General features: G+C 46.6%; 2 protein-coding genes across 5 annotated transcripts; one reads left to right on the forward strand and one right to left on the reverse strand.

Annotated features, from left to right (window-relative positions):
- The first annotated feature begins 31453 nt into the window (after positions 1 to 31453).
- Positions 31454 to 36184, forward strand: NXPH3 (neurexophilin 3). Of its 2 annotated transcripts, XM_004764789.3 has the most exons (3): positions 31455 to 32008; positions 33925 to 34018; positions 34382 to 36184. In XM_004764789.3, exon 3 carries the CDS (start codon positions 34463 to 34465, stop codon positions 35084 to 35086), a length of 624 nt encoding a protein of 207 aa, XP_004764846.1. In that variant the 5' UTR covers positions 31455 to 32008; positions 33925 to 34018; positions 34382 to 34462; the 3' UTR covers positions 35087 to 36184. The 2 variants fall into 2 exon arrangements, with proteins under 2 accessions (XP_004764845.1, XP_004764846.1); XM_004764788.3 differs by lacking the exon at positions 33925 to 34018 and having other exon boundaries at positions 31454 to 32008.
- A 15644-nt stretch (positions 36185 to 51828) lies between these two features.
- On the reverse strand, positions 51829 to 117253 carry LOC101681201 (speckle type BTB/POZ protein). 3 transcript variants are annotated; one of them, XM_004764791.3, is made up of 11 exons: positions 117074 to 117253; positions 83920 to 83970; positions 72261 to 72404; positions 71482 to 71603; positions 68893 to 69044; positions 68608 to 68735; positions 61922 to 62099; positions 59085 to 59140; positions 58484 to 58606; positions 54596 to 54738; positions 51829 to 53100 (listed from the first exon to the last, which is right to left on the reverse strand). In XM_004764791.3, exons 3-11 carry the CDS (start codon positions 72336 to 72338, stop codon positions 52956 to 52958), a joined length of 1125 nt encoding a protein of 374 aa, XP_004764848.1. In that variant the 5' UTR covers positions 72339 to 72404; positions 83920 to 83970; positions 117074 to 117253; the 3' UTR covers positions 51829 to 52955. The 3 variants fall into 3 exon arrangements, with proteins under 3 accessions (XP_004764848.1, XP_004764847.1, XP_012918033.1); XM_004764790.3 differs by lacking the exon at positions 83920 to 83970; XM_013062579.2 differs by lacking the exons at positions 71482 to 71603; positions 83920 to 83970; positions 117074 to 117253.
- Between the last annotated feature and the right edge of the window lie 11540 nt (positions 117254 to 128793).

Below are 128793 nucleotides of genomic sequence, written 5' to 3' on the forward strand. Positions count from 1 at the left end.
GGGCAGGAGTGAGAAAGCCGACAGCATTCACACTGGATTCATGCAGAAGCCACCTGGCCAGCTCTGGGCACCAAGGCCTGCCTCTTCCTGGGGTCACACATGGGCTGGGCACGTGCCCAGAGAGTGCCACATGCCTGTCAGGCTGAGGCCTGCCTCGTGCCTCTCCAGGGAAGCTGCCAGAAGCCCCGGAGCAAATGACTCAGGCGAGGGGCGGGCCAGATCGGGCACCCTGCCCTCCCCACCCCCCGAGTACCCCCAGCACCAGGTGCAGGCTAGTCAAGGGACAGGAGAGCGAGCATGGGTGCCAGGGATGGGGGCTTGGCCTCCCAATCTGGGAGCATACTACCCTTAATAAGAAAGAAGTGGGCTTGTTGGAGTGGCCTAGAGTCTGTCTCGACCTGACCCACACTCAGAGCTGGTGTCTTCGATGCCAGGCAGCCCTCTGTCAACAGAGTCTCCATCGTGGAAGGGCTGGCACAAAGGACAGGTCTGGGGAGACAGGGAGCCTGGAGGGGGACTGAAACTCAGTCAGAAGGATGGAGGGTGAAAATAAGCTGACCCCATTTCGAATATTTCCAAAGGCTTGTTCCCCCTCCAGGATCCCCTGCCCCCTCCCACAGAGTGGCAGGGACAGCTGGAACCCACCAGGGGAAGAAGAAAGGGGATCCCAGTTCAGAGCCTGATGTCTTAACCCTGATGTCGCCACCAAAACCCCCTCTCCTCCGTGCCCAGCCCCCCACCCAGGCTGCAGGAGGCCGGCGCCACTGGGAGCCTGGCTGGGAGCCACATAGGCCAGCCCTGGTGGAGGGGCGGACCGACACGGCCACCCTCCAACCTTGTGCCTGCACCCCTGTGCGTGTCTCCACCTGCGTGCTACTCTGCCAGTCACTCTGCCCGTCACTCTGCTGGTCCACGGAGACTCATCGGGGTTAGAGACCTTAATTTGGGATTAATTAATTAACTAATTAATTTCGGATAAGTCTGCCCTTTCGAGACACCCCACCCCTCCCAACACTGGGCTCTGCTGGATCTCGCTGGGCAGCCCTACACGAACTGTCCCTGAGTCCCTAAAATGAAGGCTCCAGGGCCCTGCCAGAACCCTCCTCCCACCCTTGCCGCAGCTCATTTTGGCTCTGTCACCCAAGGGACACGAGTGGAAAGAGTGTGGGTTTTAGAGTCCCATAGTCCTGGGTTCAAACCCCAGCCTCGCCACTTCCTAGCTTGGGGCTCTTGGGCCCAGTGGTTCGCATCCTGGCAGAGCCTTTGTTTCTCAGCTGTAAAATGGGAATAGATGGTACCCACGTGGGAGATTTTCTGTGAAACTTAAAGTTAATATATGGGGGGCTAGAGCTCGCACAGCCCTGGAGCCCATCTGAGCCATCACCAGCCCGACTCTGCCCTTCCAGGCCGTTTCCCACCCTGCAGCCAGCCTTGCGTTCCCTGAGGACAGGCTGGACTCCCCTCTTGAGGCCTTTATTGCTGTGCCTGCTGCCTGTGGGGGCCCTCTCCCCAGCCCTTTCCTACTCTTCCAGGAAGCCCTCCCGACCTCTCTCTCCTCAGCGCTTTGCATACAAAGGACCTTACTCCAAGTGGGCTCCTTGCTTCCTAACTTTTATTAGATTTATATCTTCATAGCTTTACAAAATCTTTTATTAAATTTGAAGCTGATTCCTCTTGGCAACCCTTCCCATCCTCACTGTGAGCCCCTCCCCCTAGCACGTGGGGGGCCATGAGGTGCCCCCAAACCCACAGAGTCTGATTGCCTTCCTCTTCCCTGGAGAGAGCCCAGCCCACCTCCCTTCAACCTGCCTGGACCCACTTCCACACGGAGACCTCACACCAGGGCCCTGCCACTCAAGGGGAAGCTGAATGGTACTTGGCTGGAGAGAGAACTAGCGAGCAAAGAGAGAAGCACATTAACTCGGGCGGCCCTGTGATTTAATCCAGCTTGACACGGTTTGGCAAAAGCCATTCATGGTTGTCCCTCTGGCTCCAGCCAGGCCGGCAGCTCTCGCCTTCCCCCATTCTTGGCTGACAATGTGGAGAAGGAGAAGCCAGCCACAGACACCCCTTTGCAAGACAGACGTAGCCTGCGCCTCCGGGCTGGAGCTGGAGGAGGGCCCTGGGTGGGGGCGGGGAGTAAAGCGGGGGACAGTTTGGAGTTTGGCTGCATTGACAGGGCAGTGGAGACTAATGCATCAGACACCTGTCTGCTTTCCGGACTGCTCTCCCCCACCAGACCCCCGACACAACCCCTTTTAGAATTTTACTAAGGTCCCTTCATTTCACCTGAACTGTAAACTCTTCAGGATCAAGGGACTGGCTCTTCCTGATCAATCCCTCACACCTCCCGCTGGGCAGGACAAAGGGCTATTTGCACAACCACCCCACTAAACAGATAAGCAAACTGAGGCTCAAAGAGTATAGTGACTCTCCCAAGGTCATGCCATGGATGTATAGCAGAGAAGGGAACCCATCTGAGAGGTTGGCCTTGAAATACCCTCTGGGCCCTTGTCACCGTCCCCTGGGGGAAGGGGTCTGGAAGGCAAGGTATCTCTGCAAACGAACTCCCAAAGGTCAACAAGTTCTGGAGGATTCCAGGGCAGAAAGCAGGCTCCTTTGGCCTGCCCCCAACCTCAGCAGCATGCACCCTGGTTCTCCCAAACTGACCTCCAGCTTAGAAGGCCCTGAGCAAGGTCACTCGCCCCTGACCAGAGGAGCTTCTGTCTGGTTTTGTAGCAAACCCCCACTGCTCCCCCTTCCCATGTTGCCCTGGTTCTATGGGGAGGACCCAGGACCCCTGTGGCCAGCGAGGCCCAGCCCGTGGAAGGCTATGCAGGGCTCTGGTCCCCAGGTGCCAATCAGTCTCACACTCTGAGCCATCCCTGTGTAAACAACAAAGCTCTGATCTCTCGCTTCTGCCTTAGATCTAACCTCAGTGCCTTCTCTTTAGAGCAGATTTTAAAAACTGCTAAGTAGCCCCCAGACTGATGGGAAAGGCATGATTCTTGTCCGTGATCAACTCCCAGTCTGATGGCAGAAACAGGTCCCCCACGGAGGACCGCACAGACTGGTGGGCATCCATGCGGGGGATGGGGGAGGCAGAAGGAAGGCCACACGACAACGGACTGGTCAGCAGCAAAGAAGGAGAGTTGGGTTTGGGGGAGTGTTTTTGGCTGGAGGAAAGGCCTGAGGGAGAAGGGGAGGCTTGCGTGGGTGGGGGCAAAGGCCGCCTGCCAGGACCAGCAGAGGGAGCCCAGGTTGGGGGTGGGTGGGCAGGCCCCGGGCCCTGGGGGCCCCAGATCCTGGACTGAGCTCCCGCTGAGAAACCTAAGCCTGGGGGCCCTCCCCCTTCCCAAGGCTCCGGTGCTAAAAAGCCCACGACATTTACGACTTCAGGAGGGTAAAGAGCCTGAGAAACGAATCGCAGACCATATGGATTTGTTTCCTGGGTTTTAAAAAAATCCCTCTAATTAGGCCGGGAAAAGCCATTGGCCTCTGTCTTGAGGCCCCTGGATTCAATTACCGCCCAGCTTCCCCAACTGGTGCGGGAACCCTCCCCACCTCCTCCACGCGCAGGGTCAGGGCTGGGTGCACTGAGCAGGGTGGCTGGAGGGAAATGGGGGGACACAAGGTTTACATTCATTTCTGATGATTCCATATTATATCTCAACCTAGCACCCCCTCAGTCTCCTCACCCCTCCCAACCCCCTAGTCTCCCCCAGCCCCTTTGTCTTCCCACCAGTCCCCTGCTCTCCCCACCCTAGCCCCCTAATCCCCTCCAGCCCCCACCTCCCCACCCCCATCTGCTAGGCTCTGGGAGGACCAAGGTCTTGGGACAGGACCTCCTTGGATTCTCTATCTTTCTGCCAGGAAAAGCTTCTTGAATCAGAAGAAGGAATCTTTGAGCAAGTTGAGGGCTGTAATTATGGGTGCTTTTTAAAAAAAAAAAATGTTTTAAGAGTTGGTGTAATACCTTTTCCATAATAAATTTAAATAAGCCATGAAAAAGTCCCTTACTCCTCCACCTGTACTCTGGATTCTCTCACAGTCTGCCCCTGTAGTCTATAAACACTCTCCAACTTCCCTCATCCTATAAACACCTTCTCTGAGCCTCACCACCCTCAGGCCTCTGTCCTCTCACCTTCCCCGTCAAACTCCAGATTTTTGGAGAAAGACATTCCCTCTGTCCTCCCTCTTACTCTCAACCAATAGCACCATGCTCCTCTCCCACCCCAGCTGGCTGTGGGGCCTCTGGAGACCCACCCTCCCAGCATCTGAGGAAGGGCCTCACCTTCCCTGGGCTGTTGTCCTTCCCCGACACAGTTACCAGTCCTCAAGATCAGAGCTTCGGGGTCCCCTTCTGGGCCTTCCCCTCTCTCGAGACCATGCTCTCTTGTAGCTCATAGAATCTACTGCCAGGGTGACCCCCATGTCTATTACCCCAGCCCCCCCACTAAGCCTGGTTTTCTGGTTACTTACAGATGCCAACATCTCAAACTCTGCACGCTCAAAATGCAACAAGGACTCCTTCTTTATCTGCACTGCTCCTCGAAAACCAAACCAAGAGTAACACAAGTTCCACCCTCAGGTGCGCTGTTCATTTTTGTGTAATTAATAGACCTTTTTTCTTTTTAGAGCAGTTTTAGGTTCACAGCAACATTGAGTGGAAATACCAAGAGCTCCCACCTGCTCTCTGTCCTCGCAACACATGTCCGTTCCCATGATCTGCACCCCACGCTACACGTGCGTTAGACTGGGTAAACCTACACAGACCCACCAAGTCACTGAAAGTCCATGTCTACACTAGAGTTCACTCTCCGTGTTGTACAGTCTACGGGTTTGGACAAACATATCATGACATGGATCCCCCACTGTAAGTATGGAGAAACTGCCTAATCATCTTCCAAAGAGGATGAGCCATTTTTGCCTTCCCGCCAGCAATGAATGAGAGTCCCTGTTGCTCGGCGTCCTCCCCAGCATTTGATGTATCTGGGTTTTGGATTTGGGCCGCTCTATTAGACGTGGAGGGGTGTCTCATTATTGTTTTGATTTGCACTTTCCTCGTGACCCATGATGTGGAATATCTTTTCACGTGCTTGTTTGCCATCTGTATTGCTTTTCTGGTGAGGTGTCTATTCAGGTCTTTTGCCCATTTTGAATCAGGTTGTTCATTTTCTTACTGTGAGTTCTTAAGCGTTCTTGTATATTTGGCATAATGGTTTACTGGATGTGTTTTTTGCAAGTATTTTCCCCTAGTCTGTGGCTCATCTTCAGCTCATCTTCTTGTTCTCTTGACATTGCCTTTCACATAGCAGAAGTTTTAAATATTTTTTTAAAAGAGTTTATTTATTTGACAGAAAGAGACAGCGAGAGAGGGAATGCAAGCAGGGGGAGTGGGAGAGGGAGAAGCAGGCTTCCCACTGAGCAGGGAGCCTGAGGCGGGAGTTGATCTGATGACCCCACAATCATGACCTGAGTTGAAGGCAGATGCTTAATGACTGAGCCACCCAGGGACCCCCAGAAATTTTAAATTTTAATCAAATCAAGCTCATCAGTAATTTCTTTCTTTGGTTGTGCTTTTAGTGTTGTATCTAAAAAGTCATCAGTGGCACCTGGTTGGCTCAGTCAGTGGAACATGTGACTTGATCTCAGGGTTGTAGGTTTGAACACCACATTTGGCATAGAGATTACCTAAAAAGAAAATCTTTTAAAAAATTTGTTTAAATAAAAAGTCATCACTATACTCAAGGTCAACTAAGTTTTCTCCTGTGTTATATTCTAGGAGTTTTACAGCTTCACATTTAACATATAATCTTACCACCCATTTTGACTTAACTTTTGTGAATAATGTAAAGTCTGTCTAGATTCATGTTTTGCAAATGGTTGCCTCTGTCATTCCAGCATTATTTGTTGAAAAAACACCATTATATTGCCTTTGTGCCTTTGTCAAAGATCAGTTAACTGTTTTTATTTGGCTCTGTTTCTGGGCTCTCTATTCTTTTCCTTGATTTATTTCTCTATTCCTTTGCCAATACCACGCTGCTTTGCTTACCATAGCTTTATAATTAAGTCTTTATGTCAAGTATTATTAGTCTTCTTACTTTGTTTTTCTCTTAATATTGAGTTGGCTATTCTAGGTCTTTTGCTTTCCACATTAAATTTCAGAATCTTGTTGTTGATATCCAAAAAATAACTTGCTTATGTTTTGATTAGGATTATGTTGAATCTGTAGATCAAGTTGGGAAGAACTGAGATCTTGACAAAACTGAGATTTTAGTCCATGAACATGGAATGTCTCTCCATTTATTTAATTCTTCTTTGATATCTTTCGTCAGAGTTTTGTAGCTTTCCTCAAATAGATCTTATACATATGTTGTTAGATTTATATCTAAGTATTTCCTTTTGGGGAATGCTAATGTAAATGGTGATATGTTTTTAATTTCATCCATTGCTGACGTATAAGAAAGTGATTGCCTCTTGTATATTTTTTTAAAAGATTTATTTTAAAGATTTTATTTGTTTATTTGATAGAGAGACAGAGATCACAAGCAGGCAGAGAGGCAGGTAGAGAGAAAGGGGGGAAGCAGGCTCCCTGGCGAGCAGAGAGCCCGATGTGGGGCTCGATCCCAGGACACTGAGATCATGACCTGAGCCGAAGGCAGAAGCTTAACCCACTAAGCCACCCAGGCACCCTTTTTAAAAGATTTTATTTATTTATTTGACAGACAGAGATCACAAGTAGGCAGAGAGGCAGGCAGAGAGGGAGGGGGGAAGCAGGCTCCCTGCTGAGCAGAGAGCCCAATGCTGGGCCCCATCCCAGGACCCTGGGATCATGACCTGAGCCGAAGGCAGAGGTTTAACTCACTGAGCCACCCAGGCACCCTGCCTCTTTTATACTAACCTGTGTTCTAAAATTACTTATTGGTTTCAGGAGTTTTATTGTCAGTTCTTTCAGATTTTCATATAGATGATCATGGCATCTATGAACAAAGACAGTTTGATTTCTTCCTTCTCAATACCTTTTATTTCCTTCTCGTCTTGCAGTAGCTAGGACTTCTGGGACCATGTTGAAGCACGATGATGAGAGAAGCATCCTTGCCTTGTTTCTGATCTCAGTGGGAAAGCTTCCAGTTTCTCAATGTTAAGTATGATGTTAGCTATAGGTTTTTGCAGATGTCTTTCTCTAGTGGAGGAAGTGACCCTCTATTCCTAATTTACTGAGAGGTTTGCTTTTTTTAAATCATGAATGGGTGTTGAATTTTGTCAAATGCTTTTTCTGTAACTATTGATACAATCATGTAACTTTTCTTGAGCCATTTGCTATTATAGATTACATTAATTGATTTTCAAGTACTAAAGCAGCCTTGCATATCTCAGATAAATCCTACTTGGTCATGGTGTATAATTCTCTTTACACATTGCTAGATTTGATTTGCTAATATTTTCTGAGGATTCTCACATCTGTGTTCACAAGAGATATTGGTCCATATTTTCTTTTCTTGTGATGTCTTTGTCTGGCTTACATATTTGGGTAAATCTGGTCTCATGGAGTTAGTTACTAAGTATTCCTTCATCTTCTGTCTTCAGGAAGAGATTGTAGAGAAATGGTAAAACTTCCTTAAAGGTTAACGTTCACCAGTGTGGCCCATCTGGCCCGAGTGGTTTCTGTTTTGAAAGGTTGTTGTTGACTCAATCTCTTTAATAGAGATGGGCCCATTCAAATTGTCTATTAGTTCTCTGCTCTTAATTAATGACTCTTCTATCCACACGGGCTTAGGGTCTTGGTTATCATTGACTCCAACCTCATCCCTATTTCTAACTGCAAACTAAGTAGCAACTACCTTGGTTCAGGTCTTCCTTCCATGCTCCAGAATAACCAAGAGTTTGGAAGCCAGGTTCTAGGAGACTAGAAGGAGACAATGTTCTGACACTACTACTTACAAGCTGTGTGACCTTCAACAAGACACTGAACCTCTCTGATCTCAGTTTCTTCAGCAACCGACTCTTGGTTTCAGCTCAGGTCATGATCTCATGGGTTGTGGGATGAAACCCTACATTGGGCTTTGTGCTCAGCAGGGAGTCTGCTTGAAGATTCTCTCCCTCTTCCCCTTGCCCCACTCACACTCAAGCACTCTCTCTCTCTAAAACAAATATATCTTTAAAAAAAAAAAGATTTTACTTATTTATTTGTCAGAGAGAGAGAGAGCACAAGCAAGGGGAGCAGTAGGCAGAGGGAGAAGCAGGTGTTCCCCCGAGCAAGAAGTCTGACACGGAACTCGATTCCAGGACCCTGGGATTATGACCTGAGCCGAAGGCAGACACTTAACAGACTGAGCCACCCAGGCACCCCTGAATAAATAAATCTAAAAAAAGAAAGAAAGAAAAAGAAAAGAAATGGTCAAACTGCTTTCCAAAGTAGTGGTACCATTTTGCATTCCCACTAACCGTGTATGAGTCCATTTCCTCTTTGTCCATGTTGATACTTAGTATGATCAGTTTCATTTTTTTAAAAAAATTTTAGCTGTTAATAGGTGTGTAGCGGTATTTCACTGTAGTTGTAATTTGTATTTCCCTAATGACTAATAGTGTTGAACACTTTTCATGTACTTATTTGCTATCCATATATCTTCCATATCAAAATGTAATAGATGTTTTTGCCACATTCTGCATTCTTTCTTGAGATCTCTCAGCCTCCTAAATGATTTTTAGAATTCGCCTATGTGGCTCTTCACTCTTTATAAAGCTCTGTGGGTTTGATGAAGGCACAGTGGCACATCTGCCATGACTGTTGTTATAGTTTCTTCTCTCTAAAACAAAACTCTCTGTGCTTCCACCATTCAAGCCTTCCTTTTGTCCCCCACAAACTCCCTACAAACATTGGTCTTTTCACCATCACCATAATCTTGCCTTTTCCAGAATCATATAATTAGAATCATATGTAGCCTTTTTAGACTTGTCTCTTCAACTTAGAAATATACATTTGAAATTCATCCATATCTTTTCTTTTTTCAGTGAATAATATTCCTCTGGAGATATATATATATAGATAGATAGATAGATAGATATCTATCTCCAGTTTGTTTATCCATTTACCCTTTGAAAACATCTTGATCATTTTCAGTTTTGGGCAATTATAAGGCTGCTAAAACATGTGTGTGGACATAAAGTTTTCAAGTCAGTTGGGTAAATGCTTCCGAGTGTGATTGCTGGATCCGATCTTCAGCTGTGTAGGAAACTGCCAAACTGTCTTCCAAAGTGGCTGTACCACTTTGCATTCCCACCAGCAGTGAGTGAGACTTCCTCTTGCTCCCCATCCTTACCAGCAACTGATGTTGTCTGTTTTTAAAATTGGAGCCATTCTAATAGGTGTCTTGTTTTTGTTTTAATTTGCAATTCCCTAATGACATACGATGTTGAGTATCTTCTCCTATGTTTATTTGCCATCTGTGTATTTTCTTTGGGGGAGGAGTCTGTCCAGATTTTCTGCCCACTTTTTAATTGGTTTGTTTGTTTTCTTGTTGAATTTTAAGGCTTCTTTGTATATTTTGGATACAAGTCACTTTTCAGAAATATGTTGTGCAAATATTTTTTTCCCAGTCTGTGGCCTGTCTTTTCATTCTCCTAGTAGTGTCTTCAAAAAGAAGATTTTTATTATGATGAAGTTCAAGTTAACAAGTTGCTTTTTCATGGCTCCTGGTTTTGGGGTCACAGCTAAGAAATCTTTGTCTAACCCCTGGTTATAAAATAAACAATATTTTATTAATATTGATCACTAATATTTTATTTAAAAAATTAAAAATACATTCTCTTGTGTTTTCTCCTGGAAGTATTTTGTTTTCGTATATGATGTGATATGTGGGTAAGTTTTTTTTTTTTTTTTGCTTTTTGGTTTTTTGCACTTAAGAGATATCTACTTGTTCTAGCACCATTTGTTGGAAAGACTGTCCTTTCTCCACTGAATTGCGTTGGTTCCTTTGTCAAGAATCTGTAGCCCATACACATATGGGTTATTTCTGATCTCCATTCTGTTCCACTGGTCTATTTGTCTATCGCCACACCAATATAAACACCAATGATTATTATAGCTCTATAATAAGACTGGAAATCAGCTAGTGTTAGCTCTCCAACTTTGTTCTTCTTTGTTCTTTTTTTAAAGTTTTCATTTATTTGTTTAAGTAGTCGCTATACCCAACATGGGACTCGAACTCACGGCCCTAAGATCCCAAGTCACATGCTCCACTGACTGAGTCAGCCGGTGTCTCTGTTCTTGTTTAACAGAAGCAGGTCCAGAGCTGAGCACTTGGTCCAGGGCTACTTATGCCCCGTTCCAGAGTGTCTCCGCAACGCTGCACGGGTTGTGAGCTTTTCCAGTCCAGCTGGTGGGAACAGACACTATTGCCAAACAGGCACTGTTGTCTCCTCCTTTCAGAGGAGAGATCATCTTTCTCAGCCTTGGGTCATTTCCTCACCCATGTGCACTGACAGATACTCAGCCGAATGCTCAAGGGGTCCCCTCTGCAGATCCCTTCTGTTCAGACCTCTCCTCTGGGGTACTCTTTCCTGCCAACTCTAGACACCGAGTGCCTTGCTCCCCCCCACCCCGCCCAGACTCTCACTTCTACCCCTCCTCTCTGGGAGTCCCCCCCCGCCTGGATCCTACTTTGGTCTCCCCTCTGGGCCACAGCCTGGAAACCCTCTCCAGGCAGGAAGCTGGGGGATCAGAGGGCCCAGCTTGTTGTTTCCTTGTTTCCTCTCCCTCCGGGATTACTGTCCTTCATTGCCTGACCTTGTTTCACACATTCTGTCGGCCTGGTTGTTTTGGTTGTTTTGGTTGTATCGGGAGGGCAAACACAGTCGCTGTTACTCCGCCCTGGGCAGAAGCTAAGGGATCTTAAGGTCTCTTCCAGCTTGAAAGCTTGCAGTTAATTAAGACTCCTGGCTGATCTCCCTGTGCCACAGAGGTCTCTTTGCTAAGTCTAAGGAGACCCTGCCAGGGCGCAGGAGTGGGGATGGACTGGGCAGGGCGAACTTGGTGCAGGGCATGGAGGCGGGGGTTGGGGGGGCGCGCTACAGGCAGGGCGTCTGGGGAGACAGGCAAGTAGGAAGCAGGAGAGCAGCCCCTTGGAGGAGCAGAAAGGGAGGGCAGAACCAGGCTTTCCTGGGCCCAGAGGTGCTGCTTCCCTCCAGGAGGCTGAGGGGAGCCCCAGATGTGTGAGAGGCTTGGGCCTGGAGATCTCACAGGAGTCGAGCTCTCACTGAGCCCCGTGTGGTATGGAGGACTGGGGGGCAGGGGGACAGCTCATGGTAAATAATTTATTGTGCCCCTGAAGTTCTGAGGTGGGGGATGGTGTGGCCCTATCATGTCAGCCTGGCAACTTGCTGAAGTGCCCCCCGCCCCCCAAAGATTCGGGTTCAGTGGGGGCTGGGCCTCGGAGCCCCAGGTGAATCTGCTGTAACAGGGGGTCTGGGACTCTGGCTTGAGAAGCACTGTTCCAAGCAATGGGCCTCTGTCCCCCCACAAGTTGCTGGGAACCTAGCAGGCCGGCTAGTCTCCATGCTCTGGGAATCTCCCAGTCAGGAGCCCAGTGGGAAATCAAGGTCTGGGGTGAGCTCTGGCTGATGGGGAGGGAAGGAGCCCAGGCAGGCAGAGGTTAGCCTGCAGGGGAGGCTGTCGGCACCCTTTCAAGTCCCTGGTGTCCTGGGCTCCCTCCCATCCCAGATCTTATCTCTGGGTGCCTGTCCCTGGACAGAGAAAGTTCCGGGGCACCTCTGGATCCCTGGGGCAGGAAAAGGGGCAGATCAAAGGGCAGACGCCCTAACAAGGGAATCTGAGATGCCTTCTTTGTCTGCATCCTGGAGAGGCCCTGCCTGAGACAGGATGGATGGGAGCCCTGGGCCACGGGCTGGGGAGGAGGGTGTGAGCGGAGAAACTCAATCCTGGGGTATTCACTGTGGACAAAAGGAAGCTTTTGAAGAGGGGGTCAGGCTCCTCTCACCAGCTGCTCTGGCTGGAGGCTTCTGGCAGGGTCTTAGGACATCTGGGTCAGGTTCTCTTCAGGGGCAGAGAAGACCCAAAGGGGGTGATGTTTGCACCCCTATTGGTTGGGGACCCAGGTCCCTCACCCCCCAGGAGGAAGCCTAGCAGCAGAGCCAGGAAAGGGGTGATGCAGCAGGAAATAGACCCCTCCCAGATTCTCCAATCTCAGACACCCCTGACATCCTTGTCCTTCCTGGGAGACCAGACCAGCCACTTGGGTGAAGCACTATCCCTAGGCTCTGGGCTCCCCCACATCTGGAGCCCCAGCTGCCGACCCACCATGGAGGCTGTGAACTCTTCCCCCGAAGCCTGCCTGGTCCCAACAACAGGAGAAGAGCCGAGGGGAGCAGCAGCTGTCTGAGCAGGGCTGTCTGGGCCACAGGCGGGCGCCGGGGCTCTTGGGAGTCGGGAGGCCAGAAGAGGGGAGGAGCCGTGTTTCACCTGCCGCTGTGGTAATTTGGGGGCTTACAGTTGGTGTTAGGGTTGGAGGTGGGTTTGGGATACAATTAGCCTTATCCCAGCTTTTCGTGTGAATTCAAGGAAACCCAGAGATGAGGACCCCCAAACCATGTACCCCACAAGTCCCCCACTGAGACCTATTGGACTCCACAGAGGCTCACTAGACCAACACCCCGGTACTGCCAGGCCGGGTCTGGAGGTGGAGATAGGTGGGGTCTGGGGCAGGGCACGGGGTTCCCTCATCCCTCTGGCATTGCTCCCTGAGGTCACTTATTCTCAAGGCCCCCAGATTAGTTGCCGAGTAACGAAGTGCCACGAATTTAGCAGCTTACAAAACAACGCGCATTTGTTATATCATGGTTTCCGTGAGTCATAGTCTGGGTCCAGCTTCACGTCAGGGTCTCACAAGGCTGTGGTCAGGTGCTGGCCGGGCTTCACTCCTTCCTGAGTTCAAGTTCTCTTCTGAGCCCCCTCTTTTCTTGCAAGAATTCGGTCCTTAGGCTATAGGATCAGCTGCCTCCTGAAGGCTGCCCTCAGCTCCTTGCCATGGGGTCCTCTCCCTACAAGGCAGGTTACTTCCTCAAGGCCAAGAAGAGGCTCTCTCTAAACCCCCTCTTAAGAGCTTTCACCTGATTAAGCCAGACCCACCCAGAACCAGCTCCCTTTTGATAACTTGAAATCAACTGATTTAGAACCTTAATTGCATCTGCGAAAACTCCTCACCTGTGCCCTACTTTATTGGCCAGAAGCAAGTCTCAGGTCTGTCCATGCTCAGGGAGAAGGGATTATGTGAAGGTGTGATTCACCGGGCATCCCCCTAACCTTGCCTCTGCCACACCACCGCTGAGGGTCTCCTTCCACAGACCTCTGCCATCTCTGGGCTGTGTGACAGTGAGCGTACCCCAAGCCCAGGGAAGGGGGCCAGGTATGAACCCTTTCTTTTTTCGATGTCTACTCAACAAAGGGCAGTTGAATGTGCACAAGGCATGCAGATAGGTGAGGCCGCATGATGCAGCCTGGCCGCTAGGACCCTCATCCTCAAGGGCGAGGCCAATGCCAAGTACAGAAGTCATTTTATACCTTTAGGTACGTCTGGGAAGGCTTCTGAAAGGAGGGATACTCTGAGCTGCTTCCGGTAGGATTTTGAAGGTGGCCAAGGTTGGGAGTGGGCAGGGCAAGGACTATTCTGGCAAAGGGACAGCTTGATAGCAGTGAATTTGGGGAACAACATGGCTGCTGAGCACAGGGCTTCAGATGAAAAGATCAGAACGGAAAGCTGAGATGGAGGGCTGAGAAGATACCAGCTGGGGAGGCAGCAGGGAGCCTCGAATGTGAACTTCAATGAAGAGGGACACTTCCTGAGAGTCCCACCTCCCTCTCTGTGTTGGGCCCCCACTACGAAACAGACACTGGGTGCGACACTGTGAGCCCAATGCTGACTCAGCAGAGAGGGGACCTCAGGGATCTCAGACGAGTCAGGGACACGGACATTAACCAAATCATCAGTTACACCTGGAATATGCGCTAGGAGGTGTGGACTGGCTATCGTAAGAGCAAGGACCTGGACCCTGACCTAGACTGCTGAGTCCACTGAGGCTGGGAGTGGGTGAGGGTAGCCTGTGTGTCATACCCCAGCAGCGCCAAGATCACGGGAGAGCGCCTAGCCTGCTCTCCCACATGCCTCTTCAGTCTGAAAGCAGACTGTCCCTAATGCTCATCGTCTCCAAGCAAAAGCCACCAACACCGCTGTGTGCCCAGCTCTGGGCCAGCACGCTCGCTCCCTTTGCCTTGACACACAGCGCTGTGTCCTCAGGCCTGGGGAGCCCCGCTGTGCCACCGTGACAGCCCCCGGGGGGTGTGCTCCACTGCCTCGTAGCTCTGCACACCCAGACCCAGATGTTCTCATGCCTCGTCCTCCCAGACACAGCCCCAGACGCTGCACAGCTGGCCAGCTGGCCTGTGGGACAGAGGGCCTACCAATAGTCCTGGGAAGAAGGGAAAAGAGGGGACACCTCAGGCAAACAGAGCCAACTCTCTGAGCCAAAGCACACACCGGTCAGAAGCCTGAGCAAGCAGGCTTTGTCTGTTTGTGTGTGTTGGGGATGGGAGGAGATGTTTAACCCCTTCTGTCCCAGCACGGCTCCAAGGAGTCCCCCACAAATTCATCTCTGCCATTCTCCTGCCTCCGGCTGGATGTCCCTACTCCTTAACTGGGAGTTAAGTCCTGGCAGACTCTTGGGGCTGGACAAGGAGAGTCTTTCCTTGCTCTCCAGCAAGCAAGCTCGCTCATTCACTCCTGTTTACAAAAACAAAGCACAGTTCTGGTCCCCCAAGGAGCCAGGGTCTGGAAGTTCTTTCTGTTGTCTGACCTTGCTCCCACTCCACTGGGGTCACAGCTGTCCATCCGCTATGGCAGCTGCTGGCCGCCCCCCTCTCATCTCTAATTCCCCTCAGCCTCCAACCGGAGAGCTAGGAGATGGGTCCAGGGACAGGAAGACCAGAATCAGTGGGGGCCGGATCTGGAGGAGGCCCCAGGGGCAGCACACCCCAAGGGCGCTGCCTTGATCTGGGGTCAGCACAGCACGGTGGGGGAAACCTGGGCTCCCACTGCAGCCCCCCAGACCGCTGGCGGGGGAAACCTGGGCTCCCACTGCAGCCCCCCAGACCGCTGGCGGCGTGTCCCTGGACAGGCAGCCGAGGTCTCAGCTACCATGTCACCGTAAGTGCTCCATCAGCCTCCTCCGCCATCCTTCCCACAACAGCAGTGCCCGGCTTTTCCAGGCAGAAAGATAGCCCGAACCATCGCGAATTCATACTTGTGGGGCCGAGATGGACCCTGATCGTGTGAGCAACCAGCAAACCAGATCATCCCAGACCGTGACAGGTGATAGGAAGGAACTCAGAAGGTGGCGAGCAGAGCTCTGGGTGGATTGGTGAGAGGCAGCGTGGGGTGGGCTGGGTGTTTAGAGGGAAGCTGTTGGCCCCTCTCTCCAAGTCTGTGTCCTTGTGTGTGGACAGAGATTTGCAGGCGAGCAGACCCCAGGCCCTGTGTCCGAGACTTTCAGGTCCTAAGGGATACCCAGAGAGACACAGGTTACGGGAGCCCAGGGCAGGTAGGGGGACGAGTGGGGCTTGGGAACCACTGTGGAGAACGTGGGGGTTGGGATGATAGAGGTCCTGTGAGGTTGGGTGTGAAAGGCTCTGAGTGCCAGGCAAGGAGTTGGGATGCTCCTGGGGTCAGTGGGGAGCCATGGAAGGTTTGAGGTCCAGAAGGGACTATTCCAGGTGCAGGTTTTGGAAGGACCACTCTGGCTTCAGTGAGAAGAAAATGGAAGGGCTGCTCTCCCCCACCCCAGGGGGTAGGGGGAACCAGGGAGCCCAGGCAGGGGCCACGTCTGTGTGTTTAGGAGGAATCAGTAGCTCCTGGAGACTTCCTGGACCGGCAAGGGGAGCCATGGGTTCCCTCCAGAAGCCAGACTGGGACTCCACTCGCACTGTTCCCTTCATCACCTCTCAGTGAGAGTTTGCGGGGTGGGGGGCGGGGGCTGGTGCAGACACAGCTTGAACAAGTCGGGGATGAGGATCCTGCAGAGATCCCAGCCAGTGTGGGAGACACACATCACACAAACCACACAGGGAAGGATGACTTAATGCATTATTTTTTTTTTAAGATTTTATTTATTTATTTGACAGAGAGAGATCACAAGTAGGCAGAGAGGAGGGGGGGGATGCAGGCTCCCTGCTGAGCAGAGAGCCCGATATGGGGCTCGATCCTAGGGTCCTGAGATCATGACCTGAGCTAAAGGCAGAGGCTTAACCCACTGAGCCACCCAGGTGCCCCGACTTAACACATTATTAAAGGAAAGTGGTAGGACTGTCTGCTCTAGACCGAGGCTTCTTGAGGGCAGGGGCTGTGTCTCCCCTTCACCCTAGAGATCTCTGAGGTCAGGGCAGTGAGCCTGGAGGCTCCCTACAAGGGGGTGTGCCTCCTGCCAGGGCTGGGGTTGGTCCAGCCACTGGGCACCCACCCGCTCCCCACTCCTCCCAAGAAGCCAAGGGACCGAAAAGAGGGGAGTGGGTTGTGTCCTGCCATTTCCTGGACGGAGTTTGCAGCTGGCTGGGGTGGCAGGGCCCAAACCCCCACCTACCTCGGCACACTTCTGGGGTGTGACCAGGCCTGGGGACAGTCAGCTGCCCCCAGAGTCTCCCCCAGGATTCAGCCCTACTGCCCCCCTGCCCTCCCCGCTGCTATAAGCTGACCCAGTTGCTGATTTCAGGCGCGGAGCACTCCATGGGGCACCAGGCTGAGACCACAGGTCCACAGTCACTGCCGGAGCGGCCTGAGGCCAAGAGCAGGGTTGGAAGGAGACGGAGGAGAGGTTGCTAGAACAAGGAGGGTCTAGGAACAAGTTCTGGGAGACACGGCCTCTAGCCTCTCCCCTCAATTCCTATGGGCCCCCGGAAGGCCCTTTCTGTCCTATTGGCCTGCTTTCCCAGGCCTCGATGGGCTTAGGAGGGTCGCTACAGTCCCTTCTGGCCCTGTCCACCCCCCCCCTTTTTTAAAGTGACAATACATCTTGGAGAACTGCAAGGTCAGGAAACCTCATGTGAGAGCCCCATGACGCGAAAGAGAGGAAGGGCTCTGGCATAAGAGATCTGAGGCTGATACTATAAAGGACTTCTGGGAAGGAAGGGGTAGTACAGGTCCTCAGACAGGCCCTGTGTCACTGCTTCCTAGGGTCCCACCTGGCTGAATAGCAGGAGGGACCTGTGGCCAAGGCAACATCGGGGGAGGGGAGGATGTCTCCAGGCAGGACTGGGTTCTGGTCAGCCTGGATTCCCTTCCTGGCACTCTGATGTTTGTCCTTCGACCTTTGGCTTAATCATGCCCCTCCCCCACTGCAAGAGTTAGGATTGGGGGGGCCCTCCCACTCTCATCCAGTGGACCATACAAGGCTTCCATCTTCAGGGCCCCCAGTGGAAGGGAAGAGAACTGCCCCGGGGAGATAGGATCCAGGAGTCAGACAACCACAAACCCCAGACTCTGGAGACAGCTGGACCCCCCAACTGTGTGTGAACCTGAAACTGGATCTGGGAGGCCGAGATGGCAGCGGGCCCAGCAGTGAGTGCAGTACAGGGGCCAGGACCCCCTGCCCCTCGCTGCTGCCCACCCCACTTGTCTCTAGGCATGTACAGGGTGTAAGGGAAGGGGGATGGGTGAAGGCCTGCTGCAGGCTGTGCACACCTGTGGGCCGATGTCCGGGTACCCGTGCTCAGGCCTGGGGGACGGGGGTGCCCCGGTGAATTGTTCTAGGTGCTGGAGCAGGCTCCCCATGGAGACTGCTGGGCGTGGGCATCTGGGTGCAGGTGTGTGCACTGTGCATTTTAGGATGTGGGCCCCAGTGAGGTGGGGAACCTGGGCGCACTGAACCCCCATGAGGTTGGGCTGACTGTTCTGCATGCCCTCCCCGGGCCTGGGGTCCCCTGCACAGAAGGGGGGTATCAGAGGGCTGTGTGATGCTTCTTCACTCCATCTCTCTGTGCTCTAAGCTTCAGAGAAGGCCCCGGGGCCCTGGTCGCCCACCTCTACGCCTTCTGTCTGCCCTTGATCCCCATCCTGGCGCCCAACAACTGTGTCTGACCATCAGATCCCGTCTGGGCCAGCTGTCACTGTGACATCCATTCTCCTCGGAGGGCTGGGAGCGCCCACCCAGCTCCCAAGCCCCCTCCCTCCCACCTTTCCCCCTTCCCCCTTCCCACAGCACTCCCACAGCTGGGCATCAGGCTGGGGGCACCTGGGAGCCTCCCGTGGCCGTGGAGTCTCTGGGGTTCTGAGCCTTAATCCCTGAGCTGGAAGAGACCAAGTGACAAAGAGCTCTGCTCCCAGCACCCCCAGAGCCCCACTTCCCACTGCCTCTGCCCTGGGGGCCTCAGCACTGACAGGAAACACATCTGATCATTTGCATATCACTTACATCTGATTTACATGTGCCTCCTGGTTAGTCATTTCTAAGCAACCCGGGCTTCTGATCTCTAAGGAGGTAGAGCCTTCTCTAGAGGTTTCCTTCTCTCCACCCTCTCCCCCCATGCAGAAGCGGCTTAAGGGAGAGTCACACACACACACCCATAGCCCCAGTACACCTGGCACACGTGAATAAGTGCACGACATACACAACTGAGCTTCAACGAGGGACTGGGGCCTGCACTGTGGGCTGGCCACGAGACCCCCAAATGGGCAAGACTGCCAGGGGTCCTCACGGGAGGCAGCACTCATCAAGCAGCTATTTTTAGGGGCGCCTGGGTGGCTCAGTGGGCTAAGCCTCTGCCTTGGCTCAGTTCATGCATCCGGGCTCTCTGCTCAGCAGGGAGTCTGCTTCTTCTCCCTCTCTCTCTCCCTCTCTGACTACTTGTGATCTCTCTCTCTCTGTCAAATAAATAAGTAAAATCTTAAAAAAAAAAAAAAAAGAGGCTATCTTTAGTCACTTTCCCACCCGTGGGTCCCCAGGCCATTGCCGTCAGGGCCCCAGCCCTGCAGCTGGAACCTTGTCCCCCCCTGAGCTATAGCTCTGCCCCCACTTTCTGGCTTAACGGGGGCCGCCCCTCCCACCCTGCCCAGACTTTTGTCCTAGCAACCCTCACCGCGGCCTCCTTGGGTGGTTCTGCCTTGGGACCGGAGTCACCCTGCTCCCCACCAAGAACACCTTCCTGCCCTCCTCCACCATAAATATGCCTCTGTGCCTCTGCTCCTGCTGCTCCTTCTCCCCAGATGCGTTCCCCCCCACCCCCACAGCACACACCCATGCATCTTTTAAGTCCTCCCTCAAATGTCACCTCCTGGGTGAATCAGGCAGAAGTCACCAAACCTCACCCCACAGCTCCAGAGGCCTAGCAGAGAGGGCTGGAAAGACAGGGCTGGCCTGGGCTTATCCGTATGGGGGCGGTAGAGGGCTTCGGGGCCTGCAATCTTCCGTTTGTAAGAAGGGGGCTTGCAGACTGCATGCAGAGCACTTGGGTCTGATTTAAATTTTGCTTATTTTAGGGGGAAGAGCGTGTGCACCCAGTGTCAGACAATGCTGCTTCCACCCCCTCTGCTGTGAGCCTTGGGCGAGTGTCCCGACTCCGGCCTTGGTTTGCTAATCTGTAACATGGGCTCACCGCGGGGGGTTTTGAAGATCAAACAAGAGCTTGAACATTTAGGGTCTGAATTCTCATTTCATCAAATAGTATCAACTAATTTAGCTCCAAAGATTTTTGTTTTAAAGATTTTATTTATTTATTTGAGGGAGAGAGAGAAAGAGAGAGAGCCAGAGAGCGAGCATGAGCGTGGGGAGGGGTGGATGGAGAAGGACAAATGGACTTTCTGCTGACAGCCGGGCTCGATCCCAGGACCCCCGAGATCATGACGGGAGCCAAGGTCAGACACTTAACTGACTGAGTCACCTGGGTGCCCCTGGCTCTAAGGATCTCTGCTTACTTCTCTGTCTCCCCACTGGACTGGAAGTTCCTTCCGAGCAAAGGCTCTTTCTCTGTCTTCAGAAATGAAGATAATACCAGGACCAGCTTCGTTCCCTTACAGTGAGGGTCCGGTGAGTTTACCTGGGTACTACTCACTCTCTGCTCTGATGGTTATCACTTCATACTCTACCCTGTGTGACTGAAGATACTGTTACCCCTACTTTACAGGTGGCGAAAGTGAGGCCAAGTGCGTAAGGCTGTCCTTGCCCAGATTTGAGGCTGAATCATCGGACAGAGTCTTCACCACGGTTCCCTCCTGCAGCTCCATCGCCGAGACAGTTCCGCCCAGGACTTGCCGATCCAGCTTCTCTACTCACGCCACATCCTTCACTGTGTCTCTAGGCCACACGGGCAGGAGGAGCTTCATCTGGACTCAGGGACCAAGGACAGTGTAGGACGGAAGCTGCCCCTTGGTCTGATTCCCAGAGCCAGCTGAGGTTCAGCCGCATCCTGAGAACTCCACGTGGAGAGGGGGACACAGGAGAGGGCCTTGGGGTGTGGGGTCTTTGTCCACACTGGCCCAAGGTGCTGATGGGTCAGCTCCTCCCCACACATTCATTTGGCCTCCCAGTCCTGAGCGCCTGGCGAGAGAGACACTCTCCACTCCACGTGTCATATGGCTGGGGTTCCTCCCGGGAAGTTTGCCCTGGAATGTGTTTTCCTGAAGCCCCACCAGCCAGGCATCATTCACACCACCGGACCACGAGAGACCCTGGACCCATAGCTTAATGGGGGCCCCTGTCCTGCTGGGGAGTGATCCTGGGGACCACAGAGGGCCAGGGAGGCAGGGTCATGTGGGTTTCCCTTTTGGCAGCTGGGCAACGGCCAAGCCAGAGTGATTTCTCTACATCACACATCAAGTCTGGGCCTGCTCAGCCCCTGGAATCAGTGGGAACCCCCTTTCCTTAGCTCACAGGCAGCGGGAGTCCCCCAAGTTCTTCTGGGCACCTGGTCTACCTATGTGCCAGCTCGGCTCCAGGGAGAGTAGCAAGATGGCCAGAATCCCAGGAGGGACAAATGAGGCATCTGAGAGGCCACACCACTTGCTCTGATCCTGGGACAACGCATGTCCAAGAAGCCCGCTGGGTCTGGGTCGGCAGAGCCAATGAGGCATTAAATAGGGAAGGAGGAACTTTCCTGGGACGAGATGAAGCGAGACACGGCAGTGAGAGGCTTGCAGCTCAGGGCTGATCCTGCCCACAGATGTCGGAGCTGGGGCCCAGCCAGCTCTGGATTGGAGGGTGTGTGTGGTGGGGAGACCTCCAGGAAGGGAGAGGAGACCAGAGATTATTAGATGCAAGGGGCATGGAAGGAATGACTTCCTCAGCCCTTCAGCCTCCAGATCCAGCCTGCCCTCTGCGGCCCAGGCCCAGAAAATCGGAAACCGAGTCCTGTGGACACTGGCGTGATCAGGGGAGCAGAGACAAGGACCCATGGACGGGGAGGCTGTAGATGCCAGAGCACACCCAGGGCCTCCGCCCGTAGGGAGCGGCTCTGGGTCGCGCGGAGCCCGCTAGGTGCGGCGGCGCCGCAGCGCCCTCTGTTGGCCGGAGGCGGAAGCTGCCCGTTCTGAGCTCTGTCTTGGGTCGGGGGATCAAAGCTGCTGCGGGCTGGGCCCAATGACGCCAGTTCTCTGAGTCCCAGGAGTCAGCGCCATCGATGAGGCCATCCAAGCTGGGAGAACCCTGGTGACTTCTGTGTCAATCCCTATGTTATTGTTGAAAAAACTGAAGCCAGGAGAGGGGAGATGACTAGCCCTCACAGGGGCTTGGGCCAGGGACTGGACTCTGGGACCAACCTTGTCCCAGGGCGTAGTGCTGAGGGATGGTCCCAGATTCCCAAGTCACCCCCACCAGCCATGCTCCCCACCAACCATCCCAAATCAACTCACCTCCAGCTGACTCTAGTCACGCCTCCCAGTTCTTCCTCTGCCTCCCACCCCTTCCACCCAGACCCTCCCTATAACAGTTCTAGAAATTAACATGTCCCCAGACCCTCTTCTGCCACTGTACCCTTCATCCTCTTCAGCTGACCCCAATCCCCAGCCTCAGGAGACTCCCTGTGCCTCCACCTCCGACACACCAAACAATTTCCCACGTGAAGCCTTCAACTTTTTTCTTGTGTTTCTCCAGGAAATGAAAGCTTTAATTTATTTCCTTTCTTTTTTTCTATTAACTTTATTGGATTTTCTTTTTAATTAGAAGCCACAGTACGACATGTTCTTTGTAACAGCTTAAATAAACCAGAGGGATCTAGAGAAAACTTTGATAATCTCCTCTCTCCCTTTCCAGCCCCACACCTCTGAGGTCACCAACATGGTTGAAAGAGTGTTGTCTTTGTTTCTCTAAGGCCATTTGCTCAACAAGTAGGAAGCAGTGAGACCCACCACAGTCCACTGCCTGCCCTGTGAGAAACCTGGCCTCCTAGGGCAAATCAGAGAGTGATCAGGATGTCCACTGCCCTCTCGGGGCTTTACATTCCAGAGGGGGAGGGGAGGCAATAGAGAGGGAGTGAGAATCTTCCAAATGGTGATGAACTTTCTGGGGGCAATAGTGGCGTGATGTCTGGAGGTGATGGCTTCTGGGACAGGCACCAAGCTGCTGCTGGAGGTGGGCTCTGTGGGAAGAAGGGCTCCCTGAGGAGTACATTACCAGTGGATCCCCACTTGAGGGCGCTGGAGGCCACTGTGAGGGGTGTGAATGTTATTCTAAGGTCACCAGAAAGCCAAGGTCAGCAGGACTGGGTTGCGGGTTGTGAAGGGATTAGAGAAAGCTGTCCCTGTCTTCTGGGGAGGCAAGGGGAAATAGCAAAGTGCAACAGCGCGGTGCGGGGCGGGGGACAGGTGTCTTGTGGAGGAACAGTGGTGGGAGACATGGCAGCTCCATTTCAGGAAAGCTTCAAGAAGGAAATGCTGCCTGAGCTGGGGAAGCCGCCACAGGGAGCAGGTGTTTGCCGAGCATCCGAGAACCGGAGGTCAGGCAGAGCGAGCGGTGTGCATAAAGGCACCAGGCCAGACAAAGCCTAGCGTGTCTGGGGAGCTGCAGGTGGCTCCAAGGCCCCAGCAAGAGGGTGAGGTAGGGAAGGAAAGGGAGAGAGGAGCTGGCCGGGTAAGCGTACTGAATAGACCGCCCTTCTCTGCGCAGTGCGTGGGATTACGCCCGACACCTTTTCCATGGCCACGTTCCACCTGTGCTAGCACATACTTCATGTTTGTCTTTAAGTTAGCTACTTCTTTTCCCTAAAATTAAATACATGTTCTAGGGGCATTTTGTATGACTCCCATAAATGGGAAAACAGTATCCCTTGCTATGGGTAAAGGAAAATAGAAGAAAAGCTGTAAAAAGAAACACTTCTGGGGCGCCTGGGTGGCTCAGTCATTAAGCGTCTGCCTTTGGCTTGGATCATGATCCCAGGGTCCTGGCATCGAGCCCCGTGTCAGGCTCCCTGCTCTGCGGGAAACCTGCTTCTCCCTCTCCCACTCCCCCTGCTTGTGTTCCCTCTCTCACTGTCTGTCCCTTTGTCAAACAAATAAAATCTTAAAAAAAGAAAAGAAAAGAAACACTTCTATCAAAATCAGAATTGTTCATCTGTGCTATTATAAAAAGGCATCTCCTAACCAACACAACAAACACCTCACTTCAGGACGCTCTGGAAGCCAGACCACCTGTGTTCAAATCCCAGCTCTCAAGAGTCTTTGCCTCTTTGGATCCTTGGGAAAGTCACTTCGCCTCTCGAAGCCTGTTTTCTCTTCTGCAAAATGTGGCAGTAAGAGAAACTACCTCTTTGGGCTGTGTGGTTCAATGCAAGAATTTGGATCATGTTTAGGGAGGGTTTTTGGTCTGGCTTGGCTAGTTTGGGGCTACAGCCAAACTTCCAAGGATTTGAAACAGGAGAGGCACACCAGCTCGTTAGCATCTGGGAAATCAGTCTCCCTCTGGGTAGGGATGGGTTGCTGGGGATAGACCATTCCAGGGCTGCCCTGGCCCTGGTGAGCCACAGGAGACCCATGAAATCTGCAGCGCAGTGGAGAAAATTCTATTGGATCCTGGGGAGAGAGGCTCAAGGTAAGGCTGGCACATCTGATGAGCTGGAGGCTGGGGCCCTTCGAGGAGTGGGGAACACTGGAGACCCCATGTCTGCGGGTCAGCACGTGGGGGTGTGGTTTTGCACTCCCTGAGTTGGCATAGTCTGTGAAATCCTGGAGGTGGCTAACTTCAGGCCTGGCATTCAAGACTGAGGAGGTTATTATGCCTTTGGGCTGAGGTCAGGCCCTCCTGGCCTGCAAGGGCCAAGAGCAGTCTGGTGCTGAGTTGACAGGAAGTGGGTGTGGGCAGCTACACTCCCCTGGTTGTCCAGGACAGAACAGGAGTCAGAAAAATATCTCCAGGGACATCCTTCCTGCTGCTTCTCCAAGTATGCTGCTGGTCCTTAGGCCTCCAAGGCTGCAGACCGAGGCCCCTTTCAGGTTGTGGCCGTTCCTAGGCTCTGTCCCCACCTCAGCCCCATGCACTGTCCCCACACCACTCCCACTGAAATCTGGGGGCACCAGAGGGGAACCTTGATTACCCCAAATGATGTGGAGGGAGAAAACTAGGGAAGCCTTCCTCTGAACTCTCTAGTGTCAGGTCGGGCTCTTACCCCAATCCCCTGCCCCATCTCTGATTTAGTTTACATGGAAGACCCCAGATTCCATCTCTATAACAGAAACCCAGGCCTATGCTGCCCCCAGGAAGCTCTTCTACATTCTGGATCCTCTGACAGTGCCTGCACCCCCAACCCCAGTCCACCAGCTTCCATCCAAGAGCTTCTGAGCCGGGACTCCTTGCAGGGCGGAGGTCGCGGTTGTCCCTCCCTCTGCCGCCAGGCGTCACCACAGGCCTGGAAATGGAAGGAGCAGCCCGGCGTGTCCGGACGCCCTGACAACAACTGGCCGGTGAGGGGCAGAAGAGTGGGGGGGGGGGGAGGCTCCCCGACTTCCGGAAGTGACTGCCACTTGGCGCTGTGGCCCCATTGTCTGTGGGGGTGTCCAGGGGGCGCGCACCCCTGTATTCCAGCCTGTGTGGCCGGGACTCAGGAGGCAAATCCCGTCTAGAGCTGCGGGAGAACGTGCGGGTCCTGGGGGGCCCTGCCTCTTCGCCCACCCCGCGCCTTTCCGTGAAAAGGAAGCGGGAACTTCTCACTGCAGGTGTTATATTGACCCGTGTCATAAATTCAAAACCCAAGGCACAATTCTGGGCACCAAGTCATACGAAGCCCCTCTCCCCCTGGCAGCTGAGGTGATCTCCCCCACGGAACTGCCCCCATCCCCCGCCCTGCACCCCAGCTCCCGGCGTTTGAAAATCCATGGTTGAACGAGTAACTGAGCGCGCAGGTACCAGCCAGCATTTATTGAGCACTTACTATGCGCCAGATGTTGTCCTCAACAACCTCTTACTGATAACAGTAAGAGGACATCAGTAACAACAACCTCTTACAGATACTGTTACTGTCCCCACGAGGCAACTGAAGCACAGACTGGTGAAGTCATTTGCCCAAGCCCAAGCGGTCCCAGGGCTGGGACCCCCGCCATCTGGCCGAAGACCGCGTTGTTTAACAACGCCTCTGAGTAGCACTCGCCATGGGTTGTTTTAAGGGGTCTTTAGCTGGGCCTCCGCGAGCTGCGAGCGGGGAGGTGTGTGCACCAGCAGGGGCTGGGTGGGAGGGGTCGGGCGGTGGGGCGCTGCGGGCGGAGGTCCTTGCCTTCCCCGGGAGCTCCAAGCGCCCACCAGGTGGCGCGCTGACCCCACGCGTCTCCGCCGCGCCACGCCACGCCCGCGCAATCTCTCCATCGCCCCCTGCGGGAGGTGGTGTTGACCACAGCGACCCGGGTCCGGCCGACAGGTGGCGGACAGGTGACCAGGTGCCAGGTGTCGGCTCCCTGCCAGGTGTCCTGCAGTTTAGCGGCCCAGCTCTGGCCTTGTTTTCTCCCCCTTGCTCCTCACCTTTGAAGATACTGAGATGTAACAGCAAGGAACATAGCCAGATGCCTGTGTGTGTGTGTGTGTGTGTGTGTGTGTGTGTGTGTGTGTGCTTCTCTGTTAACAAAGCCCTCTCCACTAGCTCAGTTCTGACTAAAGACCGGGGCGGGGGGGTGGTACTATGAGCCCAGCAGAGAGCCAGATGCTCTTACACTCAGCAGTCTCCACCATCTCTTGGGGTGGAGAAGCTGAGGCCCAAAGAAGTGGAGAGATTCACCCAAGATCACCCCAACAGCCAATCTCAGAGATGCGCCCTGATCCAGGCCTGCTGGATGCCATGTGTTCACCCTCACCCCTCTCGGAGAGCACATGTGGGAGCCTTGACAGCAAGAAGAAGGTCCCTCTTGGCTGGCGACATCCTGTGAGAGGCAGGGGCGTAGATGAAGTGACGGCTCAAAGCTTGAAGCGTGCAGGCTTGGGATATGAGTAGGCACCTCCCCTCAGAGCTCTCAGGCCAGGGTGTCTCCTACTTGCTTCTTTGGCTCCTTTGCCCCTCCCCTGTCCCCCTGCCCCCCACGTCCCGCCACTCTCTCCTCCGTGACCAGCCAGCCCCTGGAAGCCACATTTTGGACCCTTGCTGCGTTCTGTTCTGTGCAAGCTCCTCCCAGTCTCACCTCAGATGATGCTCTGGGTTCCCACACCTCCCAGTCTGGTCCCTCTAGGGGGTCCTGCCCTCTTCCCCCATCCAGTCCCTGCCCCTGAACATCCCATAGCACGGGATACTCCCCCTGTCGAGGATGGGATTGCCTCTCCTCCAGCAAATCTGATCTTAGTCCCGTCCTTCAGACCGGAAAGCCAGGGGTCATCTTTGCCTCCTCAACCCCATGTCCTGAAGTCAAACTCTTCTCCACCGCACCCCTTAAACATCATTTAAGGCCATCCCGTCCATCCCACACCCCTGCCCTAAATCAGCCCACCCTCACCTCCCAGCCTGCAGTTGACCTCCTCCCAAATCCACCCTCCACACTGCTGTCAGAGCGATCTTTCTAGTGACTGTTCTGAGTGCAGATCTGACCCCTGTTTAAAACTCGTTATCAACCCAAACCACCTGAATCACGGGATGAAACCCAAGACCTTTCTTTAACTGGACCCCTAAAGCCCTGGGCCATCCAGTCCCATCGGCACTGCTGGCTCTCTTCTTCCCTCTCCCCTCCTGGGCTATACTTTGAGGCGCTGGACTCTTCCTCCTCCCGGGGGTCCCAGCACACCCTGTTCCTTCTGCCTGGAAGCACCCTCTCCTGCTGTGTGGCAGCCCAGGCCTTCTGGCCGTTGGGTCCCAGCTACACCGGCAGCTCTCACAGCAACCCCCCCGCCACGCCCGCCCCGGGCCCTCTTGAGCTTCCCACTCGCTCAGAACCTGCTGTCCTGCCCTCACACCGCTTGCCACCGCTTAGAGCTCGTGCTTCTGTGTTCTCGGCTGGTTCGTCTCTGCCTCTGTCAGAGCCCCAATTCTGCGTGCCCATAAGGACCGCCAATCACAGCTGTACCCCCACACCCAGCCCAGGGCCCGACATAAAAGTCGAGGCCCAATGCCTATTTGTGGAACAAATCATCCTTTCATCTCGGCCTCTCCGAACCCCACTCCCATTGCTCTCATGTCTGGCCTTTGCAGTTGCTTCCTCTTCCGGAAAGGTTCCTTCCTTCCCCTCCCACATGGGCCGATCCTCATATCACAGGACCAATTTCTCGGCCAGGAGTCCCTGGCCCCCTCATTTGCATTAGGATTTCCCTCTGGGCTCCCTGAGTCCCCTGTACATAGCACCCATGACAACACCGTCACCTTGCAAATGGCCAGGTAAATATGAGCGATTGTTGCTGGTCACGATCTGTGGCTATCTCCCCAGCCTGCCCCCAGACCTCTTGGCTCCAGCTGGCTCAAGGGCATCCAATCTCTGCCTTTCAAAGCATCAGGAACCCCATTTCCCATCCATTCGATACGCACTGATCAGGGACAGCCTGTGCTGTTTGCTTTCCGACAGCAACGGGGGGTGGGCAGGAGGAGGAAAGGGAGGCAGACATGATCCTGCCCTGGGAGAGGCAGAAGCAGGTGCAAACAGAGGAGATAAGTCAATGCCAACGGCACCCGGTGTGCCCACGGAGGCACCAAGGAGGCTGGGGGCCAGGGGCGCGGGGCTTATGCACTGAGTTCTGCCCCTTCACTGAGCAGCTGCCCTCTGCCCCCCGGGCATGGTAGGGGAGGAGCCATGGGGACATGGAGAAGTTAGCCATGCTGGCCACCCTCCCCTGGGAGCAGCTAGAGGGACCAAGGTGGGGTACAGCTAGCTACAAGAGGGATCTCAGCCCAACCTGGCGGTTACTTTTCTGTCTCTCTGTGGCCGGGCTGCTCGTCCTCCCCTCTTTCCTGACACTCCCCCCACACCAGGGTTTATCAGAGTGACGTTCAGAGGCAACCTCCATTGATGTCACCTGGGATGGGTGGGGGCGGGGGTGCAGGGGCTTATGGTATTGGGCTCTGGTCTCCTGGAAAGCTCCCTGGGGTGGGGTCCTGGAATCTGCATGTGTTGTAAGCACCCCATTCTGCTTGGCACACTCAGTTGTGAGAGCCCCGCCGCAACCCTGGCTTCCAGGACCAGCCTGCCTGCCCTCCTTGACCCTGGCATCCAGTTCCTCGCTGGCGTCCTTTGGGGGCTGCTCTTCCTCTGCCCATCCCTTTAATGCCAGGGTGCCCAGGGCTCCCCCAGCCAAGCCCCTCGCTCCCTTTGTATATCCACCTCTCCTGCACCCCAGGCTAGACTTTATTCCGCCTTTGCATGGCCAGCAGTATCCAGATTTGACCTGACCAAAGCTGACCCCATCATCCTTTCCCCAGAACCCGCCTTCTTCCTCCCCAACCCCGCCTTTGGTGCTCACCTCAGCAAGCGTCCTGCCTTGTTGCCCACACCAGAAACTTGGGGATCATACTCAGCTCCTTTCCTCCCTTCCTCTCTCATCCCAGCAACAATCACCTCCTGATGATTTCACCTCCAAAAGATGTTCTTGGCATCCCCCCTCTTTCCCCAGACCCTTGCCTCCATCCGCTAACTGGTTCCTACCCCTTCCCTCCCTCTAGTCTCTCCTCTTTCCAGTGTGTTCCCCAGAGGCTTTCCAAAATGCAATCTGACTAAAATCACCAGCCCCCTGAAAACCCTTCAAAGGTCCCAGCCCATGACCCAGCACATGAGAGCCTCCCGGTCCGGCCTCTTCTCCCAACCTCACTCCCCTCGGTGCTCCAGGGAGAGCACATGGCTTCTGCTTCCAGCCTTCTACCTCTGACCAGTCAGTGGCCTCTGCCAGGAAGGGGCCTTGCTGGGCTGACTCTTCCTCACATCCTCGGCATCACCTCCTCCAGGAGGCCATCCTTGATTCTCCCGGACCTTGCCCGCACTGTACCTGGTGCATCCATAATGCCTGTTACAGGGATCCTGCTGTTCCACTCGCCACACTGAATTATAATCATTGATTTCCATGTCTCAGATGCACACCAGCCAGTGAGATCCTTGAGGGCAGGGAGGGTGGGTGTCCCATCTGCCTGTGTATCCCAGACCCTGGCCTCGAACCTCGCACTGAGGACAGGCTCAGCTAGTGCTCGAGACTTGAATGCAGAGGGGGGAACTCAAGGAAGTGAGAGCCGGAAACGGCCAAGAGGGCAGGGAGGGCAAGCCTGGCAGGAGGCACAGCCAGAGCAAATGTGTGGGAAGTAGAAAAGCGAGAACTTCCCTTTATTGCACTCCCACAACTGCCCGCCAGCCATTGTGCCTGAGCTTTGTTTGCACATTTTGTCTCTTTTAGTTCTTGCAACAACAGATCAGGAAACTGGCATCAGAGAACCAAAGCAACCTGCCCAAGGTCACACAGCCGAGCCTGGAGAGGAATCCAGGAATTGTCTGGCCTGAAAACCTGTGCTCGTTCCCCTGAGCCACACCGCTCTCCTGGGGCTAGGACCTTCTGGGAATGGACAGGGAGTGGGCCCCACTACGCCTCTGCCTGGCTGAACGCTGGAACCAGCTGCCCACGCTCAGGCCGACAGCTTCTCCCTCCCAGCCGGACCGGAGGCTCAGAGGCCAGACCAAGATTTATCTGCTCCTTCTTCCCCTGACTTTGGGGGTCGTTGATGGACATGCACACACACACAAACACACAAACTCCACCAGGGAAGGGCTGCTGCATCCTGGTACTTCCCAGAGTGCCTGGGGGAACGCAGGGGGCTCTGTGATGCTGTCTGGGTTCTGCAGAATCTGTCTCCCTCATCGCACTTGGCCCAGGCTGATATTAAGATTCATCTGCATTCCCCGCGCACCCGCCTGGCAGATGGTGGGGGAGGAGGCTGGGTGCATGCTGGGGGCTGCAGCCAGAGACCAAGCTGGGTCTGGAGGGCCACAGAGCACAGTACCCACCCGGCGTGCTCCCTGGGCCCCGGCCCAAGCAGGGGCCCACTCCAGCTGCTGGGGTACCTCCTCACCCTCCCAGACTCTAAGGGGTGCTAGGGCTTGACCTTTGCTTTTCCTAAGGACTTTAAAGGGGTTCTGGAATTCCAGCAAGGAAATAAGGGTTAGGAGTGGGATGATGGAGGATGATCGGACGCACCTTTGGGGATTTCGGATCAGGGTCCTACTCTTCCTCCTTGCCCTGGAGGTTGGCAGAGAGGTCAGAGAGGATGAAGGACCCCGTTGGGATAGGAGCACCATGTCCCAGCCCGGTCACTCCCTGAGTGACAGGGAGGGGAAGTAGAGAAGATTGCCGACACAGCTCCCAGGGAGACCTTGCCTGCCTGTCCTCAGCTTCTTGGGAGGCTTACCTCTAACCCCAGCCCCAGAATTCCGCCTGGCCCCTTTTCAGCCCAGGACTCTGGACAAAAGTTTCCTGTCACAATGACTGGACAGGGTGTGCGGGGGTGGGGGGTGGTTATCCGAGACCCTCTGAGTAAAGCAGCAGAAGAAAAAACTGACATTGTAACAAGGGAGTAGAAGCTAGACATCTAGAAGAACTTCCTCAGCACAGAAACAAGTCCTGCAGAAACAGTGACTTTCAGCTATGGGGATAGGCTCCTCGTTATTGACGTTCTTTATTGGCTGTAGCAATGGGTTTGGAAAAAATAACCTTTCCCAAGTCCAGGTCTCCTGGGGCTCGGGGAGAACAGCGGATTCCCACTGCCCGCTGCAGAGGAACGGGCGCCTTGCCAGAGGGATGGAAAGGGCAGGGTCCCCATCCCAGGGCCACCACCCTCTCCTCTCCTGGCCGAGAGTTCCTCCGCCCCCGCGTCCTGCCCCCTTCGTCCTAGGTCCCCGGGCTGCGGGCCGGCAGGGGAGGAGTTAACTCCGGAGGTACCGGTTGGGCTCACCGTACCTGCCGCTGCCACCGCCGCCGCCGCCGCCGCCGCCGCGGGTGGGAGGGACGAGGACGCGGGAGCCGCCTGGGCGCCAGGAGCGCTCCAGTCTGGCAGGGTGCTGCGCGGGGAGCGGGCGGCGGGGCTCCGCGCGGCTAGGGGCTTCCGCCAGGGGGCGCGCCGCGACGGGGCGGGAGGGGCCGTCTGGTCTGGGGAATTAGCGCCAGGGACGGGCGCGCGCGCGGGTCCCCAGCACATCTGGGCGAGAGCGGCGCCGCTGGACCGAGGGGGGCGCCTAGCGCAGATCTGGAGCGGCAGAGGCACCGCGCGACTGGGGCCCTTCGAGGCGTTCGGGGCGCACATCTGGGACCTCGAGAAGGGGCCGCGCCGCGCACAGCTGGGCCGGGGGAGGGGGGCGGCGGCCACACAGCTGGACCGGAGGGGGCGGGGTCGGTCCCGGGCGCCCGGCAGAGGGGAGGGCCGCGAGCCGCTGGGGACTGGAGCATGGGACGGCGCGCCTGAAGGAGCAGGGGCGAGGCAGGGGCCTGGGAGCCCGGCAGCAAAAGAGGAGAGCGAGGGGCCCGAGAGCAAAGGAGGAAAATGCAACTGACTCGCTGCTGCTTCGTGTTCCTAGTGCAGGGAAGCCTCTATCTGGTGAGTGGCCCGCGGGGAGCTGCGCGGAGGGGCGGGGGCCCGGAGGACGGGGGAGAGCCCGGAAACTTTCTCCCTTCCCCACGACATCCCCGGGATGGAGGGGGAAGCCCGGAGGCCGGGGGAGAGGGCGGGTCCGAGGACCGAGACTGGCCCGCAAGGGTTAATAGGGGCGGGGAGAGGGTGCGCGGCTGGCCCACCCACTCGGCCGCGGGCGGCGGGAGGTGCGACCAGCACGAGGGAAAAAGGCCAGCAGCTGGGCGCCAAGGTTTCCTCGACCCCGTCCCGGCGCCCCGGGACGCGCGGAAGGGGAATGGAGGTGGGCGGCGGAGCTGACCACCTGCCGGGTCTGGGGCCCTGGGCTCTTTTCTGACCTCGGGGACCCCGAGGGCCCGGAACCTGGGTGCCCCCGCGCGCAGAGCCTGTCCAGGCAGGGGGCGGCCCCCCGCTGCGCCCGCTCTAGCCTTCCCTCCCGCTCCCTCCCTCCCCGCCTGTTGTTTTCCTCTCCTTTCCCGGCTGCGCGCAGCCCGAGCCCCACAGGACCTGGGCAGGCGGCTCCCGCCCCGGGCGCCCGCGGCAGCTGAGCGGAGCGCCCCAGAGCCCGCTCCCCGAACGCTCGCTCGCCGAGTCCCTGCCGCCCGGGACGCCCGGGAGTCCCACCCCGGGCCCCCGCCCCCAGTCCTGCCGTAGGGAAGCCTCGGCCCCACATCGGACCTGCCCTTTCCTCAAAACAATAACAACCCCCCCCCCCCCGTGCCACCTCCCCTTTGCCACAGTGTGGAAGCACCCTTTCCTTCTATCCGCACCTGCGGCCCTTCTCCCCACCCTCCAGCCATTGAGCGGCGACCCCCGGGGGCCAAGTAACGGGGCTGCAGCCTGGGGCCCTCCTGACTGTCCCTCTGCCCTACCCCTGGGGCCTAGCGGGTAGGGTCATTTGGCACACCTCTGCGGGCAAAGCTGAGGCCAGAACGGTGGAGGGGAGGAGGGGGGGGGGAGCATGGAGACCCAGGGGTCCCTTTGGAGCCCTCCAGAGACCAGCCCTCCGGCCTCCCTCATCCTCACCCCAGGGGCCACCCGGAAACCCAAACACTGCCCAGCTGTGAGCTGGAGCCCCTAGCGCTGGAAAGACAGACACGCAGGGAGAGTACTCTAGAAGCTGAGTAAGCACACTCCCGCCGCTGCCCTTAGGAGACCTCATCTACTCCCTCATGCCCTCCTGAGCCACTGGGTGTCAGAGCTGGGTCACACTGTCCGGCTGGCCTGCCCTACAGCCCCTCCAGGAAGCCTTCCCAGGTGCTGCCTGTTGCCATAGCCGATCCGGCATTGGCTGGCCAAGGCTTAGCAGTTTGGCACAAGAGTCCCAGTGGGCTTGGGCTTGAGTAGAAACTCCATAAACGACCCTATCTGGTCCCTGAGGCCAGGAGGGAGCCGTGGAATGAAAGGGCTGACCCTGTGTGCTTCAGCCTTGTAGGGATGTCACCTTTGAATCCTGGTGTCCTCATCTGTAGAATGGGCACAGAACTCCTGCCTTGGAAAGCAATAGGGTCCCCGCACGTCCTCGTGGGTGATCCCCTGAGTTTTTGACCTTCCCTATCTTGGCCTTCCTGGTGGTGGAGTTCACTCTAGGGCTCCTCCTAGTCCTCCTGTCCAAACTTAAACTGCATTTGTACATGACCGGAAAAGTCACTGCTTTCTTATTCTGTTGTCTGTTGGGTCTCTTAGCCTCCGAGGACAAAATATCCTAGGGTGTAAGGGTGGTGATGTCTCATCCGACAGAAAAGGACATGCCAAAAAGCAGGGGCTGCACCTCTCCTGCCAACCCGGGGTCTCTCCCAGCGTAGGGGTGGAGCTTTCCTATTCAACTCAGGGCTCCTTCAGGGCAGTGGCTATGCCTTCCCATCACCTTGTGAATTTCTCAGAGGCAGGGAATTTCCTCTGTGAAATTGTGACCTTATAACCAACCTCTCCCGTAAGACCGGAGGCTCCGGCAGCACAAGGCTACGCCTCTGACAGGTGAGGACTCTCCCAGGATCAGGAGCTGGGCCTCCCCCATCACACTGGAAACTCCCTAGGGGCAGGGACTGTGTCCTCCTGTCGGCTGGAGGGAATTCTTGATCATCCTTCCAGACTTAGAGTAGTGGCCAAAGGCAGGATGGTGGGAGGGAAGGGTTGGGGGTGACCTGAATGTCAGCAGGGGATCTGGGGCCATGACACAAGGCAGAGTGTACACTCAACCCCTAGCGAAAGTGGGTGATGTGCAGAGGTCCCTCAAACTCAGGTCAGTGGAAGGGACAGGCTGTTGGTGGGGGACAGGGACCAGAACTCCTGGGTCCTCTGGGGATGGGGGTCTCACTCTCCTCCCAATTCCCTCCACAGGTCATCTGTGGCCTGGATGATGGCCCTCCTGGCTCAGAGGACCCTGAGCGCGATGACCATGAGAGCCAGCCCCGGCCTCGGATGCCTCGGAAGCGGGGCCACATCTCACCTAAGTCCCGTCCCCTGGCCAACTCCACTCTGCTAGGGCTGCTGGCTCCGCCTGGGGAGGCATGGGGCGTCCTTGGGCAGACCCCCAACCGCCCAAACCACAGCCCCCCACCTTCAGCCAAGGTGAAGAAAATCTTTGGCTGGGGTGACTTCTACTCCAACATCAAGACCGTGGCCCTGAACCTGCTCGTCACGGGGAAGATCGTGGACCATGGCAACGGGACCTTCAGCGTCCACTTCCGACACAATGCCACTGGCCAAGGCAACATCTCCATCAGCCTCGTACCCCCCAGTAAAGCTGTAGAATTTCACCAGGAGCAACAGATCTTCATCGAAGCCAAGGCCTCCAAAATCTTCAACTGCCGAATGGAGTGGGAGAAGGTGGAACGGGGCCGCCGGACCTCGCTCTGCACCCACGACCCGGCCAAGACCTGCTCCCGAGACCACGCTCAGAGCTCCGCCACCTGGAGCTGTTCCCAGCCCTTCAAAGTCGTCTGCGTCTACATCGCCTTCTACAGCACAGACTACAGGCTGGTCCAGAAGGTGTGCCCGGATTACAACTACCACAGCGATACTCCCTATTACCCCTCGGGGTGACCCTGGGCAGGCCGCAGAGGCCAGGCCAGGGCTGGAAGAACAGGCCTGCCCATGGAGGAGGCCATCTGGCTGGATACTGGGCAGGGAAGGGAAGGGATCTCAGGCAGGAGCGGGGGGGGGGGGTGGAGAGGAGGAGATACCGAGTGGGGCCAGGGCCAAGTCTCCAGTGGTGGCGGGGAAGGGGTCCCAAACACTGGCCCAGCTGTGGTTGTGGTTGTGGAGCGACTGGGACATGGGAGCGCTGGAGGAGGAGCGGGTTCTCTGGGCAGCCCCGTGGGGCTTCCCCACTGCACAGCAAGAAGATACTGGGTCCGGGAGGCTTCTGGGGAAAGCAGACCAGTGTGGCCCCAGTATAGGGCTGGAGAGGAGCCCAAAGCCTGATCTCCCTCCTCGCTGTCCTGAGGAAGAGCAGCAACAAGGAGGGGGCATTTCATCAGCGTGGACACAAGTAGGCCACAAAGGGTGGAAGAGATGGGGCAGCCTGCGAGCCAGCTCTGGGAGGGGAGAGGGGCGGATTGGGGGCAGGAGGAACTCTCGTGCTCCACGGAGGGGACCCCCCAACCCCCTAAACCCATGTCCTGGACTGTGGACTGAACTTAGCTTGAGGCTCAAGTGGTGACCCTTGAAGTCTTTTTGATGTCTTGACAAGTAGACCCTCTGATCCCAGCCAGGCCATCCCTTTCCGAAATTCCCTCTCCTGCCACGGCTGTGTCCTCCCTCACTCCCGCCCCGCCTTCTGCTGACGGGACACTCATCCTTAAGCTGAGACAGAGGATGATCGTGGTTCTCCCAACACCAAGACCACAGATGGAAGCCCGCCCTTGCGCTGTGTCCCTCTGCTACCCCACCCCCTGCCGGCTCCTCTGGGAGTGTCCTTGTCCAGCCCCCCCAGCCTGGGACTCCCCTGGATAGGGTCGGCACCTCCCCCTCTTGGCCTGTGGGGCTGGGGGGCGCCAGACTGTCAAGGGCGTGCTGGACCTGTTCCATGGTGTCTGTCTGTGGGTTGGGGAGGGGCGGGCGGGGTGTGGAATCACCTGATTGTCAATTTCTGTGTGCCGAGTCTTGTTCTGGAGCCGGGAATAAAGCTTTCCCAAGGCATTGGATTCTGAATTGTCCAGGGAGGCAAAGGGCGCCCAGAGTCCCACCAACCAGCCAGCCTCGCTCAGAGGGCGGCGGGATGAGTCCTGGAGACCAGAGCTGGGGGGGCTCTGCTGGAGCTGTCGCTCCCTGAGGGCTCAGAGCTTCCCTCTCCAGCCGCCTTTCTGGAGCTGTCAGGAAGGCTGGGCCAACACCTCCTGGTGCTCCTGGGGGGCGGGGGTGACAGCCGCAAAGCCACTTGTGGAAGAAAAGCTAGTAGGCCGCATGGCCCCTTGTGTTCCTTGTCGCCTCCCTAGGTGGCCATCTGGGTGGCTCGGGATGGGGGGCCCCTGCTCTCGCTCTGTCAGTATTTTGCACCGTGGCCTTGGATAACTCCATGCTCCTCTCCGGATCTCTTATTCCTTCTCTGTGAAATGAGATGCTTGCCCAATCCAGAGCTTCTCCCATGGGAGGGGGCATCCGGATCACTGAGAGTGGTGGGTAACACATGCGTTTCTGGGCTCTGGAGTTTCTAATCCACTAGGTCAGGGCTGGGGTGTAAGGATGTGCCTTTCTGATGACGACCCAGGGAGACACCGATGCTCCTGGCCCAGGGACCACACTCTGAGGACCACTCGTATGGCCTCTCCTGTCCTCTCTGGCTCTGGCTCCCTAACATGAACAGACCCCTCTGAGGCTCTCTCCCAACTGTGACTTCCAGCTCCTTCTCCTTGGAAAATCTCCTGGAAGGGCCCTTCTGGGGACTCGGGGTGTCAGGGGTTCAGTCTGATAACGTGCTGGTGCAGGAACAGGACGGGTTGGGGGAAAATGGGGACAGAAGGAGGCTTGAAAGCAGTCATTGCCCTGCCCCCGCCGAGAGGAGGGCCTCGGGATGGATGTCTGCCGGTGGCGTCTTGCCTGGGAGTCAGCTGGGCCCTTTGGGGCTCAGTGAGCAGAAGGCTGAGCCCCAAATACCAAGATCGCATTACCCCCTACGAGGCCATCCTAGGTCTGCTGGCTTGGGAGGGCAGCACTCAGGTCCCCTGGGTCCCTTCCAGCCAGGCAGCCAGAGCAAGGAACATCCTAGCATATGGGGGAGGTGGTCCCGCCACCCCCAGCCTGCCTCCCCTGCCCACCAGCGCTCAGCACGGCCTGGGGCTCCTCTCACTGCACAGCAGAGCTGGACGAGACCTTAGCAGCTATCTTGCTGTAAGAAGTGACCCAGAAAGGGCACATGACTCAAGCTCACACTCCAGTTCCAGCATTCCCCTCCACCATGACTCCTGGGGTCACCTCTCCAGAGTGGAGGTTTGAGATCCACCCCCCCCCCCCGGGCCATGGGGATAGGTGCTCAGAATTCACACAGGCCCAGGGGCTCATGCTCTGTCCTGGGGCTGGGGTGGGGGGTCTGCTGGGATCTGGTGGACTCTATCACCTGCGGATGCCCTCCAGACTCACCTCCTCCCACAGCCGTGTGGGCGCTGGAGGAAGAGAAGCAGGCCAGCGCGGTCCTGAGCCCTCCTCACCTGGTCTGGTGGAACTAGCAGCCGGAAGTGGGGGACCCTCTGCCCCACCCCCTCCGGCTCCTCTTTTGTGGAGAGCCAGATGCTGTGGACAGCTGGAGGGCTGGCCTGCCTGGCACGCGGTCTGCTTGGGCAGGGGCTGGGTTGATTTCAGTAACTTCATTTCAGCCCCGTGCACAGTCCACGGCCTCCTCCCTCCTTTTCCGCCTTCCCCGCTAACCCGGCTGCTCCTCTCTGCTAGGATCTTGCTAATAGGTTTTTCTCCTGAGCTGTAATTCTTTTGGAATAGACCTCTGGGCCCTGGTACTCTGGCCACCACCAGATACTTCCTATGCCCCCATGGTCCTCACGAAGGTAAGGGGTCTGTCTATCCAACTGTCTCTCATCATGAAGGCACAACCTCTGCTCCCCTTGGTGAGCGACGTCCATGACATCTTCCCAGGGAAGATGGACCCCCAGTCATGACCAGGCGCTCCCTGATCGTCTGATCTTGCCATTCAAACACAGGGGAGCAGACTCCTCTGGAATGAACCTGTCTCCTCTCACAGGAAGCAGCTCTCGGTCCTACTCCCACCACCACTGCCCTGCTGTGACAAGGCTTTGGGTCCCGCGGTCCAGCTCCCACATCGGCTCAACCCCGCTAGGGAGCCACCCCAGGGCAGAGTCCTCTTCTCCTTCATCCGAGGGGAGCAAGGGTCATGGCTCACCTCGCCCTAAGAGACTGAGGAACCAGGGTCTGTAACCCTGCGGGGCCAGTCTGTGCCTCCCCCGTCAGACTGACGTCTCCCGAGGCAAGAACTACAATAAGGGCACGGGTGGGAGAGCTTGCTTTCAGAACCCCTGGAGGCTGCCTCTGCCCTTTGGCCTTGGGCACAGGTACTGTCTAAGCCTCCGCGTCCCCACCTGAGACGGGGTGAATCTTCCCAGTGGCCTGCAAAGCTAACGAGGGAATCCGTGGCGGGTTAACAGGCGACAAAGCCGAGTCTTCCTCTGAATGAAGCTTGAGGCAAAAGCAAGAGGTGTCTAGGTCCCTCCTCTCTCCTCCTTCCCCCTCATTTTTCCTCCCTGGGATGAGCAAGCGGGAACTGAGTCACCCCCTTCGCCATCCTTGGCAGGGATGCCGGTGACCTTGCGTGTGGCAGTCTCCTGAGGCGAGGCCCGTTGCTCAGAGCTTGCACGAGGTGGTGGGTGGGAAGGGAAGTGGGGGGGGGGGGAGAAGGGGGAGTGCATGGAGGTGGAGGCAGCTGAAGGTCAGAGGGTGACCAGGGACCTGGGTTATCAAGTTGGGTAGGTTTGGAGGGGGGTGTGGGAGACACAGTGAAGCAGTCACTCTGGGCTGGGAAAGTGACTCAATACCATGGCTGGGAGTGGGAGAGAGAAGTGTTACTTCCGGAGACTCTGAGTCCCGTGGTGCCACAAGGAGAATCGGGGGCTGGGGTGACAGGCAAAGAGAGGCCCCAACAGCCCTACCAGGACGAGGCAAGCTTGAATGCAGGGGGCAACCTGCCAGTTACACTAAAGTCCCGGAGTGACAGCTGTCGCCATCCTGAAGGCACGAACACCGAAGGGGACCCTGCACTCAGGAGTCGGGGGCTGGGCTCTGGTTCCACGGGACTCCTCTTTGCCATCGGCCTGCCAAGCTCAAAAGCTGACCGGATAGCCCAAGAGACAGATGCCTGCTTCAAAGTTCTCGTTCTCCAGTCCGTCATCTCGGGCCCATCTCCCGAACCACGGAGGCTGCCCCCAAACGGACAACACGTGTGCTTGCAGGAATTGGTGTCCTTGTCCTGACTGGTTGTCCCGATTGGGCAAAGGACGTCATCTGCCGGACCTCCTCAGCTAGAAACATAGGGATCTACTTACATTGGAGCACTGCGGGGGAAATGAAACGACCTCCTCGAAAAATGTTACCTCTTCCTCGTCTGTTTTTGGATGTGGGTTATGTTCGCTTCAGCCTTGCTCCCGGTGTAGCTGGGGGAGGGAGGGAGGAAGACGGAGGAGACCCGGCTTCCCTGCCTGGTTCTGCCCTGTAACGCAGGAGGCAGGGGATTGTTCCCTGTTATCCATTTCCCTTTCTTCCGCAGGAATGGGATCCTCAGGATTAAGCCGGGCTTCTGGCTGCCTGAGATAGATACTACATCTCTCTGCCTCACTTGCGCCTAGATGTGGTCATGTGACTGAGATCTGGCCAGTGACACGTAAGCCAAAGGGCTATTTGGCAACTTCTAGAAAGACAGTTGGTAAGACAGTTTGAAAGACAGTTCTCGCTGCCATCTTAGACCAGGGGCACGAGAGTCACATCCTGGGAGTGGCAGAGCAACGAGCTGGGGGACGTCTTGGTTCCCGAACGCCTCGTGAAATAGAAAATGGTGTGGACAGAAACACCATGCCAGCCCTAACCTGCCTCCCCCCTCAGACTTTACTGTGAGAGAAAAATCAAACATCTGTCTTATGTAAGCCGCCGTGCTTTGGGTCTCCATTTCCTACAGTTACATCTATTGCCACCTGCCCCCTTCCCTACCCACCCACCACCTTGCCATCAAACCAGGGGATGGGTTTGAGCGCTGCCCTAACGCGGACATGTTTCCTCATCTGGAGAGATGAAAGAATGCTCCCGTATCTTGCCACACATCAGAGAGGTTTTCCTAGGCTGGTGGGCAAGAACGAACTTGGGAAAGCTCTGGTCCTCCCCCCCGGCTCCCTGGCACCGGGGCACGCAGCCTCCATTTTCGGAAGGGGAATGAGTTGCTGCAGCATGGCCCGGAGCCCCTGAGGGTTCCGAAGGATTCTCCACCCCGTCTGAAAGGCCTCCAATCCCCAATTCAACCCCCACACGTCTGAGTCCCCATCCACATTCTGATGTTGGTGACACGCAATCCTCGTTAAGGGCCTGGCTGATCCCAGCCAGATGGGATCCTAATTTAATTAAAACCCTTTAATTACCTGCAACAACACAGCTTTGGAAGTCCGGGGCAGGAGGGGCCTGGTGTTGGGACGGGAGAGGGCGGGGCAGAGGAATGCCTGCCCTTCCATCACTCCATAAACGCAGGCTTTCGGGATGGTTCTTCACCCGGTGGACACAAACTGCAGGGAACAGACGGTGCAGCCCCTGCCTCTGGCTTGGTCTGCAGCCAAGCCGGGGAGCCAGGCCAAGTAGGCCCCGGGGAGCAGAGTGGCAGGCTCTAGAAACCGATGCTGTCAGGGTTGGTTTGGGGCTGGCGCCAGGATGACCATAGGGTGCAGAAGTTCAGGTCTGAGCTGCCTAAGACCCTGGCCCTGCCCAGGGCACTCTGGGTAAGAGCAGGCATGCTTCTGATGCCTCCTGCACTGGCCTGGCTTCAGAAACAGGGGTACCTCCACATCCGCCAAAGGAACTTGGGCACCAATAAGGTCCTCCATGGTGCTGGGCCTCTGCTGGCTCCTCCCTAGGAAAGCAGAAGGAAGGGGCCCCGGCCAGAGCCCACCAAGCCTTGGCAGGGGCAGATGCTGAAACCCAGGCTCTGTGAGCCGGGCTAGTCTTAAGCCTTGTGGACATCATACACTAATACCCATCTGTTCTCTCCCTTAGTGCTCATTCATTCAACAAATACTGTTTAATAAAGCCTCTGAAAGTTCCAGCAGGTCTCCACAGTGCCAGGAGATCCAGAAGAGGTTTCCATCCACGCTTGAGCTACGGCCTTCAAGGAAACATTTTATCGAGGTCAGCATGATGTCAGTGGTTGGAATTGGAGCAAGAAACCCCAAGGTGAAGGAGAAATGCAAGGGGAAAGATTCGGAGTCACCAGGCCCTGCCACTCCACACCCCAAATGTTCTCCTTCCAAAGCCAAGCTGGAGACACTCTGTACTTTGCTCTGTTGGACACTCTCTCCAGGACCTAGGCCTTTCTGCTTCCACCTGTCCCATCCCTCTCCCCTCTTCTTGTGCTCAGCCTTGCCCCGTGCTCCATCCCGTGCCCTTTGCTGCCCCCTGACCCCCACAGCTCTCTCTGAAGATCCTGCTCCTATCTCTGACTCAGGCTGTGCCTACAGTGCTATGTCCCTGACAATTTGGGGACTGTAACCATAGGACATGTGGATTTCCCCTCTAGACTAATGAGAGACTGGGCACGGGAGCTGTTGCTCTCTTGGAATGGAGACTCTATGAGGGTGGGGGTTCTGTGCCACTGGCTCGCTGGCCTGGAGCTCCCCAGAGCCAGAGGCCCCTCCTCCGAGGCCCAGCTAATAATGAACTCCCTGCACCCCGATGTCCTGCATACCGAACCTTCCCCACCGTGGGATGACCACAGCTGGGGAGGGGAAGTGACGACAGGAGGGCAAGTCACTGTCCCCACCTGCCATGCCCGACTGCCTGGCTAGGAGAGAGCCCCACCCCTCCACCCACTTGTCCCCAGGATTGTATGTTGTCTTCTCTAGAAAGGTCTTCAGGGCCCCAGGTTAGCTCCGAGGGCACAGTGAGGGGCAGGGTCTCGACCTGAGTCACTGAGATTCATGGGAAAAGCCAGGGCCCTCTGTATCCTGACCCAGTACCCACTCTTTCCATTAAAACAGGCCTCCGCACCCCAGATCCCCTTCGTGGCTTAGGGTGGAGCCCAGAGAGCCAGGGCTCCCCTACCTTGAGGTCAAAGCAAGGCCACGCCCCAGCAATGGTGTGTTTGAAGAGAGGTGGGTTGACCTCTTAGTTGCACGTGATCATGACCCGGTCTCACCAGCCTTCTCTGGGCCACAGTTCTTTCCCCACGCGGTTACTATAAGGGATAAACTGACTGTGTGAACGGCGGCACCATATCGGGGGAGGCCCACGGGCATGTAGCACCACCTGGCCCTCTGCCCACCTGCCGGGGCCCGGGGGTTTCCCAGAGCCTCACAGGAAGGGGCAGAAAGCTGGTTTCTCTTTCTTTTTGAGGTAGGCTGTGTAGGGCAGTGGTTGCGAGCACAGATCCTGGAGCCAGGCTGCCACTTCCTAACTGTAGACCTTGCAAGTTACTGAACATCTTTGTGTCTCGATGTTCCCATCTGTAAAATGGGGATAATCTTTACCTGTCAGAGGGCCATTGTGAACTGAAACGTGTGTAGCCATTGGAACTGTGTTTGGTGCTGAACTCAGCTCACAGCAGCTCAGGTGAGTTGCTCTGAGGAGACCCACTCTACGGCCACCCGCCCCCCTTTTGGGCCAAGCCTGGGAGTGGGGGAGCGAGGGAGAACAGCCATGGACACATGCATCCTTCTCTGCTGGAAGAATGTGCAGGAGAAACCCCACAGGGGAGGTCAGAAGTCTGTCATGTCTACAAAAGAAGATGCAAACAAAGGAAGCTACTTTTGTTTTCCTCGATTCTGGCTAAGAAACGGGGCCCTTGGTGGCATTACTACTGTTCCTTGGGCCCAGAAGCCCGCGTCTTCGCTCCAGAAGCCTGGCGGAGCACTGAGGTTCCTCTGTGATCCCCCCAGCCCCCGCCTGGGACCTCTACTTATAAACGTAACAACAGGCTCAGAGAACGCAGGTGGCCACAGGGTCTTTATTTAGAAGCACAGAATCACAGAGCAGCTAGCCAAGCATACAGCCAAGTGTACCGAGGCAGCCTGCCCAGGGCCCCTCCTGCCTTACCTCGCCCTTCCCCCTACCTTGCCTGTCTTCATCACCTCCACCCGTCCCCTCCATCTGTCACCTCCACCCTACAGATCGGTTTTCTCATCAGCCTGGAGGGCCCGTGGTCCTCTCATCGGTACCCCTGAGAACTGGGCACAGGAAGCACGCCCATCTCGGACGCTACCCCTGAGGTTGAGTCCCCTGGAGGACTGGGCCTTGTGTGACCCATTTCTTCCACACTTTGAGAAGGGCCAAGGGCGTGGGCTACAGACACAACCTAGCCGGTGGATCTTGACTCACAGACGACCCCGGAACTTTACTGCTATTGTGGGAGTCTCTTATAGGGGTAGGGACGAGAAGAAGAGAGACGCGGGTCAATGGGCGGCATTTACACAAGACAAGAACTGGGCTGGTTAGGGAAACAGGGCCTGGGTGCGGGATCTAGGAGCAGGGAAGGGTATACAAATGCCCCATTTACCAGTCTTGGCAGCACCAGGCCTGGGCCAGGAGGGGCTGCTTACTCAGGCTCGGCCATCTGCCTCAGCTCAGCAGAGATCAGCACTGGAGGGCTCGGTGTAGGCAGGCTTTTTTATTTTTTTAATGCGGCAGGATCAGGCTCAAGATGTCACTCCAGTGAGCCGGACTGGAGACGGGGGAGAGAAATGTCTAGGAAAACAGGGGAGAAAGAAATGGAAGCTTCCATGCTCCAGGAAGAGGGAAGGACAGGGAGTAGAGAAGGAAGGTAAAAGGAAGAGAAGCCCAAGACGAAAAATGGTGTGGAGAAGATGGTGTTGACATTATGCCTCTTTCATCGGCAACTCAGAAGCCAGCAACAGCCAGAGACACGGGGCTCCTGGGTCCCAAAGTTACTGCCGCCCCCTCCCCAGTCTCCAGGCTCTCTTCTCACATCTGCAAGCCCAGGGGCTTCTGCCCCGCCTCCTACCTTTCTCTCTGGAATGCCTAATGTCAAGTGCTGCTCGCTCTCGGAGACTGTGACAGTGGTGACAGGGGTGATCCTACGCGCACTATCCCAGGTGACTGAAGGATCTGGCGCAGGCGGACTGCTTCCTGAGGCTTCTGTGGACTCCCCTCCTCCACACATGCCAGCCCCCTAAGAGCCCAGAGCTCACTCACAGGACACCAGGCTAGCCTCTCAACACAGGTCCTCTCCCACAGGTTAGTCTGCTCCAGAAGATTCCCCCATGCTCCCAAAGGTGCCCATTTCGGCATGTCATCGAAGATTTATATTCATTCCAAGAAATCCTAAAAGCAAACAGACTCCGAAGGCTATTATATAGCGTAGGCTAGAACCAATGTGAATTATGTGGTGATAACATTAGCAGTTTACCTTTCTTGTTCAATGGTAGTCACTGGATTAAGGACTTGACATGTGTTTTCTCATTAATTTCCCAAGAGAACTCTATGCAGGATGCCCATTTTACAGATGAGACAATTAAGGCCTACACAGGCAAGTACTTTGGCCGGAACCACAAGTGGTGGCAGGAGTGCAGAGCTCCCAGCAATTCTCAGCCATTAACCTTATTCCCTACTTAACACCGGAATACATCCAAGTCCCCAGGTGCAACCTTGCTCAACTTCCCATCCTCACACAAACGCGCCTGTGTCTGAAGGACTCTCCTCACACCCAGAGAGGGTGTCCCTCCTCCTCTTCCTCCTCAAGCTCCCCAGCCCCCTGCGGGCTCAGAACCTCAGGCCATGGACCACCTCCTCCCTACTGGAGCCTTCCCATCAGCTTTAACCAAATAGGTTTTGTCCTCTGGGAAAGCCCACCTCCCTCTCATTTCCCTCCTGCAGGCACTGCTCGAGTTGCTCCCCTTCACGGCCACACCTGAAGCCTGTGCCTATCTCTCACCTTCTCCCCACTCCTCACCTCCCCCCGCCCCCGGCCCTTCCCTGAATGATTTTGGCTAAGGTCACCAATGACTTCCATGTTGCTATCTCCAATGGGCATTTTAAATCCTTGCTCTTATTTGACGGCATTGGACACTTTTAACTCTTTCGTATTGGTCCTCTTGAATATGATTTTCCTCCTATCTCTGGCCACTTCTCCTTCATGACTTATCTTCCTCCACCAGCCTTCAGAGCTAAGACGCGGGCCCCCTTCTCTCCTCACTCTGTTGGATTCCTTGGATCCAACACACCCAGAGCTTCAGTTCCACCTATAGACCAGTATCTCCAGAACCTTCTCTCCAGTTCCCACCTCCCCTCTGAGTGCTAGGTTTATACATTCAAGAGTCCACGTGATGCCTCCCTTGGATTTCTCACGGCATCTCATGATCAGCAAGTCAGAAGAAATCAGTGATCGATTTTCCCTCCAGCCTGTTTATCTTCCCATCTGTCTCTTTTTGGGGGTCTCCTTCCTGGTGGCCTCTCTGTCCCTACTCCATCCAACCTATCACCAACTTCTGCCAAATCTTCCCCCTAAATCTCTCTCAAATGGATCTTCTTTTCAGCTCTGCTACAAGTTCTGAAGCAAGTTCTGTGATCTCTGGCCTTCCATCGTCCCCACTGCCAACATTAAGTTTTCTAAACTCTAGCCAGAGAGCTTATTAAAATGAAATCTTGTCACCCTCTTCTGCCTACATCTCTTCAATGATTTCCCACTGTTCTCAATTAAGTGCCTAAATCCTGCATGTGACCTAGGGAGGCGCTCCCAGCTCCGGCGTCTATGTCGCTGGTCTGCAGGCCAGCCTGCCAGCCTTCTGGGTTCCTTGAGCGCTCCGAGCTCGGGAATTCACGCCATTTCTTCTGGGCAGAACGTGCCTCCCCCACCTCTCCAGGCTCACAGCCCTTCACCCTTCAGCTCTCACCTCAAAAGCTGCTTTCTTAGGGAAGCCTTCCGGACCCCTCAGATTAATTCCCTACTCACAGGCCCTCGCAGCGCCCCATACATTTCTTCCAGAGCACTTAGCGTGGTCTGACATCCCGTATTTGTGAGATCATCAGGGACATTCTCTCATCATACTCGAAGCTCCATGGGGGCAGGGAGCAGTTAGCGGAACTCCGTGTTACTGCTAAAAGCTAGTGCAGTCCCTGGCACATCGTATATTGAATGTGTAAATGAATAATTAGCAGAGAAAAGCGAAGAGAATTCATTCTTGCAAGGCCACACCGAGGCCATTTTCTTAGACTTAGGTCAGAGTGGAAGGCCCTGGGGATAGCCCAGTGGTATGCAGACCAAACACTTGCGCTCCTTCGCTTTTCTCCAGATTCAGAGGTCGTGGGGGCAGGGAGGACCCTCGGTGATCACATCCCTGGAATGGCTGGAGATGCCACTGGATCCTGTGGTTAGGGGATATGCCTGTTTTTCCTTAGTGGTTCAATAAAATACTTGTAGCCCTGATAAGAGTTAGAGAGAAAATGTTTCTCTACTCTGAGAGATTAAAATGTGTAATAACACTATTGGCTCACGTATCAGTGTCAGTCTAACTATAGATTTCTTTTTTTTTTTTTTTAAAGATTTTATTTATTTATTTGACAGACAGAGATCACAAGTAGGCAGAGAGGCAGGCAGAGAGAGAGAGAGAGAGAGGGAAGCAGGCTCCCTGCGGAGCAGAGAGCCCGATGCGGGGCTCGATCCCAGGACCCTGAGATCATGACCCGAGCCGAAGGCAGCAGCCCAAACCACTGAGCCACCCAGGTGCCCCTAACTATAGATTTCTTAACGACACGGGTTTGAACTGCATGGGTTCACTCACGCATGCATCTTTTTTGATACGGTGCGGTACTATAAATGTATTTTCTCTTCCTTATGATTTTCCTAATCATAGTCTTTTCTCAAGCTTACCTTATTGTACGAATACAGCATGTAATACACACACCCAAGATGTCCATCATCTGCTTATGTTCTTGGTAAGGCTTTTTCTAGTCGACGGTAGGCTATTCATCATTAAGCTTTGGGCGAGTCAAAAGTTATATGCAAATTCTTGACTCCACAGTGGGGGTTGGGGGTACCCCTAACTTGTTGTTCAAGGGTCAGCTGTAACTTCCTTTCACCATTAAACTAAGGAGTTTAAGGCATTTGCAAGTGCCGTGGGATAACAGGAAATAAGGAGGTGCACAGATGTTGGGAGGACAGATTTGAAACCACACCAGTGGTTCACGCTGGCTCTCTAAAGTTGAACTCTTACATTTTTAGAAATTTTGAGAGCTGGTTGTTAAACAGCCAATTAAAAATTGAATTATATTAACGTACAATGAACAGCAAAGGTAATAAATGCTCCAAATTCATCTCTCCCAAATTCTTTCTCATTCTACCATTGCCTATGTCTGCCAGGTCAGCATTGCGGAAATACTAGGCAGCGGGGAGCTGCGTGCTTTCCGACTCTGTGCCCCTGTGACGTCACCTTTGAAGTCTGAACTGGGCCCGGTGGGAGTATTTACACCACGGAAACTGGCAAAGCTACCAATCACGGCGTACATTTTGGGGTACTGAATGTTATTTTTTGGTAGCTCAATGCTGAGCCAAACCACTGGCTCCTTAAAACATTTTAAAGGTCTCTAGTAAATGTGAGGCAAACTTTTACTTGGAAGATGGATAGGTTGAAGAAGTACAGAAACATATGTCTGTCTAAATTTAGGAAATCATTCTCAAAATTGTGTTAAGGGCTGAAGGTGATTGTTTTCTTCTTCAGCTTAAAGCTGTAATTATTCTACATCCATTTTAATACAAATATCAGTTACTAAAGTGTAATTTTATGGAACAACCTGTACACCATGACTGCTAGACAAAAATAAACGTGTTGACTAAATTGAGGCATAAGTCCTTAAGAGTGGGCGGGAGAGATTCCTTTTCTCTCTCCCTGCCAAACTTCTGGAAAGCGTAGCTTCTACTCATCCTCTATTTGCTTACCTTCTCATCAGTCTTGGCTTCGCCTCCACCATTTGACAGAAACTGCTCTCAGGTAACCACTGACCTCAGGTAACCACTGACCTCCTTACTGCAAAATTTCTGTTCTTCTCTTCTGTTCTCAATGTCATGACCTCTCTGCTTTGTTTCTGAGGGCCACGCCCCTGCCTCCTCCATTAGACTGAATTCGTAAGGCAGAAATCCCACCCTCTACCCCAACCCCACCCCCCCCCATGATGTTTTGGTACCTTCTGGATATTCTGCCATTGTTTGCTGAATCACCGGCCCAAGTTTAATCTGTGTGACCTTGAACATGTCCTCTCCCTCGGCTGGATATCTGTTTGCTCAGGTATCAAAAGAAGGTGAACTGTGTGGGGTGCCCTTCTTTCCCTTTGGCTTGTCAAGAGCTCATCTTAAAGGGTCTTGAGAAAGCTACAACTCTCCCCACTTCAGCGGAGCCTTATGAGCAGATGTGTGTCCACTCCACTGCCAGGCAAACTCTTGGATTTTCATTTTCTCTTTGGGCCTTGGGCCTAAGCCCCAAAGCTACTCCTTTGCCTTCTGTTGCTTCTGAGCTCAGAGCCAGGTTGAGTGACCTTGAGGAAGTTATGTTATCACCTTCCCAAGCTGTATGATTGGGATGAATGGGAACCGTGCAAGACAAGCTGGCAAGTGTTCAGAACTCCTGTGAGATCTGTAAACCGTGGGTCCTGATGCTACATTCCTTACTTGAGTTACGCGTATTTTATCTTCATAATATTTCCCCCCTGGAGTTGATCCCCTTCAACTCCTTAATCATTTCTGTTGCTTGTGCTGAATTCCCTCAAGTCTAAAATTCTTTTTTTTCCTAGAGCTGCAGGAATCAGAACCAAACAGTATTCCAGATGCCACTTTCCACTCCAGCATTACAGGATTTACAGAGTGGGGAAGCGATCATCTTGCTAATGGCTTAGCGGCGTAAAGATCCCATCAGTCAACAACATTCAAGTTTCTGCTCTCATCTGGAGGTCAAAGCTTCTGGTTCTCCCAGCTCATTATCCCAGATACTGATCGTCCTACATTTGCTTTCTTGCTCGCTGCCTCCGTGAGGCGTCCACCTATTGGGTCAAAGGCCCCAACGTGGTACGGTCACCTCCGAAATTAAAAGGGGGAAAACACAGCCACCCTGTGCATGCACGTACCTAAAGAGCAGCCCGACGCTCCTCACCTGAATGTTAGATTAGTCAGCAAGCCATTAGAAATGAATCTAAATGATGTAGGGCAGAGTTCAGTGAAAAGTCATGAGATAAAGGAAACACACGGGGCCCAGGCTGATTAAAAAGATAATTGGTTGTGGAAAATAAGGTTGGGCTCCAGCCAAGAGTTTGTCTTTGACGAAGATAAACGGAAGGATCCAATGCAGTCAGGTTGGGGGATTCAGCTGCTGTTCTTTTCTAGGAGTTGAGGAGCCAGAACAAAGCAACAGTCAGTTTCAAAGTGCAGCGCCACGCCCCCTCTGTTTGTTGTTCGGCTCATAAACATACAAGCTGTTTCCTTTCATCTACACAGGCTCACACAATACAGAGAACCCACAATAGGTTTAAACCAGATTTATAAATGGATGCGCAGAATGGGAAAGCCAGAGATCTTCTGGCCTAAGAAAGGATCTTGACGTTCCTGGCTAGAACTAAAAAAAAAAAAAAAAAAAAAAAAAGAAGAAGATTCTCTTCTAAAGATCCGCAATCCCAGCAGAGTAGCCAGTGAAAGGCCGCTCTTACCTGAACTGTTAAATCCCATAAAGGGGTAGAAGATGCCTAATGGCAACACAGAAAGGGCTCATCTCCACACGAGCAATGGGAAAATTTTCCCCGGATGACCAGATACGGGGGCCAACAACAGGGTGGGGGGTGCAGTAGGGACCAAAGCCAGATACTCTATTTGGACCTCAAACCGTTAACCCCAAAGGTTCCAACTACTCGCCTGAAATATTGTTTTGATAAATAAGCTATATCCTTGTGGAACTGAAATCTCCAACTGTTCCACTGGCGCGGACATCTCTGCAGACAGCACATGCCCCAGATTGTGGAGTTAACTTGAATTAAATTTCAGATGTGGGGGGAGCTGAGGGAGGGAGTGGTGGCAGTGGGAGGTTTATGAACAGTATGCTGGGGCTCGGATGTTGTCGTAACCAGATGGCTTCAACTGTATCCTTTAAACAAAAACAAACACGTCCAGAAATAATGTAATAATGACAGGAGAAGCATCGAGCAGTTTCACCTGTACCTGAAATCCTAACAGCTTTGTACCCACATTGGAGATTCCAAAAATATTGGAAAATCCCCAAAGAGACCTTCCTCCTGATGAAGCTTGGTACCAGGACTGCTCCCCTCCCGGGGGCATAGGCCCTGAAACCACCGCTTTCTATGAATCAGAGGAGGAAAGCAAACCTAAAGGCAGACTGATCCTCCTCGCCCGCTGGAAGAACAGGACAGCAGATGGATCTCTCTAGAGCTTTGCTCTTGGTTTCCTATGTTTCCCATAGGAAGGAAACTTCACCTCTGATTTTGGACCGAAACTTTTCAGAAATGGAACCTCCTCCCTCTACTTACGTAATCTTCTCAGGGTACTGTATATCAGGAGAACTGTCACTCGACAGTTGTGGGATCTGACGCACATCACTTGACTGCTCTGGGTTTCCACTTCTCTTCACTATAGAATGGGAAGGTGCTATCTGTCACTCAGTTGTTGAAATGAAATACTGTTTGTGAAGGTTTGGTGAAAACCGAGAAGAGCTGAACTAATGAGGCAATGCAGTGGCCCAGGAGGCCACATGGGCGGAGCAGACTGTGTGCATGCTGGAGCCCTGGACCAGTGTGCTGACCTGGAGAGCCAGGATGAGGTGGCACAGGACGGCAGCCATGATGTGGAACACTGGACACTTCCTCCTGGACGTGAGCCGTGGGAGGAAACTGACAAGTGCAATGGGATGGTTTCTAATAAGCGCATCCTCTGTGTGCCCGTGTCGATGCTCGACCACAGCTGGTCATTCTAGAACCTTGGGCAAGATGAATGAAAACTGGAAAATCTGCCAAGGCCAAAGTCACTGGAGAGAAATGGGAGATGGAATATGTTGAGTTTCCATCTAAGGTCAAATGTACACACCTTGGCCACATGGCCATTGCATTTTCCGGTGTGTCCCACTGTCCTGTCCTGTCCAGCACTGTCAGTGTCCTTGTGAGCAGCCCTGGAGTGTCCTTGTGGGTATTCAGACATTAACTGTTCTGGAAACACATCAAGTCAGTGACAGAACCAGTCAGAGATAATGATTTCCCTTTATTTAATCTCTACATTCATGTCCCCTTGATCTTTTTATAGTTAGCTAGGAGAAGGGAGGTTGGGAGTTAGGTGTTAGAACATGTAGGGGGTAGAAAAGCCCACCCCCATTACTTGCCTTGGCAGAGGCAGGAGCCTGATCCCTCATTAGAATGTGGCCTGTGAGATACTTGAGGAGGACAAGACACTGGTAGATGCTGGGAGCTCCAAGAGGCAGCCTGGGGTGAGGGAGACACAGTAAATCCCCATGGGTAGACATTTCTCATAGAATCTCTGCAAGCTGAAGGCTCAAACCAGGTCTCTGAAATCCCTTAAGGAACTCAGACACAAAAAGTCAGCCAGGTGAGTGAAACAAAAGACCAGAGATACCACACAGTACAAAATAGTAATTATTTATATTTTCAAAAAGAAAACAATTAACATTTGGAAGTTCTCCCCTGTAGGAAAGGGGTGAGTTGGAAGGAACAGGACTGGCTCCTACGCAGGCGGCAAGTCAGGTATGAACAGCTGAGCAATCTGGGCTGGGATTTTTGTCACACAGCATTAATAATAAAATTTCCTTTTCTTTTCTCTTCTTTTTGTTCTGTTTTTGTTTTGCATTTTATTTTCTTAGAAAAGGGGGGGAGGGAGGAGAAATAAAATCAGAGAAAAATGCCAAAAAACATTTTCCACAATATCTAAAAACAGAGAACCAGAGTTCTTGTCAAGACAGTATGAATTCTGGATGAATTATTTTTTCCAGTTTTCAACACCGATAAAGATTTTTTGCAAAAGCCACCACATGAGAACACGCATCTTCCAGCTCAAATAACCTCCTTCCCCTCTCGCCTTCACTTGTCAATTTTCATAAAAGGATAAAAGGATGTATTCTGTTCTTGCAAACAATAAGTGCTAACAACAAGAGAGCTCTTCTGATACTTGTATGGTGGTGAGGAGTTGTCACAAATATTGAAGTTTTAGCACAGCTGGATGGACTAAAATTTCTCTCAACATAAATACTACTAGAATCCACAAATTGATTTTTGAGAAATTCTGCAAAAATCCTTTCTTCTTTCCTTTCCTTTTCCCTTCTCTTATACTAAATGTCCTTTTTTTTTTCTTTTTTTTTTTTTTTTTTCCTTTTTGCTCCAGGCACCTGACGATCTGTTCTGCTCAGTCAGATGCAGACAGGTTTCTCTGAAGTACCACCGCTGGGACATCCTCCGGGCCGGCACCTAAACTGAATCCCCACAGTACCAAAGTCGGCCAGGCCAAAGGGAACACAGTGACGCAGCAACAGGGTTTTCATTAGGTTGAGCAGCCCCAGGTCCCGGGCCCTTCCCACCCCCCGCTTCCCCCAAGTTTATTTAGTGCTGTTTTGAACGTCTGGGGGCCACGATGCAGTCTTCTGCCCCCACGACAGAGTAAAAGCTCCACAGATTGCGCTGTCTACCTGGTGGTCAGTGGCAGCAATGGTGGCTGCTGCTTCAGGAAAACACACGGAGTCTTACGACAGGCAGGATCTTAGGACTGCTTCAGGCGCTTGCGTGGGGGTCCCAGAAAAGGGCACTGTGCTGAAGCCAGAGAGCGGTAGGCCTCAGCCACCAAGTGGGGATGCGACACCACCATTGACTTCCACCCGGAGGTCTCCAAGACATCTGAAGCATGACTAGGAGAAATGTGGAGAGATGGATTATCAAAGGTGCGAGAGGGCTAGGGTCCACCGCCCCCAGGGCAGTCTAACCTCCCGGAGTTTGCTGTAAAGGGTGCCAAACACTCGGGCAGAACCCTTCGTAGACAGAGCCCGTCACACAACGTGAAGACAGCTGCCCAGGCTGGGGCTGCTGCAGCTCGGAAAGCCTGGATTTGGAGCCCCCACCCTCCCAAATACAAAAGGCGAAATGTTCCTCAGGCCCTTCTCTCCATCACTGATACTCCTCACATTCACTGGTGATGCTACGACAGAAAGAGAGCAAGGGCTCTCTTGTCCCGCAGCTCTGAGCTTCCATCTGGCTCTGCCATCATTCTGGTCCCCGACCACAGACCAGATCATGGCCGCGGCTCTATTCGATCAGCCGGAGGGGACCATACCACACCCTACCGAATGTTAACATATAAAGAGCACCACGCGAGTGTCCAGCAAGGAGCAAGCTGTCCCTAGAAGGAACATCTGGGGGTCTCTTCCCACCTGCCTTTGCCGCAATTGGTAAACTCCTTCAAAACAACCTTACAAACAACCTTACATCGAGGAAGTTGATTCCTCTTTAGGGGCATTTTCTATGTTAAATAATGTTCAGCAACCTTTTAAACCGGCCTCAGCCCAGAACTGCTGCTGTGAGGGTTTTTTTTTTAAGATTTTATTTATTTATTTGACAGAGAACACAAGTAGGCAGAGAGGCAGGCAGAGAGAGAGAGAGGAGCAGGCTCCCCACTGAGCAGAGAGCCCGATGCGGGGCTCGATCCCAGGCCCTGGGATCATGACCTGAGCCAAAGGCAGAGTCTCTTAGCCCACTGAGCTACCGAGGCACCCCTGTGAGGGCTTTTTAAGGCCTGCTTCTCCCCTTTGGGTTTTTCCCAACTTCTGTTCTCCAACAGGCAAGGGAGCAGAACATGCCCCACTGAGAATTACTGCAGAGAGTAGTATGGCCAGGTCATCTGTCATTTAGGATGACCGGACAGATCTGCTGGAATGAACACTTCCTTTCCAAGCAGTATTTAACAGCCTCGACAACTGGTTATCCCTTCTCTTTTCCCCATTCCACAGTCAGCTGTCAGACACGTTTTACTAACTCATACAAAACCCACCTCTGTTCTCCCGGAGACCTACATGTCCTCTACTAAGCCCAGGAGTGGGAAGTGAAGGTGCTGTCATTCCGGGAACCCTGCCTTTCCAGGCCAGCCGCTCATCATTTCACTGCTTCCCATCACCACCAGGAAGGAAGGCACCTTGCTCACCAATCGGGTTAGCCCCACAAGACAGAGCAAAACCATCTCTCGAAACCATCTCCCGTCCAGTCAAGCTGAAGGGAAAGATGAAAACCCTCTACTTACTACAAGGGGCTAACGAAGCCACGTGCCTGTTTTACTCCCTAATTCAAAGTCCCTCTCCTTTCTCTTGCTAGCCCGGCTCTCCTGAAGGGACAGCTTTGAAGGTGCCAACTCACTAGTTGATGAAATCCACTGCCTGAGTTTTCAACTGATCGGCGCTGTGGAGGTCAGCCAGGATGAGAATCTCTGCGGCATTCTCCACGGAGAGGTTACTGCAGAGGGCGTCCTCGCACATGACCTTCAAGCGCTCCAGGGCGTACTGGAAGACACAAGCACTGCTGTGGTCAGGGCGGGGGTGTCTCTGGGCTGTGGCTGCTGCAGCTGTGCTCCTCAGCGGGACCGCCGCGCAACCGGACTCCAGAGCAGAACTGCACAGCGCGTGACAAGGCCACTGAGCTACCGCAGTGATAAGGCACAAGCACGCCCCAAGGCTGAAAAGAAGACCGCTAAAATAACATGCATGGCTGCCACTCAAGTTCTAAAATCCATTTGCTGGGAAAATGGCCATTAGGGAGTACACCCACATCCTCAAGGTCACCCTGCCCCAAGAGGGACTCGAGTGTTTCCTGGACCACCACCACCTACCCTCCCTTACGATGAGGCATAATCGTGCTTCAAGCCAATGGGACATGACCTTTTACATTCCTGCCATCCTTTGAGTCAGAGCCAAATGAGGGTGAAACACAGTCCTTTCTACTTAAGCAATGTCACCAGCCCGGCAGGTATGCCAACTGGCCATTGGGCTGTGAAAAGGAGCCCCGGGGTGACTTTCACCAGCATCTCTGCCACTAGCTGGTCCTGAATGAGGGTCAACCAAAGGTCTCCTTTTCAAGAGAAAGGGATAAATGGAGTCCTCTTTCCTGAGGCTGAGGTTAAGATTCTCAGGGTAGGAACAAAGCAGCAGAGACCCTGGATCCAGTTTTGATCTAAAAACTTCCTATTTTCCAAGTAAAGAGTATAAATGTTCTAGAAATGAAGGTCTGGGTTAACACTGGGCACATCTGATCTAGCAGATTTGTTTTGATGCCACTGTAGCATGTGCTCTCAAATATGAGATTATGAACTTACTAAGGAACTTCAGGAGCGAGGAGGAGGAGGAAGGTATAAAAGGAGTCACAAAATAAAACATTATTAATCAGTTCATAGGAGAACCTTCTGCTTTAAGGGTATCCACAGTCTCTGTACTGGTCCCACCTTCAGGACCTCAGAACTCAATGACACAATAACTACTTCAGGCTGAATCATGGCCATCAAACCAAGACAATTTTATTTTTATGAATTCTGGGTGAGGAGGCATGTCTGTGGGCATTGTGATCTCCTGCAGCAAAAAGAGAGTTTTATTGGTTTTGGTGCAGCTTTAATTTTTTACATTTGAGTAACTAGAAAACAGTTTCCATGGAAAACAGGAATGACACTAGACAAGCAAGAAATTAGGTTGCCGTTTTGTTTTAAAAGGCTGGAAAAGGTTGAATAAATGTTTGTGGTCTTTATACAGTGCTGCACAGAACATTCCTCTTATCCTTTCTCGATACATTCTTTTAAAAGGACTTTTTACTGTGAATAGTTCTGATCCCTATTGCATAATTAGACAAAAGTAGCCATTCTTGTCCCTTGGGAGACAAAGTTTTTTTCCTTAATTATGCTTCTGAAAAACCTGCCTAATGGCTATACTTACTCAGGAGATTGAAATTGTGTCTCCCAGGCCTGGCCGACGTGTTTTGTTTTGTTTTTGGTCTAATTACACGTGTCCCCAGGAGACTGGAAAAGCCCAGAAGAAGCTGTTTCAGCCTCTTGGGTAAATTTTAGATGTTTAGATCCTTCCATGAAAGATTTCTTATTCTGTTTTCCTGAAGCTCACAATGAGGTGTAAAGGTAAAAATGTTTTCAAGTAAGCTTGGAGCAAAGACTGTCTGATAGGAAATTCTGAATGGAATTTGAAAATGCAACCTTCACTTACTTCTCATTCATAAATTTAAAGCACTGCTGCAATTCGACTACTTTGTCTTTTAAAACTGTAAGTTATTACACTATACTGAAGACACCAGCCACAGAATGCCAATTCAGGCTGATCCCCGTGCTCTGCGTACTGACGGGGGCTGCCCAGTACGTTCTCTGGATGAGGAGCAGGAATGAAAACCCAGGAATGACACAGACGTCAAACCCTGGCTCTGAGAATATATACTGCTCAGCCTCAGTATTTCTATCTGAAAAGTGGGCTTTCTGACACTACTCCTCTCTACAGGAGCTAGAAGTGGTCTAGCTATATGTAGTCATGCTATACTGGCATGTATAAACTTCACTGAAAATCAGAAGGCAGATGAGGCAGGATCATTATAAACGTGCGTTACAAAAAGCTGTGTCTTCTAGTTCTCCAGAGCTCACAGCAGATAGTTCCTTACTGGCCCCACTGAAAGCAAGACTCCTGTGGTCAGCACAGAGCCAGACTGGGAGCACAGGGAATGTTCGCATTGCCTAACTGGATTCCTAAAATCTTGAAAGGATACAGCTACTACTCAATCCTTTCAAATGCAATCAATGAGGATTTACGTGCCTCGTCCTCTACAAACACTCCAAAAAGCTGATCAATAAATACAAAACTCCACTGTCAAAGCACGTACTTCCTCTGTCCTCGAGGTGCAGAGAAAGGTGGAAGGAGACTCTTCCCACGGGGGAATCCTGGGAAGGCTCTAGTGGCCTCAGGTCTGAGCCACCTCTGCCCCCAGATGGGTGCCAGAGCACCATACGGTAGGAAGAGGAGCAACACTTGCAGCAGGGAATGGTCTTTTTCATGGGGTCTGCTGCTGGCCAGGTATAAACCCGTTTAAGAAACTTCCAGAGGAAAAAGAGCGTGTGCTTCCTCAGACCACAGGGCCTTGGAGGACAGGTTACGGAGCTCTTTCTGACCTATCTGCATAAAGAAAGTCAGTTTCCCCAGGTGTGTTTTTGGGGACACTAATTCCCAGAGGTGATTCTTGAGGAAAAGGATTTCAGGGTTGATTAAGCTAGAGAAATGCGGTCTATCATATTTTTTAGAAAACTCACAGTGTACATTAACATACTAAAAAGATTCTGAGAAATCTTGCAGTTAAGACAGCCAACACACAGGAACCCCAATTTGACTTGTTTAAACTCAGTATTTCATTAACATTTCCCTCCAAACTTCTTTTGGGAATCATTGGCCTACTGTTTTTGGTCCTTCTCCTGTTTCCTTGATCCTAAGGTCCATACTTTAATTTTCACACTTCAACATTTCTCAAATCGAAATGAAATGATCAACGCACGCATTTACTGCAGTACTATTTCTTCGTCCCAAGAGCTACCGGTCATCTTGTAATTCTGACTGTGGCATATTTCAATAGCTCCTTAGGTAAAAGTTGAAAATTCTAACCACAACAGTGGGTAAAAAGACTATCCTCTTATTGACAAAGTTTAAAATAAAAGTTTATGCACTCAAGGGGAGGCGGGGGGGGGGAGAGGTTAAAACAGGTGACGGATATCAAGGAGTGCACTTGTCCCATCAGGAGCCACAGAATATATGGGATTGTTCAATCACTATATTATATATATGAAATTACTACAACACTGTAGGTTAACTAACTAGAATTAGAAGAAAAAGTTTAAAAAAATAAAATCTCTCAGATTTTATTTAGAAAGAAAAAGTTAATCAACTCAAGAACACTTTGTACATTATAAAGTCAAATGTTAGTATTATCTGAATCTTTAATATCCCTGTGCTTACATGTGAGATGGGGAAGAGAAGGGAGGTGAACATCAAACTTACCCTTCTTTTCTGTAATTAGGGTGACCACAGAAGTTACTTTGACAGCAGGACACTTTGGAAAATAAAAGTGGTGGTGCTATCAATTACTGCAACCCAGGACTGCCCTGGGCACACTGAGATACACGCTCGTCTTACCTACTGTGTAACATAGAGGCCCAGTCATGAAACTCACAAGGTCACAAACACTCCTCCTCTTGTGATTCATTTTCTAGTCTTATCTCACCTTGTCAGCAGCTGCCAACAAATCATCAGCCATTTTGTCGAGGTTCGGAGCCTTCCCCGTGTAAATGAAGCACATCATTTCCTTAAAAACTTCAGGCTCCACATCATTGATTTCAACCCGATTCTATGCCAGAAAAACTGAAAATGAGAAACATTCCAACAGAACAAAATCCCTAAACAATTTTCATGATTTTAAGCTCTGGTGAGAGAAAGGCTTGTTATCGTCTAAAACTTAACATGGATGAGAATTCTCTCTTTGCCCTATTTCATTAGAACAGCCTTTGCTCCCATCATATGCACCACCTTTATCTTCTCAAATACAAGAGCAAGACAACTGTTTCTTTGATTTTTTGGTGTTTCTTTGCCTGAGTAGAAACACACGTCTAAGAACCTCACACAAAACTCGATGATCTACCTGGGATGGAGTGAGTCTGTTTTACCTAGAATGCTTCTGGACCACCTCTCCCTGCACTCAGAAAGTGTTCAGAGAACGGTATTCCATTTTAATAATATGACTGGAAAAATACACCTGGTGTGAAACTAGGAAATCATCTGCACCTAGTCACCTAGCTGAAAAGACATATCTTCATTCTGTCACATACCTTTTTGCTCTCCTCCATTTCATGTTCAAACATGGCACTAAAAACTGGAGAACGAGCTACAAAGTGAAAGGAAAACAGAGATAGATAAGGTTATCACACTGAAACCTCTTGGTTCTTCTGTTATGAAGAGGAGATCACCTTCTTACTTGTCCTTTTGCTACTTGAAAGGGTCTTAGCCTCAAATTACATTGGAATAATAAAATCCCTCTCTTACATTACACCAGAGGAGAATAATATGAGAGAGAGGAAAAAAGAAATCAGTACTTTAAAAATAATTTCTCAGGAGCTCCATTCCAACCATTCATATTGGAACGAAATTACTCAGACTGGAGGACAATGACCTCCTCTGGGCAGATTTGGGGGTTCAAACGGAAGATCCTTCATGGTCTAAGCAAGGCATCCTAATACCCCAATTTCTGCCTAGAACAATGATACTAAATTCTCCAGTTCTAGGGACCACACGGCAAGGAGGCCAAGAACAGGGCTCAGTGCACCATTAACTAAAGGAAGAGCGTGCTTGTTTACAGCAGGTGCTCTGTTCCTCAGGCCATGCATTCACAATAGAGATGATAACACCCCAAAGAGGGAAAAAAAAAAAGAACAAAAAAACCCCCCAAAAAACTAGGGTATCTCATCTGTGGTCCTTCAAAGTTCCACCCTTCCTGACAAAAACTTAATCCTTAGTATTTAGTATCTCCCATTAGGAATAATTTGATTTTTTTTCCTCGGGGGAGTGGGGATAATGAAAAAAGGCTGAGAAATGGTGTTTTAAGCCCACTGTGGTCTAATGGACACAGAAAAATAAGTCAACTTAATTTCAACCATGAAAGTAATAAAAGGCCTAAAACCCTCAAACTTTATCATGTTGTTGAATAAATCAGAAGTTTTGATGAAGGCGGAGACTAACAAACTTCTACCTGAGAGAGGAGCACCAGATGGAAAACGTAGCAGGACTGTGAGCCACCGGGTCACCTGAACTTGGGCCTACAGTTTATGTCAGAAAGGGTTAATTCTGGATCTGTCATTTTCTAACCACATTATCTTGGGAAAATCACTTATCCCTCTGTGACTCAATATTTTAAAATATTCCAAAGGGACATTAATTCTCACTGCTTTTAGTTCAGAAGGCTTATCAGCTATAAGGTACTAAAATAAGTATATCACAAAAGCTGAGAGTAAAAGGGCTGGTGGTTTTTTTAAAAAGGGAAGGGTCCAAAGCAGCAGTATGCTTAGAGGATCTTCAGTGGCTAAACACAAAATGCTGCTATGAGAATAAATAAAACCACCCAGGGGAAATAAGCAGAGGAAAAGAGAAGTGAGGCAGGCCCTTAGGGACACCGGTGTTGACAGGGACGTGTGAAGAAGAGGGAGGCCACACATCAGAAGTAGCCAGAGCATCAGGAGAGAACCAGAAGAAAGAAGTCAAATACTATACGAAACAAGGAATCCCTCAAATTTAGGAATTAGCAGGTCAGAGAACTTTGGAAAACTGCTTTCGTGGCATGGAGGTGAACTGAGGATAAGTGGGAGGAAAGAAGCAGAGACAGTAAATGTGCTAACTCAAGAAACTTAGCTCTATTTAAAGAGAAATGGAGAGAGAGGGAGAGAGAGAGAGACAGAGAAAATGAATATGAATGAATGAATAACTAGAGGGAGACGGCTGAGCCAGTTTCCAGGCTAAGGGTAAACAGACAATCGGAGAAAGAGAGATGGTGGAGATATCAGACAACAAGGGTATAACCGGCAGAGTAAGGACTCTGAGAAGGTGGCATGTGATATGAAACAGAAGGCCGAAGAGACAGCCCGCTCTGGACACGAGGAAGAACACCTCCTCCACAGAGAATGCAGGGAAAATGCACGTAAGGCGACAGGCAAGAGCTGAGGGAGAAGGGCCTCAATTTTCTCTCAGAAGTAGTAGCAAGCAACTCTTTCAGGAGTCCAGACATTAAAGGAGACTGGTAAACAGTCTGAAGTATCTATTGTTAAGGAAAAAGAAAGAGAGCTAACTATGTATCTGTAGAAGAGTTCTTGGCAGTGCCAAGAGCCTAGCTGCTTGTGGAGACACTAACCTAAGAGTAGATGACTTCCTTTGGCAATAGACAGTAACACCTAGTTGAGAGCAGAAACAGGAAGACAGTTAGATTGAGCCAGACTGAGGTTTTGCCAGGTGTGTATTTTAGAATGATAGAGCTGAGAGTCTTGGTAAAAAAAAAATTGTTGCCTGAAAGTTCATGCAATTTCCTCTTATGTCTTACGGTCTGAACAGAAGTCTGTGGCTGACTGCTATGCCTTCGTGGGAAGTAAAGTCAGTCCTGTCTTATCAGCTCTCACTCTTTGTCAGTCTTTCTGGTCTTAAGGACAATGGCCTTGAACAAGACCTAATCCTCCACGTCACTAGCAAATTCTCATTCTTCTGCTATGTCTGTACTGAAGGCTAACACTCCAGGGCTGGCAGAATTAGCTAGATGGTGGTTTAGTCCCAAGTCCAGAATCTTCTCCACTACATCTTAAGGCCTTGTCTAGGGTCTAACACCTCCTCTTAGCCAGTGTTTTGACATCTACCTTCTAGGTACAAAGGCATTCAATATACACATCTACTGCTTGACAATGGTGGCCTAAGTCCCCTAGAGAGAGGAAAAACAGAAACTCCACTTCCACGAAGAGTAGGCTTTTTGGTTATGACAACTAATGTCCTCACCATAAAAATATATGTATTTAGCTTTACTTTTTTGTGCACCAGTTTGAAGAGTTGATGTTATTCAAAAGGTGATTATGCAGCCACCATTTTTCCTTGTTTCACCAATACTAAATAAAGCTTCTCATGAATAAAAACCAACCTGCCAAGATAGCTTTGTGAGCCTGGAACTCCTGGCCGGCAACGCACAGACAGCAGTCCGTGAACCGGGAGTTCTCCCACAGTCCTCCCAGCTCATCCGCCAGCCGGCACTCAGGGACCTTCACCATATTCATGGTGTTCTGGCCGGAAATGTTGACGGAATCTTGCACCACGCTCACCTGTGAAAGACAAGGAAACACAGCCCAGAGGTTTTGTTACCAAGAGTCTTCTTCCCAGCAGGAGAAGAGATGACTTTTACCTCAGTGCTGTAGTACATTGAGATACAAACGTTAGTCATGTTCTCTTGAAACCACCTCCACAAATCAAGGCTTTATCCTGTGGATCAAGTAATTTCCAATCTGCCACAATCATACTTATTCTGCACCATCCTAGGATGAGAGGCAAAAGCCCCACAAATCTCCTTCTCCTCCAAATGCTAATGAACTCTGCCTCCCCTGCCTTGAAAACCTGGGCAAAACGGGGGTGGTGGTGGTAGGGGAAGATGGGCATACTGACCTAAGCACACATTAAACCTCAAGCGTTTACCTTATTCTGCTTTAAGCAAAAGGTTAAATACAAAGAATTCCTATGGAGGGGCACCGGGTGGGTCAGTCAGTTAAGTGGGTACCTTTGGCTCAGGTCAGGATCCCAGGGTTCTGGGATCGAGTCCTGCATGGGGATCCCCGCTCAGTGGGGAGTCTGCTTCTCCCTCTACCCTCCCCCCCTGCTTGTGATCTCTCTGTCACTCTCTCTCAAATAAATAACATCTTTAAAACAAACAAAGAATTCCTATGGAAACTACCATTTAAAATTCTCTAAAAGAAAAAATTTCTGATAAGCCTAAAAGCACTTCACTTATTTTAGCTAGGTCTAGAACATGAAAATAAAATGCAGCTTCTCTTGGGCCTGGTAAATAATTAGCATTTCCTCACGGATGTTAGTCTAATGAACAGAACTGGGCTTGGAAGATCTTCCCCAGCAGTTAACAACTCGGTGAGTATCCCACACCACTGACACCCTTCCTCAGTCCCTTGTGACAGTGACCTACAAGAGGCCTGGCTCCAGCCCCATGTGCACTTCTAGTCCTAGAACAGAGTGACAGCCACGGATTTACAGAGGGAACCAACTTGCCCCCATGACTTCAACAACAACACACTGTAACTAGTTCAATTAACTGTTCAGTCTAGATAAAAACCAAGATGGGTCAGTGAAACTCAGATAAACTTGTTAGATGCCAAGTACAAGGATTTATAAATAATGTAGCATTCTAAAATAAATGGAAACTATCAAACTGAAGCTAAGGCCCAGCAGCTCAGTCTTCTGCCTAACAACCACTGTTAGGCTTTACCTTGTCCATCATATGAGGTTAAAATTGGTAATACCAAAGCAGAATTCACAAACCTTGAGAATCAGCTCCTCACTCTTGCTCTACTGCTACAAGTTAGATGAGAAAGACAGCTTAGGAATATCCTAAATGACCCAAATTTCTCTCAACCTTCAAGATGCAAGTCATCCCTTAAATGCAGTCATAAACCCAGAGGCAAAACGAATGCCCTGGCATCCAAATAACCCATAGTCTCTTTTCTGAAGGAGTGAGATATTTACTATCAGGTCGAGAAATGTATTCATTTGTTTCAAACTAACCATTATGATCCCGTGCAGTGAAGCAGCCAAGTTAATCAATTATGAATGTATTTAACATCAATAGCACATTTATCAGAGCCAGATTATAACATTATTTTAATAGCTCAGGACCCAGCACAAACTACCCCACAGAGATTTTCTCTTGTCCTATGTTAAGATCTCTAATTTGGTCCAGCCACTTTCTCATACTAACCAGAAGTAGAAGTTTCCAGTTTCCAGTTATAGCCTCAAAATACTGATTTTTTTTAAAAAGGAGGGGTGGGTGGAGAAAAGAAAAAGACCAATTAAATCCACTTCCTCACAGGAAAAGGCAGGAATCTCTTGGGATGGCCAGTGGAGGGAATGGAGGATGCTTCTGGCACTGGGTTCCTAAGCTTATATTAAACCAGGTTGATAGGAGCCCAGAGTCATTAACACTTGATGGCAATTTACTGGATGGGGTAAAATGAACTGGCAAGAACTAAGCCGAATGTCAAGCTATGGTTACCAGTGGACCCTCTGCTGGTTAGATGCACGCTTGGTAATGAATGGAACCCAAAGACTGTGATTTGTCTCACTGGGGCAATTCCTCTCTCCAGACACAGACAGGAACACAGCAGGAAGGAGAATGTACCTTTACTGTCTGAGCCAGACTTGTTCTGTAGATATATGGATGCCTGGAGTCTCCAGAGCGCTGAATGTCTGGCACCTCTTACCAACATTAAATACGCTTAATTAAAAATAAATTTTAAATGGCATTCACAAATGAGTCTTCAGAGCCCAAACTTTTAACTTAGGAAGGGATTGTTTTCCTCTGCAAATGATGATGCTAAAATGAGACCATTTTGAGAAAAACTAAAGATTTTTTTAATGCCTATAAAGTTGACTATGGAGACTCATTCAGAATTGCAGCTGTGAAGATGACGTGACTGTGACATTTATGTCGTCTTATAAATGACTACATGGAAATGTCTCAGGAAGGCTGTATAACCCTCTACATTTCAAGTCATAAACGGGCCTCACTTTTAAAGTCAATTTCTTGTCTTAAAAAAGAAAATTTCATAAAAGACTAAAGAGTGTGCCAATTCTTATACATTTTATCTAAACATAAAAAGCCAAACTAAGACCAATGGAAATACATTTTTTAACTTCTATATAATTAAAACAATCAAGGAAAAAACAGACTCTGCATAGAGATGGCTTATAGCAGCAGCATTACTTTTAATCAAAAGACTGGCCACAATCTAAATGTCCAACAAAAGAATGAATCAACAAACTGTTGTACATTCACAAAACACACTATCACATAGCACTAAAAATGAAAGCACTAGAGTTACATCCATCATTATAAATACATTCTGAAACTATTTTTATAAAGCACAAAAAAACAAGCAAATCTAAACTAGTACATTGTTCAGGCACACACATAGTAAACAAGAGAATGATTGCATACAATTTCGGACAGCTACTTATCATCACTTCCTGAGTGGGGGGACAACAGGTCTAAAGGAGAGTGAAGAAACATATACAGGTTAGTTCCAAGTTATTGGTGATGCTGCTGGGTTGGGTGCTGGGTTTATTACAGTATGCTGATAACCTAAATAACGTTACATATTAAAATCACCATTTTCATAGGTCAAGACTATCAAATATTAGCCTTGTCATATAGTTCAATTAATATATCCAAATAACCCCCCAAAAAAGAAGAGACACATATTTCAAATTTGGTAAACATACATATTCCCAGGCTATGAAAGGACATTCTATGTTTGAGAAGAAAAGGGATATTTTAAGAGTCAACTAGTGTCTGCACGATCCATATTTGGTATTTCATATTTCATACGGTATTTCATGTTTCAACTTTAGCTGCAACATCACAAACGGACACTGGAATCTTCCACCTGTCAAAGGTATGTACAGTGAAGGTGGAATATCTGTCCCTTTCTTGTTAGTAGCTATTTGTTTTCAGTATAAACAAACAGGGAAGGGCCAATAGAAGCTGAAACATTTCATGCAGATGTTCTGTGAGACAAACTATTAAAGAGAAAATTTAAAGTGTAAAGCCTTCCTGATTCTTTCATTACCAAAGTAAATACTCTGTTTTAGGAAAACTTGCTAGAGCCCATGTTTCCTCGGGAGAATGGCATGCAGCTCACTTATCACTGCGCGGCCGTCCAGAGGTGGAAAATGCAGAGCTGACATGGCCTGACACTAATTTGCGGTACAATGTTAGGAAAAATTACCTGACCTCCCTAGGCGCTGCTTCTCTCCCAGTAACATGAAATGAAGATAACAGAACTAATCCAGCTCAAAGGATTGTGGTAAGAGACAATTCAGGGAATACTTTGAAAATGCTTCTATATATGTTAACTAAACCATATCACCTTGGAAGAATGGGCACATTTCCTAATGGACAAAAACATCACTGAGAACTGAAGGTGAACCCAGTGTGGCATATTATAAACAAGACCACCCATTCAGCATTTGGACAGTATGCGATCTAATTTCATTCAAATGTTCATTAACAGTAATACCACTGAAATAAAGCCCAAACACAGACATGTGATTTTTAGTCTTTCACCTTAGGATTCCTTCCTGTGGTCTCTAGGAACAGCTGAAAGAATCCATAGAACTGTTGTTTTTTTTTAATCGCAATGCAATAAACTTATTTATAAATAATCCATCGGCAGATAGGATGGAAGTGCCCAGGCCAAAGGCTGAGTGAGGAACGGAGCAGTGGAGGGCTCATGACCTAAATTTGTATGTGGACATCGACTTCATAAAAGCCTCTGAATAATAATAATAAAAAAACTAGCTCAACCAGTAATATATAAAATAGAATATGAACTAAAATACTTGTTTATAAATAATCCACTGGCAGAAGGCAGCAACAGGTCAAAAGGACAGAATGTGCAGAAAAGAATGATCTAGCTTTGGAAAGCACTAAGAACTTAGATGAGCTGCAGACATTTTTAAAACCCACACATCCAACACACCGCCCCACGCAACCGTCTTGCAATGCTGAATGCTACTAAGTCCACAGAGAGCCTTGGAACAGAAACGAGTCTCACTAGGCACAAGCCCAAGTATGAGAAGCAACACTCAGCACCTGTGGCCAACAGAGAAGTGTGAGAGGAACAGATGGCACACCTGGTTCGATGGTAAGAAACCGATGGCATCAGCAGAACTCAGCAGACGCTTCCCTGTTCAACATCTCCTCATTTCCAAAGTGTCATCTCACTTCCCTTCTAAGTCAGTAAGACAAATCTAAACTTAACCACAGGATTTCTCCTCAGAGAATTTCATATGGGGAAGCGAAGGGAGAGAATTTCGTATGGGGAAGTGGAGCCTTGGATTTAACCACAGGATGAGAGACTGCCAAGTGAAGGCAGGCCAATCAGTTTCCAAATCAAGAATGTCAGTGCAGGGGTTGGAGCAGCTGGAATGGATCTGCGGGGACGGGGTGGAAGAGGGATCATGGGAGAAAAGGCTGGACCCACTGTGGACTGGAAAATGTGGCAATACAGGGGAACACTTTGCCTAAAACACCAGAGGCAATATTTAAAGGAGAGTTCTCTTTCTTGAGAAGAGTTCAAAGACTGGCTTCCATTTCCAGCAGAAATCAGAATTTTCCACTATTTCTAAATCTTTTTGAAATACCAGTCTCTAAAGTAGGTGAAGATTAAATTGATGGTCTGAAGTTTCCATCGAACCTCACATGAAACCACCTAATTGTTCTCATTTCTTCACTTGGGCAGCTGGGTTTGATCTAGTAGGACTTATATGGAATTCCAAACTCAAGTTCACAGACAAAAACAACTGCAACACTTTAATGTATTTATAGAGATGCCATCAGTCTAGTATTTCCTTCTTTTACTTCACAACAAAAAAGAAGATGTAGCTATTATGCAACTGTTTTATATATTCAGTGTAGTATTTTAATAAACTCTGCATCCAGATTTGTCTAACCCCCAGCAACTATTCTGCAGAAATACTCAATGAGCAGTGACTGGGGAGAGAAGTCGACTTCTGCTGGCCAGGCCTTTTCCGAGAAAGGGCAAGATCCCTAAGGGACACTGTTCTCTGCTGCACAGGTGGCATAAGCCTTTGGAAGTGTCATTAACTCACAGCTTGAGCCCATTATTTTGGCAGAACACACCGGTAGTTAGGGAACTTGCTCGCACCCTCCCCATGAACACACAGTGGTCACTTGCAAGTGGTGTGGCTCAGGAAGTGGTTCTCGACCACACAAAGTACAGGGAACACAAAGATCCCATCAGACTGGAGGTTTTATTCATTTATTATGCTGTAAGCTTATGAGTATTTGTAAATATACTGATAACAGCATGAAGTGACTGATGAGTACATGTAAGCCCATTAAAGAAACCACTTTCCAACTCACTCTGACTTTGGGAATACTTCAAGGCTTCTCCTGTAAACCCAGACAGACTCTTAGGTCACTGGAGTGAGAGAAACTCTCCTGGCTGATGACAGATAACCCTGCTAGCTAACCACAAGTTAGAGAGCTTTATCTACCCTTCACTCCAGAAAAAACGGTTCTTGCCATCATTTCACAACTACTCCAGCAAGACAAACCGGATATATCCCACTCCTGAGACGAGTCATCTAGTGGAGCACAACAGGAAAGTGATCTGAGGTTAGACCCAAGTGGACCTCACACTTCAGAAGTCAGAAAGTTTAAGGGACAAACCCACACACCGAGCTGCCGGCATTCTCCTCAGCTTTCAGTGCCAGTCTGTCCACAGGCTACCTGAAAACACCCCTGATGAGAAAGCCAGAATCCTGACCCAAGCAAGTCCAGAATCGCTTATACCTAGATAGTGCACAATCTTTGTTTTTAAGCACAGTAACAACAAGCAGAAAGGTGACGTGTGCAACAAGCCTGAAATCGTGACGCAGTTTCAGTCACAAAAACCACATTCGTGGAGCACCACTCCACTCGGGGAGTTTTCTCCCTCTCCATCCCTAATACAACATAATGAAGCCTACGGATACCGATCAGGTCTGGGAACTGTGACTCTCAGCATGGGGTAAAGGACTCACCTCACAGAAGAGGGTAAGCTTGTCATCAGGGAGAAGCCCGTTAGCCTCATCCAAAAGAAAATCTCTACGGATGAATTTTTTGAATCCCCAGTCTTTGCCTTGCACAAACCTATATGCCCGTTGACTCTCTGGAGTGGGAAAAAAAATAAAAATCATATTTAGATTTACGCAAAACAAAAAACAAACAAACAAAAAAAAACCACACCAGATCAAATCCATCACTTGTCTGTGCATAAAGTTGTCTGATGTGCAACTAAAGAGTCGAATGAAGACGAGAACATTTACCCATAGCTTTGGTTTCCTCTCCCTTGGCATTCAGGATGGAGAATTTGAATTTTGCCCGAACTTCACTCTTTGGACAGCTGACCAGTAACAGGTAAAGTGACAGATAATCTTTGCTTTCTTCATCTAGCCCTTTTGGGTTTACTCGCAAACACCTGCCCGAAAGAGGGAAAATTAAAAAAAAGATGTTGGAAGCATCCACGTTTATAGGCCTTCTGAAGTGACAGGAAAAACAGAACATCTATTTCTCAAGAAAGGAAGATGTTAAGAAAACCAGTCCGGGCCCCACAGCAGGAGATTCAGATTCAGCAGAATGACTCCTCAGGAACCATTTTTTGAGAGCAACCGGAGTCACCTTTTAAAGAGTAAACAACAAAAGTAAAGAGGCATTCTAGAACCTGACAACACATCCTTTACATCTCTGCTTCCTTCCTCATAATCTCGTAAATCACCTTTTCTCTCCTTAAAATATTTTAAAATTGAGCCTACTTCCACTGTGTTCTAATCCTCAATCTCAGGAAAGGCAGCCCCCCTTCTTCTGTCAGGACTATAATGAAACTATGCAAAACAAAATGTTGGGGGCACATGGATGGCTCAGTTGTTTAAGTGCCCGACTCTTGATTTCATCAGCTCAGGTCATGATCTCAGGGTTGTGAGATCGAGCCTTGCATCAGGCACTTGTTGTGGAGCTTGCTGAAGATTCTCCCTCTCCCTCTGCCTCCCCTCCCCCTGCCCTAAAAAAGGTGTCATTGAGCTCTCTATTATCACTTTGAGAGAGAAAAAAAATTCCAGAGAAATATGTGAATAGTAAATCATCTTTTAGAGATATTTTATCAATCTGGCAATAATATCCTAAGATTGAAATAAAGAAGGCAGTATGGAGGAAGCACAGACAAAAGTAAACTCCCATTACACAGGGTAGAGTTCCAAGCTAGGCTTCCAAATGGAGTCAGAGATGACAATCTGTTGCCAATGAATCAAGACAAATTTCAGACAGATTTAATAGGTTCAATTGAGTTAAGTTGCAAATGTCATTAGTTGAACTGCATGTGGTTCACGCTACTTCTACCACATATAATACACAGGCCATATGTATCCTTACGCCTTGCCAGTGTTACAGCACCTATCTCAAACAGGTGGCCCAACCCAGTGCCCCTCTAGGCAGTGCATATGCCGTATACACTGTGCTCAAGATGTGAATTTAAATACAATGCCCAAGTAGGGTGCCTGGGTGGCTCAGTCAGTCTAAGAGTCTGACTCTTGATTTCAGCTCAGGTCATGATCTCAGGGTCATGAGACAGAGCCCCACACTGGACTCTGTGCTGGGCACGGAGCCTGCTTATGATTCTCTCTCTCCCACTCCTTCTGCCCCTACCCCATGCTTGCTCATGCTCTCCTCTCTCTTAAATACATACATACAGTGCCTAAAAATAAAGCATTCTCTCGGAACCTCGTAATATACTGCTTAATGCACACAGCCAACAAATACTAAAGAGAGTGGTTTAACTCTTCAGTAGGTTAACAGAGATCAAAACTGGGTGGCTGGCACACATGTGTTCTGGTCCTGGCAGCAAACCTATGGTCGTATCCTTAACTGCCAGCGCCTCTTCAAGGGGATGCATGGTTTGGATGGGACCGACCCTGACTCTCAGATCATATTCCCCTTGCTCTAGAGATTAATGGAGGGAACCCAAACCTAGGCCAGTCAGTACATGTAGGACATATTCTTGGCCACAGAGTTAATTCAGTGAAAGTTCAAAGAGTTCTGTTAGATGGTAGTGGGTTATACCCATTGCTATTGCCAGTCATCCTTTAACCACAAGGGAAACTGACTTGAGATGTCCAACAGTGTGGAGAACAGAGAGATGGGGTCCTTAACCTCACCACTGGGCTGCTGGATCAAACTACCTTCAAAACCACCCTACACCCTGGGCATTCTGGTTACATAAGCAAATAAATCTCCTTCATTGTTTTAAAAGCAGGCCTTTAAAGTTGAAATTTTCATGCTAAAATCTAAGTTTCTTGCTTTTCTTAAAAAGTCAGCAAATATGACAATGGTCAGCCTTTATCCACACCCAGCCACAGAGAGCTGGAGCTGAGCAGCCACCACCCCTTTTAGAAGGTCACTCAACACTCACACCATGTATGAACATCATTTACTGGCCCTCTTTACTCATTTATATTACCCTACAGCCATCTGAGTTTGCTGATCCCTGATATTACTCACTGAATTAATTCAACAAATATACAGTGAGGGCACCTGGGTGGCTCAGTTGGTTAAGTGGCCGACTCTTGATTTCGGCTCAGGTCATGATCTCAGGGTCCAGGGATCGAGACCCGGGTCAGGCTCTGTGCTCAGGGAGGCATCTGCCTGAGGATTCTCCCTCTCCCTCCGTTCATGTTCTCTTTTAAATAAATAAGTCTTTAAAAATACATTTTTACAATGAACACCTCTCATGTTCCAGGCACTGTTCTAGGCACTAGAGAATACGTGAAGAACATAACAATGTCTCTGCCTTCGTGGATCCTACGTTCTAGTCAAAACAGGTAACTTTTAGAAAAACTTTAACAGCTAGAGATAGTCTTCCTCACCATTTCAGTTTATCATTGGCTCCTGATGAAAAGGTTGAACTTTTAATGACTTCACCCATTTCCTCCCGGCAAAAGCTAAAGTTATTGATGGTCCACATGTAGGAGAATTTCACTACCTTGATCTGTTGACAGAAAACCAAGAAATTAAATAGGAAGTGAGCAACCTGGAAAACAGGCTGCAGATCAAATAATCATTTCCCTTCCTCCCTCCATCTGCATGAGTCCCATAGGAAGATAGCTCTGTCTGGCCGGCACGGTGGCTCAGCTTTTTCTGTCCCTCACCCACATTTTAAGAAATCTCACAGTGACCAACTGCTTTCATAACATTTCTCCACTTCTGAGAAACACTGGGTGGAAAGTGAGAAAAGCATGGACAGGGGTGGGCAAGCAGATAATAAAGCTGTACCTAAAACAAGCCTCTGCTCAGAGCAGTGTTTGACAATTGCTGATGATACTGCTTGGGGCTGCAAACCTCAAACCTGGTTTTCTGTGAGTTGCCCAAAGAGGAACATATTTCCATCAAGGTGGCTGTGAGTGGACCTAGTTTCAGTAATTTCCCCCTGCTTTCAACCTCCAGTGAAAAACCACTGGCCTAGTACATTCAGATGCCATGTGGAAAACCAAGGAATGGAAAGCTGACAAGTACTTTATCTATCCGCTCTTTGACAGTAATGTCCTAGAGAAAGCAGGAAACTTAATGAAGAAAAGAAATCTTCTTCCCTTCATTCACCCAAACCCTCCCAAGATACATGATTTACAGGGTGATAATATGAACTTACCTGTGTGTAGCACCAGCTCTCAGCTACAGGGCCACTCGACATTTCTGCCGGAGGTGGAGGACTTGGAACCCTTGACATCGCCAGTTTGAAGGTTAAACAAGATCTCCAAAGTCAGGGGACAAAGATTTCTGTTCTCTCTTCACCCTGGTTGACCCAAGAAGCATGAGGATTTTATTAGATTAATGGTATACTATCCTATTTCCGTTTGACCTTGCAGATTGGAAACTGTGTCTCCTGCCCTGGAATGCTCTACCATATCACTCAAATGGCTCTAGCGTTCAGTGTTAACCTTGAGAAGACCACCTAATCGGAAGCAGCCTCCTGCTCACAATTCTATCACCCTGTTTCCATCCTCTGCTCAATTCCTTTTTTTTTTCCCCCAAGATTTTATTTATTTATTTGACAGAGAGAGAAAGACAGTGAGAGAGGGAACACAAGCAGGGGGAGTGAGATAGGGAGAAGCAACCTTCCCTCTGAGCAGGAAGCCTGATGCAGGGCTCGATCCCAGGACCCTAAGGATCACAACCCAAGCCAAAGGCAGATGCTTAACAACTGAGACCTCCAGGAGCCCCCCAATTCCTAATATTATCTTACCAAATGAATCTTCTCAAAGGGCAGATAAAGCACATCCATGAAAAGGCTGCCAAAGAGGAGACAGCACAGTGAACACCACATACAACTCTGCCACTGGCTCCTTTCTCTGGGGGTACAAACAGTCCACTCCTAAAAGGAAATGACCTTGTTACCTCCCTAACTACTGTCTCATCTCCTACACTGCAGTGCAAACTTAAGAGAAGTCTTCTATTCTTCAACTCAGTGCTGGCTGCTCTCCTGAAGGGCAGCATTCCCCCCCTTCTTAGATGTGTTCCTTTCTCTGCAGCATTAGAGATCTCCTTGCTTACATACTCTATCACTACCCACTTTTCCAGATTCCTCTCCTTGCTCTGTTTTCTGATCATTCCTCTGTCTCTCTTATTGGAGTCTCTTTCTCCAGTGTTGCTTCCATGGTTTAATTTTCCATCATTTTCTCGATCTACATTCTCTCATTTTATCCACCCCCAGTGTCAGAGTTTTGCTTTTATACAAATGACTCCCAAATCTCTCTGTGACCTGTCTCATAAGCCTCAGGCCACCTTTAAATAACTGCTGTACATCTCAAGAGGGTGTCCCAGCAGTATATCAAATCCAAGTCCAACTTCTCCCCTCCAAGGCCTTTCTTTTTTTTTTTTTTTAAAGATTTTATTTATTTACTTGAGAGAGAGACAGTGAGAGAGAGCATGAACGAGGAGAAGGTCAGAGAGAGAAGCAGACTCCCCATGGAGCTGGGAATCCGATGCGGGACTCGATCCTGGGACTACAGGATCATGACCTGAGGCGAAGGCAGTCGTCCAACCAACTGAGCCACCCAGGCGTCCCCCCTCCAAGGCCTTTCTAAACACAAAGCCATTCAAAACATTGGTAAATCTGGTTATAATTTTTAAGTACCATAAATAAAGCCAAAAAATAATCTGGGAAAAAAAAAAGAGTTTGCAATGCATGACGAAGGGATAATTTATGAATTGATATGTAAGTTTTCTACAAAATTCATAAGAAAAAGGACAACTACCCTGTAAAAATACTGTTCACACAAAAGGAAATAAAATAGCTCTTAAAGTCTTATACCTCTCAGACCAGCAAGAAAAAAAATCAACCACACCATGTGTGGGGCCATGGGGACTCTCCTACACTGATGGCGAGACTGTAAACTAGGATGTGTATTTTGGGCAGGAACTTTCTGTACGCAGTGTGTCCACACACACCCCAAAACTTGGTAACTCTGCTTTTACTGTACATGCACTAGTGTAGGGGTTTCTCAAACATCAGTGTGCATCTGAATCACCTACTGGCCACCATCCCCCAAATTTCTGATTCAGAGATTTGAGCTAGGCCCACAGATTTGCACTTCTAACAAGTTCCCAAGTGATCTTGATGTTCAGGCCCTGGCACCACATTTTAAGAACCACTGCCCTAGAAAAACCCTGCACGTGGGCAAAAGACGACACTGAGAAGGCTGCTCAGTGTGGCACCCCTTGTAACAATGAAAAACTAGAAACAAACCAAAAATCCATTAGGAGGGAAACAGAAAACTAAATTGGGTTATTTCCATTATAATGGAAAACTATATTTCAGGATTTAAAATTAATGAACTAGATCAGCAGCACCATGGAGATGAGATCAAACACAATGCTAATGAAAAAAAAGGAAATTTTGTAATGTCATGTGCAGTACATTACTTACGCAAATTTAAGGTTTATATATTATTTACAGATATAATATATGCATTCAATAGAAGTAACAAAACACACTGACAAGCTATGCATCAGATCCACAATGGGAGAGCCGGGGAGAAGAATGAGGCCAGGATAAGGATATAAGACATCTCAAGTTGCTCTCTCCTGTTTCTTTTTCAAAGAAAATGAGGATGATCTGAAGCAAATATGGAAATACCTATATGTCTGTTAGTTTAGGATGATAGCCTCTTGAGTATATACCATTTTTCCTACTGTTCTGCTTTATTTAAAAAATATATATTGTATTGTAAGAATAGTGCAAGGAAGTATTCCATTACATCAAACACTGGTTTATAATATCCAAGGGAGAAATTTCTTTCCTGAACACCTGGTTTGTTTTCAGCTGTGCATAGACAATATGGATAAAACAGATCATGTGGTCCTTTGCCTGGCTACTAGGAAGCCATGAGACATATATGTAAGCCATTTCTTGAAACTCTAGGATCACATGTTCATTCTACAATAGCTTTATTATTTTCTTTTTTCTACTTTTATTTATTCATTTATTTTAGAGAGAACGAGCAGTGGGAGGACCAGGAGAGGGATAAGCAGACTCCCTGCTAAGGGTGCAGCCGGATGCAGGGCTTGAACCCACAACCCTAGATCATGACCTGAGTCAAAATCAAGAGTTGGATGCTTGGGGCGCCTGGGTGACTCAGCGGGTTAAGCCTCTGCCTTCGGCTCAGGTCATGATCTCAGGGTCCTGGGATCGAGCCCCACATCGGGCTCTCTGCTGAGAGGGAAGCCTGTTTCCCCCTCTTTCTCTGCCGCCTGTTTTCCCCCTCTTTCTCTGCCTGCCTCTCTGCCTACTTGTGATCTCTGCCTGTCGAATAAATAAATAAAATCTTAAAAAAAAAAAAGTTGGATGCTTAACCAACTGAGCCATCCAGGTGCTCAGTTATTCACTTTGCTATATATATATATATATATATATATATATATAGCAAAGTATTATTCACTCAACTGTTTACTCTTTTATATGTTACATACTTCTGGAAACTGCCTCAAATCCTTTGTAGAAAGAGGTATAAATGAACAACAACAAAAATCACTCAACTTACACATACTTGCTGGCCACTTAAGTAATAGGCATGAAAGGGGATTAACAGGATACAGCTGTATCCCTACAGCGTAATACCATTGGTATTACCGGAGTCCCCACTGGTTTTAAACACTATCCTACAGACATTTACAACTAAAGCATCCCATGTAATCACAGATGGGAGTTAACAGTTTTATATACATGACATGCTATTTCACTTAAGCTAGCAAACTAAGCAACAGAGTGGCATTTGGGGCTCCCTGGTTTGTGCAATTCATGATTCCATGATATACTCAAGAAACGAAACGCTACGCTTGATCACCTGTGATGAAGGTATGCTTCCATTTGATGGAAAACACATTCTCAAGAACTGTTTGTCTAGTAATGAGTAAATGCACCTTAGGCAGTTTTACAAATCCCACTTACCATTACTGCCAGTAGGAGCCAGAATGAAATTTCAAAATTCCCACTTAAAACTATCTTTTGGGCAGATTGACAATGAAGATGTGAATTTTACACATTAGTTAAGAGCATAAAATTTGGCTCCAGAGGTGTGTGGTACAGCTCTACACTGAGGGATCTTAAAATGCTAACTTAAGTTTATTTTGAAGTTTTAAAAAAATACTTCAAATTTATCTAACAATTAATTTAAGGATTCTCTAAGCCTAAAAAAAGACAAGTTTAAAAAAGTTTATTTTAATGGCTTAATTGTTGTTACTGAACCATGGTCCATTATTAAAACCAGAAAAAAAAATACTACTTTGGCCTAGATCAATTTTTTCTATCTTTTTTGCTTCTCATTTATTTTGTAGCCAAGTCTTTTTGGTTTTTCTTTTCTTTTTTAATAATATCACTTTTATTCCAATTTTAAAGAATTTCTAACCCAGCAGCTAGTAGCCCTGGAAGATGCGCCTTAGACTCTGAGGAGCTCTAACCACACAACCTGCTGAGAGGGAAATTGACTAGGATAGCACAAGTCTAATTAATTTCACTCATAGCTGGCACCATGGGCAAAGTGTTCATCAGCAAAGTAGCCTAGTGTTACATGAACTCTCTAGCTCTTCATGCCAACTGTTCAGGTGCCCAGCAGGAAAACAATTTCAGAAAAGGGGAGGTATATTTGAGGATCATGGTTTGAGACCCTTTCTAGGAGGCAACTAGAACCAAAATATAGTATCCCTGGCTTTTAAACAAGTTAGGACAAGACCAAGTTGCCTAGTGAGAAATTTCTTTTCCAAAGCTTAGCAAACTTCCCAGTATGCAGACAAAACTCCGAGGCTGAACATGTCTGTTATATATCAATTATTTATTTTCCTGTTTACTAAATCCTGACCCATGCAGCAACACCTCTTCTGAGCCACAACAAAAAAATATACTTCAAAATATCTGTCAACGGTAAAACTGGTCAAATTACAATGAAGGTAGTATCAAGTTGGCAACCAATAGCAGGTACTAGTTCATAAAGTTGCTAATTATTTTTGCCAAGAGACTCCAGTCAAACAATATAGTATGATTTCTAACTAGAACATTAAACTCTGGAGAGTAGACAAAAATAAAAAAGAAAATATTTTAATGCTATCATGATGCATATGCATGATACTTTCAATCAAGCCTATACAGTGTACTTCTTTTCTGCCTTCTTTTATACCTATCAACACTTCTGTTGCCTTCAGTAGACTTGAAGCTCTTTAAAAGGAACTTGTAACTCTTCTTTGTGTCCCCTTATCACCTAGCACAGCCTGCCTAAACAAGGCATTCAGCAAAAATACTTTGATGACTGAAACACTTACCCAGTTGCATTCTAGTTCATTAACTTTTCTGCTTGTTTCTCTCACATATCTCTAAAAGAGCCCTTGGAACAGTGCTGAGTATATTAGATTTGCAATGTAATGAGAATCATTAATTTGTTCTTTTGGATGAGTTACACAGAAAGCCAAAAACTCCTAGCCTGGCACTCTCAAGTACCAGCCTTGGTAAAACTAAGGTTCTCATCCAGTACCAACTGTATCTTCATTCTACAAGGGGAAAGAGAACGGATAAAATTTCTTTCATTTTGAAAACATGAATCAGTAATTTGAACTAAACTCTTATGTAATCAGGATTCTTTGAGGACAGAAGATGAATTCCCTTTACAATGGAGAGAAACGTCCCAATAGTTTAACCTACAATATATGCACAGCTAGGCTAGAACACTCTCTGAAAAGTGTTACAAAGACAGCTTCTACAGTTCTTTTTTATCTTTCTTTTATTCCCCATAAGCATTCCTCCATCTTCAATCTAATCCAGTCAACCAGCGAAGGGGAAAAAAAAAAGAATATCAGCAACAAACACAGGCATATCACATACATGGTATCTGTAAGTTAGCTATACAGGTCCATTGGTCTTAAAAGTACAGGAATTAAAAAATAATAATAATAATTACAGGAAGGAGATAATATGAGACTGAACCATGAAATTGTTTTGTCAGCCAAAACTAGTCAAACTGGCAATTTCATGTGGTTCAACATAGTGCACAAACATGCACAAGCTAGATGGCTGGGAACAGAGCTTCTTAAAAGAATGGTTTATTAGGGACTTTTTAAAAGCCTATTATTTTTTTTTTCTTTTGGTTTAAAGCCTTGTACAGTTTCCAAGTAAAGACAAATCCCAATGTCATACTATCTTAAACCTGAGAGATGTTGCATTTACCCAAACAGAAGATGTCAAAACGACTGTTGACCAAAAATAAATAAATAAATAAAAATAAATAAATCACAAAACTATGGGAAGAGTTGTATATATTCATTTTTGAGAAAATAATGTGACCTCAAAGTAATGTTTGTATTTCTCCTCTTAGTGTCCTCAATAACATACAGCCTGTAACATAGGAACTTCTCATTACCCTAAGGATAGATTATTACAGGTCATACTGACTTCCTCTGTTGCAAGGTTTGAATGACTTTTGAAAATCTGTCATAGGTAAAGTTACTGCAATTCAATCTAGTCTAACAAAATACTAAATGTACCTTTTTTGTTTCTTTTTAAAAAACAGACACTTCTTTTAAAATGAAACTAAGGGCAATCAAGAGAGACCTTAATAAACAAAGGAAAGACTGGGGTTTCTCTTATATCCCTTATCAGATTCATGCTTTATAGAATTTACAACTTAAAGATGACTGCTTTTGTCTTTATTGAGATATAACTGACATACAACACTATTTGTTTCTGTTTTTTTAATTCTTTAACAAAAGGATTTCGTATTAAGGGAATCTAAAGATCAAGAAGAAAAAGTCAACAGCCTAATGGAAAAATGGGCAAAGAACAGCCCATGATTTGCAGAAATGTAAATACCAGTGGCTCTGAAATATACAAAAACATGTTCAACTCTCATTCATAATAAGATAAATGCAAATTAAACCACACACTGATTCACCCAGTGAATTGGCAAAGATCAAAATGTTTGATAACACTTGCTCAGAGTAAGGAGAACATTTCTGATTAGAGTATAAATTGTTAGATTCTGCATGAAGGGAAATGTATATCAGAATGAATAAGAAATGCACATACCCTTTGATCTAGCAATTTCACTTCTAGAAATTTACCTTACTGATATATTTAATATGACAAATATAAAAGGTTTTTTCACCGTGGTATTATTTGTAATCACAAAAGAATGGAAAAAACCTGAAAGTCCAACAAGGGTTTGAGTAAATGAATTATGATACAAATAGACAATATAATAAAAATCTGTTAAAAATTGGGAGATTCTATCTAAAGAGGAAAAAATATTATTTATTTTAACATATACATAATATTCTCTGTAAAGTTATATAAGACCCCAGGGACACTGGTTACTTCCAAGGAAGGAAACCAGGGTACTTGGGTAGAAAGGAACTTTGCACTGTATTTCCCTTTTGTACTATGTGAATATATAAATCTTTTCAAATAAAATTTAAAAAAAATTTTAAAGCCATTAGCAGGCTTTACAATTAATTTTTCTAACTGATGTGATGGCTTATAAACCAGAGCCTTATGGAAGACAAGATAGGAATTCTCCATTGGTTTCCACTGCTATTTGAGTAAAATCTACCTCTGTCATGACTGCCAAAACCTCAGTCTATGTCCCTGACCTCATCTAACACTTACCCTTCACAGTCCCTATGCTTTAGTCACTCAGGCCTTTAATTCTACTTAGAGAGCACACCAGGCTCTTTCCTGAGCCTGGAAAGCTCTTTTTGCCTTCAGATCTTTTCATAGCTGGCTCCTTGTCACTTAAGTGTTCTATCAAGTATAGTATCTTGAGAGAGGCCTTCCCTGACTCCCCACTTCCAGGCTGCCCCTCTCATTACATTATCCTATTTTATTTTCTTCATTATCACTACCTGAAATGATCTTGTTTCAAGTTTCTTACCTGTCTAATGTCTTCCCCCCTCCAGAAATTAAGCGCAATCAGAGAACAGCATCCCCCATACCTAACATGGTATTATAACAGGTACTCAGTAAATATTTGTTCAATGAAATTATTGTTGAATAACTAGACTACTGTCTTTGGGGTTCATATTTTTCCTTAATGAACTCCTGTTAGAAGGTTAAAGTTAGGGAGTTGCTGAGTGAATATCAGCTATAGGAATCCAGGCACACTTTTAAAACAATAGAACGTTTTCAAAAAGAAAAGTATCAGTTCATCTCACTCCAATTTTAAATAAATTCAGTATGTTCCAAAACGATACTCTTCTTTGATTAAAAAAAAATTCCAAGAAAACTTGGGAGGTAAGATAAGCCTATACAGCTAAATGGGGAGTTCTAAATGCATAAGACAACAGCGAAGAAAGCACATTTTCCAGAATAGGGCAATCCTGATCATAAAAAGTACCACTACAATAGCTGTCAGGAATTCAGGCTAGACCTTCTGAGTTCTTTCAAGTTGAAGCTTATATAATAAAATTCCAATGTATTGATAAAACTGAGGCAGATCCTTTGCATCTTTACTTAGATTTGACCTTAAATTTTCGTATCTGACATGGTTTGATTCCCTTAAAATTGACATGTAGAGAAAACATATTTAACATTAAATATATACACATGTAAACATGTCCATGTATACATACAGAGAGAGAGACATACCCCTGAAACATGCCTACACACATAACTAAGTTTTTTCTATACCAGGCTAATATGTAGAACATATTTCTGCCATAGCCAAATATTTATCTAGGTAAGAGTTGAATTATTCTTGCAACTATTGTTATTTAAGGAAAACTCAGAAACAGGTATACTAGTATGTATGCAGGTCAGTACCTTTAAGATTCCCCAGCTGACAACTATCTTAGACAAGCATAGACACTGAAATGATCGTCAGGATTAGATATACTTTCATTACATAAAAAGGCTACTTGACCTTCTTCTCCTCAATCTAAGTGTTATAAGATGGAGATTTACAGAAACAGCCTGGCTAGTAAGGCTCATTCAAAGCCAAGATGAAGATGAACAAGAAGGTACAGGAAAGAATCTCAAGTCATGGAAAGCAGTAGGATAACCAAAACAACACTGGCTCCCAAACCTTAGTGTGTGCCGGCTGTTTCCAGCCTTACTGCCCTTCTCCATGGGTTATAAATAACTGCAAAGTGTCCTTGTCCCCAAGGAGACCTTTGCAGCCAGCTCAAAGGTTAAAATATGGAATAATTCTCACTTTGGATGAAACTCTTCCAGTTACCAGAAAAATGAAAAAGCCAAAAAAAATTATCACCAATTTAAGTTAAAGGCTGGGGAATAATCTCCCTCTCCCTAAAAACTATCAATTCTATAAAAGTTGTTACACAGACATATTAGCATAGTTCACTACCCCAAAAATATATCCAGGGAGAATGCAAAGCATGCTCTCTCTGTTCCAAAAGCAAAAGTCTGTCCTGAAAATGGGCAGGTGCCACTCAAATAGTCCTGTAGGATAGCATCTTTTCAAGACTTTTTGAATTGTTTTGCTTTTTAATTTAGGTAAAAATGACTGAGTTAAATGCATCTATATATCCGCATCTTGTCTCCACCTGGATGAGGGAGATCCAGCACAACCTATCATGGCTACAACAAGCATAGGTTTCACAAACTCTGGGCTAATACAATCAGGTGATGTGTTGCTGTTGTTAATTACTGAAACCCTGCTAGAAAACAAAACAAAACAAAACAAAAAAACTCCTCCATCTGCTTAAAAAAAAAAAAAAAAAGAGCTCATTAGATTAAGCTTCTCCACACATCACTTTCAAAACCCATCATCTGGGAGATGTCTGTAATGGAAAGACAGGAATCCAAATCAGTAAACAAATCTGATTATAAAGGGGGCTATTTCACTTCAAAGTGGATCTCGTTCCAAAGGAAAACACCTTTAGAAATGAAGTTAAATAGGCAGAACCAAATAATCAGCAACTTCTCTCTTTTCACAAATTATAATAATGTGTTGATTCCACTGATGACTTGGACAAAAATCTCTAGGGCCACAAAGAGCAAACTTAGGAAAGATGAAGATTTTAACACATCCCACGTGTTATCAAAGATTTCTCCTCTAGGTTGAGAAAATTCATTCTAAAACAAGAGCTAGAACAGAATTTAAAAAAAGAAGGAGGAGGAGGAGGAAGAGGGGAAAAAACCTTATGGCTAAGAAGATATGTTTATTATATAATTATATTCTCAAAGCTGTTTCAAGATTTGGGAGGTTACAGTTTTTCACCCTCTTCCCTCAACTACAAACTACGAAGAACCTTATAAAACTCGAATAGTAAACACATGAAAGGCTTGGCCCTAATACAATTTAAGTGTGTCCAATCTGCAAGGAATTCAAAAACAGAAGACTCATTTCATGAAACAAACAGGCAGAGGTTGCATAACCCCACAAGGTCCTCTGGCCTTTCTAGAAGCCAAATTCAACAATGCTGTTCTCCTCAGCCATCTATACTTTAATCGAACCATTTAAAAATATTTATTAACACAATTTGGCTACAGAAAGAGCTCAAGGAATATACAGCAAAGAAGATCATCTAAACTGGTCTTAGGGTAAACTCTGTGGACTAAGTTCATTAACTTCAAAGCTGAAAAGACCCATTTACTCCAGAAAATTTGGTATACTACAAAGGCAACCAATCCACTTCAGTATTAATTACTACTGTCTAGCATTACAGAATTTGGTATTCTCTGGAGATTCTGTTCTTAATAAGAGACTCTTAGACCTCCCTTCAACTACGAAAGAGAGATCGAAGTGTATTTCTGCTTTAATCTCCTTTAACTGTAGTCTTACCAGAAAAAATCTGATGACTGTTCACATGAGCCATGTCCATGCTCCTTACTTTGAAACCATCTGCAGAAAATAAATTCCCTCTTCTTCTAAAGTTATTAAAAATAAGCCAATTTTGATGTTAATGTTAAGGTTCTAACTAAGCTAAATGGAACAAAGGGCAGGCAGGAAGTTCTGTTTTTAAATGTTCACTCCAAAATTCATGACACAAGGAAAAAGTAAAACCACACAGGCAGACAAAACAGGGGAAAGTTAGACAGAATGTCTGTCTTAACAGAAATTCCTGGCTCCCAACAATTTGTGTCAGATTTAAAAAGAAAACTAAAATGCAGTAATACCTATTTTACCCGATAAAACTCTACAAAAACATACATAAACATTTGAGGCATGAATCTCATAGGATACAGTAAAATTTTTAAGATGCTGGCTTGAATGGCAGAAACATTTTTTTTAAGTTACCCATAAAGAGATGAGCTCTACATTCATACACAAACGCAATCTGCTCAGAATCAAATGTCTTGAACAGAGTAAAATGAAGCCCATGACTTACTTTATTTCCTTTTATAAACTGTAATTCCTCATTTCTCTGACAATCTTTTTTCTAGGGAGAAAAATCACCTTACTCTAAGGTCTCTATATCATGCATTAGCAACCACTGATTGGAAATGTAAATCCCAACTTTTCTCCCTTCCACCATTAGTGTAAAGCCTTATATTATACGCTGCAGTCACCAGAGATCTGAACGAATAGCTATGGTTAACTCCAGGAACGAATATTTAGAATAAACTTCTTTTGAAGTCACATATGAAAAATATTTAACATCATTTGTAATGCCCATTATTAAAAAAAAAAAACCCAAACCTTACATGTTTACCTTCCATGACTTCCAACTTTACATACCATTTGCACTGAAATGAAACTCAAGATGTGCATTTTTTAAAATCATGGTAAATATTTCTGTGCATTTCATTCTGCTTTTTTCCTCATGATCTTAAACTATGTTTAAAATAAAACTATGTAAAAACTCACCAAGTCAAATCAGTAGGAAGACTCTAATTTGTCTGGTCTAACAGGAAACCTCTGTTGGAAATAGAGACGATGAATCAGACTTACCCAGATTCTGAATCTCATACAAGTCTTTACTCATTTTGGCTATTCCGAAAGGGAAAACCTTACAAAAGCAGGTAATACGTTTGCTAGGATTTCCTAGTCAAAATCACCATTCTTATATTTTATCACTAGTTCTGGATATTCTATTTTTTTACTCATATCTCAAAAAGATTATACTTAGATATGATAAAGTCCAAAAAATCCAAGCTAATTCCTTTAATCAACCGGCCTATGAATGCAGCAAAAAATGAAACTGATGGATTGCTTTGTATCAACACGTACAAGAGGGGGTCATCATCACATCTGCCAGTTACCTCACAGACTGTTGAAAGAATTATTTTGTTTTTATATAAAATGTCCTTTATAAAAAGTGCTCTGTGGGTCAGTTACACTAAAGCAAGATACACTTAAGCAAAGCAATGTATTCTATGATTTTTAACGAACAGCTACCACAGAGAGGTTCCTGGTGAAGACTGAGATGTCTTGGCTAAACATCACCACCACCCTAATTATCTACCATAACCTACAAAGTTACTCAAAACAGAAACAGGGATAAGAGTGGTTGCCAGGCTTCCGGAAGCCTAATATAAGCAGAAAATTCTAGCACTCTCTTTCCTTTTGTGGGAAAACAAAGTACTATATATACACTGGCTGATTCCATAAAAACAGAATCTCTTTTTGAAAATCTAAACACTAACTTTTACTTATACACCTACAAATAAGCTTCTCTTATTTTCATAAACCAGTCTAGTAACTATCAATAATGGAAGGAGCCCTCACCAAAAACTGTCCTCAACTACTGATGCTAAAACAGGCCAGTCTTGATCAGAAGATTTAAGAGTAGCAAGAATCAGGGTGAATTCATTTAACAAATATTTACTCAACACCAATTGTGCAAGACACAGTGTTGAAGAAGAAGAAGAAGACGACGGTGAAGACAGACACAGTTCCTGACCCTCTGGAGGGTAGACAGACAGATACCTCTTAAGACTCGGTAAGAATTCCTAGGTGGAAGATGCCAATCAACCTTAAGAAATACAAATGCCAAATGTTGGTGAATCTTAAAACAGAAACCAATACCTATAGTCCCTTTCTCTGTCTCTCTCTCTCTCTCTCTCTTTTTTTTTCCCAAGTGTTAAGGCTGTGGTTTCTCAGTTTGCTACAGTGAACATTTTCAGGCCCAATGGATTGGCAACATGTAAAGAGTCTGACAATACTGATGAGGATTGAGTGGAACAGGGACACCTCTCACACTGCAAGTAAGAGGGCAAATTAATATGACTACTTTTGAAAAACAGTTTATTTTCTAATAAAACTAAAGATCCAGCAATTCCACTCACAAAAACAGGCCAGAGAAATTCCTACACATCCATCAGCACACATAAATAAGAATGTTCATAGCAGCATTGTTCTTAACAGCCAAAAACATCAAGTAGAATGGATACATAAATTATGGCACATTCATGTAGGAAGCTAGATGGCAGTGAAATTAAACCACTGTTCCTCATAACAACATGGTTGAAAGTTACAAACATACTGTTAGGTCCTAAAAGAAAACACGGAAGAACACATATTGTATTATTCTATTTATAGAAAATTCCCCAAAACAGACAAAACTAAATTATAATGGTTTGTAAGGAATTCTAGGTTGTAAAATCATACAGAAAATGATTATCATAAATGTCAGATTCTCTACAAGAGTATGGGTTATGATCTAGAAGAAATACGCAATGTAACAAGCTTCTGGGTGCTGTGAATGATTTATTTCTAGGTCTAATTGGCAGTTATATAGTGCTTCCTTTTTATAATTCATCTTTAAACTATAGTTATGTTTTATGTATTTTTCTGTTTATATTTCATAATAAAAACATTCAAGACATACATTGAAATAGAGTAGCTACATATGTATATACACATATATACATATATGTATCTATCCTCCTACATCTAAAGCATATACCCTTGTTTATTTTTTTGTTCCCAGGCAATTCATAAGGAGAAATCAGTAATAAAGCAGGGCCACCCAGGAATGAACACCTACAGACAGACTTTCCTATCATACCTTCTCTCTTTAAATTTAAATGAAATACTCAAGATCTGTATTTCAGGGAAATCTACAATATTGACACAAATGCTTAAATCTACGTATGGCTACTCACCAGAAGCCATTAGTTAAAACCCAAATTATTATAAAAAATAATCAAAAGCTTCTGAAAGCAAAGCCAAGATACAGTATTTTTTGGTACTGCCTTTTTTAGTTTAATCGCAGCCTCTGATAGAACCTCCAGTGACTTTACTTGGAGTAAAAGCCAAAATCCTTGTAATGGTTGAAAAAAGCCTGCACAATAGGACCTCATTACCTCTCCGGCCTTACCTCCAATTACGTTTTCCTGAGCTCGCTATGTTCCAGTCAAACTGCCCGTCTTTGCTGTTGTTTCTGATACAGAACAGACCCATTCCTGCCTCAGGGCTTTGTACTTGTCTTTTTCTCTACCTGGGTAACTCTTCCCCTAGATATTCTCCTGGCACACTCCCTCACCATTGTTGGGTTTTTCTGTAATAGTCACCATCTCTGTGAGGCCTTCCCTGACACCCTTAAAAATATCACCCTCCTTCCCCCGAAGCCACAATCCTATTCCTCTTTCATTATTTCATTTTTTTCTCTAGCACATAAAATCATCTACCCTACTGTGTCTGGAACGCCTGAAAGGCAGATGCCTGTCTGCTTGTCCCCAGACTGTGTTGGGCACAAGGGAAGCCAGAAATAAACATTTATTCAATAAATGGCTGAGTTAATCTCTTTTTCTTTCGGATTTCCATTCTTGAAAGATTAGACGTTATTCCATACATTTAAAAAAAAAAAAATGTGGGGCACCTGGGTGGCTCAGTGGGTTAAAGCCTCTGCCTTTGGCCCAGGTCATGATCCCAGGTGCTGGGATCGAGCCCCGCATCGGGCTCCCTGCTCTCTCTGCTAGCCTCTCTGTCTACTTGTGATCTCTGTCTCTCAAATAAATAAATACAATCTTAAAAAAAAAATTTCCCCTCTATATCAAAGTTATTAACAAAGTTTGTTTTACGAAAAGTTTCAGGTTTATTAGCATTAGTAAGTCATGGATAAGGTAAGGCTATAAAGAGCTGATGCAAACTAAGCTGCATCTTCCCACTACCAAGTGTGCAGTCCCTATGCTAGTGATAACAATTCTGGGAAACTCCTGGGAGGCGGGAACTCTCTTCCAGCGCACTGGTGCAGCTGTGTACTGGTCTACCCATTATGGGAGCTTTCTGACAAGATGGAGCATGAAGACTGACTGCTTCCTTTACTTAGGCTTTTTAAGTTTTCCTTTTTTTTTTTTTTAAAGGAAAATTTCAGACCAATATCCCTGATGAATATGGATGCCAAGATTCTCAACAAGATCCTAGCTAACAGGATCCAACAGTACATTAAAAAGATTATCCACCATGACCAGGTGGGATTTATCCATGGGATGCAAGAGTGGTTCAACATTCACAAATCAATCAATGTGACAGAACAAATCAATAAGAGAAGAGAGAAGAACTACATGGTTCTCTCAATTGATGCAGAAAAAGCTTTTGACAAGACACAGTATCCGTTCCTGATTAAAATGATTCAAAGTACAGGAATAGAGAGAACATTCCTCAACTTCATAAAATCTATGAAAAACCCACAGCGAATATCATCCTCAATGGGGAAAAGCTGACAGCCTTCCCTTTGAGGTCAGGAACACAACAAGGATGTCCATTCCCACCACTATTGATCAATATAGTACTAGAAGTCCTAGCAACAGCAACAAAAAGAAATAAAAGGTATCCAAGTTGGCAAAGAAGTCAAAAACTCTCTTTCTCTTTGCAGGTGACATGACACTTTATATGGAAAACCCAAATGACTCCACCCCCAAACTACTAGAACTCTTACAGCAATTCAGAAACGCAGCAGGATACAAAATCAGTGTACAGAAATCAGTTGCTTGTTTATACGCTAATAATGAAAATATAGAAAGGGAAATTAGAGAATGGATTCCATTTGCTATAGCAATGATGCTACAGCATCATTTTTTAAAGATCTGGAACAAACAATCCTAAAATTTGTATGGAACCAGAAGAGACCCTGAATTGCTAAGGAAATGTTGAAAAAGAAAAAAACTGGAAGCATCATGTTGCCTGATTTCAAGCTTTACTACAAAGATGTGATCACCAAGACAGCATGGTACTGGCACAGAAACAGACACATAGACCAGTGGAACAGAGTAGAGAGCCCAGATATGGACCCTCAACTCTTACAGTCAAATAATCTTCGACAAAGCAGGAAAAAATAAACAGTGGAAAAGACAGTCACTTCAGTAAATGGTGCTGGGAAAATTGGACAGCTATGTATAGAGAAATAAAACTTGACCATTCTCTTACACCACACACAAAGATAAACTCAAAATGGATAAAAGACCTCAATGTGAGGGAAGAATCTATCAAAATCCTAGAGGAGAACACAGGCAGTAATCTCTTTGACATCAGCCACAGCAACTTTTTTCACGACATGTCTCCAAATGCAAAGGAAACAAAAGCAAAAATGAACTTTTGGGACTTCATCAAGACCATTTTTTTCTTTTTTTAAGATTTTATTCGGCAGAGAAGCAGGCAGAGAGAGAGGCAGAGAGAGAGGGGGAAGCAGGCTCCCTGCTGAGCAGAGAACCCCATGCAGGCCTTGATCCCAGCATCCTGAGATCATGACCTGAGCCTAAGGCAGAGGCTTAACCCACTAGGCCATCCAGGTGCCCCAGGACAATTGTTTTTTAAAATGAGGTTTTATTTTAATAGAAGAAAAAAAAGGTGTCTTTAAAAAGACTTCTGTAAACAAAAGATAATTTCAAGAAGAAAGTCCTTTATATTTTTACTCCCACAGAAGCAGAAGGCTTCTCTTATGTATCCCAATGAAATGTGACTACAGAGAAGAAGGTGACTACAGAGAAAAAAAAAATGATTTCTGAATTAGGTACCAAAAATTGTTATAGCAGTGTCCAGAGAGAAAGGGAAAACAAAACTCCTTACTTATTCTAAAGAAAGATTTAAAGTAGGAACATTTCTCTCCAACGTAAGTTGAGGGACTGATGTGATAAAGAGCAGGTAAAGAACTTCATTCAAACTTAGTGAGGACAGTGGCATACGGGCAATAATTCGCTTAACAAAGCTGCCTATCAAGTGACATGATGGTCCGAGCATACAGACAGAGCTTATACTTCTGATGGAACACTCTGCTCAAGTTAAAACCGCAGTAAACTTAGATCCAAAGGTTACTTTCCAGCCACAGTACTTGTGACCTGAACTATATCCTAAGAAGTGAAGAAATCTGCAAGAAAATACACAGGTATCTGATATTCCATAGTTACACTTATTACTAGGACTTCAACATTAAGGTCTTATCAACTGTTAAAAAAACACTTCACACATAAATTCTTATCAAATTCTTAAAGTCAGTTCACATATCCATGAGGTGAAAATATCACGAATATATATTTGTACAGGAGGTGGCGGCCCAAATTAGTTAAGAAAGGAAGTCCTTCTCAAACACTTGCAGCAAGCAGAGTGTATTATTAGAGAAGAGTAACAGTTTTCATGTGTAACACTTCAGCTTTCCAAGTGCTCAAAGCTCTGAATAGCATCCACGTTTAAAGAGGAAAAGACATGGAACATAAAAATTAAAAATATACTGAACCTTGCAATAATGAAGAAAATAGAGTGGATTAAAGAGTCCAGACAAAAAATTTACAAATGAAAACTACTGACCACTGAAACATATGGTCCCTGAACAAAATTTATCAGTAATCATTCTAATATAAGGTGAAGGTTTATATTTTTAATGCTTTAATTAGGTTAAGAATGCTCCAAGAAACTCATAACTATCAGCTATGTCTGAGTCATGCTGAATTTAGGAGGTAACACAAGAATTCCCTGAACTGGACTGAGGTCAGTGAATAGTCCTACACTTAGTGGGTGGGAAGCATCCTAGGAGTTAAAAAGTAGTAAGAAAAGAAGGGAGAAAAGGAAGAGGTGAGGAGTCACTGACATTTATGAAAAACAGCTACTGGATATGAGACAATAAAAATAAAGAACGCTGAAATGCAAAAGTCGCCAAATTCATCAGATTCCAAAAAGAATCCATAGGAAAAGAAAATTTTAGAACCTCTGACCCTAATAAAAGAAGTTGGCATTCCGAGTTATGAAAGGGTTTCCTCATCCCTCCCTCATCCCCCAAATGAAGATGTAAATACCAAAGTGATGGGCCAAGTGGCAGAATTCAGGTAAGATACTTAGGGGAAAAAAAGAAGCGGCAAGAACAACTGTCACAATAATGAGGAGGAAGAGGAGGACAGGGAAAGCGTTAGGGATCCACATGCAGAGTTGTTCACTGCAGTTCTGTCTTGTAACAGCAAATAAACGGAAACGATTTAAAGATCCATCAAAGGGTTTGGAAAAACTGAAATATTCACAGTGATATAAACATTAAACAGCTAAAGAGAGGGACCTAGATTTATATGCATCCAGATGGAAAGACCTTGAAAAACAATAAGCAAAAAAAACCCTCAAATGACTTGTTACAAAATGTACATATTCATACACATTCTCTCTCTCACAAAAACATGCTCACACACTGCACTGCAAGGATGCACACTAAATTCAGGGTAAAGGCTGTCTCTGGGGAGTGAGGGTGGGAAAAAGAACTGAGAAAGTAAATAAAGAGGGACTTCAGCTAGAGAGGTTTATCACAATCTCTCCACTTTTTGTTTGCCTTTTAAAAAAATGTTTCAAAAACAATGAATTCAGAAGGAAAAGTAAATTAGAAATGATTTTGTAAAATCAACATCAGAGACATATTTTAAACAGACAATAATACTGTCTGAATCAAACCAAATAAAGCCAATGAATTCAGACCCATATCTTCTTAATAATGAAAAAACTAGTTCTTGTTGGTAAAATGCTCTTCCCCGTTGCCTGGAATCACATAGCACTGGGCTTACTTAAGCAGAGGGAGGAAGAGGCTGACTTCGTATACCTCAGCAAGAAAATATATTTTATTTTATTATTTTTATTTATTTAATTTTGAGAGGCAGAGGAGCATTTTTTAAAAAGGGGGATTGGGGGAGAAAGGAGCAGAGAGACAGGGAGAAGGAAGAGAGAAAGTGCTAGGCATGGAGCCCCACAAGGGGCGCAGTCTCATGACCCTGAGATCATGACCTGAGCCAAAAATCAACAGTCAGACGCCTAACAGACTGAGCCACCCAGGCACCCCCAAGAAAGCACATTTTACATACAAATAATACTCACAGTAATCCAGGCTATCTTCAGAGACTGTAAATCCTTATAAAGGAACCAGGTTTACATAGAGGACCTTCTCTTTCCTCTCCACCATTCTATCTTCTAACCTCTGAAGACCTGTCCTCCATCCTACTGTAATTTTATTCATTGCCCTCATAGGACTAATCCCACCTTCTTTAATCCCTCAATTTTTAGTGCCTGAACTCAAAGACAGGTTTTTAAAAAGAGAAGTCGAGACTTTTTGAAATGATTTATGCTTTTTCTCCTCTTTCAAGTATGTTTTTTCTTCTCTCTTCCTTTGCTTTTTGTCATCTCCAACTTTTTTTTTTCCTCTTCCACTCTCTGACTGACCAACAACGGCTGCTTTCAACTGCTAGCAAGCCTCTGGCATATTTATACTTTTCACTTCTTAACCAAACAAAATCCCATGCCATAGCCCAGAGGTCAACTAAAGGAGAGAAAACTTAAAGTCAAAAATACTAACCATATTTTGCTGCCTTTCATTTTGGCATAAAGACCAGGAATACAGTTCCAACTACCAAATAAGACAGCAAAACCAAACTTCCTTTCTTACATTTTATCATCTTTATAGGATTGAAATGTATCTGGGGCTGTCTGTTTCACAAGACACTTCGGTTAAGAACTGTAAGACCACTAAGAATAGGTCCGTAAAGTTAGGTATGACAACCTAATGAAACCACAGCCTCAAGATTGACAACAGAGGTACAACCCAAGCACTACCTCCCCCATCCTCCTGGTCTTGGTTAAAAGGACTTCTGAGGTCATCCTGCATTAAATGTTTTAAGCTATATAACCATTTCCTCACAAACATCAGTCACTGCCTCAGTCTCCAAAGTACTCTGACATTCATGATCTTATTTGGGATTTATAACAGCTCTGTGAGGCATGTGGAGCAAGTATTTTACAAAAAAGGAAAGAGAAGCTCGGGGATCATGGTCACATGGCTATGAAAGGATCTAAATTCAGAATTCAATTCTTTGAGTTCTCCTAATCCAAAACTTTATCATTCCTATGACTGATTCTTGGATCAGGTATGGTCAGGCATGGTCAATTCAATTCAATATGTAGGAAATGGGAAAATATCTGATAGAAGATATATTTATATACTCTAGCTTTCAGTTCCCATTTCATTTTCAAGTGGCAACTCTGGTGAAAAGTATGACCTTTTTTCTAACCAATTCTGAGCAATATTATTAAGGGAGACCTGAGTTAATCATTGACAGGCTCATGCCTACTTTCAAGGCTTGACCCTGGGAACAAATCATATGTTCTAATACTATAAGAAAGACTTTCCATAGTTTAGCACCTAATCATCAATTTTTTAAAATAAAATGTCTAGTGTTCTAACATGCCAGAGCAATTTTCTAGCCTGAGTTTCCAAGAAACCAGCATCTTTCCCTCAAGATCTCTCTTTCTATTGCCATAAGCTCACAGAATTAAAAAGCACAATTTCTATCATTCCTTAATATTGATTTGAGATATATATACCGTGACTAAAATACTAAATAGCACCATGCCCCACCCAATTGCTCAAGCCAAAAACCCTCTTTTCCTAGGGTTCCAATCTATCACCAAGTCCTGTCAGCACTCTTGCTTCCTAACACATTCCACATTTATCCATTTCTATGCCGTTTCCTCTCACCTTAACAGGTTTCTAATTGATCTCTATTATTACAAAGGATACTGGAAACAAACCAGGAAACACACCTACCACTGGCATCCTCCAATCTAGCTTTCCAGTGTTACCTAACATGACTGTTCAAATTCAATCAACTGTCGGACTATCCAATTCCATTGCTCAGACAACAGTCACAGAGCTAACGTGGCTATACAGACTGGATTCCTCCCTAAGGATGTGGGGTTACAAAGATAAATGTGCCACTCTTTGATCTTGGCCCTCTAAGAACCCTTTTTCCTTTTCAATTCAACCAAACCTTTACTGATCACAACTGCACAGACATGATTTGACTCTGATCCTCAAGATGTTCTTATTTTTTTTAAGATTTTATTTATTTGGCCCCACATCAGGCTCTCTGCTCAGCGGGGAACCTGCTTCCCTTCTTCTCTCTCTGCCTGCCTCTCTGCCTATTTGTAATCTCTGTCAAATAAATAAAATCTTTAAAAAAAAGATTTTATTTATTTGAGAGAGAGCGAGCGTGCTCATCAGAGAGAGAGAGAGAGAGAGAGAGAGAGAATGAATGGGCGAGCAGGAGAGAGAGAAGCTGACACCTTGCTTAGCAGGGGGCCTGATGCAGGGCTTGATCCCAAGACGCAGGAGTATGACCTGAGCTGATAGCAGACCCTTAACTGACTGAGCCACCCAGGTACCCCCCAACAACTAATCATAACATTAATAAATGTGTTTTTATATTGCTGCAGCCAAAGAGTCCAACAACCATAAAAAATATTCATTGAATATCTCCAGTCCCATGTTGAACTATCAGCCTTAACACTACCAATTTCTTTGCTTGTTTTTGCTTTTTTAAAAAAGACTTATTTATTTATTTTAGAAAGTGCAAGTGCAAGCGGAGGCTGGAGGGGCAGAGGAAGAGGGAAAGAGAGACTCTCTAAAAGACTGCCCATTGAGCGCAGAACCCTACACAGGGCTCATTCCCATGACCCTGAGCTGCAAGCAGACATCAAGAGTTGGACGTTTAACTGACTGAGCCATCCAGGCACCCCTGCTTGGTTGGTTTGACTAAAGAGAAAATGTTTCTGGCCTGAAGAGCCAGGAAAAGACTCAACTTATAGTTAGAAGAACTGCTCATATTTTCAGGAACTAAGAGCTTCTCCTCAATATGTAAGTTTTCTTCCTTTAAAAAATTTTCCTACCATCTTTTACAGTACACTCTGCCTTTAAATAGCAAACCCTTTTGAAGTCACAAAAATTATTTCTCCAACTATTCAACCCCTGGATACCAAATGGAAAGAAAACCCAGTAAAATCAATTTCAGAAATCTAGAAGAGTCAGCGAGGTATTCAAATCAAACAGGGAAGTTTTGGACTCTGAACACAAATTCATTCAAATATTAAAACTTACAGAACTCATAAATAAACTCACTTTTAAGGGACTGGGCCTCCAAAGTTACAAACCGTGGGCAAAAGTTACCACTATCCCTTTATCTTTACTGACAGAGGTAGTTCCTTTAAGAACTATCTTACAAAGGTCAACTTTTACTGGGTCTTCCAAAATCAATTCTTCACAATGAGAAATGGGCATCGGTTAGATAAATAGAATAAGAATAGAACAAGTCAATATATTCATAAGCTTCTGCTGTCCTTGGGACCCGAATTCTAGTGCAGGCTTTGCAGATGCTTTCCTAAATCAGACTTTTCTCAGTCTTCAAATGAGGATGACTGTCCAAGGTCTCTTTCAGAGCACAAGTCTATGCCCCTCTGGAAATAATGTTAAAATTATATCTGCCTTGGGGTGCCTGGGTGATTCAGGCAGTTGAGTGTCCAACTCTTGGACTCTTGGTTTCGGCTCAGGTTGTGATCTCACGGTCAAGGGATCAAGCCCAAGTCAGGCTCCGCCCTCAGTAAAGTGTCTGTTTAAGGATTCTCTCCCTCGGCACCCTCTCCACTCATACACACTCACTCTCCCTCTTTCAAATAATGTATGTATGTGCCACTCTTCATATATGCTTTCTAAAAACTAAAAGCAATATATATAGAGTACAAATAATTCAAAAGTGATAGGAAGCTATAAATGAAAAGTAAAAGCTTTCTTCCAGACACCCAGATCCCTCTTCTAAAGCCTAAAGACCACCACTGTTTTGCAGCTTCACAAACCCCAAAAATGCACACAAAAAAGGGCACGTATGTGTGTGTATTCATTCACTCCCTGGAGGCACACATAGACCTATCCTTCCTAAAGGTTGTAAAGAATTCCATGTACCCTGATGTGTGGTTTCCAGGCATCTGCTATGGCAAAGAGCCCAGCAAACAGGTATATCTGAACATATATGCAAAAAAGTCCGAGAGAGCCTGTACATTGTTTATTTTGATAGATAATGCCAAATTGCCCTACAAATGTTATATTTATATATATTCCCTGAATGACTGTCAGATTCCTTGCACCTTTGAGCATATACCCACTTGACAAGATAGTTATCCAGAATGGCCAGAGACAGAAAAACAGAAACAAAATGAACCAGTGAGACTTAGACCCAAAAAAAAAAAAAAAAAAAAAAGTCAGAATTATCTTTCATGAATTAAGTGGACAAACTTCAACCAAAAATATAGCAAACATGATATGTGGTACTTGCTTGTTTATAAGATATAAGTGCTGCTGCTCCCCTGAGATGTTTGTGTAAAAAGACACTGTCAGGAAAATAAATTTCAGGTGGGAAGCAAAAGGAGCGTAGGTAAGCAACTTATACTGCAGAGTCTACGTGAATCCCAAGAACACATGGTTTTTAGATCGGAATGTGGATTTAATAACATGTACCGCTAAATTCCTTCACATATAACCTGGCTATTTTCACCCAGAGAGGTTTATCAACACAGAAGTCAATTTAGTTCCTTATCTTTGTCACTGGCAAAGGATCCCAAAGAGTTCAGCAATTTATCCCCAAATTAAATGGGATAGATATGATCCAGAGGTGATAAAACTGTTAATGAAGCACATAGGAAGCAACTCTTGATGTATTTTTAAAGTGTTATTCACTTGGACAATTATCTTAGTTTAACAGGACGTATTCACAAAGGACCATGTAAACATCAGGTGACTCTCAAGAGTGTTTGTGTGTGTATACGTGTGTGTATGGGGGTAGCATATGAGTTTCTAAGAACAAAATAAATATATTCAAAAGATCTTATTTTACTTTCCTATAATTTAATATCAGCATTACATCTTCACTGGCAGTATGCCATCACATTTTGGAAGAAAAACAAAAATATGTTAGGGTTACACTGATATGTAAAACAAAACAAAACAAAAATAACAACCTTTTTTTACTTTAGTATCAGGGAAATGCAGTATATGTAATGCTGTATGTTTTGCTTTCAGCAGGAGCTCCCTCTAATTTTGTAAGAACACTGGGAAAATACAATTTAGGAACACCTACTATGAGATTATTCCCAATACATTTTTCCTTTCCTCACCCAAGTAAACCAACCACACCCAACACTAAATCTCTCCAAAAAACTGCCCCCAGGTTCTTATATTGTCAGGGGATCACTAAAAAAGACACAAACAAAGCCTCACAATCTTAAGCATCAATCGGAAGCCCTCAGAATCAAGGCCAACCTTACATACACCTACACACAAAACTAACCAAGCCCAGCACATCCTACATTGAAAGACAGAAGCATTTCTTTCAAAATGAGAGTTGGGGGGGGGGGGAGGGTGGTTTTCTCAGCCCTTGCTCTGACTACATCATAAATGATCAATGGAGCCCAACTCCAGACACTGGACTCGGAGCAGATAGTTCTGGGTATCCAATGAGGCATCAACTGGGAAAGGAAGGGGAAGTTGAACTAAATGGGAGGCAAAGTCAAACGGAAAAAGTGCCTGGCAAGGGTCCTATGATATTATCAAAAAATCACTTAAGAGGCCCACAAATTCTGCCACTAATGAAGAAGCCCTTACCTGTAAGGCTTATGATTTGGGTAGGCCCTTTAAGACGGCAGCTGTAGAAAAATTAAAATCTTCTCAAAGCTGGCAAATTCTACCTAATGGAGTTTGATGTCCCAGCTACCAGACTGAAGTCCACAGCTTAATAGGTAAAAATTCTAGATTAAGAGTTTTCAAATAAAAATTATAAAACAAACAAAAACAAATATTCTATTCACATAATTAAAGAAGCAGATCTCAGAATGGGACAAAATAATTACGTCCTTCACTGCAATCTACTGTTTCCAAGACACATAAGAATCTGTTTCTTGGATTTCAGATTGGTATTAAGTGGCAATGAATCAAGTACAGAAAAACAAATGACTACTTGAAACTAATCCAAAAACCAAATCCAAAGACATTCAATTTAATACTGAGCTTGCACATACTGTCAAGAACAAACTAAAGCAGTATTTGGGTTGAGTTGCTATGTTGAATGGCAGACTACTATGACCTAAAAGAAAGCAATGGCTTATGATTGGCTACAGACAGTCTGGGAAACCAAGTACGCATTTATTGGTTACTGCCCATCCTTGCCACAAAAGTTTATCCAATCAGATCACGAAATACAAATAACTTCCAAAAGTAGGTAGTTTGAATTTTTTTCCATTGTATCAGTTTTGAATGAATACATCCTCTATACAAGGCACAGCAGCCAAGGCACTGTCCTGTGGGGGAAGGGAGGTATCGTAGTTTTCTACTGTTGTGTAATAAATTGTGAAAATCTGACGTCCAATGTCCTTGAGACTTCCACATAATTTACAATTAACTCAATCACTTCTGTAAGTATCTCATGTCTATAAACTGACTTTTCACAAGTGATGTTAATTTAGCTAATTCAAAACATCTTCCTAGTTGGCAATAAACATGATAGTTATCCTAATTCTTTCTTTTTTTTTTTTTAAGATTTTATTTATTTATTTGACAGAGAGAGAGAGAGAGAGATATCATAAGTAGGCAGAAAGGCAGGCAGAGGGAGAGAGGGAAGCAAGCTCCCTGCCGAGCAGGGAACCTGATGTGGGACTCTGAGATCATGACCGGAGCCGAAGGCAGAGGCTTAACCTACTGAGCCACCCAGGCGCCCCCTGTTATCCTAATTCTTTATTCTAGAATGAAATTATGATCTCTACTTTAATATCTATAATACTTGGAGATGAAAAATTATTCAAAACGAAAAAATTGTTTTAAAAAGGACTATAGATATTTACAGTGAAATCATTCACAATTTGTAGGGAGGGAGGGTAGGGGGAGACTGGTGTCGGCACAGTGCTCACCATGCAGTCTGTAGACTCTTCAGATCTTTTCTTGCCTCTCTGCCTTCAAGTAGTGATAAGAGAAGAAGAAATAAATTTAAATCCACCCATTTTAGTACTTGTGAGCTTGGTTAAGGAACTGGAGACTAAGTTTAGAAAAATTTGTTAAAATGAGGTTTTGGCATTATAAGAAGCTTTAACCAGATCCTATTAAAAGGATCCAAACGGGGGCACCTGGATGGCTCAATTGGTTAAGCATCTGCCTTCAGCTCAGGTCATGATCCCAAGGTCCCAGGATCAAGTTCTGTATCAGGCTCCTTGCTCAGCGAGGAGGCTGATTCTCCCTCTGCCTGCTGCTCTGCCTGTTTTTGAGTGCACTCTCTCTCTCTGACAAATAAACAAAATCTTAAAAGGGGGGGGGGGGTCCAAACTCTGGATGTACTTTTTTTTTTACAGTTTTTATATGCAATAAAATTAATCTTTTTGTGTACACTCTTGTGAATTTTAACAAAATTCATGTGTAAGACCACTGCAATCAAAATACAAAAGTTTTTATGTAAATTTTAAGACAACCATAAATAAAAGAATTACTTAAAGCACTTACTTCAAAAGACAAGATTTCTATCAAGTCAAAAGCAGACAAAACAGGACCTAAAAATTTAAACAAGGATTTACTGAAAATAGAGGAATACTGGCCCTGTCCACTTTTGCTCTTGCCTTCTAGCCAATCCCAAATCACTACAATTGTCCCCGTTTCGTTAATTCCCACAGCTTCAGTCACCATGTATGTGCCTATCTCTACTGCAAACCAACTTCCTGCTACTACGCATCAAGCGCCTATCTCACAGGCATCTTAAACTCAGCAGATCCAAAACGGAATCCTATCCTCCTCCCCCAAAACCCGATTATCTTGTATGATCCTACCAATCACCCAAGTGCTCAAACCAGATATGCTGGAGTTAGCCGTAACTCCCCACTCACTCTCACTGCACCTCCACTTCCCGACCCCAAAATTAGTCTTGTCAATTTTACCTCAGAAATATATTTCAAACCCATCTGTTTCTCTTGATCCCCACAACCAACAGCTTAATTCGTTCAGGACATTATTAGACTGCAGTATTACCCTAATTAGTATAACACTTTCTTGTTTCATTCCTGCAGAGTAAGCTAGTGCTTGGCACATCTTTGCGCAAAGTATTTATTTCCTCCATCCAGAATGCCTTTCTTTCCCCTTTGTAAACAACTAATCTCTCCAAGTTGTATTTAAATGCTTCCTCCTCCCCATTTTCAATGTGTAAATCTCTTGCTTCTGTAATTACCTGCCTTTCTCACTAGACTCTGAGTCCCAAGAGGGCAGCACTCAACTGTGATATTCACCTTGGCAAGCCTGGTGTCTAGGCAGTGCCCAGCAAATAGTAGGTGCTTAATAAGTGAAAAAGGAATGAGTGACTGTATCATGATTCAGATAAAATGGCCTCAAGGATTTTTACTTTGCTAAGATTCTACACTTAACAAGTGATCTTCTGCTTAATACAACACAGTATTTACAAGCTGCATGATCTCAGGCAAGTTATTAAAAAAAAAAAAAAAACCTCTGTGCCTCAGACTCCTCACCTGTAAAATACAGGTAAGAATACTTCCTTCATAAGGTTACTATGAAGATCAAATGACTTATATACATGTAAAATGCTTAGAGCAGGGCCTGGAACACAGTGAGTCCTCGGTAAACATTAGCAATTGTTAGCTTTTGCTAATAATATCCTGACACTAGAAGGGGAATGGACTGAGCAGACATACATTTTCTATGTACGTTAGACCACCCTTCAGTGAAAATTAGTAAAATGGCATTCTTGGGGAACTGAGTTTCTGAGGAACTCAGTCAGTTCAACGTTAAGGGACTCTTGATTTCAGCTCAGGTCATGATCTCAGGGTCCTGAGATCCAGCCCCATGCTGGGCTCTGCGCAGGGAATAGAGTCTGCTTAAGATTCTCTTTCTCCCTCTGCACTTCACCACCCCCATAAATAAATAAATGAATGAATGAATGAATAAACAGATATAGATAGATAGATAGATAGATAAAATGGTGTGCTGGTTTATCTGTCCCCCCCTTGTGAGTTTGTGTAGCACTTTTCCCTGAGGCCAATCAACTCTCATGAAACTGAAGAAACAGTTCACTTGCAAAACTTTAGAATGTACTCTGAATCCTGAAGGCCCCACCCCAACCAAAGCATCCTGAGAGGGCTTGTCAGAAGAGCTAGTTGGTCTGGGCGCCTGGGTGGCTCAGTGGGTTAAGCCTCTGCCTTCGGCTCAGGTCATGATCTCAGGGTCTGGGATTGAGGCCCACATCAGGCTCTCTGCTCAGTGGGGAGTCTGTTTCCCCCTCTCTCTCTGCCTGCCTCTCTGCCTACCTGTGACCTCTCTCTCTCTCTCTCTCTCTCTCTCAAATAAATAAATAAAATCTTTAAAAAAAAAGAAGAAGAAGAGCTAGTTGGTCACCTTATGACATCTTACATTGGTTCTTTCTAAAACACAACATTCTGGTCAAAGGCAGTACAGTTCAGTGAAAAGAATATGATGCTAGGTGAGAGACACTTTAAAGTATGCCACTGATTAGCTATGAACCTGACTGTGCACTTTATGAAGTTTTTATTTTAATCCCACTGAATTTAGCCCACACTGTTATATTAGTTTCAAGTGTACAACATAGTGATTCAACACTTCCACACAACACCCTGTGATAATTGTGCACTTTAAATAGAGTCTGAGTTAAAAAAGTACTAGTCAGTTCTCAATTATCCATACAAAGGGGGGTAAAAAGTGGCACAAGTAATTCAAAACAGAGAGTAAAAAACAAATCTTTAATATTTTACTTTGGAATGTATTATGTAATCTTCCTATAGATTGATATCCAAAATTGTATCTGGGCTAACCTAATAATAAAATATATTTACACAGCATGGCCATACATTAAAGTCATCATGGGAATGAATTCAAAATAAAAGGAGGAGGCCAGCATGAAATAAATTCCTATGGATAACAGGAAGATCATTTAAAACTGATTATTATTATATAATAACTCCTCTCAACCTCACAGCATCCTCTTAAGGCTCAATCTTAGCCATAAAATTCTTTCAAATGAAAATCTCTAAATGTCATTCAGAAATAAAAGGTGAGAACAACTGAATTCCCACAGGTGAATCATTCTAGAACTGGGGAGCCAGGAGACAATCATCCAACTGAAGATTTTTGCTCTCACAGATGTGGGGGTGCATTACTGTGCCTGAGGAGCTAGAAGCAGGTACCAGCCTAACTGCAGGCCAATCTGTCGTAAAACCCAGGTTTTCTTGAAAGGTTCCATATCAACCTCCGCACCAGAAAGTATTTCAGCGACCACCCTATCTAACCTCTTTGAGTCTATAGAAGAAACCGAGATCCACAGAAGTTACAACATATCTGTGAAACCACATAATAAATATTTAAGTACTAGGAAGTTCACCTCTTTATTTATTTATTATATAATTGACATATAACATTGTATTAGCTTTAGGTGCATTATGATTTAATATATGTGTAATACAACAAAATGATCACCACAATGTTAGTTAAAGTGAATAATGACACATGTTACAAAGATTTTTTTCCTTGGGATGAGAACTTTAAAGATCTATAGAAAGTTCATTATTTAAATAATGCACTTACATAAATAAATAACATTCTCCTACACTTCTTGTAAGAAAGAGACTTTAATGCATTCAGTTTAAATTGGGCCACATCTATGTATCTGCTCTATCTCCCAGTTCTATACTGAACAACTTCAGATGTGCTAAGAATAAAATCAGTCCTCTGGAATATAACTGAACTCCCATACAAGCTTCTCCACTATACCACCACACGAAGGCTTCTCGCCAATTAGTCTGTCGGTTAGGCTGTAAGCCTGTGTGTCAGCTCATACACACAGTCATGTGCCTTCTTCAAATCTGGTCATACGATTCTGAAAGCCAGGAATATTCTCCTACCTCTTACTTGAATATTGCCCTTCTAGATCCAGGTCAAGTTCTATCTTGCCTTGAAGCCTTTCCTGATCACCCTAGCTCCCTCCGAATTCCTATCATACTCATTGTTACTTTCTTGGCAGTTAACAAAGGTTACTTAGAATCCCTTACTTGATAATTAATGTAGGATGCCCAGCACTGTAATTCTGTGTATGTCTCTCCCTACCCCCGAATTCTCTTTAGGTAGGTCTAGTGAGACCTAAGGATAGGTACTTAAGAAACAAAACAACATATCAGATGGAAAGGGGGAAATGGCTGACAGAATAATAGATTCTTTCCTTCATTAAAATGTTCTTTAATGCTGCTTAAATATCTTTGCAACTATAAGAATATCTGAAGAATAATTAGGAAAAAATGGAACAATGCAGACCCTTTAACACAAAAATCCCATTTCCATTTTGAGAATCCATCCTAATGAATCAATCTGATCAGTGTATAAATATTTATGTATTAGGATGCTCATCAGAGCATAATTTACAAGCAAAAACTGGAGAAAAAGGAAGTTCATTTGTAGGGAATTGACAAATAATGATGCATTCGTATAACAAAACTCTGTAGAGGAATTCTATGTAGTTATTTTAAAAGATTATTTTTAGTGGCATGTGATGTTTTAAGTTTTTCTTTTTTTTTTTCTATTATTTTAAAATCAGAAAAAGGAAATCTTTTCATTCTGAATAAAAATATAGCATAGATTTTGCAATCACACACATATCGTTTTAAGGACTACATAGTGCGTTACTCACATTTACTGCTGTCACCACCACTTGAGTGATGCACCAGCTTGTGAAGAGAAGTAGTCCCTAACAAGCCACCAGGGTCAACATGCAGTTCATTTCCCTGCTGTTTCCATGTTGTTTCTTCAAGCCAAAAGTTTATGTAATAATTTACCAGCAGCTTTCAAAAAGGAAGCTTCTCACCTACGCAGAGGACATTTCCCTAAGTGGTGACAGGAGGGCTATGAGTCAGGTTATCACCAAGTTGAGTTATATTCCAAAGGTCGACCATCACCTCCACCACCACTCCATCATCAGAGCACCAACTTGGAGGTGCTCTGATGAGCCTTTCTGGTCAACAGATTTGAGTCCTGGGGAGCACTAAGACCAAAACGGTCCTCGGTGTCTTTGTGTGGACAGAATTGCAACAGTCTGTGGCTCCTGTCACTATTCTACTTCAGATTCTCATCCACACTCTCTACCGAAGCAAGGATCTCTTGGACTATTCTTTACTCCCCAGATACCAACTTCTGAAGTTGTTTCTCTGAACTCCTATTCCCTCTTCCAAGGGGAAAAGAAGAGTTAAGATGAAAAAGTGCAAAAGCTCTGAAGGAGGACTTAGCTGGATATATTGGAAAAATAAAAAGAAAGCCAGGGCAGCTTGATCATGGTAAACAAAGGAAAATACCGTACACGAAACCGGCAAGAACCACATCACAAAGGACCTAACAGGTTATGATAGAGACTTTGGATGTTTATTTTCATAAAGTTTGCCGCTCCCACGGTGAATCAATTTTATATAAATGAGACCTAGATCTATCTTTCAAACCTCATCTGCTCTTCGAAAACCCAGTGCAATAGATTCAACTGCCTGCCTGCCAGGCAGCCTCTCCTAAATGTCAATACATGCAAAGCCAAACACTATCTTTTTTTCCAAAGCAGCTCCTCCTGACTATTTCATATCTGCTAACAGACCGATCATTCACCCAGGCTTGCTATCTCAAAGCTGTCTTGCGTTCCTGGCCTACTGTCCGCCCCCACTCCTTACAGGCTCCCCAGGGCCTCAAGTCTCCAACTTACTCTCTTTTCTCTTCTCTAGTCCCACCGCCACGATCCCAGTTCACACTAGCACCAATCCCTGTGCAGCTTGCTGGAACAGGGGAACCAGTTTCCACACCTCCAGCTCTTTCCATCAAATCTATCCTATGTGATGTCATTTAGATGCTTTGAAGATCATCATAAGCACATGATATACAAATTTATTACCTCAAGGTCTGACTTCACTTCAAGCCCCACTCATAGATCTGCCTACTTAACGTATTTATACTTAGCCATGTTCGCATCTCAAATTTAACATGTCTAAAATTGAACTCCTGATTTCTGATCTTCTCTCCAAATCCCACACCTCCCCCTCCCATTCTTATCTCCCACTCCCATCTCCGTAAGCGGCACCTCTCCACATCCAACTGCTTGAGCCAGAAAGCCGGGAGTCAGTCTTGACACTCTTCTTCCTCAACCCCCACATGCAATCTATAATTAAATGGATTCTTTCTTTAACATACTTCTCAAATCCATCTCCTTTTCTTCATTGCCTCTGCCACTGAGTCCCACCTGCAAAGATTCTTAATTCCAGTGGCATGAGGGGCAGCCCAGGCACTGGGATTTGTAAAAGCTCCTCAGGTAATGAGAACACGCAGCTCTGGGCGAGAACCACCACTCTGCAGGTTCTGGACCACTAGCCTCTCTGAACGCACTTCAGCTACTTTCCCCCTTGCTCCCTCAACTCCAGCCATGCTGGCCTCCCTCCTGTCCTTGAACATCACTCATGGCGTCTGCCTTTGCTCTGGTTCACTCCTTAGGTTCTATAGATATTTACTCAAATATCAACTTTGTAGTGCTTTAGGAAGACTTTCCACGGCTATTCCACTTAAAACTGTGGAATCCACATCCATCCCAACACACCCTATCTGTTTCTTGGGCTTTATTTTCCTCCTTGGGACATACCAACTTCAAACATATCATATAATTTATTTATCTTATTTACTGCCTAAATATGCACTTCATGAGAGCTGGGATTTTTGTCTCTTTTATTCCTTTATATATCCCCAGTACCTAAAACAGCATCTGGCCCAAGGGAGGCACTCAGGTAGTATTTAACTTCCCCAGCAAGGCCTTCCCAGATTCCTCCAACTAAACTGAAGTATCCCATTATTCCCCGATAGGAATTTATTCCTTTCCTTCATTAATAATTTGTCATTACATTTGTGTTTATTTGTTGATGCTCCTTTCTTAGACTGGAAATTCCATAAAAATAGGGGCAAGCTGGTGCAACCACTCTGGAAAACAGCATGGAGGTTCCTCAAAATGTTGAAAATAGAACTGCCCTATGACCCAGCAATTGCACTACTGGGTATTTACCCTAAAGATACAAACGTAGTGATCCAAAGGGACACGTGCACCCAAATGTTTATAGCAGCAATGTCCACTATAGCCAAACTATGGAAAGAACCTAAATGTCCATCAACAGATGAATGGATCAAGAAGATGTGGTATATATACACAATGGAATACTATGCAGCCATCAAAAGAAATGAAATCTTGCCCATTTGCGACAACATGGATGGAACTAGAGTGTATCATGCTTAGTGAAATAAGTCAAGCAGAGAAAGACAACTATCACATGATCTCCCTGATATGAGGAAGTGGTGATGCAACATGGGGGCTTAAGTGGGTAGGAGAAGAATCAATGAAACAAGATGGGATTGGGAGGGAGACAAACCATAAGTGACTCTTAATCTCACAAAACAAACTGAGGGTTGATGGGAGGAGGGGGGTTGAGAGAAGGGGGATGGGGTTATGGACACTGGGGAGGGCATGTGCTTTGGTGAGTGCTGTGAAGTGTGTAAACCTGGCGATTCACAGACCTGTACCCCCGGGGATAAAAATATATGTTTATAAAAAATAAAAAATTTTAAAAAATAGGAAAGAAAAAAAATAGGGATTTTCTATTTGGTTTGCTATTATAGACACTTTTTCGTGCTTAGTGGCTATTTTCAAGAAACAGTTAACAATGAATTAATGAATGAGGTTGAATACATTTTCTGAAAGCACACATTGATGTGTTACTTTTCCAATCAAAATCTTTCAAAGTCTCTCCATCACTTACCACGTTAAAGCCTAACAGTCTGGTGTTGATAGAAGACCTTCCATGATCAGGGCCGATTTCTCTCCTATCTTATCTCCTATTCTCTCAGGCATCTTTTGCTTCAGCTACACTGCACTGTTCATTATTTCCAGTACACACCCTATACTAACAAACACCGCATTTCCCCACCTCCGCATTTTTGCTCATGACATTCCTTCTGCCTAAATCCCCTTTCCATCTCTGCCAATCAAAATTCCAGCCTTCAAAATACCTACCCTTCAAACCCCAGCTCAAAGGTAACCTTCACGAAGACAGTCCTGACTCCCACCCCAACTTCCCCAACTAAATGATCCCCTTCCTCTTATAAACACCAAAATATGTAATAGTGGTTTAATTCTCCACTCATTTCACCACATACCCCTTCCTCACTTTTCACAAAACCTTTTGTTTGTAGTTATTCAGTAGGTATTTCTTGAAATGAAGTCAGTTAATACCACTACTCCTATCTCTATCATAAAGCATATTTAAATGGGGATAGGAGATGGGGATACAGCGGTTCTCTTTAGCAAGACCATTAATAACCAAAAGATATTAAAGCTGGAACAGCAGATTCCCAGCCTTAACCTCCCCTTCTCTGGCTTTTCTGCTGAGACAAGATCTTCCCAAATTTTTGGATCTCAAATTTTTTAATGTATTCAACTGCTTGAAAAAATATGTTAAGCTGCACGTGCTACCACCAGGACAGAAATCCCATAAAATATATTAAAATGGGTTATCTTAAGATTATTACATATTTGAAAGAGTATCTGACTGAAAAATCTGGATACCTTAAACTCTGCTGTTTGAAAATGATCATGACTAGGAAAACGTTTCTGTTCAACAAGAAATCTGAAACTTTTAAAGTATTCCATTCATTTCCACATCATGTTAAAAGATGGCGACGAACAGTAGTAGCAATGCTGTAAAATCCTACCACGAAACACTTGTATTTCAAGTAACAGGCCTTTGTTTCCCTACCCACACCCTCTCATAAGGCTGTGGTTCCCAAAATGTAGTCCACAGATCCCTGGAGGTCTGTCTCAAGGAGTCCATAAAGTTGAAACTATTTTCATAATACTAAGAAATCTTCTGCCTTTTTCACTACATTGACATTTGCACTAGTGGTACAAAATCAACAATGGGTAAAACTACTGGTGCTTTAGCATAAATCAAGGTAATGGCATCAAACTGTACTAGAGTCCAGTGTCCTTCACTATCATATCCTGGCGATTTTTTTTTAAGTCAGTTTCACTTAAGAATGTTTTTGATGAAGCAATAAATTTTCATGATAAAGTTGAAGCTTTTAATCAAAAATTAGAATTCTGAAAATCTTGTAGCTGCATGACAGATTCCCAATACTTACAGACTTTCCTGATGACTGATGATATTAACTAACGTGTTTTTTTGCATTTGGTTTTTTTTGTTTTGTTTTGTTTTTAAAGCAGTGTCCATGTCCAGCATGTAGTCCAATTCAGGGCTTGAATCATGACCCTGGGAGCAACACTTGAGCTGAGATCAAGAGTCAGTCTTAACTGACTGAGCCACCTGGGAGCCCCTAACGTGGTTTTTTTATATTGCATTATGAAATGTGCCATTTGCAAAATTTGCTTAACTCAATGAACCAATATTTCCCAAACACCAAATGCATATTATCAAATCACAAATGGGTAAAAAACCCATTCAAAGGGCAAGACAGATGAATGGATTTTAATGTAACAGTAACATCAATGATTTCAGTTCCCACACTGCAACTTAACTTTTGTCAAGTTTTGGTGTAGTATCAGAGACAGAGAATACGCACAACTGTCTGAAAATTCTCCTCCCTTTTCCAACTACATATCCCTTGTGGTTATATTTTCTTCAAATACTTCAATCAAAACTATCAATCACATCAGACTGAATCCACAAGCAGATATAAAAATCCATCTTCTCTTAAGACAGATATTTAGGAGATTTGCAAAAGTGTTAAAAAAAAAGCCATATTTCTCTAAGTTTATGAAAACTTATTTTTCATAAAGATATTTATGTTAACACGAGAAAGTTTTTTTTAGGTAATTATTTATTTATTTTGGAGAGACAAAGAGAGTGAAAGAGTGCATGCTCGCAAGGGGGCGGAAGCTGAGGGAGAGAATCTCAAGCAGACTCCCCACTGAGTGCAGAGCTGACCTGAGATCATGACCTGAGCCGAAACCAAGAGTTGCATGTTTAACCAACTTAGCCACCAAGGCACCCCTAGGTAATTAACTTTTTTAAACTGTTTTGTTTTTTTTTAAGATTTTTTTATTTTTTTGACAGACAGAAATCACAAGTAGGCAGAAAGGCAGGGAGAGAGGGAGAGGCAGGCTCCCCACTGAGCAGAGAGCCTGATGCGGGGCTCGAGCCCAGGACCCTGGGATCATGACCTGAGCCAAAGGCAGAGGCCTTAACCCACTGAGCCACCCAGGCACCCCTTAAACTGTTTTTTACTTTAGTTTCTAGTTTGGTAAATATCAATAGATATAAACCACATAAACAAAAGCTCTTATGGTCCTCAAAAATTTTTTAAAGTATAGAGCCACGAGACGAGAAAGTTTGAGAACCATTGCTCTAAGAGAATCTGTCTCTGATTCCAGCCACTGCCAAGATTGCTGTTTGGAGCAAATCTTCCTTTCCCCATCCTCAACCAGAGTTGAACCTAGGGCAGACATCTGGTCCAGGGAAAATCATGCTTTAGACTGGCCAAGTCAGATATCATTTGGGAATCTGAATTAAGCCTCATGGATACTGAGGGCTATTTACGGCAGAACACTAGAGTCCATGAAGTCTTACTGCTGACGTTCTTGGAACTGTTTTGATTCCAGCCCTTTCTAAGGTCTTGTTGTTCAGCTTCTCCTTGGATTCTTCTACAACTATTTCTTTTGGAAAAATCTTTTATATGTTACTTTAAATAGGTTTCTTTTCCTTATGACCAAGAAAGCCTTAACACTACAGAACTTCAATACTGTTACCATGAGTGTTTTATTCCGTGTCCTTATCTGAGACACTGTATTATAATGAAAGTTCTCCTTCATTTGAAGATCATATTCCCACATAAAATGAAAATCACTCCAACAAAACTAAAACCTGAATGGAAATTAGAGCCTTATTCGGAACAAGAGACAAGCTTAATGGTCAGCTGTTAGATTAAAGGAAGCTTGGTTTGTTGTTTTTTGTTTTGTTTTATTCTGGAGAAGGCCATTATATATCATGTCAATACATTTTAGACAGCAAATGGCTTCATTAAAATATACTAGCCTGACAGTTTTTCAGGGAGGCTGATGAACAGAAAAAGAACAAAGTAGAGACTTGCCCTACTACATATGAACAATTACAAAGCTAAGATAATTAAGGCAGTGTCATACCAGTAGGAGATAGGCAAACAGACTAACATTACAGAACAGGGAGCACAGAAACATGTAAATGGCATTATAAAGTCGTAAGGAGCAAACATGACTGTTCGGTACATGATGCTGGGGAATATAAGACATAACTGTTACCTCAGTATAGGGGAGGATTTCTTCATTAAGACACAAAAACACACATGGTAATGGAAAAATATAATAAACCTGACTCTGTTAAAGTTTAAAAATTAGTATCAATAAAAGATAAAATTAAGGGTGCCTGGGTGGCCCATTGTGTTAAGCCTCTGTCTTCGGCTCAGGTCATGATCTCAGGGTCCTGGGATCGAGCCCTGCATGGCAGGAAGCCTGCTTCTTCCTCTCTCTCTGCCTGCCTCTATGCCTACATGTGATCTCTCTCTGTCAAATAAATAAAATCTTAAAAAAAAAAAAAAAGTAGAGGTAAAAAGAATTTTAAATACACTCTTGGCTCTTGGGCTGGCTACTATCAAAAATACCACCAGAAAATAATAAGAGTTGGTAAGGACGTAGAGCAGCTGGAGCCCCCGTGCACTGCTGGTACAAATGTAAAATGATGCAGCCATTACATCCAATGGTAAGACAGTTCCTCAAAGAAATTAAAAATAGAAATACCATATGATTCAGCAATTCCACTTCTGGGTATAGATCCAGAAGAACTGAAAACAAGATCTCAAAAAGCTAGCCGAGAACCCATGCTCAGAGCGGCAGGATTCACAGTGGCCAAAAGGCGGAAGCAACGCAGAGAACACCGATGAACAGATGAACAAACAAAATGGGGGGTATGCGCACAGCGGAATATTATTCAGTCTTAAAAAGGAAGGAAATTCTGACACGTGCTAGAACACAGATGAACCTCAAACACAGGACACTATGGGATATAAGCCAGATACAAAAGGACAAATACCACATGACTCCACTCATATTAAGTAACTAAGTAATCAAAACGAGAAAAACAGAAAACAGTACCTGATTCAACATACCAACAAATGTGTAAACCTTAAATTAAGGAGCTGAATGATTACACACATTTTTCTTACAGACAGACAGATATACTAGAGAAGAGAATTAGAGGCTTTCCAGAGAACTACTGCAAGCCCTTCTCTAATGTAGCTAGTGCCTCAGTAGAAAGATTTGTGCCAAGAGCTTCTTAGAAACAAACAGTCAAGAAGAAAGGTCTTCACAGTCAAGTAAGGGTTACTGTCTGAATGTTTAACTCCCACTCTGAGGTCTGCTCCCAGCTCTCCCCAAGCGGCAGGACCAGCTTTGCCACACAGAGCAGCTAGGCAACTCCTGCCAATTCTATTAAAACGTGACTACAGTTTGTAAGAATGAAGGCCCAGGCATTTCCCGGAGAGATTAAACTTCAGAATCTTTTTTCCTATAATGGGAGCTTGTCAAAAACAAAAGAAGCTATTGGATCTTAGTGGCAAATGTGTCAGCATAGACTTTCAGAGTGATTCACCAGGCCTGCAAACAAACACGCAAAAAAACCACCCTGAATACACAACCAGAATTTAATATGGAGCCAGTATTGTCCTGAAACCAGGTTGAAAATAACCTCCTCAAGCCTGGAAGTAAATATGACAAGATAGTAAAAAAAAAAAAAATAAACAGAATTTCAGATACATATTATAATACTGTTATTATCAGGCCCCGAGTAACTTGATATCAGTAAGATTACTCAAAACACCACTACACGGTAGGAGTCTAATAAAACATTTTCTACTAAGACAGGAATTAGTCCGAGCCCTAAAACCAGCTTTAGAATGCAGTTCTACTGCACCTTTTGTTTGCATTAACCTTCATTAGTGCGATGGATTTTTAAGAAAACACGGTAGATGTGCCAACATTTCTCCTGAGTCTACAGTACATGACAGAAATCCACAGGATTCAGCACTATTCCAGACCCTGAGTTAAGACAGCTAGATATCAGAGTTCATGGCCTATCTGAAAAATTTCTCTAATTAAGAATAATTTGTCTCATTCCTTTTTTTTACGATGAAAATCTAGTGATAATGAAAAGAATATGCTATCACAGCATAATTTTACATAATGCTCTAATTGTGTGGAGAACTGTGTAGAAACGAGGAAAAGGAAGGAAAGAAACACACACTTGTGCATGAACATACTAAGATGCTTTTACAGAACACTCAAACCCTACGTCTCCAAGAAAGCTCATAAACACAATTTTCATCTCTAAATTCCATTTTGTATACCTTTCATCTTGGAAAAAAAGCCAGGCTGCTCATGAGAGAAGAAATTCCCAGCTAAACTTACACTGCGGAGGTGGGAGGAAGCAATGCTGTCTTCAGAGGTACTACAAGTCTTTCACAAAGAGTATTCAAAACACGAAATCCGTGAGGTCCAAGACCCAGAATCCAACAATGTCAGTGGCACAGAGGTAAGTCAAACACTAGGTGCATTGTGTTAGAATAAAGGCACCTTCAGTTTTTAGATGTTGGCTCCAGAAGTTCCATGATGAACAACATAATAAAAGGGAAGATGTGATATACATATAAATCCTACATATGGGTGTATACACACAGACGTGTATGTATCTCTCTCTCTTTTACACACACACACACACACACACACATACACATACAGATGGTTCCACAACTAGAACAGGAAAAACACAAAGTGAGGCAGGAACTGCTTGTACCAAAGGGCAAGGAAGCACTCATACATCAAGCTTAAAACGTCTGCACATGCCAAATATGGAATATTCTGGGCTTCAAAAAATGTCTATAATTGTTGGTAACATGTAGAATAAATTAAGGTCCTGAATCTACAATGATAATAAAACAAAGAAAGTGAGAAAAAGAAACAATTCATTTGCCACCATTAGAAGGGATTATTATACCATCCACTTACTCAGGATATTGTTAAAAGGAAAATTAAGAATTTATCTAACTTTTGATAGAAATTATAATTATTCCTAACTGATAAAGGAAATCTTTACAAAAGACTAAAGGCTAATCAATGTAAAAGGGACAGCAGAATTGGCAAATTAGCACTTTGCAACAACCAAAGAAACAACTGGTTCAGACAAGGATCCCTATCATTAGGTGACAGACTGCTGGAATAGTGGAATAGCATAGTTCCAAAGTGTCACCACTCTACAGATTACTCTCGAACTACAAAGGGGAAGAAATGTCTACACTGGAGATTTGGTATTTATCATTTTAAACAAATGATCAAACAAACAAACATCATTAATAATGGGATATTATGACATTATTTCTCTTATTGTGACCCAATGGGAGGTACAGAGCAATACCTATGAAGAATTCTTACCAAAGTATTTAATCTGAATCTAATCAGACCATAGACTTAAATGCCAGTTTATAGGAAATACAAGCATAAAGGAACCAATTAAATGAAACTGTGAAGAAACAATCAGAAAATTCTAGAAGTGATATATTCAGTAAGACAAAGGCTTGGTCTCTTCATAAAGGCAATTTCTTGTGGCTTCTAAATAAAGTGCTCTAAATTTAAAAAGACTAAAGATACATGTCTGGAGAAAAATCTGAACATTAACTGGATATTAGATAGTTTTAGGAAATTACTGTTAATTGCCTTAACTAAGACAATGTATTCTAAGAACAATTAAGCAAAACAATCTCTTTAAAAAGATGCATCTAAAGTATTTAAAGTATGAAAGTATTAAGATGTCATGATGTCTACAATATAAAAATTTACACATTATATATATAAACACAAGTGCACATATATATGTAAAGTAAATACAGCAAAATGGACACTATGGAATCTAAGGGATAATTGGTATAAAGGTGATAACTGTACTATTCTTTGAATTTTTCTGTATGTTTAAAATTTTTTACACAAACAGTTGTAAAAGGCAGAGTGGAGAAGGGCTCAAAATGCACTTCCTCCAGGAAGACCTCCAAAAGGAACTCTCCTCTAAACCTTATCACTCTCTTACAAAGTCCTCTCAACATGAAACACAGTGAAATGCGTTCTCATTCTAAGTATTCACTTACTATTTCACATATGCAGTAGATTTGGTTTTCTAACAAGACAGCGAGCTCCTTCAGGCCCAGGCATTTTTAAGTTATTTTCCATTTCCTCACAACTCACAGTGAAACAGTCTACAATCTAGGAGACTTTTAAAAAGTACTAGTACCAATATCTTATGAAAGCACCCAGTAAAGCACCTCTAACTAACTGGGTTAGCTTTTTCATCTCCTCAACAGAATGGCAGTTCGCTTGTACAAACAACTTTGAGTCAAAGCTATCAAAAGGAGATCCTAAAACATCGCTTATGGGTTTACAGAATTTTGCAGAGAAAACAGCATCTAGGAGTTCAAGGAAGCATAAGTTTTACATGTCTTCTGAGGCGTGTCATGGATTTGCTGTGTTATTCAGACCTGTAACTTTATTCTCATGACATTACTCTTTAGTGGAACACTATCTTGAACCACCACTCCCATCTGCAAACAGACAGTATTTATCCACAACTCTTGGGTATAATGAAGCTTAATGAGCTACATAATGAACTTAAAATCTTAGATAAAAGACTGTACAAAGAAAAAAAAACACTTTGATAATACAGTGCTGGTGAAGAAAAAAGGCAGACTCACACAACTCCTGGCAGGAATATAAATTCATACAACCTCTATGGCAAGCAATTCAGCAGTATCTAACAACATTAAAAATGTATACATCCTCTGATCCCGCACTTCTGCTAGGAATTTACCCAAAAGATACCCATGTACCTAAAAAGCGCATACAAGGAATTAGTTGTAGCGCTGGAAACAACCTAAGTATCCAATGATAAGAGCTGGCTGAATGATGGTACATCTGTACAAGGCAGTATCTGTCATCTTTCAAAAAGGAAGAGGTTTTCTATGACTGTATGGAATGATGGCCAAGATTTACTAAGTGACAAAAGCAAAGTGCAGAATAATGGCTACAGTATCTTACCATTTGTGTAAAACAGTGAATAAAAACAAAAACTTAAAAGTTGTATATGCTTATAAAAGCACTGACTATCTCTGGAAGGGTAAACAATATAAGGGTCACAACAGTTTACTTTGCAGAGGGTTTAACTAGATGGAGGAAAAGAAGACAGAGAAGCAGATTCTTCTCTTCCTGTGTACCTTTTGAATTTTGTTTCATGTGTGTTACCCATCTTATTTTTTAAAATATTTATTTACTTTAGAGAGAGAGAGCGCAAGGTGGGGAGAGAGAAATGGAGAGAGTCTTCAGCAGACTCTGAGTTAAGTGCAGGGCCCCATGGGGTACTTGATCTCAGAACCCTGAGACAACTGAACTGAGCCAAAACCAAGAGTGGGAAGCTTAACTAACTGCGCCACTCAGGTGCCCCATGTGTTACCCATTTTAAAGAGCCTTTTGAAACATGGCTTTGCACCAATACAAATTAATGATACTCCTCCTAATCCTAAAGGCAGTCATGCCTTCACACCATAACAATTTTTGAATAAGGCGTCAGTAAATTCAACCAAATGAAACGCTTCCAGATAAAAACAAAGCACCACACATGACAGAAACCTCCTGAAAAATGGCTATTTATTTCTTTCAAGATTTTTACCAGAACCTGATGCAAGTCTGGACACAGGCAACACTGAACATCTTCCAGTTCACTAACCACTATGAAGAGCTCTACCGGAAGTCACCAAAGCTCCAACAGACACCAACCATCCCCACCCTAAGTGTGAAGCTGTCCCAGTAACTTTATACTCCTCAGTCTTCACACAAGGAAAACAAGATAAGTCTCCAGCTCTTTCCAGGAAACGGGATGATATATGCACCCCACCAAATTCCTGTGCTGCTTCTGTGTCATCTCTTGGGTCCCAAAGTAACCATGGCAACAGAAAACAGCACAAAAGACAGCTGAAACATGCAAAGGCCAGGGTTAAAAGGGGAGGCGGAAAAAAAAAAAATATATATATATATATATATACACACACACACTTTAAGGCCCCAAAACATAAGGTTCTACAGTTAAGAATGGCAGCCAAAAAAGCGTTGCTAGAATACCAAAGAAAGAACACAAAGGGAAGAAAATAGAAAATAAAATATTACCCATCCCCAGTTATCCAGATAGGAAACCGGTTTGTCAAAGATAACTGAAAAACAAAAAGCTGCCCCCACCCCCAACAATTCAGTTATTCATTTCATTGCTATTAAGTAAACCTTCTGCCTGTAAGAATTTATCATCTCCTCACCCTGTTCTGATGTCAGAGGGAAGAAGCATCCAAGTATCCAAGAGTGACCATATAGCAGCAAATTAAGGACCATGAAAAATCTGCCAGCTGAAAACCTACGTCCTGGATCACTGAAATAATACTGTACTTTAGAGTTCCTTATTTTATACTGCTCTTCATTATTTGCAAATGGGCAAGAAACATCACTCCCACTGCTTAAAGTTAAAAACACGGGGTAAGTTATCCCCAACTAGTAGTTTCAGATTGCTTTTGTTTTCGTGTGATATTCACAGAGCATCAATAATGTACAGCTAAAACGAAAGTGCTAAGGAAGTTTTGTTTCTTTTTTTTTTTAAAGGAAGATCTTTCACAAAAAAAGAGGCAAATAGGTCACACAAAGCAGGAGGGCTACAGAGGAGAGAACCCTGATGTCTTGATTTACAGGTACTGCTCTAAGCCTTACACTGTGTTCTCTATCTCCACCATATCTAGTTCTACAAAGGCAGTTGAGAATTTTACTAAAAGGTAGTCCTTACTTTCTTTTTTGTGACCCTTAGTCCTCCTTAGAAAAGCCACCAAAATCCCCTGCCAGAATAACTGAATGGGTTGGGGCACCTACTTCTAAGTTTAGAGGATGCTTGTATTACAAGTACACCATGACTGTGGGAGGAAAGAAAAGTAATCCTGGAACTAGAAGTTGCAGTGACAGTTTCAAAAGAAGGGTCAGCGTGGGGCACGTTGGCTCTGGAAGGCGTTAGTAGCCTGGGAGTCTCTAGGGCAACATCAGATGCAAATGCTGCCTTGTCAGTAGGTCCGTCAAATAATTTAAACGCTCCCTTTAGGATAGGAGCAACAGGCGCACTATCTGGCAGCCCACTGTCTGCGAAGAAGGCGGGCGCGTGGTCAAGGGGCTCTTTATCCCGCAGGTCCCTGCAACACAGCGATGCGCATGCGCCCCGGGGGCAGCGAACAAGCACCCCTAGCTCTTTCACACTCGCGCATGCGCAGTCACCCATCTCGCCGCAGGCGACAGCTCACTATTTGGCAAGGGGGATGGGGCTGGGAAAATGATGGGGGGGCTGAAGGCAGGGGGCGCATTTGTGTCTCCTGAATGCTTGGGATTGGGGAAGGAACGGCTGATTAGGCTCTGGCATTCCCAGGCCACGTAACCCAGGATGTGGGATATGGAACAGAGAAGAGTATGTGAGTGGCGGGGGGGGGGCGGGGGGAGTTGGGGGTCAGTCACCTCTTAAGGGAGGCGCCCCCCCACACTCCCACAGGACAACCCTCTCCCTTGACTCTCCTCCCCCCACTCACCTGAGAACGGCGGCGACAGCTGCTGGTCCCCGTCCCCCTGCGCTCGCTTCATACTGTCCGCAACATCCGGGACCTGCGGGACCGCCGATACACAAATACACACACACTAGGAACGCGCACACTCACACACACACACACACCGACACACACCGGCCGGGGCGTCATGGCGTCAGCACGTAGACGCAGCGAGCGCGTACCCGCCGGGCCCCACCCCGCGCGGCCTCCGCCCCTCTTCTCCCCTCCCTGAGTTCTCCTGCCCCTCCTCCCTCTTCCTCAAGACTCTGCCTACCTCCCTTACTGCGCGTGCGTCCCGCCGGCTCCACTGGACCGGGGGATTTGAGGGGAAGGAGGGGCTTGACTAGAAAGAGGCGGGAACACGGAGGGGGTTGCACGCCCGGCGCGGCAGGCTATGCGGAGGTGCGAGGACCAAAAGAGGCCTACCAAGGGTGGGGGTCGGGGGGGTTAGGGGGAGTGGGGGTGGGGGGTTAGGGGAGTCGGGGTGGGCAGCGTAACAATAAGGGCATTGAACAATAAGCAGTTTATATTTACAAGAAGTGTATGGATTACTGACACCTTTAAGTGGCATTCCCTCACTTTTTCTGAAAGCTTTGTGTCAGTAAACTATTTTTTGGATTTCATGATAATTCTAAAGACTTTTAAGTCACCTAGATTTTGGCATTTGAAAACAAAACCAAGGACCATCCTCTTGGGGGAAGGCGGGCATGTGGGTGGCTTAACTAAAAGGGACTTTATTCAGTGACAACTTGTTGTCTTGGACACCCAGGTCCCCAGCTGGCCTCACATCCCGGCTCCCAAGGGCCATAAGTGACTCCTGGGTTGAGTAAAAGAAAAAAAGCCTCCAGCATCTTGGCCCTTGGAGGGGAAAAAAAAAAAAAAAGTCATCCCCATGTTAGAATGATAATATGTCAGTGGTGGGATATTTGTGGTTTTTTTAAAGATTTTATTTATTTATTTGACAGACAGAGATCACAAGTAGGCAGAGAGGCAGGCAGGGGGAGGGAGAGGCAGGCACGGGGAAGGGGAAGTAGGCTCCCCACTGAGCAGAGAGCCCCATGCAGGGCTCTATCCCAGGACCCTGGGATCATGACCTGAGCCAAAGGCAGAGGCTTTCACCCACTGAGCCACCCAGGGGGTCCCAATGGGATACTTATTATTGCTATGATCCTTTCCTTTAGCTTAAACTTTCAAAAATTGTTCCTACAGAGTCAAGCCAAATAATCCAGAGCAGGTTTTGTCTCTTTTCCACACTGAGATAGTATCACTACACAGATACACGCACTCAAATGTCAGAGGCATTGGACCCAAAAGAGCAGCCAGGTGAACCTGCAGGTCATGGGGTGATGAAGGGTGGGTCCTGCCTTGGGAACAGCTTCCGGAAGCTTTGCTGTCATGGGACTGTCTCCAGGAGACTGTGCTCACTTGTCTCCTGCCACATGCGTCCTGGCGCCAGGTGGCTGGTGAATTTGTTCATTAGGGAAGGCTGAGAGCCCATGAGCAAAGCCACAGGGGTTTGGAAAGAAACCCCTGACGGAGCCAGGCTGCCTTCTACTTTCAAGTACACGGGCATGCCCTACAATCCCACAATTTAGAATGTCCTAGGAAAGCCCTCCATGCTCCTAGAGCTTGCTCCAACCGTAGTTCAGACAACATAATCAAGAAATGGAGATCCTAACTTCCACCATGATGTGAGTGCTGGGCCTACCTTGATTAAAACAAAAAGAGCTTTCGTCACCTAGTAGGCTGATGCTTGAAACTTTCCAGTGAGGTTCCGCTCATCCTCATCCTCAGTAAACATGCATTCCTTTAGCTGAAGCCAGCAAGGTTTTCGGTTCTTATGAAAATTCAGAGTGCCCCGTGGGTAACCAGGTAACCCAGTTCAAGTAATTGACTCCTGGTGTCACTGAGGCTGTTCAGTTCCTGTTCTCTTCACTTCAGAGTTCACAGGTTGGCAAGGAAGAAAGAAAAAGGGTACCCCTTGGAGGGAGGAGCGTAGAGGAGGGGAAGAGGTGCAGAAAAAGGAAACTGGAGGCAGGAACAGCATAGTTTAGCCACCTTACTCTTGGGGCTAATCAATCTGGTGTAGTCAGATTCTGCCTGGCACCCGGGAAGGGACTCCTCGGGGCTAGTGAGTCTGTGCTAGCAGCTTGTCCATGCCAGCCCTGAACCTCCAGAGATCTGGAAGGACATGAGTACTACCCCATCTGTAGCCTGGTGAAATGAGGCTCCCGTTCTGCTGTGGGGACCATCCCGCCCACCCGAGATGTGATCCACCAGCCTCTGTACAAAGGGCTTTGATTTGGTGTGGATCTGATTAAATGCCTGTAGATGTCCTTGGAAACACTGTGTGGAAGAATTTTAAACAGCTTCTCCTTTTTAATATGCACTTCCTCTTCGGTTTTAATTATTTTGTTCCTACATTTTCCCTTTCAATTTACTAAAATCTAGAAATGTAATTAGAGCAGAGGCTGGGCTCAGAGAAAGCTGCCAGGATTTCTACAGCATGATTAAATATACGAGGCATCCCTTTAGTGTGGGACTGAAAAATAGGATTCTCATTATTATCTTCCTCTTATCCAGGAAAGCATCAGCGCCACGTACAGATACAGATTTATTGAAAACGAAGCACTAATTAAAAACTCACCCAGCCTCTTCGCAAGGTTTGGGGGGGAAAGTGTGGTTACTTCATTATTTCCTCCATTTACTGTTTTGTTGTTGTAACTGCCGACAAGCAAGAAGGCCCCCACCCTTCAAAATAAAATTCTTTTTTTCTCTTGAGGGACTTAATGAGGGTTTTATCTATGCAACAACAATCAAGCTTACAATGGCACCAATTCAATTCACTGCTCCTGTGGTGGTAGGAAACGTGCCGAACTGCGTTTTCTTAATTCCAAAACACAAATGACAAAGTATTCATTGGCCAGTGTGAGCCAGGTCTGGGCAAGGGCTCCGTCTCAAAAGACCGCAAGACATCTGGTCTTTATGCTGCCAATGAAGATCTTCGACTCCACTGTACAGTCCAGTAAGCAAAGGCGTGATTTCCCTTGAAGCTGTAGGGGAGGTGGAGGCAGGCAGGGCTGAACAGAAGAGGAGTCCAGGCTCCCATCCAGTTGTAAGCACTGTAGCAAGATACAGTCCTCTCCTCTCTCTCAGTTGGCCAGGCAATGAACCCCAGCCCCAGGCCTGCCATGGTGGAGCCCTGCAGGGACATCAGAGATGTGTATGCAGGAAGGAATATTCTCAGTGGGGAGACCTAGTCCAGTGCTCTGGAGGTTCTCAGTCTAAAAGAACAGAGACAGGTGACATACTCTGGGACACAATTGTAAAACCATACGCAAGGAAGCATGCCAACAAGATCACATTGACGAGGTGGTACTGAGGCCACAAAGGGGTTAATGGAAAATTGGCAGTGGAGAACTATCGATCGATTGATTAAATTTCATAGCAAGGTAGCTATGACTTAATTAATGAATTCCAGCTTCTTCGTCAGGAGACCCAAGTTCAACATGAACACTTATTATAATATAAACTTGGACAAAACCTCTGCGAGCCTCAGTTTTCCCACCTGAACAATGGAGAAATTAATGTCCACCCGGTCATATTGTTGTGTGGGTCAACTGAGATGATATTTGAACGCAGCAGAGTCCCTGGCACAGAGGAGAACCCGCTTATTTAGGGTGTGTTACTGAATGTGGGTTTAGGGATAAGTGTTCATAGAGCTGCTAGTCTCCAAGCCCTGCCTTCATCTGTACACCATGCTCCCTCCTTTTCTCAAATTCGTTCAAGTTCTTTGGGAAGAAGGAAATCAAAGGAACTGCACAAGCTTCTCAGCCAGAACATGGCCACTTGCTAGCTGGGATCCATGAACAAGACTTGGAGTTTGTTTCCTCACAGATGGGTCAGGCTCTCTGGTCACGAGAACCACACCCGCTTCTAGCTCTCTCAACCCAAACTGGAATTTACTGAAGAAATACCTCTGGCCTCCAGAACTAACAGGACCTCAAGAATCAGATTCTGAAATCTGGCTGAAAATCAAAGGTTCATGGAGAAAGACCAGCCTTCTTCAGCAGGACACTGTGGCCGGGAGGTCCCACGGCTGGCCACTGCCACAGAGTGCCACCGCTGGACACGTGGCTTCCACTGCTACAGAGGCAAAAGATGTCTAAACTTCTTCCATCTTTGTGCCTCGTGCTGCAAACCCCAAACGCAGGCAGCAGCACCCAGTTGACCTGTCTTGGTCAACGTCCTGGGCCCTGACTGCCATGCTGCTACAGTACCCATGGTGAAATGTTTAGCACTCCTTCTTCCTGATGTTATCCACAGCAGAGGGCTTGCAGAGACCAGTTCTCCCATCTTATCTGCGACGTGGGGGCATCCATCGTAGGGTAATAAGTGGCATCAAATGACATGTTTGTTCACAAGGGCTTGGCATTCGAAAGGCATTAGGATACTTTGCTTCCTTCTTTAATAACACGAAAGGATTATAATGGTGTGGTTATCTGAGGATCTGACCCATGTGCTTACAGATCAATTGAAGTTCTGAGTTTGTTTTTAACCAGGAAAAATGGCTGGCAAACATGATGTCTGAGGAGTGGAGCACCAGGCAAAGAAGCAGTTGTGGGAAAGAGCAGAGAGGAAATGGCAACTTTGAGTCCTAACGTTCCTCTCTGATTTTTGCCTTGGACTGGCAAACCAGTTGTCTCGTGCATCTTTAACTGGGTCTAAAAGTACCTTGAAGTCATTGCTTCCAAATAAGTTTTAGAGGGCCGATAGTCATTTTCAGCAAAGAATGTATTGGATGGAGATTATCTAGAATGGAGATTCTCCATAAGAATGGAGATTATATACCGTTATGAATTATTTTCAGTGGGGTTTTTTTGGTCCTATTCTGAATTGGATTGATCTACCACCTGTTGGCATTTGCCCTAAAATAACATATACCTAAATGCAGATCGTTAGGTTAGCAAAAACACATTTTTTTCCTCTGCCTCAACTCAAGTAGAAATTACTTTAGATTTTATAATTTTAGATTATTCTTGCCATGGCTCTCCTTTATCAAGGTGAATTGATTTCAACTGGAAGTTTACTCTATGTTAGAATCCTATTTTTTAAAAAAAGAATTTAATCTAAAATTCAATTATAGAAGGTCTGTGCCACAATGAACAGTCAACTAGCACTTACTGAATGCTCCCTGGGTACAGAGCTTTAGCAAGGTAACTACAGGAGAAGTTGAAAGAATAGAAATACTTCCCTCATTCAGATAGAGTTTTCAGTTTAGAATTTAAAGAACTCCCAAACTGGAAGGAACCATAAAGATTCGTCAACCCAGTGGTTTTCTAATGGCCCTTGCTTCTCAAGCTCTGAGCTTCTGAAGATTTGCTACAGGGGCTCCAAGGAAAGGGGTAGAGGGATCAGTGAGGCTGGGAAAGGTCAAGTCAAGCCAGCCTGGTTTTCTTTCCACTCAGTGAAGCCAGGAATCAGGCATCATCCTTCAACTCCTTTTTCCCCCTGACACCTCACATCTGATCCATCAGAAGTTCCCAGAAGCTCTCATTTCAAAGTATCCCTTGAATCCATCCACTTCTTTTGATCTTCCCAGTTCCATTTAAGTCCTAGCCACCATGCTCTTTTGCCTGAAACACAGTGAGGGGATTCTAAATAGTGTCCCTAGTATTTGGCTAGTCTCTCCATCCACTCTTCACTCAGCAACCTGGACAACCTAATTAAAACTTAAGTCAGATTATGCTGCACCCCTGCTCAAAACCTTTGAATGCTTCTCATGGCACCAAGAATAAAATCCAAACTTTGTACCCCCTGCCTACAAGAGTCTTGGGTTCAACCACATCTCATGTTCCTTTTTCCTTGTCTTCAGCCATGCCAGGCGTGTGTCAATTCTTAGAACCAGTAAAGCCCATCGAGACCGTTCCCTCCATGGATGTTTTCAGTTACTGTTCCCTCTGCATGGAACACTTCCACCCTGACTTCTCACATGGCTCCTTCTTTCAGGTCTCAGTTTAATTTCACATCCACAGAAAGCCTCCTCTGACCACCTATGCTATCCCAGACAAGGACCTTCCATTATCTTCGATCATGGTACTCTGTTTACTTCTCTCACATTACTAACAACAATTTTTAATTTTTTGAGTCTTTACTGGTTTATTATCGGTCTCGCTTAATCAATGTCAGTTCCATAGCAGTCTGTTCCGCTCTCCAGAACGTCCCAGCATTGGGCACCGTGTGGACACGTGGACAGCTGACACTTCATACACACTGAACAAATGAAGGAGGGAACAAATGAATGACAGAGAGCCCTGGTCTTGTCTGGAATGTGAGGGAAGACTGGATTAGATGTTGGAAGCCTACCTAGAAGGTCGATGTGGAGAAGGAGAATGAGGAAGGAAAACACCCCAGAGACGTGGAGATCCTCAGGCCAGGGGGAGAGTGGAGACTGCAAAACTCAAGGGAAATGAGTAGCTAGAGACAAAGAGCAAGGGGGGAATGGAGGGTGCTGTGGGAGGTGGGGCAGAAGGGTTAGGCAGAGGGGGGCCTGGGTGGCTCAGTGGGTTAAAGCCTCTGCCTTCGGCTCAGGTCATGAGAGCCCACATCGGGCTCTCTGCTCAGTGGGGAGCCTGCTTCCCTCTCTCTCTCTGCCTGCCTCTTTGCCTACTTGTGATCTCTGTCTGTCAAATAAATAAATAAAATCTTTAAAAAAAAAGAAGAAGAAGAAGAAGAAGGGTTAGGCAGAGCCAGCAAGCCTATTTCCTCTAGGACCCAAACCCAGACCCAAACCCCAGGGCCCAGAAGATGGAGGAATGAATTCCTGAAGGGATGTCAGGGCACTCTTGGCAGGAGAAGGATGACCCTTTGTCCTGGTTTTCCTTCTGCTTCTCCAGCTGCTCTTTCTCAGTCTCGTTTGGGGCTCTGCTTTTGGCCATCCTTTTTATATCCATTTTCCTTGGATTCTATTCGGTTCCTCTCCTCCTCACACTGCCCTCACTTGCCTCGAGATCGACCATTCACTTTCATGGCTCCATGACCACCCATCTGCTAAAGAATATTCCAAATCCATCTTGAGCCAGATCTTTCTTGAGCCTCCCACTTGACACACCCAACCAGCCTGGTTCACACTCATGATAGCCTCAGATGGAGGCTATCACCCAGGCACCTCAGAGCAGATCTAAAACGTGCTTCTCTATGTCACCCAGGCACCTCAGAGCAGATCTAAAACGTGCTTCTCTTCCAGGCTTCTCCGTCCCACCAAGCAGCTGAGTCTGGAAACTGGGAACGACCCCCAATTCCTCCAGCCCACTTCAGACACACCTCCATGTTCTAACAATTCCGTCCCTCAATTATGGCCCGGCTCCGCCTCCTTCCTTCCATCTTCATGGACACTTCCCCAATTCTTCCCTGAATGATGGCCACCTCCTCACTGGGCTCCCAGCTTCTGGTCTTCCCCTTCCAGTTCATTCTCTGCTCTGCAGCCAGAGTCAGCTTCCTTAAATGCCAATCCAAAGAACTTAAATCTTTGTGGGCAACACTTCCATGGGTATCCATGACCCTCAGGATTAAGTCCAAACTCCTTAATAGGACGAAAGGCTCTTTACCAGGGACCACGCCTTTGTCTCCAGGGGCCTCCCCTACCCTCCCACCCTGCTTAGCAACACCGATTACCATCACACACAAAGCTACTTTCAATTCCCGAGAGTAAACCAAGTTCTCTCTTTTTGCTCGGGCTATTACTTCTTACCAGAATAGTCTTCCCCACACCTTTCCCTGGCCACCTTCGCCTGGCCAATTCTCTGCTGCTTCTCCAGGCTTTGATTTTATCCATCTGTTCCTCCAGGCAACTGTGCAAGTAAGACCCCCCCAACCCAGAGCTGGGGCTCCCCGCTGTTCCCCTCCCTGCACTTTCCCCCTAAGTCAAACTCATCCAGGCCCCATCTGTGTCCCTCATTAGGTGGAAAGCTCCATGGGGGTGGGATTTCTTTTTCTTTTCCTCTATCTCATTTCTAGCACCAAGCTGTGTTTCTAGCACATAGTAGGTATTCAGGTAAAAGCTTGTGGGAAGTATAAACAGAAGAATGAGTGATATAAACATTCCTCTAAGGACCTTGGTTCCTGAGGTTTCAGGCACAGAAGCCTCCAGCATCTTCCTCTTCCTGCCTCCACTGTTTGGCCACAGGCCGGTCAGCAGGCTGGTTTAGGCACTCTGAGCACCCACTCAGAGGCTCTTTGACTCACACCCTCTGCTTGGGAGCCCAGCCTTCCCTTAAAAGGCCACCATATCGGAAAGTGCCTGTGATGGCATTTATGAGCTCTATTTTTAATCTATGTTGGAAAAGTCTCAAAGTTAATTCCCAAGCCAAAGACATTAAACTCAGGAACGTGGATGAGCAAGGAAGCATCTATGTGACGCCTTTGAGTCACGGCTTCGTTTTCTGTGGCAAAGGCCTCCTGTCTTCCCTGTCGATGGGCCCTTGCTTTTAAGGGCTGGCTAACCGACTCTAAAGAATGTGGATCCCACATTCGTTAAAACTAGATCCTGCAGCCCTTAATGCTCTGGGAAATGGTGTTCTCTTCCCGAAGATTCTCTTCTGGGGCCCTTGGAGTAGAAGGCAGAACGGATTGCCAAACGTCTCCCAGTTCATTCCAAGCAGTTTTCCACCCCCATCCCCAAATGGAAATGAATCGTGGGTGACAGCATTGCCAGCAGCAGGGCGGCTGGAGGAGAGGGCTCCCCACGAGCCTGGCCAGAGAGATAATTGGATAGAGGCTACAGAATGAGGAAAGTAACCCAGCAGGGCTGGCGAGCAAGTAGAGGGTCTGTGCCAGGGAAAGGATTTGCCATCAGAACCGCAGGGAGAGAGAGAGAGAGAGACAGAAAGAGAGAAAGAGAGAGAGAAGGTAAGAGTATGAACAGAGGAAAATAACAGCAAAGGATCCAGAGAGGGAGGGCAGGGAAGAGGGAAGCAGAGGCAGAAGGGGTCAGGTAGTTCATGAAAAAGGTCAGGAGAGAGGGTGCATGAATCTCCCTTTAACCCAAGTAAGGTAGTCTGGGGAAGAGGATGTTGGAGAGTCAGAAAGATGGTCAGTCACACTGCCTTGACCCCCACAGGAGATTAGAAATGAGAGCCAGGGGAACATATCGAAGGTTGTTCTTATTCCCAAATGCAAAGTACTGAATTAACCACCATCCCTCCCTCCTGAAACATGGAAAAGCTAGATTTCATTAAAGGGTGCTGGAACCCGGAGGAGTCTGGCTACTGTTGAGTCCCCTTCCCCTTTCCCTTAGCAAAAACCTAAACGATCCAGGGTCCGTGCCCCCCATCCTCCCTTTCCTGGCTGCTGAAACACAGCCCAGGAGCACAGCCCCCCTCTGTGCCTCCGGCTTCTCTGGGACAGGGACCAGACTTAAAGCTTGGAGTCTGGACTGAGTCAGCACCGCCTGTGGGAGACATTGCTTCCTGGAAGTCTTGCTTCAAAGCTTCTGGCTGACCAAGTGCTGGTAGGGAACAAGAAGTGCCCTGCCTGGGAGCTAGAGGTGGCTCTGACTTTCAAGAGACCTCTCACCAGAAAGTCATGGGGCAGAAATTTCCCTGGTCCAGCTTCCAGAGTGAATCCTATGTACTTCAGCCTGCCCCGACACACTCGCCACTCTCAGATTCAGAAAATAGCATTTTCCAGAACTCACAAGAGCTTTCAGGGCCAATATGGAGGCTCTGATTCCCGAATGATCTAGTCACTTCTCCTGAAAATTAGACAAAATGTACTTTCTAAGCCTCAGATGTCTATCTTCCAAAGGTACGTTCTTATTCATCAGGGCAGTAAGAATGCATATGAGATGCTCTGTGTGGGCACAAGGCAGACTCCTCTCTTGATGAAAAAAAAAAAAAAAAAGGACAGCATGCCATTCGTGGAAATCAGCAGACTGCTCCAGGGGTCAAACGCCTGCTCTGTTTCTGAGGGGCTGTGACGGGGAGTCTAAGTTTCCCCCCACCCCCACCGTCCTTCTCTTTAACTCGCATGTTTTGACTCCCCAATGCCCGGCAAAGGGTCATTTTGATTATCTCGCTCTGCTCAAGCGAGCCCCCCGCAACTGCTTGCTATGCAGTGGGCGCTCAAGCGGGGAGGCGGTGGGTGGCAGCAGCTGCCAGACACCTTCCCCTGAGGATGTATCAGTTGGTACCAAAAGCCTATATAAGCTCTTTCTGATCTCTGTGCCAGCGACTACAGGTCCTGGAAGGAAGCCAGGAGTCCACCGCGAGCCCTGCCTTCTCCTCCCTCCCATCCTCTAAGAATGGGGAGGGAGGGCTTGGGAGCCCACCAAGAAAGGAGCTGATGGCTCTTAGACACATTTTCCAGCTGTCACACCTGCTAGCATGGGATCACACTCACACACACAGGCACTCTCGGCAATAAACTGTCTCAGGCTTCCTTGGTCCATCTGTCCCATGCCCAGAGCAGAAGTAACGAGAACTTCCATCAACAACCTGTTGTTCGCCCATTTGTGTCTCTCCTACCTCCCTCCCTTAGGTCCTTCCACGAACATTGATTGATGTGTAACACCTACCGCGAGCCTGTCACTGTGTTAGGGGAGAAAGACACAAGGACTTGGTCCCCAGGGGAGGAAAAATATCCATAAATATTAATCAGGGGCAAGGCAGTAACATAGTGTTGCCATAGGGTAGGGGGTGAACCAGTGTGGCCCTGGGCCAAATCGACCCTATCGGCGTGTTTAGTTTAGGGGGCAAAGAATTTTAAAAACTGGGAGAGTTCACTTAAAAATCGGTATTTCCATTTTTTTTTCTTTTTTTGAAATGACAGATTTGGCAACAATCGGGAAGAAGTGGTAAGCCACTGTCCCCTTTGGACAGAACAGAGTCTCAGTTAGTCAAAGCCACACCCCTCCACCTCTGCACCCCAGCCCTTCCCTATTAACTCCAACTGGCAGGCTTCATTCGTTCAGGCTTCCTGAAACAATTGTGCACAGGTGTTAGAATTCGGGACCCTTAAAATAAAAAGCAAAGCAGTCGGAGGACCAGAGGAGGCAACCATCAACTCTGCTGGAAGGGGTCAGATTGGTTAACCCCAGAACCAATTTAATTTTTTAAAGACTTTATTTACTTATTTTCTACTGAGCCACCCAGGCGCCCCACCCCAGAACCAATTTTAAGTGTCATGTTGATTTGATAACTTGCTGATTGTTCTTCCCCTCCCCACCCCCATCTATGGTGCACAAGGGAGGGGCCGTAGTTGGCCGCCTCGTGCACAGTATCTCCGCGCGACGCTGAGTGCCTGGTACCCGGCTTGTCTCGGAACATGCTGGTGCGACGTGTTGAATGAATGGAGACGCTGGAAGCACCAGGTGGGAAAGGGAATTCCAAGCAGAGGGAACTGTGGGCACAAAGGCATGGCAGTAAATAGTGTACAGGGAAACTGCAAATAGTTCGCGGTGAATGGGGATGCTGGAAGTGTGAGGTGGGTGGGATCACGGAGGGTAGAAGCAGCAGGAGTTGAAGCAGGGAAAAACAGAGTCTAGTGGGATCCCGAAGCCCTTTTCAAGCCGCGCTCTGATGGTAACCATGGACCCTTCGAAGAGATTTAAGGAGTGAAGTAACAGGAGCAGATCTTGTTTCAGAGATAAGTCTGGCAAGGTGTGAGGTGGGGAGAAGGGAGCTCGGGAGGGAAGGCAGGAGCAGCAA

This window comes from Mustela putorius, unplaced genomic scaffold (genome assembly GCF_011764305.1).
Source record: "Mustela putorius furo isolate JIRA1106 unplaced genomic scaffold, ASM1176430v1.1 tig00003962_pilon_pilon_pilon, whole genome shotgun sequence".
NCBI lineage: Eukaryota > Metazoa > Chordata > Mammalia > Carnivora > Mustelidae > Mustela > Mustela putorius.

Excerpts from the sequence above, each read along its gene's own strand:
- NXPH3 (XM_004764788.3), top strand. The coding sequence starts at position 31,955 with ATGCAACTGACTCGCTGCTGCTTCGTGTTCCTAGTGCAGGGAAGCCTC. Across the intron at positions 32,009-34,381 it reads TGCAGGGAAGCCTCTATCTG|GTCATCTGTGGCCTGGATGA; the intron begins GTGAGTGGCCCG and ends TTCCCTCCACAG.
- LOC101681201 (XM_004764790.3), bottom strand. The coding sequence starts at position 72,338 with ATGTCAAGGGTTCCAAGTCCTCCACCTCCGGCAGAAATGTCGAGTGGC. Across the intron at positions 69,045-71,481 it reads GCCAATGATAAACTGAAATG|GTGTTTGCGAGTAAACCCAA; the intron begins GTGAGGAAGACT and ends TCTTTCGGGCAG. Across the intron at positions 62,100-68,607 it reads AGCTTACCCTCTTCTGTGAG|GTGAGCGTGGTGCAAGATTC; the intron begins GTGAGTCCTTTA and ends TGTCTTTCACAG.